We start from the raw sequence: 115,955 nt of genomic DNA on the forward strand, positions 1-115,955 counted from the left end.
CAAAGTTTATCGAAGGAGGCAGAAAGTGAGAACTCCTAGTGAGCAATAATAACAATAATATTGATGATGATGATGATGACGACGACGACGGCAATAATGATAATAATAATAATAATAATAGACAAATGGTACAGGTACAAACTGTAAATAGTACTGAAAAAATGAAAAGAGGTTTTACAAAAGCCAAATACGTCCAAGGATGGCATACTGCTGCCATATCTGTGCAGGAGCTGCTAAAAACAGACAAAGTACAAAATAGACTTTGTAACCTAGTGGGGGATGCCCTTTTCTCTTCCCTGCACCCGCTCTCCCACAGAAGGGACATTGCGAGCCTGTCGTTGTTTTATCGTTATTTCCATGGGAAGTGCTCGTCTGAGCTCCAATCTCTGGACCCCCTCGCCAATCTTTCACGAAAATCACCCATCTAGCTGAAACCGCTGTCAGTAATTTTTCCCACTCTTTATCTGTGCCTAAATCAAAACGTAGATTCCATGAACAAAGCTTCTTTCTTAGAAGTGCACGCCTGTGGAACTCTCTTCCGTTTGCCTGTTTCCCACCTGACTACAACTTGGATGTTTTCAAGTCCAACATAAACAAGTTCCTGATAAACCGCCCCCTTAAGTAAGGTCCTTTATCAAATCTCCAATACTAACGATTACCGCGATATTATTCCATTGATTACTGTACATGCAATAACCCTTATCCCCAAGTGGCCTCCGGGCCTTGATAAGTGGTGACTTCCATGTAAAAAAAAACAACCGTTTACCATTGATTTCTTGCTAATAACGGGCGATGCTGTTCTCTGGAGTTTGAGTTTCAATAAGCCTTCCCAGAATTCTAGTACTCTCTGTATCCTTCTAGTATTTTAGTGTTGATTTTTATGATAAAAAAAAATGATAGTTTTTAACAAAAGGCATTTATTACTGGTGCTTTCCAATAATGCATTGCTTATTGTTTTTAAAAGTCTCTTAGTTCATCTCGTCTGCCATGTTATGTTTACAAAACCCTGCCAACTTAATACGAGCTTAACAGTCTCTTAGCATCATCACGAGGTCACACGTCCATCTCATGCCGGCCCTTGCTTTCTTCTGGCCCTTGCCATATGATGCATTTTTCCCCCTTTTTCTCTTCTTTTCTCTTCCTCCGCTGTGACGTCACTTTACACACTGACTCGGTCAGTTGCTTATTGTCATGTGACTGCTGTTGCTACAAGCACTACCAGCTCAGTTACACAAGTGTACGGAAATACGATTAACATCTGAATAATTCTAACATTGTTAAATATAAATATAATGTACGAGGGGTGTTCCAAAAGTAATGTTTCCTATTTTTTTTATTTTGTTCGAATGGATCAGACGGGATTGCAAACTTCATTGTTATGATGGCTGAACTTATGCATTAATGACCGGAAAGTTTCATCTCTCTCTTGTAGATATTGACGGTGTGAGACTCTACGAAAGCAACTACTGTCCAGGAAGTGCGTCAGAAGCAGAGATGCGTCATTGAATTCCTGACAAAAGTGCATTGAGGATAGTGATGACTATATGGAAAAGTACATTTCTCTCTCTTGCAGATATTGACGGTGTGAGACTCTAAGAAAACAACTTCTGTCACAGACGTGCGTCAGAATCAGAGATGCGTGATTGAATTCCTGGCAAAAGTGCATTGAGAATAGTGATGCCATACAGAAAAATAAGCTACATCTACTCTACAAAATGTGACAAAAATCGAAAAAGAGAGACTGATTTTAATTTTATATCAAATGATAGTGAACTTTTCAATGTTAACAATAAAATAACGTTTTTCATATAAGAAAGAAAGAAAAAGCGAAATTCTCCTTCTTCTTCTTCTTCTTCTTCTTGTTGTTGTTGTTGTTGTTGTTGCTGCTGCTGCTGCTGCTGCTGCTTTTATTATTTTTTTTCATCCTCACTTCAAAATTCAGTTTTATTTCCACATGAGAAGAACAGTATTAAATATTTGTGTTTGAAATGCAATTAGCCTAATTAAAACGTAACTAACAATCTATTTCTTCTTTTTACTGATTAAATTAAATTTAGATTATTTTATTGTTTTTGTTTCAAAGTCGTAAAGGGAAGAAACTATAAGTATATTAAAAATTATAGTAAGATGGGATTGTCCGAGAAACAGCAGATGATGATGATGATGATGATGATGATGATGATGATGATGATGATGATGATTTTTACCAAAGGACACAGCAGTTCATTCTTTCTTTCATGTTATAAAACTCATCTTTCATAAACTTCACTCAAAAAACATTCTTGTACATAAACAGATAAAAACAAGCATACGTACATATGTGTGTGTATATATGTGTGTGTGTGTAAGTGTGTGCACGCTCGCGCGTGCTTAGGTAGCTCTTTTTCACTTAAACATATTTCAGTAAATAAAATACACGTATTTTTTTTTTTTTTTTTTTGTCTGTTAATTCTGTTTTTTATCTTTTCCAACTACCGAATAATGGTCTTAACTTCTGGCAGGAACTGGCTGATGTAATCGCCATATTTGTCGCAAGTCCGTGGGTGACCATTTGGGAAGGCTAGGTACTTTATGTATCACACCGAGGCGTAGAAATTTCCAGGTCGGTATCTGGGGGCGCATTAATTCAGTGGGAGAGATGCACCCCCCAGTCTTCATTAAGACATGCATCTAGGAGAAAGAAAACTCTGATGTAAAAACCTGTGGTTTACTGTATACTCTGTCCTGTGGCAGTCATCTGCACCGACAAAGATTAGCAGTAATACCAAAAAGTGTGGTTGGTTCTACACAAAGCCTTCACCACTATAAACAAATCATCTGTGTGGATTTCTGAACAACTTAGTTATTGTGGCAGAAGCTCATACCTTAAAATAAACGGGAGAGTCCATTATATATATATATATATATATATATATATATATATATATATATATATATATATATATACATATATATATATATATATATATATATATATATACATATATATATATATATATATATATATATATATATATATATATATATATATATATATATATTGTGATACATTTATTAAAATGTATAATAAATTATTTTATTGATTTTTAGCCGACAGGAGATATATTTTCAGTATATTTTATTCACTGTATCATTTTTCGCGCCAAAAGGATCCCATTCACGTCTGCTCGGTCACATTTTGTAAACAAAACAGAAAAAAAAAAAAAAAGGGGACGAAGGAGGCCTGCGAGCAGGAGTAGAAGGGAGAGACAGATACTGTGAACGAAGAGTGTAAAAGAGAAGAAAAAAGAAAGATAGAGAGAAATGAGAGAGAGAAACTGTGTAGAGAAAGAGAGAGATAGATCGTATATAGAGAGAGGGGCCTAAAAAAAGTTGTCAGCAGGCAGTGGAGCTTCGCGCTTCAAAGCGATAAGACGTAAGTCAGCGAAGGTCGGGTTGACGAAGCCGGCGACGACGTGGTAGCAACGTCGCGGAGGTAAATATCAACAACACCAGCCGATGATCAAAGTTAGAGTATTGACCGAATAAAAGAATGAACCCAGCGAAGGAAGGATCCATAGAGCAGTGAAACTTTTACTATAAATCAAGGACTTCGATGAGCTTAGGAAAACAAATATTTGGAGCAATTAACACGCACGCGCGTAATGAAACATAAATCATCCGAAGGACAAAAATATGAAAATTAACCTGCGCGCGCATAATAAAATATTTGATTCATTAAATCATTTCATTTAGTTAGGCATATTTAATTTTCTTGAATTGAATTGAATTGAATTTTATTTTATTTTTATATAAATAAAAGTTTGTTAATTTTTCGACGATACTTGTCCTCGTTATTTCTTATGTGATTTCGTTGTCCAGTACATTTCATTTTATTGTTGCCTTCGGGACGGTTGTCCCATTCCCATAACAACGTATTATCAAGGAACTTGGGAAACTTTATTTTTTTTTATATTTTCGTTACGTCACCCATCTCTACCGTCCCCAGTAGGTCTGGGATAAGTCGTAACAATATATATATATATATATATATATATATATATATATATATATATATATATATATAGCTGTTATACAGCGACACAGACTGTCAGTGGATGACTATATATATATATATATATATATATATATATATATATATATACACACACATATATATGCATATATATATATATGTATATATACATATATATACATATATATATATATATATATATATATATATATATATATATATATTGTTATTATTATTATTTACTATGTATATATATATATATGTATAATATGTATATATATCATCATCATAGTCGTCCATTTAATATGCTTGAACTGCTTTCAGAAATTGACTTTCAAACTAATCTATCTCTGGCCAAGTCTTTATTTATTCCTCTTTCTCTCAAGTCCATCCCTATCACTTACTTCCATGTTTTTCTCTTGTGAGCTGTAAAACAAACACCATGAATAAATTTCCCCCCAAAAAAAACTCAAAGCATAAAATTTTGACCAAAATGATCAAACCAAAAACAGTTACCATAAAACAAAACAACCAAATATCATGAATAACTTTTTTTTTTTAAATTTAATTTTTCCCTAAACAAGGCACAGTGCCATTTTGAAATAGGGAGCTACTATCGGACACATAATTTGCAAGGGTATTATGAAGGGAGATGAGTAGCAAGATGTCTGTTCATATTACACTTGAACTTCTGTATAATTTATATGTATATATATATATATATATATATATATATATATATATATATATATATATATACATATATATACATATATATATATATATATATACACACACACTCATGAGCAAAAAAATGAGTCAAGTGTGAAAGAATGAAGAAATACATTTTTCAATATTTTTCTATGAATTTTTGTTAATTTTAACTGAAAATTTCTATTTTGCAGATCATTATTATTATAGCATATGATGATAAGTGGAAAAATTAATTCTAAAAATGTAAGACCGCATCTTGTAGAGGATATAAAAAAAAACGAATTGCAGGTTTAAGGCAGTCGAAAATTATTAACAAGCAGATTTTTAATATTTAAAGAAAAGAAAAAGTGAAAACATCTCTTTCTGTAGTGAAGCGAATTGGTCGAAGGTTCGAAGTCGAATGCTTGGTAAAAGGGAAATCTGGATCTGGTAGCCCTAGAGCATTCACTTTGAAGGACGACCACAGGCTTAAATTAACTGTCTTGAAGGATTGAAAGAAAACTTATGTTGACCATAGCAAAGAATTCAAAACAGGGGCTGGAAATTCTCTTTCTAGATATACAATATCTAGACTAATGAAAGAAATGGGATTTTCTTCTAAAAGGTGTGCAAAGAAGCCATTTTTATATAAGAAGAATATCAACGATAGTAAGAGATTTTTCTCGTGTTATGGCAAGAAAGATACAGACTGGTTCAGGAGTGTTTTCTGGTTAGATGAATCAAGATTTTGTCTTGTTAGTGATGCTCCCGATGCTCTCGAACGGTGCAATCGAAGAACTGGAGAAAGATTATCGCCAAGTTGCATAAAAAAAACAGTTAAATACAGGAATCGAGAGATAATGGTATGGGGAACTTTTACTGCAGCAGGAGTTGGGGAACTTATTAGATGTGAGAAGTCAATCAATGCAAAGGAATACATTCGAATATTAGAAACAGGAATGTTACCAAGTATCCAGAAGTTGGGAATATCTCAGAACATTATTTTTCAACATGATAATGCCCCTGCACACACTGCTAAAATCACAAAAAATGGTTTTCTGATAATTCAATTAATGTGATATTTTGGCAAGATCAAAGCCAATCGAGAATATTTGGTCCATAATATCTCGTGCATTGGCTGGAAGAACTTTTTCGAATAATGACAAACTGTGGGAAGCTGTGCAAAGTGAATGGAATAGCATCTCCTTTTCGCAGTGTTCCACTTTGGTTGAGAGCATGTATAAAAGGATTGATCTTTTAAAGAAACCAAAAAGGAATGCGATTCCATACTAAGAATTTATTAAAGTAAATGTCTTGTTCTGTGTTATTAGTTTTGTTTTAATGTCCTTGCTCAATTGTTCTTTGTTCAATATAGCTTTTAGTGTAATAAAATAAAATTTGTTTGGCCCATTTTTTTTTCTCACAAGTATATATATATAGTTTCCCAGGTTCCTTGATAATACGTTGTTATGGGAATGGGACAACCGTCCCGAAGACAACAATAAAATGAAATGTACTGGACAACGAAATCACATAAGAAATAACGAGGACAAATATCGTCGAAAAATTAACAAACTTTTATTTATATAAAAATAAAATAAAATTCAATTCAATTCAAGAAAATTAAATATGCCTAACTAAATGAAATGATTTAATGAATCAAATTCTACCGAGAGAAAAATATTAACAGTCAATGTTCATATAAAACAAGAAATCCTCTGCTCAATACATACACAGAGTGACCCCAAAAAAACGGGCCTAAACTCATTAGTCCCCCGTTTCTTAGTGTTTTGTTCAAATGAATGGTCATAACTAGTTTATTATATTCAAAACATCGCATCAAAACACTAGGGTCTTTGGCCTTTTTTTCTCCGTTCTACAGCATATGTTCTAAATGGCCTCCATTTAGCTTTTGTTTTTTGGGGGGGTCACCCTGTATATATATATATATATATATATATATATATATATATATATATATATATATTATTTAAATATGTATTTAAATATTTTCGACGTGCATAAAATTAAGTTATCTATAGACATGACATGTTTCGAAGGTTCACTTCTCATCAGTATAGCTAAACTTATTGAGACTCGAACTTACCACCACTCATAATTTTATATATATATATATATATATATATATATATATATATATATATATATTGTTATTATTATTATTTACTATAATAATTATTAAATACCTACAAACACTAGCATTTCATCCTTTCAGGAATCATCCAATGTGCAAGGTGTCACGATACCTATGATCTCTCACTAGTATTGGTATTCCGTGGGCTTTGGGTGGCAAAAAAGCCTCCCCAATGTTCTAGTAGATGTCTGGTCGGTGCTCCCCTTTCTCAGTCCTTTCAGACCCGTCAGAACTCTTTGGTGTAGGGTCATCTGATGTAGACACCACCATTTTGGAGAGTGGATGGGAGTTAGTGAATTTAACATTTTTTGGTTTCAGTTTTGTAAGTTTTCTGTAGTCTCGTTCTGTTTTTGTTTCATTTCTATCGCAGCATTTAAGTTGCTGGTTGAGGTTCACATTTTATGTGTGTTTCTTTCCACTTTCTACGATTTTCCTTGACATTTCAGATGTTTTCATTAATTCCTATCCGTTGTATCTTCTCGGACTTCCTCCTGATTCCAATTTCTCCCAATTCTTCTTTTCAAATTTATTTCGAGATTGTTCCTAGTGCTCCTACGATTATTATCTCTACTTATACGCACATTGTCTTTGTGTGTGAGTTTGTTCCCTTTGGACTCCTAAACGGCTGGTCCGTTTTTGTTTTTTTAATTTCACACAAATGTTCTTGGATAGATGTTGTATCGGAATGCTTCTAATAAACTCGATGATCGAAAAAAAATCTGATTAAAGAAGAACAGTCTAATTTCGATCAAAGTTAACACTTTTATACAGCCTAATATCAAATGTGCATTTTAGACGTTTTGCCAATGCACAAGCAGAATAGCCTAGCATATAAAATCAACAGTAGTTTCTTTGTTCGAAATAAATATTTCTGTTTAGAGCAGAATTGAACCATGATATATAACTTTTGCACTTTAAAATTTAATTCAAGTCATTATATAAAAATAATTTTATAAGACAGTAGAGTGCAATGTAGATTACACTGTATTGTGGGTTAAGATACTACGTAAAGGCATGTTAAGCTTCCTCTCGGAGCACCGTGCTAGGTCCCCAACTAGAGCAAGCAATTAATCAATTTGATTGAAAAACGAACAATTTCACCGATTTTGATGACAATAAAATATTGGAAGAGTGAAGCATTCGTTGATCCTCGTTTATCCCGGTCAATGTCAGGTCGCCCTGCTAGTTATTATTAAAAGTCAGACTTTCAAGGTTTAAGTTCTCTGGGTGTTTATTTTTTAACTCCAGAACATGTCAAAAATTGTGGCTGGAAATGATACAGTTTTTTTCTAACATATCAAGCAAGCATTCAAAAATTAGCCATTAAAGCATATTGTATCATGCTGAAATGCAAAGATTGAATTAACTACATCATACTCATGAATTTACTTTATCACAATAATCATTCTCACTTTATAAATTACTTGCAGGGATACCCAGCGTTGTCCAGGATTGAATAAAGATTAACCAATATTCCACCATTGCCAATTTTTTAATCAAATTGATTAACTGTTTGCACTAGTTAAGGATCCCCACCCCCACGCAGTGTACCAAGAGGAAGCTTCACATACTTCTTCGTACTGACTTAGACCACAATACATTGTAGTCTACATTGCACTGTAGAGAATCTACTGTTGATTTTATAAAATTATCTGTAAATAATGGCTTCATTTAAAGTTTAAAATGCAAAAGTCAAGTATAATGGTCTAATTGTGCTCCAAAAAGAAAGATTCATTTCGAACACGCCCCTATCTTATAAAAGTGTCTATGGTTGATTTTATAGGCTGAGCTTTTCTGCTTGTGCGGTGATGAAACTCGTGATGTTTGGTTGTATGAAAGTTGTTAAATTGGGTCAAAATCGAACTTCCTTCTTCAATCACATTTTTTTGATCATTGATTTTCGATACTTATCAGATGCATTCCAATAAAGAAAGAAAAATACGTAAGAACACTCCCAGACACATCAAATAACTTTGTGTGAAATTTAAAAAAAAAAATAAAATAAAAATCGGCCAAGCCGTTTCAGAGTCCATAGGGAACTAACACACACACACACACACACACACACACACACATGCATATAAACACACACACACACACACACAAAGTTCCTCTTATATAACAATAGAGATATACGTCACACAAAAATGAAAATTGCTTCATCAAATGACTGTTTCAAGGTTAATTATTTCCCAAAGTTTTATTCAAATCCATGCGATATTCACGAAGTTATGACATTTTATTTATTATCAAGTAATTTATACTGTCCATGGATTTATTGCAGGTCTTTTAAAATGCCAAAAAAAGGGCGATTAACGGTTATTGAAAAGGAAAAGATTGTTACTGGACTCGCAGAAGGATTGTCCATCAAAGATTTAGCTATGGAGCTGGAAAGGGATCCAAGAACTTTGGCTTCATTCGTGAACAACCCCAACACCAAATCCAGAAAGGATAAGGGCACCAGGAGAAACCTTTCACATTGTAATATTCAGAAAATTCGTAGAGAAGTAAACCGAAACCCAGAGAGCACCAATGCTTCCATTTTTGCAAGAGCTGTAATCGCTCCAAGATCCAGGCAGGTCCGATGTAATGTGTTGAATGAGATCACAAGGAACATTAAAACTATTCCAATGTCTCCAGTGAACAAACAACATAGGGAAAAACGAATGGCTTGGGCATAGAATTACATAAAAATGGATTTCCAATGTGTCCTATTTACAGATGAGACTCGTACTACTCTTGACGGTCCAGATGGATGGGCCAAAGTATGGGATTCGAACGGAATTCCAACCTCTTACAGAGTTCATCGCCAACACGGAGGTGGAGGCACTATGTTTTGGGTGGAATCATGAGGGTGTAAAACTTACCAGCAATGCGTACACTGCCTTTTTGGATAAACATTTGTCACCATGGCTAGATAACCTACCATTGTCACGTCGCTTTCAGATTATTTTTATGCATGACAATGCATCATCCTATTCTGCTAGGGCGACTGCAGCCTTCCTTGAATCTATGGGCTTCTTTGGAGAAACCCTCATGAGCTGGCCACCGTGTTCTCCAAATCTTAACCCCATTGAACATCTCTGGTCAATATTGAAAAGAGGTATTTATAGGGAGCAATTTACTTCAAAGGATGTCATGTGGAGGAAAGTAGATAATGTCGCCAGAACCATAACTCCTTTTCAAATCAAACAATTGACTTCTTTGGTGGAAAAAGGGTTGTTTAAAGTTATTTAAAACAAAAAAATGGTGGATATGGTGATAAATAATTAATTTATTTGAGGCTTAGTACCTAGGATGTACTTTTGTTTATTATTCTTTAACAAAAAATATAATAAAAATTAAAGTTCGCAAGAAAAGGCCTTGTATTTTTTGCCCTAAAATAACATTTTAAGAGACCTGCAATAAAGCAAAGGACAGTGGAAATTCTACGATAAAGAATAAAATGTCATAATTTTGTGAATATCACATGGATTTGAATAAAAAAATTTTCAATAACTAACCTTAAAGCAGTCGTTTGATAATATAATTTTCATTTTTTTGTGACATATATTTAATGAAATATTGATATTTTACTAATCTGCAATAAAGCGATTGATTAATTCATAGTACAATCCTAATTAAAATGAGTTTTATTTCATGGATAATTCAATTGGTTATTACACTTTTTTTTTTGTGGAAATCACTCGCGGCAAGGCATGAAGCCATTTGATGTAAGGAGCTAACAAGAACGAAAGCTGATTTTTGCAAAGATAGGAGATGCCTATTGACCTTAGTCTTCAAAAGATCAAGGCTGTAGGTTGAAGGAAAACAGTGAGCAGGAAGAGAGTTCCACAACCCTGCAGTCTTTGGAAAGAAACTACTGAAATAGGAAGTTGTATTACAATGAGGTATCAAAACAGTGAATTGATGAAGACCACTAGACCAACGAGTCAAACGAGCTGGAACAAAAGAAGCAGGGAATAGATCAGACAATTCTGAGGAGCACATGCCATTATAGTATTTATAGAAAAGACTGAGACGATCGACATCACGCCTGTGTGAGAGAGAGGTTGCAGTGAAGAAAAAGGTGGGGGGGCCAATCAAATTAAGAAGATACATTTCTGCAATTTATGAAAAATCTTTAAATGGGACACAGATTCATCAGCACAAATATGACAACATTACTCCATGCATGGTCAGACAGTAGATTTGTAGAGATAGAGAATAGCCTCGGGTGTGGGAGAGTGTTTAGAGCGATAGAGAGAACCAATTTTATAAGAAACAGAAAGAGCAATGGATCTAGTGCATATGAACTCCAAGAAAGATTTGATGAGAAAGAAAGACCAAGAAGTTTTAGAGTCGATTTCTCATTATTTAAATGTTAACGTGGTGCCAACCTTCCCCACTGCCTTGTGCCGATGATGAGATTATATATCAGTAAAGTTGATATCGTCTCTGTAAAGATCGTACACAAATTTAAGTTGTTATTGCTTGAATTCTTGGAACAGATTTTTATTCGTACGGGTTTTACGAAAACAATTCCCAGAATTTAAGAGAAGTAAAAAGTGTATCTTGGGTTTACTTTCACCTTTCAGTCTCGTAACTCTTGTCCTTCATCTTCTCCTTTAGTCCTCACATTCCGTGAGCGATGTTTTCTAACAAAGGGGGAAGAATTGTTATCTTTTGGGTCAGAATCTATTCATTCCACATTTATCATTGACTGTTTTTTTTGTTTTTTGTTTTTTTTTACTTGAAGTAGTAGTATTTTTTTTAGCTCCTTATATAAAGTGGCTTCATGCCTTGTCTGGGGCGACCCCCCACCCCACCCCACCAACTTCCTCAAAAAAAAAAAAATTAAAATTAAACTGAAGAGGGCCATCAAAGGCAAAATCAGAAAAAGTGAAGTGTGATATCAGGACAGATACTACACTTTGCTCTTAACTAAAATTATTGAGAATTTTGCACATCATATCCAGGTGTGCAGAGGTGTACATTCAGAGCATGTCATTAAACGGTGATGAAAAAAGATGTTGCACATTCATGACCGAAACTGGGTGAATAAGCCAGACATAGACTGAATTTTATTTATAACATATATGTTTGAATTACAGAAAGGCTTCTGAATTTTATTAACTACTCCATTAGCGGCATTTGTGGGAGAAGGCGGCAGGCACACCCTATAATTAAAAAAAAAAAATTGATGACAAAAACGGAGACATGCTGACTGTGTGACATTTTTTAAGTCAGAGACTGCAGCCAAAGAATCGCATACACGAGTTTAAGAATGTTATCAGTGCGTATTTTGGAGCAGAAATAAAAAGTGAATCCTATTTCATCGTGAAAGAACACCTGCTCACATGGGATAATCGCAAAAAACGATTCTGGATTTTTAGCTGCTTTATAGAAAAATAGTTCATCGCTTGTAGATCATTGTGTAATCTCTTGTTGTTGTTGTTGTTGTTGTTGTTGTTGTTGCTGTTGCTGTTGTTTTCTTTGGGGGGGCGTATTACTAGTACAATGTCCTTGGGTTCTGTGGAAATTCTGTACTCTCTATATGCACGCCAAATCAAACACATACACATCCAAATAACTTTAAAAGCAGCTGTTAACTATTCTGTACTTAATCTCTTTTCCCGGGCAATGCTGGGATATAGGCAGCTAGTTTAATAGATCCTTCCAAGCAAAAAAAGAAAGACTCAGGCTTTCTTTGATGGTCATACATTTAAACAATTTGACATGTGGGTTTAATCTTGGGGTTGATCCTTGGATCATTACTGTTCTTAGTTTTCATAAACGACCTCCCTATAATGACATTGTCAGAGATAGGTAAATGCTGTGGTCCCGTAGAAGTCCAGAAGAAAAGCACAACTCGGTAATTAGGGGAAACAATGTATTAAACAGAAAAGCAAATACAACATATAGAGAGTGTGGGTATACGTCAGTCCGACTGCATGGCTTGTGCATGACTACTGAGAGGCATGATCTCCCGGTCTTTATAGTAAGTGGAAGCGTTCATTGTTATCTGTAAGGTGGGCACCACAACATTATGTTTGCTGATGATACCACGCTCTATTCTTGACATGCGAGTAAAACAAGTGTGCACATATATCCAAGGAAATGGCTGAATCCTGAGAAAATGACCTTCAGTCTGTAGTAAAATGGAACCCCAAATGAACGGTTGCATCTGATACTACTAAGACAAAGCTCCTTTCTTTTAACAACTATAAGAATTTTTTATTTTATTTTCGCTCCAAATAAGGCATATTACCATTCAGTCGTTTTAAGGGGACATACTAAGTAAGAAGTTGTGCAGTGAAATGTTTGTTCACATTACATTTAAATTTCTATATGTTGGTACTGTCAGGGAAGCAAGAAGAAGTAAGGGAATTCCAAAGATTAGCAGTGGGATCCCTCTATCAAGCTAGAAGACTACTCACACCTGAGAGTATCCTGTATCTCTACAAAGTCACCATTTGCCTATACATGGAGTATTGTTACCACATCTGGGCTGGCATATCTACCACTAACCTCTCCCTCTTGAATAGGGTCCAAAAAAGAGTTTTCGATCTAATAGGTCACACTTTGTCAACTAAGCTCCAACCCCTGTCCCATCACCCCAATGTTACATCTCTGTGCCTATTTTACAAATATTTTAATAGAATGTGCTCTGACAAACTCGTTGTACTTGTGTCCCATCGACATACATATCCTCGACAAACCCACTTAGCAACAAAATCTCACCTCTTCACTGTTGAGGTCCCTAAATGCCAGAAAGCTTTCTACTCTAATAGTTTCTTCCCTCGAACAGCTAAACTTTGGATTTCCCTTCCTGCTACCTGCCTCCCCTTACTGTACTGATATGCAGAAGTTTAAATGTAATGTAAACCAACATCTTGTTAATCTTCCCTAGTCATGGTCTCAAATAGTAGCTCCTTACATGCAAGTGGTGATATGCCTTGTTAGAGGTGAATGTGAGTAAAAAAAATTTTCTAAAGTTCAAGGAAAAAAAGCTATTAGAATAGAAAGCCGTCCAGAGTGAAGAGGTGGGATTTTACTGACTTAATCAAGGTTAATTAAGGTTAATTAAGGTTAATCAAGGTTAATTAAGGTTAATTAAGGTTGGTCAGGTGTATTTGCATTGTGGAGGCACCAGAGCAGCAAGCTCATTGGAACAAATTTCATTAAAGTACTTGTAAAATAAACACAGGGATGCAATATTGTGGCGATGAGACAGGGGTTGGAGCTTGTTGGGACAGTGTGAGACCTGTTAGATTAGATATTATTCTTTGTACCCTGCCTAAGACGGAAAGATTAATAGTTACTGCATTAGCCCAGATGTGGCAACGATACTCCATGTATGGGCAGATGATGTCTATGTAGCGATATAGGATACCGGCAAATGAAAGAAGTTTTCTAGCTCCTTTTCTTGCAGCAGCCTTGGCAACATCTTCTATGTATTCATTCCTATTCATATTACATGTGAATATTAGTATGAATGATGGATTATCGAGTAGGATTTTATTACCTACTAGCCTGGGTGCCCAGCGTTGCTCGGGTGTTTGGAGGTATTTTGAGAAGAAAAAAAAAAGTGGTAGTGGGCAGGCAGGCTTGAACCCGGACCACGAAGTAGGAAAAGAACATGAAAAAGAACCTGACGTCTTTGCTGTTGCGTCCATCGCCAAACCGGACGTGATGTAGGTTTAAATTAAGGCTAGTCAATCGAAAAGAGGGGATGACTTTCGAAAATATCAGTGAAAAAAGCTACCCCTCCCTGGAGAAAAGTGCCCAGTTGAAGGTGAAGAAATTAATGTTTTGGGACAATTTTTCGATATTTATCGTCCGAAGGGTGAAGCTTCAAAATGATATCAATCTCGTGAAAATCCGTCGCCTCGGCCAAAAGTTTTAGGCAGACATACATACATACATACATACATACATACATACATGATGATTGCAACGTCTCGTCAGATGAGTGCCACGCCCTCAGACACTTAAAGTCCATGAGCCCAAAAATGACTTCCATCGCCACAGGACCATTTTAATAGACAAATGCCTTAGGGAGTATCTATACACAGATGATGTTACAGAGTTTTAGCTTTGTACGACAGCTAAGTCTCTCTCTCTTGGTTCAAAATGTTGAGCTCCAGCAACAAGCAAGAGCAAGATAGCCAGCAACAAGTTAAACTGCAGACCAGCTTAATGCAGGCACTGGTCTCCCGCTTTATGGTTTTTTAATCAGAGATTTGCTTCTCCTAGAAAGGTTGCCTTCACCACGGCTTATGGGAGCCCTCTCCACCCCAACACACACATACATACACACAAACACACACGGTGCTAGTTGGCCGTTGACCCCGAAAAAGGGTTCATTCGCTCTTTGGAAAGTCTTATTTTTAATCCTTCAGGGAGACTAGCCACCCTCCTCACCAAACAAGTCTGGTGGGGGAACCTGTTTAGTCGCCGGTGAGTCAATCATGAGGTAGGTAGTACTGGGTTACATGGTACCAGTAGCATATGACATGACCTGACATAACATACATACATATATGCATACATATATGCATACATACATTTAAACAGACAAGTGAGATTTATATTATAGAAGATAATCAGTGACTGAAAAGAGTTTTTATCATCTTTAAAAGAAAGAAGCTTTGTCTTAGTAGCATCAAATGATACTATCCAATTATGTGTCCATTCTACTATAGACTGGAGGTCATTTTCTAATGATTTAGCTATTGCCCGGGATTAGATGTCAATCAACAAATGTTCCACCTTCCCATACTTTTATTGTCATTGGAATTGGTGAAATCGCCCATTTGTCAATCAAATGGTATGATTGTCTGTTGTAATCAGGGACCCATCACGACGTATCAAGAGAAAGCTGCACATCCTCAAGGTTCAGCAGTGCACTAAACAGAAATATTCATTTCAAACACGCCCCCGTCTAATCAAAGAATCTACTGTTGATTCTATACACTGGGCTTTTCTGCTTGCACAGTGATAAAACTTCTCGAATGCAACTGTGATGTTAGATTGTATAAAGGTGTTAACTTTGGTAAAAAGCGGACAGTTCCTTCTTTAATCAGATTTTTTCAATTATTAATTTTGGATACTTATCGGAGGGATTCCAATACAAACCATATCTAAGAACACTGTCAGGCATATAAAGTACCTTCATGTGTCTTTTTTTTTTTAATCGGCCAAGCCGTTTTGGAGTCCATAGGGGACTAACATACACACACACACACACACACAGTATGTTTTATATATAACTTGAGATTTGTCCGGTAATACCACACAAATTAATTTTCATGGGAAGACCTTCATGACAAATCTTGTCATGGGGTCAAATCCTTGAGGTCAAATCCTTAGTCCACACTTGTCATGGAGTCAAATCCTTAGGGTCAAATCCTTAGTCTACAGGCATCAACTGTACTCTTTAGGTCAAGGTTTTACCAAATATAACGTTGGGACCCAGTCGGTTATTGAGTCCTTTAGTAGCCGACAACGGACACTAAACGTAACCTTAGTGACATGCCCCATGTTGTGTTAGTTTGATCCGGGTCGCAGGTCACTGAAAATAAGGTTCACTTGACCGGGCAATTTTGGTTATTAGTTGTTTCTGTCGATCAATTCTTCTCATTATGTTGTGCAGTACTTTTAGAAGAGTGTTTCTTGACGTAGTCAGTGTTAAATCACAGTTGCATATAAGATAAATGATATCAACAACATTCCAACAATAAGACAGAGACGCAATAATCAACTATAACAATAGAGGCAGGAAAAGGAAGAGAAAAAATGACAAGTCCCCTTTGGTTGTTATGAATATATATATTTTGTAAACAATTGTCAGCGGGTGAAACAAATCTGTATAAAAGTGCTATTCAACAAAATAAAGATAATGATTAAATAAAAAAATAAAATAAAAAATTAAATAAAAAATAAAATAAAAAATTAAATTAAAAAATTAAATAAAAAATAAAATTAAAAAAATAAAATTAAAAAATTAAATGAAAAATTAAATAAAAAAATTAAATAAAAAATTAAATAAAATAAAATTAAAAAATAAATTAAAAAATTAAATAAAAAATAAAATAAAAAAATAAAATAAAAAAAATAAAAAATTAAATAAAAATAAAATAAAAATAAAATAAAAAATAAAATAAAAAATAATCAATCTATCAAAATTTTTCTATTGATTATATTGTTACGATATTTTCAGGGTCAATATGAAATTTTATGCTCTTTCTAATAAACTGAATATAATATTTTAGACAAACGTTTTTTTTAATTCACGCCCCCTCCCTATTTTGAAACGTCTATTAAAAAGTAAATAATTAATTTATGTGTCAAAGTTTTATATATCACAAATTGAAGATAAAAGATAAATAAATAGTACATTCAAATTTAAAACAAAAAAAAATAGTTTTTTGGAAATTTACCTGTATAGTCCGAAGTTTAAAACCTTTTTTTTTTTTTTTTAAACACGTTGTTTGTATTTTTTAATGGAACCTTGGTCCTTGCTCCTTTAATTGAAAAAAAATAGGGTTTGAATTACATTTTTCGAGTAGTTATAAGCTTGGAAAGACAGGGGTTCGAATTAATTCATGCCCCCATTTTGAAATGTCTATTAAAAAGTAAATAATTAATTTACTCACCAAAGTTTTATATATCACAAATTGAAGATAAAAGATCAATAAATAATATATTCAAATTTGAAACAAAAAAAAAGTGTTATTTAGAAATTTACCTATAAAGTTCGAAGTTTAAAATCTTTTTTTTAAATCACATGTTTGTTTGTTTTTTGTTTTTTTGTTTTTTTTTTAATAACACCTTGGTCCTTGCTCCTTTAATTGAAAAAGAAATTAGGGTTTGAATTTCATTTTTCGAGTAGTTATAAGCTTGGGAAGACAGGGGATCGAATTATTCAATATTTTTCACGAAGTTTCTGACACACCTAGGAATTAATTTACTCTCTCTCTCTCTCTCTCTCTCTCTCTCTCTCTCTCTCTCTCTCTCTCTCTCTCTCTCTCTCTCTCTACTGATTAACGAAATCGTCGTAGCTTTTCACAGTTTAATTTCTTTTCTTTTTTTTTCTTCTTTTCACGGCATACACAATGAATTCATTCTTTTTTTTTTCTACTTAAAAAGGATCTTGATCAGAACTTTATGGTTATTTTCAATCATTGTCTTGTTACCTTTCTTAACTAATTATTTTTTTCAGTCTATCGATCTTCCGGTTTCAAAAGATTTTATAACCAGAGTTTTACAATGTTTCAAGTTAAGAGCTTTTTTATTAGAATGCGCATTTTCGAATTATCAGCTTCCTCGTTTTTTTTTTTGTTTTTTTGTTTTTGTTTTTTTTTAAACAATCGAAGATATAGTTGGCATTTCATCTCGACTGGTTCTACTTCTGCTCACATCTGTCTGCTCACTTCTGCCTGCTCAGCTTTTTGCGATTGCCCACGACTGAACTGGAACCGCACTGGGACTCAGTTCGAACTCTCTGGAATTCAACTGAAACTTTCTGGAACTGATTAAAAACGTGCGTGCAACCCTTTTTATATCGAGAGGGTGGATAGATTTGTAAGATTCACCTCCTCTCGATAACCAATCAACGTCTACCATGCAACTCTCCACTGGAAGGCGATTGGTCAAGTGCTAATTCCATGCTTCTCACATTTAAATTAGGCTTCAGGGACTTTTGGCTCTCACGAACTGTCGATATTTCGAGATTACTAGAGGTTATTCTTTAATTCAGTCGTAATTGTTGTGTTAGCTCAGCCGAACTGACATTTAATTAAACAAGTCGGCTAAACTCTTCAGTTCTAATCAAAACAATAGTTATTCTTAACTTTTAATTGCCCATCCAACATCTCTCAACAATATATGATTTGTTAATATATATATATATATATATATATATATATATATATATATATATATATAATTATAAAACTCAAATGATCTTGTAATGAGTGATGTAACCCACTTTCCTGTTTACGACATCCGGTTGTGCATGCGCGCATAAACATTAACCCATAGCAACGTAAACAAATAAACACAAATCGTTTCTTTTGCAGATTTTGACCTGCGCACTGAAATATTAACGTTATTATTTCGAAATTATTATTTAACATGGGAAGAGTGGGGGTGTTTTGCAACTATTCTTTATTACAACTATACTGTCGCTATTTTCTTACAACTAAACAACTTTAACCCGTTGACAAACATAAGAACAATTGTAGTAAAGCCAAGACTACTACTACTGCTACTACTACTCTCTACCCATCCCTTTTTCTTCCTTCCTTCCTTCCTTCCTTCCTTCTTTTTTTATATTTTGTTTACATTTCTAGATACAAAATAGTTGTGTGAGAACGGTGAATTTGTTGACACATTTACTAATCTGTTTCAATATTAGTTTTATTTTATTTTATTTATTTAGGTTTTATTTTTTTGCTTCAGGTTTTATTAATTATTTTTTTTAGATTTTAAGTTTCTATAACTTGGTAGAAGGATTCCAATATGGGTTTTTCATTCTTATATTTCTCATCAGTAGGTTCATGTGCGTTTTTGCTGCGTCGGCGTTCGATTTGTAGGAAAATCATGTTTAATTTTCGATTTTTAAGCAATTATTTGGAAAAATAGATAACTTTACATAAATAGGGAGGATTATTTTTTCATGTTTGAGTGATCCGTCCGTGATTTTTAATTTTAATATACTTTCGTAGAAATGTTTCTGTTATGTCAAAAAAAAACTATTTTGTTTACATCACAAGTGTCACGTTCATACATGAATTCCATAGCTAATATAACATACTGACCCAGTGGGTCGCAGGTAGTCTAGTATATATATATTTCTTCTTAATTTAGCCTTACCTCGACAGTCGAGTTTTAAATTTCTTCCATTCCTCTTTTTTTACCCACATTTAATCTTTCTTTCAATAACATTATTGGAATTCTTTCCCTTTTCCTTATTTCTATTTGTGAATTATTCCACGGATTTCTGCCTTTTGGATTACTTTGGATCATCTTCCAATTACGATATTCCCTTGGATTTTACTTGTGCGAATGGAAATTTAACTAACTTTCTTGGATTCTTCCTTTTTGGATTTTATCGTCATTGGATATTTTACCCTTCACCAGACTATCCAGTCACATGAAATAACCTTTTTCTTCACCCTATTCCCTCTGTTTCACTATTTGTTACCAAGTAAGATCTATGACTTACTTGTAGTTCCATTAAATACTTTTGCAAGCAGAATCCGATCCCACATTTTGCTAATTTCTACCCTCTGATGAGAAGGAAAGTATTTCTTCGAAACTCCGCGGATTAAGGACTATCCACTTATTTAGTGTTTCCTTTTTAAAATTAAATACGTTTTTAACTCTTTTTCAAAGTGTTTTTTAACATGTTTTTTAACTACTTGTTCTTATATATATATATATATATATATATATATAAGTAGAGTAATAGATGGCTCCTGTTTAGGGACAACATCATCAGTATCAGCACTATAATTAGTTTAATATTTCCAATTAAATACTATATTTAGTAGGGTATTAAATCCATACACTTGGCCTAGGGGTTGAATTTCACTGTGCTAGCCACGTTGATGAGACACTTAATGGTGGTCCAGTGGCCTCCAGCGCCCTGCCCAGATGATCATTTCACATGTGCTTGCCTTTTTTTCTTTTTTTTTACATGGAGTTCACCACTTATCAAGGCCAATGGCCACTCAGGGATAAGGGTTATTGTGTGTACAGTAATCAAAGGGATGGTGTAGTAATGGTATTGGAGAATATATATATATATATATATATATATATATAATATATATATATATATATATATATATATATATATATATATATATATACGTAGAACATGTGATTCCATTGCAGAATTTTTTAGAAGAGGATTGATAATATTATTTGGATTATTTGGACTACTATTCTCATCTCACTATGGCATAATCATGTCCATACACCAGTTCCTATTAGATCACCAGTTAAGCACCGTTGAGCCTGGTCAGTACTAAAATGGGTGACCATTTGGAAATTCCAGGTGCTGTATGTGCTCTCTGCTTATCTCGGCATTGTTTCCAGTTGTCTAGCACTTCTCCTTGCCACTGGACTCAAGCAGTGTCAATTCAGGAGAGGCGTGGTTGTGATTGTGCAACCTTTGCCTCACAATTATTCAGGTAGCTACCCTTACAGGAGGTAGCCATTGTCTCTTGAGACTGAATGGAGGCATCGATCATCGATCATCGATTCTCATCTTCGTTAACAATATTTCAGGTGCATCTTTTTAAACTCAGAAATCTTTATATCGAACTCAGGAATCCCTAAAGAATTTCAAACAACTCTTTATTTAATCTATAGGGGTAGATTGTTCTCATTCTTTTTTTTTATTGAATTTTCACCTCAAACAAGGCACAGTGCCACTTTGATGAAGGAGCTACTATCTGGGACATAATTTGTAGGGGTACTATGTGGGGAGCTGAGCAACAAGATGACTGTTTACATTACACTTGAACTTCTGCATGTCAGTGCAGTTGGGGAAACAGGAACCCAGAAGGGAATTCCAAAGTCTAGCAGTCCTAGAGAAGAAACTATTAGAGTAGAAGTCTTTCTTATATTTAGGGATTTCTATTGTGTAGGGGTGGGATTTTGCTGCTTGTCGGGTTTGTCGGGAGAATTTACATTGAGGTGGTACTAAGGCTTGTAGTTCATTTACCATTAAAGTACTTGTAAAACAGGCAGAGGGATAAACATTTTGTTGATGGGACAGCAGTTGAAACCTAGCTGATAGTGCGGGACCTATTAGATTAGCTACTCTCTTTTGAACCCTGTTCAAGAGGGAGAGACTAGTAGCAGATGCACCAGCCCAAATGTTGTGGCAACAATACTCCATGCATGGGCAAATGCTGGCTTTGTAAAGATACAGGATATTCTCAAGCGTAAGTAGCTTTCTAGCATGGTAGAGAGAGCCTACCTTCTTTGCAGCAGCCTTGGCAATGTACTCAGTGTATCTGTTCCAATTCTTGTTCCCTGTGAATATTAAGCCAAGGAGTTTGAACAAAGTACTTTCAGGTAATGTATCATTAGTCATCGCTATTAGTAGTTGAGAAGTTTTCTTGTAGTTATTAAAGGAAAGGAGCTTAGTCTTGGCAGTATTGAATGTGACCATCCATTTTTGTTCCCATTCCACCACAGCCTGGAGGTCTTCCTCTAGGATTTCTGCCATTGCCTTGGATACATGTTCATTCATTTTCCCCCTCATGTCTGTTATAGAGTATAGTGTCATCAGCAAATATACCCATCTCAGAGACAATTTTATCAGGGAGGTCATTTATGAATATCAGGAATAATAAAAATCCAAGGATCAACCCCACATTTATATCATATTGTTTTGAAATACTACTATCAATGACAACATGGATTCTTCTCTTACTTAAGAAAGATTTATGTTGAGTATTCATTCAGTAATACCATAGGATTTGATTTTCATGAGAAGATACCATACTCTGTCAAAGGTCTCAGATATATCTAGAGCTACTGCTCTACCTTCTCCTGCTTTATTTAGCACTTTGTATATACGTTCATAGATTACAGTTAGAATATCTGCAGTACAACAGGTTTGTCTAAACCCATACTGTTGGTCGGACAGAAGTTTAGCAGCTGTGAGGTGGTGGACTAGAGCTTGATTAATTATGGACTCAAATATTTGAGCTAAGAGAAGGAGGATGTTACTAGGGAAATAATTTATTGGGTTAATTCTTTTGTCAGAATTCTTGTAAACTGGTAAAGCGATTTTCCAGCAGTCAGGAAAATCTAGGAGGAAATGGTTTGCTGGGTCCAAAGTTGTTGATTGCCCATTATTGACTATACTATTATAGATTTTCCAGAAGTCATGAGTTCCTAATTTCTGCGCTTCAATGCATTTTCTGGTGGTTTCAGTATATTCTCTCTTGGCTGTGGCTATTTCCTTTTTACAATTACTTCTAGCTTCTACAAACTTTTGTCTATTTATACTGGATTTATGTTAGATAAATCTGTGGTATGCATGTTGCCATTGAGCAATGGCAGCTGCACAAGTAGAAATAAACCATTGGGGAGAGTGTGGTTTGCTATAGAACTTTCATGTGGGAACATGTGATTCAATTGCCGCTTTGAACCATTCATTGATCTCATTTGCACACTGTTCAGCAGGGAGAGAAAAGATATTTCCCCATAGGGCATCTCTGATGTGATCCCTGACGGCCTCCCAATCAGCCTTATTGTAGTATCAGCCATAGCTATTAGTTTTTTGTTTAATTTTTTGGAGGGGGGGTATTTTGTTTTCTGTTATTTTTACTTATCTTCACTCGTAATAAAGACTGAACCTTAAACCTCCTGAACACTGTTATTTAGAAGTCATTGTTAATCAATGCTGTTAACCATTACGTCACAGTTGTGTTTAGCAATAAGCATGCGATGCTAGTACAGAAATTTTTAGATGAGGATTGATAATTTGGATTATTTGGATTATACAGACTACTGTTTTCATCTTCGAACTGGCTTGAACTCCATCAAATGCAGAACATGCAATAAGCAATGTCAGAAAAGGTATACCAACTCATCAATGCTATTTGTAGCAGATGCACCAAATTGCATTTGCAACATCTGCCCAATTGTATTAAAAGAGAAATCGTTGCAGATGTCAAAAGAGTCAATAAATTCTCTTACCTAGGTAACTCAATTGATTCCAGTGAGCGGACTGACACAACTATAAGGTGATGTATATCTGTTGCGTGGAGAATCTTCAAACAGCTGTCAACAATTTTGCAAAACACAGAGAGCACATCACTTGTGAGAATGTCAGCATGCAGCATAGGACATGCGTGTCCGACTGGTGAAAACGTTAAATGCGGTCAATGATGAAATGTCAAAATGACACGATCCTGGCTGCAGTGTATCAGATGGAGAAAATCGTTGAGCTCACCCTATAGGCCTCAAGGAAAAAGTATTTCACACAATGTCTTAATTGATGTAGCCATTACGTTTCTGAATTTTTTTGACATGGCCATATCATATTATTTGGGTTCTTCAGGCTACTATTCTCATCTTGAGTGTCATTTTCAGATTCCCGAGTTTGACAAAACTTCTTGAGTTTGACAAGATACGTCTGAAGAAGGTTGGAGGCTACATTGATTGAAACGTTATGAAAATCACGCTTAAGATGAGAACGGTAGTCTGATGAATCCAAATAATATGATATGGTCATGTCACCCACTGTCAGTCATCCGAAATGCTCCAAATTGATATCAATGGCCCAAAGCTTTGTGATAAACTATTTAAGACATGGAGATAGGAAAGTTCTAAATTTTATTTTGATAGCTCAAGTGATCGGATTAGTTGATGATGGTCTGATTCTGGTAGGCAACATTTATATTCCTCTGAATAGGATGGACAAATCTTCTACAATTCTTCTGCAAATCTGCTAAAAAATCTTTTACAAATCTGTTACAAATTAGTTAAAAAAATCTTTTAAAAATATATGACAAATCTGCCAAAAATATGTTACAAATCTATTACGTACTTTCTACAAATCTTTTACAAATCTGTCAGAAATCCTATTTTCATACGTTTCCATTTAAAAAAAATTGTTCATGAATATTTTTACGTTTTCCATGAGAGCTTTATGGCCGGATTAAAGAGATTGGCAAGCCGGATCTGGCCCACAGGCTATAGTTTGGAGACCTGTGCTTAAAAAGGATCATTGCATTATAACAAAGCAAAGAAGATGTCAATTAAGTATAAGATAAAGTAAATAAGTATTACCTTTTTTATGCACTAACGATTCACCACTTATCAAGGCCCAAAGGTCACTTAAGGATAAAGGTTAATAAGTGTGTCAAGTGAACCGTGAAACATCATGACAATGATTGAAAAGGAATTAAAAAGTATTTTTATAAATATTGCTCCAGACACGGTATGAAGCCACTCCATGTAAGGAGCTAAAAAAGTAACACTTTAAGGTCAAAACGAGTCAACGATAAGTGTTAGATGGATGGACTACAGCAATTCTTCCCCTTTGTTAGAAACATCACTCATGGAATGTGAGGACTAAAGAACAAAATAAGGGAAGCAAGATTAAAGAACACACCTCAACAAGAATTTGCTAACATTGGACTTGAAAACGACCGTGTTGTAGTCAGTTTTGAAGCAGCCTCATGGTATTGTTCTCGGAAAAAAACTATTTTTTGTGGAATTTATGTTTAGTTTTAAAGGCACAGAGAAAGAAAGGAATGTAAATATATATATATATATATATATATATATATATATATATATATATATATATATATATACATACTAGCATGGGTGCCCGGCGTTGCTCGGGTGTGAGGTGTATGCTGAGCAAAAAAAAAAACGTCAATTTTTTTAAATTTTATCCCTATTATGACCCCTTAAAATTTATTGTTTTGGGCTCAAATCAAATTATTAAGTTAGATCCATGTCCAATGAACCTATATCTAAAATTTCAAGTGTTTAGACACAAAATTGTCGGAGGAGTTTGGTAGAGTTCTCAAAGGTCAAATTGTTGAACTTTGACCCATTAATCGCCAAATTTCTGGCCAAAAACCGATCAGATCGATTTTCTCAAAACTCAGTACCCTGTATATCAAATTTCGAGTCTGTAGACTAAAAATTGTCAGAGTTATTACATAGGGAAATGTACACAGACAGACACACAGATACACAGACAGACAGATACACAGACACGTTCACTTTTATATATATATATATATATATATATATATATATATATATATATATATATATATATATGTGTGTGTGTATATAGGTATGTATATATATGGCACAATCATGTTGGCACACCGGTTCTCGCCAGCTCACGAAAGTTAAGCAACAATGAGTCTGGTCAATACCAGATGGCTGAATATTTGGGAAGTCTAGGCACTGTATGTACCGCGCCGAGTCATAGAAATTTCCAGGTTGGTATCTGGTGGCGCATTAATTCACTTGGAGAGATGCACCCCCAGTCTTCGTTAAGACATATATCTAGGAGAAGGAAACTTTAATGTAAAAACCTGCGGTCTACTGAAAACTCTGTCCCATGACAGTCGTCTGCAGCGACAAAGGTTAGCAGTAATACCAAAAAGTGTGGATGGTTCTACACAAAGCCTTCACCCCTATAAACAAATCATCTGTGTGGATTCCCGAACAACTTAGTTGTTGTGGTGGAAGTTCATACATCGAAATCATGTATATATATGTGTGTGTGTGTGTGTGTGTGTGTGTGTGGGTGTGTGTGTGTGTATTCAAGCACGTCCGACTGAACATGACAGAGTTATTCTTTTTTCGCGATTTTTCTGGATAGCTTTTCCATTTGCCAAGTGGTCTTTTATATTTCAGCTGGCATGTTGTATAAAATGGCACCCAAAAGTGGTTGTTCAACCATATTCTTCTCAAACGCTTTCTATCTGTGCATCTGATTATCACCAGGAGCGATTGTGATTGTTGTTATTGTTTTTGTTTTCTTTTCCTTTGAGGCTTGGTGTATTTATAGGTTTTCTTTTTTGTTTTTTTTAAATACATTTTTTTGTATATATATGTATATATATATATATGTATATACATGTATATATATGCATATATGTATGAATATATATGTGGATATATATGCATATGTATACATGTATATACATGTATACATATATGTATGTGTATGTATATATATGTATATATATGTGTATGTATATATATGTATATATATGTATATATATGTATATGTATGTGTATATATATATATGTATACATGCATATAGATATATGTATGTGTATGTATATATATGTATATGTATATATATGTATATGTATATATTCCGTAACCACAACCAAGGTAAATATTTTTCGCATGTTTTTCCCGTTAGGGATCCCCCCCATCTTTTTTCTTTCTATTCAAAAAATGCTACATTGCCAAAAGTGTGTTTATTCATAAAGTCTGAAGAAATGCTGGTTTTTGAAAATTTTCAAACGATATAATGCTTGAAATTGTCGAACTGGACATTGAAACAATTGTAACATAAAATGAAATACACTTTTCGTTGCCATCAACATCTTGTCTTGAAGTCTTGATTTTGCACACACAGTATATTAATGCTCAATTATGAAATGTGATAATTTTGTAGCTTAATCCTTAAGTCAACCTTTTTTGGCTTAAAACCTATTGGTATATGAAAAGTTTATAGTGGTTGTAAATAGACGAGTTCTTGCCGGTAACGTTTTACAACAGACAGGTTGGCCAACGGATAGGCTGACCAATGAACAGAAGCTCTTACAGAAAAATGTGGATTCATATAAGCGGGTATTTTTAAAGATTTAATGTAAATCTCTTCACAAAGATGAGCAAATCATGACGGACAGATGTGAGAAAAAGAGAGGAAAACCAATATGTCTGATTGCAGCTCAAAAACCATTTCATATGTGCAGGCAAATTGCTGCCCTAAACTAAAGGAAGGGCGATAGAGAGAGAGAGAGAGAGAGAGAGAGAGAGAGAGAGAGAGAGAGAGAGAGAGAGAGAGAGAGGGGGGAGAAGGATATCATTTGCTTTAAAATTATATAATTATTTTAGGTACATGCCAGAACAATAGGTGTAACAATTTCAAGTCATCTAATACATAAAGTAAAATCAGTTTCTTTATTGTTTCTTTGTCATCGATTGCTTTCTTCCTACAAAATTCGTCTAGCGGCTCATGTTGCGTATGCAAGTGTATATACGTGTCAATTCATATGTATGTAATATTCTTTTTTCTTTGTTCTATAATATTCAATTGCGCGTGCTCGTGTGTGTGTGTGGTGTTCATACAGATATCATTGTTATATTATAAACCCTTTTTAAGAATTCAAAACACAACAACTACTGCTGGTGTAAGCAACAGTCCGTTTTTTATTTCTCCTGTTGTTCTTGCTTATGGTAGATAGAGAGAGAGAGAGTGGGGGAGCGACAGAGAGAATTATCGTGGCGTCCACTCGGTTGAGAATAAAATCTCCAACTGCAATCTTTTTCCTTCTGTCACTTTTTCCTGTCAATCTTTTCAAAACATCCACGTAATCAGATTCCTTTCTGTTACATTTTTCATAACAATAACAAGGTTTGTTTATATTTGTGAGAAATATTGAAACAATTCCCGTTTAGCTTGTCAATTTCTGACATTTCATTCGCAGACACGTGCCACATTTTAATTCATGAACTCATGAACATACATATATGTATATACACCTGTACACATATATATACTAGCATGTCAACCCGTCTTAGACCGGGTCATTCATGTAACATCATTTGTTGAGAAACTACTAACGGATCTGTGGCACAATGGTGGTTCAGGAAATTTAGCAATGGTGTACGAGAGCCTCGAAGAAGACAATCACGGCCGGCCGACTGCAGCTGATAACAAATATCTGAAAGCCTTAATTGAAGCTGATCCTCGCAAAACCACACGAGAAGTTGTTATTGAACTCGGGGTCGACCACTCAACAGTCGTTCGCCATTTAAAGCAGATGGGGAAGTCAATGAAGTTGGATAAATAGGTTCCATATGAATTGAACGATAATTAAAACATCGTCGTTTTGAGATATAGTTCATTTAATGGGACATATAATGCAATGAGTGACAGTTCTTTTAACAAGACGAATAAAATCTTTTCTGTGGGGCACATCAGATTAAAAAGAAACATACCTTCTTCTACTGGTTCGTCTTGATTGAAGGATCTGTAAGCTACAACTCCATTATAGGAGTAAAATTTCCCTGAAATCGTCCATTCATTTATTCGCACTTTTCTCAATAACCACTTGTTGAATTGTTCGAAATTTTGTACAAATATTAGTCATGGTGAAAGTAAATTTTTACCAGAACGGATTTTCCGGGATAACTCTAGTTGCCTCTTAGGGACCATTATAGGAGTAAAATTGCCCAAGAATCGTTTGTCCTTTCCTTTATTCGCATTTTTCTCAATAACCATGCCTTGGATTATTTTGAAATTTTGCACAAACATTAGTCATGGTGAAAGTAAATTTTTTTACTAGTGGAGAGGAACCATGAATGCTTGACTTGTATCCTAATTTCTGTATTTTTGAAGATTATAAAAAAAAAAAGAAGTTATAATGAAAAATATTTTCACGGCAGTTACAAAAACTCGAAAATTCATTTGAAAGTTAAATAAATTAAGTGTAAAAAAAAAAAAAACCCTTTGAAAAATAAATATTAGCTTTCTGGAACTATTTCAAAGATAATTAGTAAATTTTTAAGATACTGAATTGAAAAAGAAACCTTTTTACTAAAAAAAAAAATTTAAAAAGTTGTTTAATTATTCCCAAAGAAGAAAGAGTTTAGTAACAAAACTCGGCCTTTGTTCAATCAAAACAAACGATAAAGTAACGCGCAGGATTTCTATGGAAACACAAAATGTCAAAAAGTTCATTTTATTTTTAAATTTAAAGAGAAATTTAAACATAATTAATTTCTGTATTTCTTATGATTATAAAAAATATTAATTTAAGTACTCCTGTTTTGTTGTAATAAAAAGGAAGTGCTTATTTAATTAGAATATTTTTCAATTTATACAATTAAAATTTTATTTTTTATCTATAAAGATTGATATTTAACTTTTAACTTTTAAATTCAGAAGATTTTTAACAATAGCCTATAGTATTATTGGTCAAAAATTTCTAAATTCAGTAATATTCTAAAAAATTGATGAAATCTGTTTATTAATGATTTTCCTAAGAATTTGAAATAAAACCCCAACCTCCCCATGTTAAGAACGGCTTTCGAGGTTGGGTGGGCGGGTTTTTATTCCGAAAGCCGTTCTTAATATGGGGAGGTTGGGGTGTTTATAATACGCTGGGGCACATCGTAAAAATTTACCATTTTCTGGAACTATTTCAAAGATAATTAGTAATTTTTTAAGATGCTGAATTAAAAATGGCCTTATTTTTACTAAAAAAAAAAAAAGTTTCTAAATTATTCCCAAAGAAGAAAGAGTTTATTAACAAAATTCGGCCTTTGCGCAATCAAAGCAAACGATAAAGTAACACGCATGATTTCTATGGAAGCACAAAATGTCAAAAACTTAATTTTATTTTTAAATTTAAAGAGAAAGAAATTTAAACATTATTATACTTTAATTTCTGTAATTTTTATAATCATAAAAATATTAAATACAATTAAAATTTTATTTTTTTTTCTATAAAGTTTTATATTTAACTTTAACTTTTAAATTCAGGAAACTTTTAACAATATCCTATAATATTATTGGTTAAAAATTCCTAAATTCAGTAATATTTTGCAAATATTGATGAAGTCTGTTAGTCATTTTTTCCCCTTAGAAGTCGAAACAGAACTTTTGTAAAATGCCTAAAGCGCTAAAACAATCATTGATTAATAACTAACGATGCGCCTGGTGTTGCTCAGGCATAAAATACGCTTAAATATGATATTTTAATTTATGCAGATTTTGTATTTATTATCATAGAGCCAATCCTGAATTAATTATTATATTGTACCCAATATATAGCAGTGATTTCCAAAGTAAATAAAAGTCTTTAGCTCTTGTTCTTTCTTATCCATTCTGTATCACAACCATCCAATCGGATTAAACCCCCAACATAACATGGTGTCAAGAGTGGGATTACAAGGACATATTTTTTTACCAAAACGAATCAAATTGAAGATAATGAATAAGCAATGACATTTGTTTTTCCACACAACAACCATGTGCCTAGTCGTTAAAGGTAAGGTAAGATAATTATCTTATACCAAATCGATATCATTTAGCATGGCAACGTCATCCCAAGTTCTACCACCAACAATAGATTGGTACAGCACAAATCTCACCAAATCGATGAACAGATTTATTTGGCAAGTCAGGCTTTGATTTATTTTATTTTGAAGGTCCGATGCACAATATTCACGATGATATCAAGGTTAGATATCTTTTATTATGAGTTGGTGTCGAAGAACAAGAAATAAGTGACACATTCGTCTTTCGGTATTAAGAAGAAAGGACAGTCAAAAGCTACATTAAATATTTAAGACAGTATGCGAACCCAAGGTTAAATTTTCATGTAACAAGATACAAGCTGCTGCATTTTTGAAACGGCTTTGTCAAATAGCCAAACAGTGTGAATACGACCAAATAGTGGAGGATACCTTGTAGTCGATCTCTTCATATTCAGAATTTATCTAAAGTCAACGCACAAATCCTTAATCAAAGAGGGTAATGATCTGACTATAGCAAGAGTGCTACACGTAGTAGAGACAATGGAGATGACGTACAAGCAAGTTGAAGTGATACGCAACCCAATGGAAGAGAGCAGTACACATGTGATTCAAGTGAGGAATAGTAAAAAGCCGACACAGTTTGGATATTGTGGCAAAGGACATCCTCGAGGAGAGTGCCCAGCAAAAGGAAAATTGATATGCAACAAAAAAGGACACTTTGCCAATGTTTGATGCTCCAAGATGGGAGATAAAAGCAAGTACCGGAAAGAACGACACAGCCACAGTGGACAAAAAAGGTAAAAGTAACTATTGAACACTACCAAGGCATATGCTGTTCGATACAGGTGCTATAAGCAACCTTTTACCCAAGGAAATATACAAAAAAACTACATGGAGCAACAGCTATATGGTTAATTGCCTTCAGTGAAACAACGATTGACCAAGAAGGAACATGTCGGCTGGGGGTAAGATTCTGCAACAAATTTGTCCGTGCAACATGCCATACTGTGAATTCAAAAGGACACATATTGATAGGACAACAGACATCACGAGAGTTAGGGCTAGTGACCCTAAACTTAGCTGTGAAGTCAGTCGATACAGACAGTTCAAAAAATCATTAGGTGCAAACAAACGATAACCAAGCATTACAAAAAAAAATACAAAGCCTGTTCCAATGTCAAGATCGAATTGGAAAAGGAATTTGAATGAAAGAAAAAAATCATTCCGGAATTTCATGACGTATTTGATGCTATTGGTTGTCTACCTGGTGAATATACTATTCATGTGAACCCCGAAGTACCACCAGTTGTACACCCACCATGACGAATCCTGATAGCTCTCAAAGAGAAGTTAAAGATAGAATTAGACTCCTTAGTGGCACAACTCATACTATCTCCAGTGACTGAATCAACAATATGGGGGAACTCATTTGTGTATGTGACCAAAAACAATGGTTCAGTCAGACTATGCCTAGACCTTCGGGACTTAAATAAAGCAGTGTGCAGACCACATTATGCAACTCCAACGTTTGAGAACGTCACTGCTGACCAAAATGGTGCAAGATGGTCTACAACCGTCAGCATTATATCTGGGTACTGGAATCTAAAACTGGACAAGAATTGCAGAAGATTTACGACATTTATAACATCATATGGTAGATACACGTTCAACAGGTTTCCCATGGGAGTAAAATGTGCTCAGGACGAATTTCAGAGGACCGTGCAGAAGAATTTTGGTGACCTTAAAAACGTTCTTTCTATATGTGATGACATAATCATATATGAATTCGAAAAAGATGGTAGTGATCATGACGAAGCACTTAAGCAACTAATGCTCAGGGCAAGAGAAAAAAATTGCAAATTCAACTCAGAAAAATTTGTGCTAAATACCTTTTTTTGGTCACATCATTTCAAAACAAGGTATCAAACCTGATTCTAAGAAAGTAGTGGCAATTATGCAACTGCAACCACCCGAGAATGTAAAACAACTGACCAGTTTCCTAGGATTGGTTAATTACCTGAACAAATTTTCACCACAATTCACAACCTTGACCAAAACCCCTTCGCAACTTGACCTCAAAAAGAAATAAATTCCCATGGTTATCCCAGCAACAAAAAGTATTTGACGAAATCAAAGAAGAAATCAGAAGAAATACTCCGATTTTCGACCCAGAAGAACCCATTGTGTTACAGGTGGATGCATCGACTGCAGATATAGGTGCAGCTCTGCTAAAAAAGGGGATGCCAGTTGCATTCACAAGCAAGGCATTGTCATGCCCAGAAACTCGATACTCAAATATCAAGAGGGAAATGTTAGCCATCGTTTTTGGCTTGGAGAGATTTCACCATTATGTGTGGGGTCACAAAATAACGATCCACGCAGATCATAAGCCATTGGAAGTGATTGCGCAAAAAAACTTATTACGCGCACCCTCAAGACTTGCAAGGATGCTACTGAAAGTGGAAAGATACGATTTCATTGTGAATCATACTCCAGGAAAAACAATACCAATTGTAGACTGCCTATCGCGAGTATCACCTAGGCCTAACAAGCACATTCAAGGAATTGACCTTAATGTCCGCAGTATGGTGAACTACTTTAATTTTTCACCAACCAGAATAGAGAATATCAGGGTTGAGACATTGCAAGACCCATTACTAAAAGAACTTGCAAATATGGTAATGTCCAGCTGGCCTACAAATCGAACTAACTACCCAAGCTGTCTCTTACCGTCTTGGAAGTCCAAAAATGAGATTGGGGTTCACGATGATATTTTGCTAAAGAGCAATAAAATCATAATACCAGCCTCCCTACAAAGAGCTATATTGGAAGAACTTCAAGGAGTTGAGAAAACCAGACTAAGAGCCCGGTCAATTATATACTGGGTAGGGATGAATAAAGACATTGAAGATAGAGTATTTAATTGTCACACCTGCCAAAAATATCAGGTAAGTATCCCTGCTGAATCGGTGCATCAGCATGAGACCCCTAGCTACCTCTGACAATATGTCAGCACGGATTGGTTTTTTATGGCTGAAAAGGAATATCTATTTGTAGCGGACTAATACAGTCAAAGTCCATTCATACCACGCTTCCACTCCACTTCAACAGCAGCTGACATCAAAAATATAAGGGCAATATTTGAGGAACGAGATGTACCAGAAATCTTATATTCAGACAATGGCACATACTTTCTGCACAAGACATCGTCTCCACACTAACCAAAATTTAACAGATTTGCGAAGAGGATGGTCGGAATATGCAAGAAAACACTGCTAAAGGCACGAGAAACTGGACAAGACTGTTATCTAGCAATGATGGCAGACCCATGTCTGCAAACATCAAATCTCCAACAGAATTGCTCAATGGCCGACAAATACAGATACCACTAGTATCCAAGCAGCAATTTGGTGATGAGCAGACAAGAACAGCACTACAGCAATACAAGGAGAGATCAAAGAACTGTTATGACAAGTAGTAAAACAGACAACACCGACCTCTACATGCGGGTAGTAGCGTAGCAACAGGGAGGAGGGGCGTTCCGTCCCAGGCGGCACTTGCCAGGGGGCGGCATTTTAAGAGGGTAAAAAAATAAATGAAAGCTAACAAAAAATCTGAAATTTCATGCCAAAAAGGTTTTAAAACATAGGGACTTTTAGAGATATCGGAATCAGAAAAATGTGTCCCTATTTTATGAGCGGCACATGTCAGGGGCGGCATTTTGAAAGGTTAAAAATAGAAAAAAAATAAATAAAAGCTAACAAAAAATCAAAATTTTTACTGAAAATGTTGTAAAAAATCTTAACATTTGGAGGTATCGGGTTCAGAAAATGTGTCCCTATTTTACAAGCGACCCATCTTAGGGGCGGTATTTTGAGAGGGTAAAAATAGAAAATAGAAAAAAATGAATAAAGATAAATAAAAGCTGACAAAAATTTGAAATTTAATACCGAAAAGGTTGTAAAAAATCGAAACTTTTGGAGGGTATCGGAATCAGAAGAATGTCAGAGGACGGCATTTTGAGAGGATAAAAATAGAAAATAGAAAAAATAACAAAGAATAAATAAAAGCTAACAAAATATCTTCAATTTTATACCGAAAATGTGTAAAAAAAGATTGGAACTTTTGGAGGGTTTGGAATCGAAAAAATGTGTTCTTGTTTTACGAGCGGCACATATCAGGGGCGCCATTTTGAGAGGGTAAAAATAGAAAATAGAAAAAAATGAATAAAAGCTAACAAAAATCTAAAATTTTATACCCGAAATATTGTAAAATATCGGAACTTTGGGAGGTATCGGAAGTGGAAAAATGTGTCCATAATTTACAATTCCAAAACCGATTGTTTAAAATTTTTAATTTAATTTTTTATTATTGGTACTAATGATTAATATGTATTGTTTTTAAATTATCACTAACTCTAAAATGATAATAACATCAAAATACGATGTAAATTTATTTTATTTGTAAAACAAAGTTTCAAAAAAGGTTGCATGAATTCTTTAAGTAACCTTTTGATTTACATGTTTCAAAAAATGTTGAAAAATGAAACAAAACATTTTGTCAAGAAAAACACTTTCAACGTCACTGATAATTAAATGATACAACGGAAAACTAGCAACAGAAAATTACGTAATTTTTGAATTGTAGAAACATTAAGCAAGTACGGAATAAAAATCGACTGTAAACAAATTTTATGATCGTCATATCAGGGGATATAATTTTAAATGGGAACTAAGCGCTACACCTCAAATACTATTTAAGTGGCCTTCTATTTGATAGTTTAAATACTGCCGAATTTCTGTCAAATTTCAAACAATCACGGCGTAATTGATTTTTTTGAAACTATTAACAAAATTTTATAATCACTGACGTATTTATGATTAAACCGATGATGAATTAATTCTGGTAATAGGATTTTAATTATTTTTTTTGTTGCTTTAAATACAGAGAGATTCGAACAAGTAGTAAAAAAAATCAAATATACAGCAAATAAATGTTACATGCCCCCCCCCTCTCTTCGTCTTCGTGAGGTAGGTGTGAGAAGCTTCGTTTTCAGATTGTTTTCACACACATGTTTGAAAACTTAACCGCTCAAAAATAGAAAATAAAATGCTCAACAGAATGGAAAAGTGGTCAAAAACATATATAACATTTAAAATAGAAAATAAAATGAAAGACTCTTTCCCCATAATTTTCTTGTTTTACTGGGGGGTAGTGACGGTCTCTCTCTCTCTCTCTCTCTCTCTCTCTCTATATATATATATATATATATATATATATATATATATATATATATATATATATTTAGGGTTAGGTATCTCAGAAAAATGATTTTAAGGGGGGACATCTCACCTTTTGTAGTACTAGTTCAGAACAACACAATTTAATTTTTTCAGAATATTTCCGTGAATTTTGAAAGAAAGTACCGTAATGAGGAGAATGAAGGAGAGTGATGCGAAAAACAAAAGCAGAATAAGCAAAAAAGAATAAAGGCACGCTGTTGAAATTCATGGAATGGCCGGAATGGCCGAAACAAGGGTTGAAAATCATGCTGAAACCGAAGATGAAGTTGATATTACTAACGTTGATACTGTTAGTTAGGAAGTCGACATTAACATTGACAGCGTTGATACATCAAAACTGTCAATGATGATGATGCGACTGAAGTTGGAGAATTGGAAAGGCAATCATGACGCGAAAACATAGACTGCAACCGATTTTACAGATGCTGGTTTATGGTCAGTTGAGATTAATCGTGAAATTCGCGCTATGCTTGTTCGGCAGAGATCTGCCGCTGTGCAGCACCTTGATCATGAATTCAAGAAAGTAGTCTGACCAGGAACAAAAACCAAAGGTGTTGTTTGAAACTAAGTAAAAAATGGTTCTATCGAGAATTGTGCAACGGTGAGAAAATTTTGAGAACATGGATGGTGTAGTCTCCTTCGAGAGAAGCCTTATTTTGCTTCTGCTGCAGACTGCTTTCAACTGGACTGTCCAATTTTTCTGCTGATGTGGGTTTTACGAATTAATGAAAATTAAACCCAAAAGTATATGAACATGAAGCTAGCACATATGCTCAAGTGTTTCTCAACTGGAAGGATCTAGATATCCGACTTGCTGAAGGAAAGGTAGAGCAACATCTTATTGAGAAGGATACTGAGACGTGACAGGGAATTCTAGCTAGATTGCTGGACATCATCAGGTTTCTCGCCAAGCAGAATCTGGCACTACAGGGTTACCAGAAAGACATTTATAATGATGAAAGAGATCAAAAAAACAAAAGGAATTTTTTAGAATTGGTAAATTTATTGGCCAAGTATGACCCTGTGCTCCGTGAACATTTGGTGAAAGTTAATCTGGGAAAGAAAATCGCTACTTCTTATCTGTCACCAGAAATTCCAAGTGAATTTATGAGCATTTTGGCAAAGCAGGTGAGAAAGAAAATCATCGATCAGATCAAAGAAAGCAAATATTTTTATAGCATTTCTGATCTATCTCACAAGGACCAGATGAGTGAAATGTTGCGCTACGTAAAAATTGATGAAACTAAAGTGACAATGGAGGAGTGATTTCTCCACTTCATCGAGACAAAAGGTAAAAGCGCGAAGGACATTTCTAAACTGATCTTGTGAGAACTGGAAAACAATGTGATTCAGATTGGTGACTGTATTGGCCAAGCATTTGAAAATGCTGCTATTATGGCAGGCCACCAATCGGGTGTGCAGAAACGAATCTCCGAAATCAACCCAAAAGCTCTATTTGTGCCATGCACTAACCATTTATTAAATCTGGCTTGTGTACATGCCGCTTCTGTAGCGGTTCACTTTGTTACATTTTTTGGCATACTGGACCGGTTATTCTTATTCTTTTCTGTGTTTAGACATCGCTGTGACGTCTTGATTCAGTTGACCGGTCTAAGTATCAAGTGGACTGTGGAAACTAAATGGAGTACTCGAGCAAATGCTGTAAATGTTGTGTTAAAAAAATTACTGGAAGTCGTCATTGCCCTCGAACAGTTCACAGAAGAAGGAGAAAATGCAACCACAAGATCAGATGCATTTTTAATTCTCAACTCCGTATTGTCGTTTCCGTTTTGTTTATTTCTGAGCCTTTGGAAAACTATTCTCTCAGAAATCAATGATGCCCAGAAGTATCTTCAAGAAAAGGGGCTGGATCTGCAACAAAGTTCTGTCAGGCTGACGGCGTTGAGAGATTGCATCTTCAGGATAGAGAAAAGATGGTGGGCACTGCAATAGACGAGTCAAAAAACTGCTCTGAAATGGGGATAAGCATGGAACATCGTATCCGCAAAAAGAAACGAATGGATGGTAAACGATTGACTTATGCAGCAGTGGGATTTGATACTGAGTTGAGACGGGAAATGCTGTCTGTCATAGACGGGTTGACTGAAGAAATATCTTGCAGATTTCAACAAGTTCACAATCTTGCAAGTAAATATGCTTTTCTTACACCGTCAAATCTGCTTGATGATAATTATGATTTTCAGCTTGATGAAGTTGACGAAGATAGAGAAAAAGACAAATTCTTTGCCGAAAGAAGAGATTCCAGTATTTTGTGAAAGCTTCAGGAAAAGACAAAATCAATGGACCTCTTGAACTTTTAAACTTTATACAGAGATTCCGTCTCTTATATTGTGATCTTGCGGCACATTTTCCTTACTCGAGCTATTAGCGTTGCCAGCTATGAACGCTCTTTCTTGAAATTGAAGCTCATAAAAAATTACCTTCGATCAAAAATGAGCCAGACAAGGCTTACAGACTTGGCAATCCTATCCAAAGCGAGGAAACTTGTTGATAGAATGAATTTTGTTAAAGTTATTGATATATTTGCTGAAAAAAAAAGCGAAAAGTATATTTATAAATTTTCAACTGACTTGATGCCTTGCGAAAGTTCTCTCACAAAAAATAAATTTATAGCCTTATTTTCAATTCATAAATACATTTATTGAAAACAAATTAAAACTATTTTTAAAAGGATTGAAACATTATTAACAACATTAAATGTCTTAAATTTCGCGCTTAAACTGAGCGATTACAGACACGGATTTCAAAAAGCACTGTTACAAGACGTTTTTTCTCTTCGGGGAGCTCCACCTCTTAATAATAGCATTATGTCGAAAAAGAAAAGAAAACTACATCGGACTATCCTCTCCTTGATACAGCCATTTTTTTTTGTGTGTGTGAAAATCGAAAATAACAACAATAAAAAAGTAAATAAAAATGATTTTATCATTTCTTAACCTTTTCATGTTTTCAAATGTTCTCATTTAAATTTATAAATTCAAACTTCAAATATTCTCATTTGAATTTATAAAAAAAATATTTTCTAAAATGTGCGACTTTCCATTCCTTAAATTTTGTGCTTTGCGATTGTCACACAAGGATTTCAAAAAGCGCTGCTACAAGACGTTGTTTTTCTCTTCGAGAGGCTTGACCTCTTAATAATAACATTATGAAGAAAAATAAAAAAAATTACAACGGATTCTCCTCTCTTTGATACAGCCATTTTATTTGACAAAAATTCGGACTTTAACAACAAAAATGTAAATAAAAATGATTTTATCATTTGATAACATTTTCAGGTGTCCAAATGTTCTCATTTAAATTTATTATTATATTTGTTTGTGTAGCCAATTTGATTTAACATTTTTTTATAATTTAAATTATACGTTTTTGTTTTGAAAAAAATATTTGGTTTCTTTCGTTTCATATTAACGTTTACATAATTCCCTTCAGATTAATGTTTGCATAAAATAAAATACACATCAAATGCGCTTGAAACCAAATCACAATATTAATATTAGGAAATAAACAAATATTTTACTTGTTTGAAATTTAAAACAAATATATTTCGGAGATATACTCCGTCCTCAGTGTGTTGTCTTCTCGGAAAATATATTTGCTATAAATTTCAAACAAGTAAAATATTTGTTTATTTCCTAATATTAATGTTGTGATTTGGTTTCAATCACACTTGATGCATATTTTATTTTATTTTATTCAAATTAAATCAACGTTTCTATATGGAACTCACACCCATGACGTTATTTTCGTGTTACCTACGCACTGTTCGAACATTTCAAAATACAACCGCTGAGATACACGCAGCTTTTTACAAACAGACTTTTCTTTCTCCAACTTTATAACAAAAAAATATAAGAAAAAAAAGAAAGAAAACAACATACTGAGGATGGAGTATAGCTCTGAAATATATTTGTGATAAATTTCAAACAAGTAAAATATTTGTTTCTTTTCCTAATATTACGTTGTGATTTGGCTTTCAAGCGCATTTGATATGTATTTTATTTTATTCAAATTAAATCAATGTTTCTATATGGAACTCACACTCTTGCCGTTAATGTTTACATACTTATTATTCAAATTATTGAAAAGACATTGTTAAATTAAATTAAAATTTTAAAAAAAGGGGAATTGTGTAAATATTAATCTGAAGGGAATTTTGTAAACATTAGTTTAATGGAAATAAATATTTTGAGGGATTTTTGGAATTTTGATGGTTTTAACATGTCATATGCTAGCAGTGAGGAGGGGCGGCGAACAGGTAATCATATGCCAGCGGTGAGGGGGCAAAACAGGTAATCATATGCTAGCGGGGAGGCAAACATGTAAATACATGCCAGCGAGGGGGGCAAAACAAGTTATTATATGCCAGCGGGGGGATGGGGGACAGGTAATTATATGCCAGCGGGATGGGGGGGGGGCAAATTTTATGACCGCCCCGGGCGACAAAAATTGATGCTACGCCACTGCATGCAGGGCAGAAAATCTATGTCCAGCAGAGAAAACAAAGCTATGGGAGCCCAGAATCATTGAGCATCCTACCACGGCAATATAGTCGAGTCACAAAGCGATAACATCTACCAAAGGAATAGACAGATCTGACCAACCACATGCATTTGAAGTAAGTGCATCACAAAGGGAACCGCACATCAGCAGTATCCGAACACCACACACACCTCAGAGCAGGTCATCCCCAGACCTTAGTTAGAGGAAGAGATCCGAGGATCAGGCATCACCTACACATTCCAATGCAGCCGACTAGCAAATCCTGTATATCTACCCTCGAGCTGAGAAGATCCCACTGATGTATAAATGCTCCACAGAGACTAGCCCTATAGAGCCCACCACACTATTACACAAATAATATTATATTCTCCCACGAACTATGAAAAATAATATTAAAAATAAATGAATAAAATAGGTGAGCTCATTCTCAATTGAAGAAGAGAGATATTGTGTTAAGTTCCTTAGGCAAATTGAAAGTTAGGAAGGGTTACTTCCCTTGTACACTTGCTGTTATGGCGTCTTTTTTAAATAAAGTTTGTATTCTTTAGTTCTCGTCCTTTCTTATCCATTCTTTATCACAGCTATATTGTTGGATTAATCCTCCAAAATAACAGCAATTATATTATTTTATTTGGTGAAAATATTTAACAAACAATACTTAATTCAATAATAATATTGTTAGTTCGAGAAATTAATTTTTCTTCAAGTTATATTGATTTCATTAACATGGATTTTAGGGTTTTTTTAATTTTTTTTATTTTTGTAATATACCCAGAATATCTTTTTTTTTTAATTTTAATTGTATATATCTACGATGTTTTGTTTTCATAAAATTAATACGTTTTTTTTTTTTTGTGTGTAGTACTTAAAACTACATATTGGCCCACTTAAAAGTAGCCTGATCTCTCTAATCTTTTTCTAATCAATTTATTCAGATTAAGCGGCCCACTTAAAAGTAGCCCAAAAACTCTCTAATCTTTCTCTTAACGACCAACTGACACCACAAGACAAAATGCAATTCTTTTTCCAACAAGATGGTGTTACATGCCACACATCTCACAGATTACTGACACGAGTTCATGACATGTTCACGGAAGAGAGAACAATAAGCAAAGGGTTATGGCCATCATGTTCCCCGGACTTGTCATCATACGATTTTTATCTTTGGGGGACTTTAAAACAAAGAGTTTATGCAAATAATCCTCACAATCTAAACCAAATAAAGGAGAGCATTACCAACTCTATCAGGAGAATCACCATAGAAGATCTACAGGCAGTATCTGCAAACGTTGTTAAACGTGCCCGGAAATGCATAGATGTCAACGGGGAGCACTTCCACCATCTTTTATAACACTGCATGGAAATTTAAACAATAAAAGAATGTTCATATATTATTTGATTGGAATTCATTATTCAGGGCCTATGACGCAGTGGATAGAGACGTTGAATCTCTATGGTTCCAAGTGAGAATTGTCTGAAGATAGCAGTTTCAATCCTACCCAAAGCCGGCCAGAGGCTTACTTGGCCAAAAACATGGTGATATGACAACTATGGATGGCAGTAATTGCTGAGAATGCAGTTAAAAGATTCAGAGTTCCTATTCCGTCGCGGTTACCACCTGACGAAGGCCATAGGAATAGTTGGCCGAAACGTCATGAAACAACAACCAAGAAAGATGAGGATAATAGTCCGCAATAAAATAAATTTAAAAGAATGTTCTTCCTCTCTACTACATTTTCTGGGCTACTTTTAAGTGGGCCACCCTGTATAACTTTAGTAAAGGTGTTTTTGTGAAAACAAAAACAATACATTTTCACTAAGATTAAAAAATAATGTGTTCATTATATTCTCTGATTGTTAATTAATAAATACTGAAATTTTCATTAAAATTGGTTGATTTCCTCAATTTTGGTAAAGGGAGGAGGGTCCAAATGTTTATATATTTGGGGATCAGCTATTCATTTTACACGTACCTAAGAGGTGGGGGGGGGGGCAGCTCATTAAAATTATCAAGATCAAAATCAGCCTTATAATGGCTACAAGTTCCTATTAAAATCGTTAAAAATCGTAAACAAAAATATTTTTTATCTAAAAAAACTACTTGATCAATTTACGTGATTTTTGGGATATGATATCTACATATATCAAAGACTTTTTTTTAATTTACTTTTTTTAATAAGTTTAATTCCAAATCAACACCACAAAAGAGTGCTTGTGCTTATATTAAAAAGTAAAAATAAAGACAACTCTGTATGATGCATGTAGTGATGAAACGAAAACATCATATTCCCAAAATCATGTAAACTGATCAGGTAGTTTTATTTTTGTAAAGAAAATTATTTTTAAGTGATTAATGGGAATTCGTAAACATTCCAAGATAAATCTTGCAAGTTTGAATTATTGTTGAGCTATCTCCCTTTGTTTCTTGAAATTGTTTTCAAAATGGCAGACAAGACATTTACTTTGCACTTACTCATAAAATTTTACCTGCTTATTTTCTATCTTCTATATATATATATATATATATATATATATATATATATATATATATATATATATATATATATTAAGGGCAAAATGTGTGTGTGTGTGTGTGTGTGTGTGTGTGTGTGTGTATCTCGTAAAAACTTTCGACAGAACCTGATGAAACTGGTATCATTTTAAACCTCGAGCCTTCGGACGACAAATATCGAAAAATTGGCCAAGAAACATTAATTCCTTCACCATCAACTGGGCAGTTTTCTACAAGGAGGGGTCGTTTCTTTTTGCATCGCCATTTTTGCAAGTCATCGTATCGGTTGTATTGACTTCACTTCATTTCAACGTTCCGAACTTCTGGTCGGACGATGGAGACATCGCAAACACGTCCTGTCCCCCCCCGCCCCCTCCTTCTCATTAAGGGTGCAAGCCTGCCTGCCTACTACCACCTTTTTTTTCTTTCTACCCAAACTGCGGTCTATTGTTTCACCTTACCCCCCCCCGGGGTTCCCCACGACACTGCCACTTTGTTTTTAACACCTCTCTTCACCCCTTCCCCCGAGGGTCCTTAATACACCTCCACACACCCGGGCAACGCCAGGTACCCTTGCTAGTTCAAAACTAAAACTTTACGTTGTTTTTAGAATATGATATTTTCGTTTCATCACGGATGCATGCATCATACAGATTTTTCTTGATTTTTGTTTTTTAATATAGGTTAAAAATCTGTACAAGAACCAACAAAAGATACCATTATTAAATTGAATTTAACTTGAAAATCCTATGTAAAAGATAGCACAGTCCGTATTCAAGAGTAAAGGGGGGGGGGGAAGCTAATGGTAAATTTTTACTTTCTTTCCACCTTAACACCCACCTTTAAAATGACGTCATAATGGTTTTAGGGTATGCTGAAAACGAATATCACATTCAAATTTGCGGCGGATAAATAGTTTTTTTTTTAGATATTAAGATGTTTTTTACCAATGTATTACTCAATAATTGTCAGTGGCGTTCGCCATTCGTAAAATGTGAGGAGAGCGTGCTTTGTAACATGCATGCGCATTAGTGTGGAATAATCGAAATTACCTCCCTTGGACTGTTAACCCTTTTTCCTCTTATTGAACTCTTTTGGAACAAGAGACAAAAAAATGTAATGTAATCGAGCCCCACGCGGGCTGTAAGAGTGAGTCAATAAATCCTGTTGTATTTCATATTCCTCTTTTTGTTCTGTTCTTATACTAAACCCTTCAAAACCTTACATGGTGTCAGAAGTGGGACAAGAAAAAAATATGAAGATATCTGTCCTTCTACCACTAATATGGAAGTTCTCAATGTGAAACGAAAGGATTATACCTTAATTAATGTCTCTGACGATCGTAGCTTGGAACTCCTGGACGACGACAGTAATCTGAAAAGTGACTTAAATCTGCCTGTTAATGAGATAGGTAAAGAAATAAAAGATAAATTTGATGAAGAGCTTATGCTTGTCCTCACTGTGATGTCTGCTATGAAGGAAAAAGGGTTAACAGTCCAAGGGAGGTAATTCCGATTATTCCACAATTAGTACTTGTTCAGTTGGGAAAAAAAACATGGCCTCCAGCAAAAACATAATGAATTACATTTGATAATAAAGGTTTTAATATCCAGAATACTACTTGTTTACCCCCAATTTAAATGTGATATTTGTTTGCAGCATATCTGAAAACCTGTACAAGTTGTCAATTTAACAGTGAATACTGAGGTGGAAAGAAAGTAAAATATACCAAATATCAGTGCACGCTAGAAGTAGGCTCATTTTAACTAAATATGGAACGGAAGTTACTAAGCATGAAACGAAATACGAAACCATATGGAAACACTTCTAGTTTTATCATGAAAGAATAAAAGTAATAATAAACTTTTATTTTTTACATTTCTAGGGAAAAAATTAATATTTATATTTATATTCACATGGAAAATTTTTATTTCAAGAAAGTAATTTAAACTTTCATAGCTTACATTTCTATAAATAATTTTCTAAATATTTAAACTATATTCATATGGAAATAATTTAAAATTTTCTCAAATTTTATCACATAATTTTGTCATAAATAATGTATCATAAAATAAGGTAGTTTTCCTTCGACTGAATTACGAAACCGAAATTGAAATTTAATTTTTTTTATTTGTTTCATTATAGCACAAGAAGTGTTAAAACTAAAATCATTTTCTAAAATAAATTATTTGCATATGGTTTCGTATTTCGTTTCATGTTTAGTGACTTCCGTTCCATTTCATATTTTAGCCAAACCGAATCCATTTCCGGCGTCCTACTTAACTTTTAAGGTAATCATGAAGAAAGAGAGAGTCTGTTTCCTCCGTTTGCCTATAGGTGGCGTTAATGTCTGTCCACCCAGTTACGGAAGCACAAAATGTATATAATGGCACCGTTGAAATAAAAATAAATGTTTTTATTATATCTTAATTTTAAACATTTTTTTTTTTTTTTTTTTTTTTTTGCAAACATATTTAAGTTTTATTTTGTTTTGTTTTCGCAAACATATTTAAGTTTTATTTTTCCAAACATTTACGTTTTGTTGCTGGTTTATTTTCAAACATTTACGTTATTTTTGTTTTAATTTTAATTTTTTTTTTTTTTTTGCAAGCATAAATTAAATGTTTTTGCTATATTTTTCTTTTAAACATATTTATGGGTACAACCGTTTTTCCGCGAGTATTTTTTACGTTCTTATAATAAAAAAAGTCAACGTTTTTTCTTTTATCTTTTTTTTTATTGACCCCCCCCCTCTTTTTTCTTAATTTTTCTGGACTTATTTTACTTTTTCCGCGAGTATTTATATATATATTTGAAAAGGGATATTGTAAAACCTGAATATTACTTGAAACTACTATAAAAAATAAAAAATAAAAAATAGCGCGGTACAATAAGTGCATAAGCAAACTTTTCTAAAAGAAAAATATTTAAAAAATATTTAGTTTATGCCTGCAAAAAAAAAACAACAAAAAAACGTAAAAACAAAAAAAAAACGTAAATGTTTGAAAATAAACTAGCAACAAAACGTAAATGTTTGGAAAAATAAAACTTAAATATGTTTGCAAAAACAACAACAAAAAAACAAACGTAAATATGTTTGCAAAAAAAACAAACAAACTTAAATATGTTTGCAAAAAACAAACAAACAAAAAAAAAACGTTTAAAATTAAACATTTATTTTTATTTCAACGGTGCCATTATATACATTTTGTGCTTCCGTAACTGGGTGGACAGACATTAACGCCACCTATAGTCAAACGGAGGAAACAGGCTCTCTCTTTCTTCACGATTACCACTTTTAAATGTAATTCAAATTTTATTAAATTGTTTTTTTTTGTTTTTTTTAAGTGAGAGAAAGTGCGCTAGTTGACTACCGGGAGACTTACTTTTAAGAATTTGGAATTAAATTGTTACGTTAAAGTAGTACAGAAGTTACAAAACACTATTCCCGTGTTAAATAATAGGTTTCTAAATAATTAAACTAAAAACAGAACATGTTCGACAATAAATACCCAACTTCTTAATAGTGGTCTGGTCAACCAGGGCATTTTTACAACAAAAAAAAAAAAAAAAAAAAAAAGTATTTAAAAAAAAAAGTATTTGTGCAGAATACGGACCGTGCTGAAATAATAACGTTATTATTTAGAAACCCATTATGGGGAGTGAACTATTCTGTACTTTCACCTAACAATTTAATAAACAAAATATACCATAAAATTTAAATTTTATTTGAAAAAAACAATCTAAAAATAGCACCGTTTGTATTCAGCATAAATACAAAAATTAATAAAGGTACTCATGCAGAGAGTGATCCGTGCTGAAATAACGTTATTATTTTAAAAGCCATTCTTAACATGGGGAGGGTGTTTTTTTTGTTTTGTTTTTTTTACTTATTCTGTACTTTACAATTGAATAAAAAAAAAACCTTACAATTGAATAAAAAAAAACATATCATAAAACTTTAATTAAACGTGGAAATACGATTTTTAAAAAATAGCGCGGATCACTCTCTTGCATTAGCACCTTAATGAATAAATAGTTAAAAGTTATACATGACCTGTCGAATATTTACTTGAATACAAAACTTATGAGATTTAACTTAATTTTTAAAGTTCGCTACAATTGTATTAAATTCTTATTCAAAAATAATTTAATGAAATAAAAATTATGCAAGTTTGTTTTTTTAAATTATCATAGAATATCTATAATCTAACTATTTAGATGAGAAGCAGGTAGTGTTTTTATTTTATTTTATTTATTTATTTATTTTTTTTTTTTTTTTTTTGACCTGGGATTATTTCGGTGTTATTTTTTTTTTAAGCCACACCTGTGGTGAACTTCCGATTAGGACAGGTGCGTGCGTCGCGACAGTTGATAAAAAATCATGGACGCCTTCAAGTTGGTGTGGCTATTTTTAACGTTAACAGTTGTTTTTGTAGTTCAAATTCAAGCTGAAGCGGGTATGTATAATTTTCACTGACATTTTGAAATACCTTGTTGCTGACAGGAAGAAAAATATTTTTCTATATTGACAAAAAACGGTTTGTATTTACGCCATAAGATTTTGTTTGGGTTTGTCCGCCAACCCAACAGGTAGATAGGTCAGGTAAAAAAAAATACTAAGTGATTAAGGATATGTATGTAATACGTTTGATTATTGTCTTATTTATTAGGTTCCTTTTATGTTGTTTTGTTTGTTAATTCAGAATAAGATATCCGTATTTATTGAAACGAATTAAAATATGATTATTTTAATTTACAAAACTTTATTTGAAGAGTAAAAAGGCGTCTTTAATGGTGACCTAATTATTTTCTCGTCTTTTACAATATCGGTTTTATACATTTTTTTTTTTTTTTTTTTTTTTTTTTAAATTACTAACTTAATTTTTCATTCATTTAAAAACTATTTATTCTCCAGTTGGGGTGGGGGCAGTACCCCCCTCTCATAAAAAGGGGGGGGGCACCTGGTTTGTTCTAAAAATACTCGTTCCAGCAACTCGGTCCCATGGTTGGTACGGTCCACCTCGGTCCTAGGTGTGGGTGTGCACCCACCCGAGTAGTATCGCTCCTCTTCGCGGACCTGAACGAGAATCCCCAACCTCCCCATATTAAGAACGGCTTTGTTTTTTGCAATTTCCTCAGTGGATTATTATTTATTGGACCCTAATATATAGGGAGGGGGTTCTCCTGAAATGGAACAGCATCATACTCACTCCACTAGTCCACTGATCTATAAAGCCTAGTACTGAGTTGAGTTAGGCATTTAAGATAAAACAAAACAAAAACAAAGAGTTTCTCCTTTAAAAAAAAAAAAAAAAAAAAGAAAAAAAAGTCAAATGTCATATAAATCACTTTTGGTTAGATTTTTACTGAAATCCTATATCTTAGAATCTAGAACGCCTTTTAATTTCAGCTAGAGGTAATAATAGAGGTGGGATCCTATTTTTTTTTTTTTTTTTTTTTTTTTCAGTAATCGTGTTATGAAAATTGACAACGGTGCCTCTAAAGCACCTCCAAATTTTTTATTATGATCAAATTTAAAATGGTTGATATTTTTTTTTTATTGTAAACATTATAAAACAAACAAAAATATTGGAAATTATTTTCCACTTGAATTTTTACAAATGTTTCTTCCCAGTATTTAAAAAAAAAAATTGACGCATTTTGCCTTTTGATACTAACTTATTGTTGTTCACAAGTTTCTGGAAAAGAAAATTAAAAGAAAAAAAACCCGGAAGTGAGAAAAGAAAAAAATGGCCTCGGATGGAGATATATATATATATATATGTGTGTGTGTGTGGTGATTATTAACATTATTTAAACTACAATTGTAACGAATTAAAAAAAAAAAAAAAAAAAAAGTGGTTCTATAGTATTGTTTATGCTTTTCAACATTTTTTTAAAATGAAAACAAATCTTTTTTGTTTTGTTTCCATAAGAGGAAGTGACGTCACAGGCATGGCGTCTTTAACCATTTAAAAATTTATTGTATCCTAAAATGTTTAAGACTTCTTTTTAAGATGGCATTTCTTCACTCACGTTAACCTAAATTAGTTTTATTTGTGGCATATAGATACAGGATACTTTTTTTTCTTTCTTTCTTTTTTTTTAATCTATGTCTTAAAATATAATTAAAAAAGGCATTACTGAACTAGTTGTAGTGGTGGAACATTCTTGTTTAAGAAAATATATTTTACAGAATCTCATATACGTTGTTTCTCCACTAATAAAAATGTGAAGTGAAAAACTTAACCGTTATATAAAGACAACATTCAGGCTCCAAATAAAGCAAGGAGCACCTTATTTCTTATTCAACGTTCTTTCTGCAAACTTAATCCTGAGATATTTCGCCCATTTTATATCTCCCTTGTCAAAGTATGGTGTCCAGGCATCTGTTCCATATATAATTCATGGTATTTAATGTCTGGAGAGAGTTCAAAGACTGACTACTTAGATGGTGCAAGTTCTATTGGATCTATCCTATGAAAATTGATTCTAGAAACTTAACCTGTTCTTCTTTAAGCACTAATGGTTACATAGTGATTTCATTTTTGGCTTTTTTTTTTTTCAATTTTCACCCCAAACAAGGAGCACTGTAGCAGTTAACAAACTATTTACTATAAGCGGATCATTGCCCGGTGCCAAAGTGATTTGGCCACACTGACCAATCAGTTGGCAGGGCGCATTGATTTGAGCTGCCCCCTTAAGGACTATTTTTAGCCCTTTGAGATTTCGGCTGCGATTGCCAGAAAAACGCCAGCAAGCGACCTATACAGACCTCTCTCACTCACCCCTCCCACTGCTACTTGTTGACAACTGCAGTCTGATGGCAGACGACACCTTCAAACAGACATTTACACTTTCTTTCTCTCCAGTTTGAGATACAATCTCGCCTTTTTTTTTTTAAATAAACCCTTTATTATTGTTTTGTTAAAAGCAATGTCGTTTGGCCTTGTTTATTTAAGTAATTATTAGGAGAGAAATGCACAACATTTCTCTCCTATAGCACTGCCATTTTGAAGTAGGGGGCTACTATCAGGGACATAAGTTGCAGAGGTATTATAAGTGGCAAGATGTCTGTTCACATTACACTTGAACTTCTGCATGTCAGTACAGTTGGGAAAGCAGGATCCTGGAAGGGATTTCCAAAGTCTAGCAGTTCTAGGGAAGAAGCTACTGGAGTAGAAGGCCTTCTTACACCTAGGGATCTCTACTGTGAAGGGGTGGGATTTAGCTGCTTGTCGGGTTTGTCAGAGGTATTCATGTTGAGGGGTACAAGTGTTTGTAGTTCGTCAGAGCATTCACCATTAAAGTACTTGTAGAACAGGCAGAGGGATACAACATTTCATTGCTGGGACAGAGGCCTAGATGCTGGGACAGAAGCCTAGATGGCAGTTCAGGTTGGCGACTCACTTTTGAACCCTGTCCAGGAGTGAGACAATTAGCAGATGCACCAGCCTAAATGTGATAACAGGCTTCAATTACTTCAATGGTCATTGATATACCTCTGGACTTATTTCTCACTCCTGCACCAGAAAATGTTTATGCAGCTATCAAGAAACTATTCTATCAATTACTAGCCTGGGTGCCCAGCATTAGAGGTGTGTTGAGCAACAAAAAAAAAAGTGGTGGTAGTAGGTAGGTAGGCTCAAATCCATATAGCGAAGGAGGAAAAGAATGTGAAAAAAAAAAAAACCCTGTCTTTGCCGTTGCGTCCATCGCCAAACCGGAAGTGGCAAAGGTTTAAATTAAGGCTAGTCAATTAGAGAGGGATGACTTTCGAAAATATCTGCGAAAAAAGTGACCCCTCCTTGTAGAAAAGTGTCCAGTTGAGGGTGAAGGAATTAATGTTTTTAGCTAATTTTTCGATATTTGTCATCCGAAGGGTCGAGCTTCAAAACGATACTGATCTCATAAAAATCTGATGCCTCTGTCAAAAGTTTTAGGCAGGCATACATACATACATGTTTTTAAACAGGCAGGTGAGATTTATATAATAGATTTCGATTGAACTGAAAGAGGACCGCTTTCTTAATCAGGATCCCTGGACCTTGAAATAGATTTCCAAGGGATGTAATAAATGTGCCAACAACGCACGGTGAAATTGAACAGATGCTGAGTTACTGTGTTTTCTTCTGTGTCAATTTCTATCACCTTTTCTCTACATGGCAGCTGAAGCATGCTGGTTTTATTTTTTGATAAATGAATTGAATCAAATAATTTAGGTAAAAATGGCACAACTTGTGTAAATGTATATTTAAAATGTTATCGAGTCCAAGTACAGTTCGAGATGTTAACACTGATGTTACTTGCCACTGATAAAATGGAGATCAAGCCAATAAAATTCTGCAGGCCTCTGTAGCAGTTACACATGTAAGATTTTTCACTAACATGACCTCCAATCTGTAATGGAATGGAGACAAAAATGGATGGTCACATTCAATGCTGCCAAGACTAAACTGGTTTCCTTCAATAATTACAAGAAACCTTCTCTGCCACCTATAGCAATGGCCAGTGACTCCCTGTCTGAAAGTACATCTTTCAAACTGCTTGGCCTAACATTCACAGGAAACATGAGTTGGAACAATTATATTGAAAACATTGCCAGGGCTGCTGCGAAGAAGGTAGGCTCTCTCTACCGTGCTAGAAAACTACTGACACCTGAAAGTATCCTGTACCTCTATAAGGCCACCATTTGCCCATGTATGGAGTGTTGCTGTCACATTTGGGCTGGTGCATCTGCTGCTAGTTTATCGCTCCTAGACAAGGTTCAAAAGAGAGTTGCCTATCTGATAGGCCCTGAACTGTCATCTAAGCTTCAGCCTCTGTCCCATCGACGAAACATTGCATCCCTCTGCCTGTTCTACAAGTATTTTAATGGTGAATGCTCTGACGAACTGCAGACACTTGTGCCCCCACGACGTAGACACCCTCGACAAACCCGACAGGCAGCTAAATCCCACCCCCACACAGAAGAGATCCTTAGATGTAGAAGTAGTTTCTTCCCCAGAACCGCTAGACTCTGGAATTCCATTCCAGGTCCCTGCTTCCCCAACTGTACTGACATGCAGAAGTTCAAGTGTAACGTGAACCGACATCTTGCTTCCCAAATCCCAACATAGTACCCCAGTAGCTGCTGCCCCTGATAGTAGCCTCCTACACCACAGTGGCAATGTGCCTTGTTTGGGGTGAAAATGTAATAAAAAAAAATTTTTTAAAAAGTCGCTTGTGTAGTGTTTAGTATGTTGTTCGGTTGGATAACACAGGTATGTTCAAACTCGCACAGTAATACACCGGGTGATTAGAACACCTTTGCATTTGAAAAGAAACTTTGTTCATGGAAGTCTGTTTAGTTTTAGCTTCTTTTCTATGGAATACAGTGCAATATAACTGAATTAATAATAGAACTCTCTTGTCCCTTCCTCTTGCTGCTCAGTGCAAAGTTGCACCCCTTTGTTTATATTTGCAAGGTCAGCATGTGAATCGACACACACTCTCACTTATAAATACTCTGTATAGATTTGTTAGCAGAATAAAACTTACTCATCTTTTCTCTGTCCTTACTCTATACGGTCCTCTTCTATATCAAACAATCCCAATCGGATGAATATAGACACAATGTCCCTATTATATTAATCACCATTTGGTTTTTACTTGCAGGTGCTGCCTGACATTGGCCGGTCATAAAAAATCCTTAAATATGATATTTTAATTTATCCAGATTTCGTATATATTATTATAGTCAATTCTCTATAGATTATTTCATATTATTTCATACTCTATGTATAATTGTGATTTTAAAAGTAAAAAATAGAAAATTATCACTTGGTTGCCATCAGCTAGAATTGAAACTCAAACCGAAAGCAAAATTTGTAGCATTCCAGCCTGAGACATTACCGCATGAATCATTATCAATCAGATAAGAAATAGCTGAAAATAAACTTGCATTAATATACAAATCTATCTATATATCTATAAAAGTGAACGTGTGTGCGTGCGCATTTCCCTACGCAATAACTGTCAATTTTCAGTCTACAGACTCGAAATTTGATATACAGGGTACTGAGATTTTGGAAAATCTATGTGATCGGTTTTCGGCCAGAAATTTGGCTGTTAAGGGGTTCAACGATTTGACCTTTCATAACTCTACGAAACTCCTCCGACAATTTTGGGTCTAAACACTTGAAATTTTAGATAAAGGTTCCTTGGGCATGGATCTAACTTAATAACTTGATTTGAGCCCAAAACAATAAATGTTAAAGGGGTCTTAATAGGGGTCAGTTTAAAAAATTTAACCACTTCAGTCTCTACCAAATTACTCAGACAATTTCTGGTCTAAACATTTGAAATTTTACATAAAGTGTAAGAGATAGGGCAAGCTTTTTAATCGGTTTTGGGTCGGAAATTTGAGTTACCAATATATAAATGTATGTATGTATATTTGCATGTCTGCCTAAAACTTTCGACAGAGGAGACTGATTTTTACAAGATCAGTATCGTTTTGAAGTTCGACCTTTCAGACGACAAATATCGAAAAATTGGCTTAAAACATTAATATCTTCACCTGCAACTGGGCACTTTTCTACAGGTGGGGGGGGTCGCTTTTTTCATCAATATTTTCGAAAGTCTTCCTATCCTTTCGATTGTCTAGCTTTAATTAAAACCTACATCACTTCCAGTTTGGCGGTGGTCGTAACAGCAAAAACGTCAGGTTTTTCCTCCTTTGGTGTAAGGGTTCGAGCCTGCCTTCCTACTACCACTTTTTTTTTCTTTTCTCAACATATACCTCCAAATACCCGGGCAATGCCAGGCACCCATGCTAGTGTATATATATTTGTGTATTTGTAGAATAACAGTATAAGTTGACTTACGCTTGCCAAGTTGTAATTTCTTTCAATTTTGACCTCTTAACAACTATTTTGACTGGGTAAAGACCCATAAAAACCGTCCACAAAATATGCACTCATGCGACCTACCTTCTCAGATGAGATACAGTTAGAAAAATGGAGACAAACAAACAGTGAATTTGATAAATGGGATTATGTGGTTGGTTAGGAAGAAAGTTTGGATAAAAATAAATTTTTAAGGTAGAGTTAGCTGTGGTTGGACACATCTGACTGAAATTGAATAAAAAGGGTTACCATCTTCCATGAGTAACACCAACATTCCCACTATTAAATATGTATCAATTTTTTTCAAGGAAACACTAGAAGGTAAGAATTTTTTGGTTGGCTTTTGACGATAAACGAAAAGTGTATTCTGGAATTTCATTTCACTTGCGGCTAAATGACAAAACAGGATCTGGGACTGCTTTGAATCATATTTGTGGTACCTAGCTTTATTGGTGCACATCGATAGAGAGTCTGTGCCGTCATGTCTTGACTTTCACACCATTATAAGTCTAGGCATGAGTGTGCAAAGCCAAACTACAACTCCATGTAAAACAGACATTATACCAAATATGATGATGAACCGGTAAAGTATCTACATGCCACATTTCGTAGAAATCCATTCACTAATTTGAGTTTCTAGCAAACAATTTTATGTGAATTTGTTTTTGTGTATCGTTTGAGGGAGGCCTTCCTCAGATGGTTAACTGTGACCAGATAGGAATGCTGGGTCTTGGAACTGTATTCCGAGTAATTATGGCCTTCCATAGTTGTTGCCTTACCACTTTTTTTTTTTTTTTTTTTTTTTTTTTTTTTTGTCAACTTCAAGTGGAAGAAGGCCAGAGGATGAGTTGGCCAATATGTGGTGAAACAACAACTATGAGGATAACAGTCCGCAAAAAAAAAAAAAAAAAATGAACAAATTATGAAGCCTCATCTCAAAGGATTCCAAAACAAAAAAAAATAAAATAATATATAAAAATAAATTGTCTATATCACCTTGAGAAAGTCTCATGATTACAAAAATTTGGATTTAAAAAAAAAAAAATCATTTTTTTTTCTTTTTTTTTTCTTTTTTTTTTTTTTAAATTCTGCTTCATGTTATCTGGTTTCTTAACATTTTTTTCAAATAAAGGAAGTTCTTTATACATACATGTCTATTATTGCCCTGTCTGATGCCTCCGTTTTTCTTTGACGCGTTACATCAGTGGTCTTTCATCGTTTCATCTGTTTAATTTAGACAAATAACTCATTTCATGAAGAAAAAGTCACAATGGAAGACGATTGCTGAGTCTTTAAGGTTTTATTTGGAGAGAATGAACTAAGGAGAGAGAGAGAAACGTTTGCAAGTTTTCATATGGTTTTATTTGGTGAGAGTTTACTTGGAGAGAGTGACTCATCGTAGCTAGTTATTTACTTCTTAAACAGAACGTTCTAACTTAACCGAATGAGTGATGAGCACACAGATATTGAAGTAACATTTGTCTTAGAATACAGGCTTCCTACATTATTGACAGTGTCTCGTTTGCACAGCTTCTCTGAGAGACTGATATGAAAACCTTAGTTTTCTCTCCGCTTGAAAATGTGGCATCATTCTTCATAGTCTGCACCCTGCCTCAACTTTGTCGCCCATTTTTTTTTTTCCATTTAACCTTAAGAATGATTCTGTTTTACAGATGTGGATTATCGTGCACTCTGTATGACCCTTGTCAAAATTCACACTAGCTGACTTAATCACTACCAACATAGAGTCCTGACATGTAGCATTAATAACTAATTATCATTTATTTTCATTTGAGTATTTAAAAAATTGATATTGCTTTCTTTTTATTTTACCAGAGGTTGTGGTGCGATGGTGTGTAGTGAACAGAGCTGAGAAAATAAAATGCCAAACGTTAAAAGATAAATTGGCGGTCATCTCTCAACAGAATACTGTGATTGGTAATAAAGTAAAAAAGTACGAACTTGTCTGTTGGCAAAGACATGATATGTAAGTAAATGTTCTATGATTTATTTAACAAAATGGGCTGCATGTGATAGACTGACCTTTTAGAATCTGTGGGTTTGTATTACTGTACACAAAGATTCGAAAAAGTTGTCAAAAAACAAATATGTAACAAATAAATGTTATCAAAGGCAAGATAAGTTACTTTTCTACCTAACTGGATAAGTTTTTAGTGTTTTTTATTTAATGTAACATGTTTATTCAGCTCAAAAAACAGTGTTTACCGATGTATTGGAAAATTTTAAATGGCGCTGGACTCTCTCTTGAACACAGTAAGTTTGAGGAAATAAGTTAAAAATATACAATATACTGTTAGAAACTCTCAATATATGTTACCATGAAATAGGCTGACATATATTCAAGAGCATGAAACACCAGTGTCTATAGGTCTAAAAATAATTATCATTTCTAGAGGATGGAATGATAAAACTGCTGCCCTAAAGAAAATAACACTACAGCTTTATTTTAAAACTTTTATTGAAAAAATGAATTCAAGTAACTTGATTATGTAGTAGAGCTGACATCTATTCAATGTAGCCGCCTTCAGCCTCAATCACTGCCTTTTAAATACTGTTAATCTTACACATATCTATGCACATTTTAACCTAATTTTCGATTCCAAAACCTTTTTTTAAACTTAATTTTCCATTGTTGGTACTAATGGTAAAATGGTAAATAATTATTGATTTTAAGCAAACAGTAAATAATGAATCCAGGTAAAAAAAAAAAAAAAAAAGTAACATGGTAAAATGGCCTGGGTAGTAAAATACGAAAAAAGAAGAAAAACTAATTTAGAATGAAGGATTAGTTGCCCAGCTTGTAAATTTATGATAAAATGATCACTAGGGCTGTGACAACAGAATATTCTTTTCATTCTTTTGACTCTCATGTATATACCTGACACAGTTACACACAGTCACTCAACTGAGAACCACATCAGTCTATATAAAAACATACGATATTAACGGGTATATACTCAAGAGTCAAAACAATGAATAGAATATCTCATTACTTGTGTCTCTTTGTATCTATGTATGTAATCATGATACGTCTAGTGTGTGTGCATATGTCATTGTTTCATCCAATGCCAGTGGGTACAGGTGAAACGTGAACAAATTCCGTGGAATCTTTCACATTTTTTTCTATTTTTTATTCTGACGCCATCACTAGACGGGTTGCCTACCACGGCTTAAGAGAGGCCCATTTACTCTCGAGAGAAGGATAGACTGCGCCAGTTTCCCAACCTGGTATTTTTACTTCACGGTACATACAGCACCTTGCCTTCCCAAATGGTCACCCATCTGGTACTGGCCAGGCTCAACGTTGTTTAACTTTGGTGATCTGGTGAGAACCAGTGTGTCAACGTGATTGTGCCATATATATATATATATATATATATATATATATATACACGATAAAGTTCACCATACCCTTTCTTTTTTCTTATTTTTTCCTGTTATCTTGGTCTTCTGGGATGTGATTCTTCCTGTCACTGGTTGATAAGTTGTAAAGAACATCTAAGACAAAAACACAACGCCCATTTTCTGGCAAGGATCACTTTATTTTGTCTACGAGTGAACTGGGGGACCCCTTGCATTGTTACCTCAAGCTTTTTTTCTGACGCATCTTAGTGCTAATATTGATACGCCTGTTCCTCCCAAAATTGGAAACTAGACTGACTTGCATGCAAAAAAAGATATCTTCCTCTCTTTCTTTTATGCTCTCCTTTGTTTCTTTCTTTCAACATTCTCTTTCTTATGAACCCATATAACCTATTTCAAGTGCTATCGTTGACCTCAGCTACAGATTTTGACATACGTCAGCCTTAACCCTTGAACTCTTTTTGTACTCGCCAACCTTCACAGCAAAATCACAATTTTCAACATGCCAGCGTAACCCGAGATAGTGTTACATGATAAGGGCTGTCCCCTTTTCATGTAAGTATAAAAATAGAGATTTAGTTAAAATGAAAATGAAATAGTATAGACGAAATTCGAACCTCGTAATTTAGGTTTAGAAATAGATTACATGTGAGAATTAGAAAATGGAATGTAAAACAGCTTAGAGATAAAATAGTTTCAGGAAAAGAATGTGCACTGTCAATTTTGTTATGCAAATTCAATTGAAAGAATGCAGCTACAAGATAATTTAATAAACATGTTTTTAACATATTGGAAATATAGATTACTGAGAATATAGGTTAAAATTCCTTTTGTAAACAAAGGAAAAAGTTTTGGACACACATGTCCAGAACACCTGAAAGAAGACACATCTTTTAACATGTGTATGATGTCATGGAAAAATGGGAAGTTCTAGAGATAGTTAGAAAACTTTAGAGTTAAGAAAGGAGAAACTGGGAAAAACTCAGGAGTGTTTGAGAACGACAGACGGTAGTCTGCAGTTTGGAATTCGAACGTCTAGAAGCGAGACGGTCACTTTGAAACTTAATGTGAAGCTTTGAATTCTTGATGAGAAAACCACTGCCGGTCGTGAGAAGAAATAGACCCATCATGTGTTTTTATAAACGTCGTCTTTGTGTTGTGATTCTACCAAAAGGTAATGTGAAAATTGTTATTATATGTCTATATATCTGTGTTATAAAATGTCTTGACATACACATCCTACATACACGTCTCTACATCTCATATCTACACTAAGACTGTCTGAACACTATCTCCTCACTCTAAGAGCTTCCTTCAATGAGTCTAAGTATGAACATTTTTAATATAAATATGAATCTTCATAACACGAACACGGAACAACAATCTCTCTTACAACAACATCCCTCTCAATAAAATTCTCTCTCTCTAAGACTCTCACTATTTAATAAGACTTAACAACGAACAAAAATAACAATCACAATAACAAAAATAATAATGGAACGTAACAATAGATTACATATCACATAAACTTAATACACACACTTAACTTTATTTAAATAGTGGTGTAGCCTTCAGGAAGTCTCAAGTCTTTATTGAGTAATAAATAAAAAAAATAAGATTTTAATTTTTTTCTTTTGTATTTAGAGTGGAACCATTTGCTTATATTGTGGTGTTTGACCCAATTTTCTTAAATGTCTGATCGTTTGTTTTCAGCTTTGAATGCATGGATGATATTCAGAAAAACATTGCAGATTTGCTTACGCTTGACCCAGGACAAGGCTACTACGCTAGCACTTACCACAACATGCGTCCAATCATGGCAGAAAGATACAATACAGGTGAGTCTGTTTAAATTACTTTAGTGTGCTACCAGATCAGACTGTCTGAAGATATCGGTTTCCTGACTTAAATGCATCAAATGTTGATGTTATTGATTTTTTTATTATTATTCTTTTTTTGTTTTGCAAAACTCAGTCATGTTTTGCATGGCCAAAAACAAATTTTTTTCTACAAAACAATCAAACTAAACACCATGAATAAATATATGAAAAACTTCAAGCATATGTTTTTTTTTTTTTTTGTTATTTTATTTTATTTTTTGTAAAAACTGGATTCTGAATTAAATTACCTGAAAAGGGCTGATATGCCATAAAACCAATCTATTTAATTGCAGGTAATTAAATAATTTTTATTTTTCAGAGGAATAATTTATTATACATGTTTTGTTTTGTATTTTCTTTTTTATTTATTACTTTCTATAAATAAGTGTTAAAATCAAAACAATAATTTAAACAGAAAACAGAAACACCAAATTAAATTATTTGGGAGGAGGGATACTCATTTGTTTAGATGCTGTGTTTTTGTAATAGCACGCTGTCTGACATTTCCCAGTCGTAAAATCTGCTTATTTTAATTTATGCAAATTTTGTATTTATTATTATAGAGCCAATTGATGTGTTGTACCCAATATATAGCAGTGATTTCAAAAGTTCAAAAAATAAAATAACTTTTGTGCCATCAGCTAGAATTGAAACCAAAACATTTAGCTCTCTCGCGTTATTTGTTACCATTTGAGCCAATAATGGATTGATATTAGAACTTTAAAAAATAACTAATTTAAACCTATAAATATTTGCACATGTGTAAAAGCGCACTTTAAGTCGATTTATGCCTGCCAAGTTCCAATTTTTCTTAGTTTTTAGCTAGTAAATATAGCTGCTAAGTCAAATTTGTCCACTGGCCAGAATTCCCTGTATATCAAGTTTCAAATCTGTAGACTAAAAATTGAGAGAGTGTGATAAGAGACCATTTTGCACACAGACAAGATCACTTATAGATATCTATATATCTATAAAAGTGAAAATGTCTGTACATTTTCCTACCAAATAACTCTGTCAATTTTCAATCTAGAGACACAAGATTTTACATAAGGGGTATTGAGATTTGGGAAAAAAATTTTTAATTAGTTTTTGGCCAGAAATTTGGCTGTCAAAGTTCAACGATTTGACCTTTTTAAAAACTCTACCAAACTCCCCCGCCAATTTTGGGTCTAAACACTTGAAATTTTAAATGAAGGTAACTTGGACATGGATCAAACTTTTTAATTTGATTAGAGACCCCAAAAATAAATGTTATGGGGTTAAAATTGGGGTCAAAGTTAAAAAAAAAAAAATTTGATCTCTGCCAAATTACTCAGCCAATTTCTGGTCTAAACATTTGAAATTTTACATAAAGGGTATTCAGAGATAGGGCAAGCTTTTTAATCGGTTTGGGTCGAAAAATTGAACTGCCAAGTGGTCAAAGTTCAAAAGATTTGACCTTTGCAGTGTCTAGCAAACTGCTCAGCGAATTTTGGGTCTAAACATTTGAAATTTATACATAACGGCTATGCAGACATGTAGCAAGCATTTTAATCAGTTTTGGGGCGAAAATTTGGCTGCCAAAAGGTCAAAGTTGAAAGAGTTGACCTTTGCAGATTCTACCAAACTTCTCTGCCAATTTTGGGTCTAAAGACTTGAAATTTTAGATGTAGGTAGCTTGGACATGGGTAAAACTTTTATTTTGATTTGAGACCAAAATAATAAATGTTAAGGGGTCAAAATTGGGGTCAAAGTTTTAAAAAATTGACCTCTGCAGTCTCTACGAAATTCCTCATAAATTTTAGTCTAAACATTTGAAATCTTACATAAAGTTTATTCACACGTAGGGCAAGTTATGAACAGTATATAGGGGTCGATCAAAGCCAGACTGAACTGCTAGTAGATCTATAAAAGTGAAATTGTTTGTATGTACAATTCCCTACCAAACTACTGTCAATTTTCAGTCTATAGACTCAAGATTTAACATAAGGGGTATTGAGATTTTGGAAAATCTTTTTAATCGGTTTTCGGCCAGAAAGTCAAAGTTCAACGATTTGACCTTTGAAAACTCTATCAAACTCCTCTGCCAATTTTGGGTCTAAACACTTGAAAATTTAGATGTAGGTTACTTGGAACTGGATCAAACTTTTTAATATATATATATATATATAATATACACATCTGCATATAAAGTTATGAACAGTATATAGAGCCAGAGTAAAGCCGGGCTGAACTGCTAGTGTATATATATAATAAAGTTAGAAAAGCATTTCATCCAAGGCATAAAAATTGTTAAACAAAATGTTTTTACTATAGGCTTTAAAAATAAAGGTACAAGATTCAATTTGAAATTTATTTATCTTCAAAGTGCACTTTTATGAATTTTACAAAGTAAGGTATAAAAATTTAATTTAAATTGAATCAAAAAATTACCTTGGATTTATTTTATGTAATGTACATCTTGTTGCAATTTAAAAACATTATCTTTCATCTAGCAATTAATGATACAGATATAAAATTTTCAATGATTTTTTTTTTTTTTTTTAAGTGCAACAGAATGTGCATTACATAAAATAAATCCAAGGTAATTTGATTCAATTTAAATTAAATTTTTATACCTTACTTTGTAAAATTTATAAAAGTGCACTTTGAAGATAAATAAAGTTCAAATTGAATCTTGTACCTTTATTTTTAAAGCCTATAGTAAAAACATTTTGTTTAACAATTTTCATGCCTTGGATGAAATGCTTTTCTAACTTATATATATATGGAGAGAAAGAGATAAATTTTATAAATAGAATTTAAATAAAGTTATTTGTTGGAGTGAGAATACTTACTGACTTGTTTGTTTGGCAGCAATGTGTGGGTTTTTTTTTTGTTTTTTTAAGGGGGGGGGGGCTTTTTTTTTAATTTCCAATTTGAAAAAATGATGAATCATTTCCTGGGTTGTATTAATACACGATAACATGAAATGATTTGATAACTTTCAATGATTCAAATGGCAAAAGAATAAATAAGACAACTGTTCTTCATATAAGTGATTAAATCTTAATCGCTTGTAGATGAGGGCCTCGTTGTAGTCATGGGCAGCATATTTTGCTGGTACATATGAACATTGCAGTGATAGATTGACCAAGAAAAGGAGGGGGTCACAGAGAATTGAAAATATCTGTACCAGTGTCTAACCACCTAAGAGATATTTTCTTTGTTTGAAAAAAAAAAAATACTTCACTGAATGGAGAAGTCATGCTGGGATCAGCCTTTGTGAGAAAAACAATGTCCAGACTTATCTGTAGATAACCCCACCCCCCCATGAATAGAGACCGTCTAGATATTATCTGGTTCATGTCTCAAATTATTTACCTCTGAGCAGCCGATAGTGACCAGTCGGGGGAGAGGTGGTGAAAAGATTCTAGGAGGTTGGAAGGAGAGCTAGTTATAGCTTCCTTCTAGAGCAGAAGGAGTTGGAGGTGGTGGTTGATTTTGTTCAGAGCTACCGACCAGTGACGGGAAGAATCACATCCCAGAAGACCAAGATAACAGAAAAAAAAAAAAGAAAAAAAAAAAAAGAAAAAAAAGAAAGGGTATGGTGAACTTTATCGTGTGTGTATAATATATATATATATATGGCACAATCACGTTGACACACTGGTTCTCACCAGATCACCAAAGTTAAACAACGTTGAGCCTGGCTAGTACCAGATGGGTAACGATTTGGGAAGGCAAGGTGCTGTATGTACCGTGAAGTAAAAATACCAGGTTGGGAAACTGGCGCAGTCTATCCTTCTCTCGAGAGTAAATGGGCCTCTCTTAAGCCGTGGTAGGCAACCCGTCTAGTGATGGCGTCAGAATAAAAAATAGAAAAAAATGTGAAAGATTCCACGGAATTTGTTCACGTTTCACCTATAGGCAGGTTGGATCTCTGGAGAGCTCTTGGCTAAAGGACTCTCAAATGAACTTCTGTGTTTTGGTTTGGTCAGGCAAAATTTTTATTCTGCAAGTCTGCCATTCAACCTTAAATTTAAATCATAAAATTCTTCAAGAATGACATTGTCCTGAATCTCTGTGCCAAATCTTTACGTACCTCCCTCCCAACTTAGCGATGGATGCAAAACTCTTAAAATTTCCAAATGCATATATTTAATTTTAATGAAATTGAAACCCGTATTTAGAGGGTTTTCCAACATTTCTTCTGATTCTATTCGAAGGAGAAATGGGATGTGTGTGAGGTTTGTGTTCCATATAGAAAGAAAGGTTAGAGAATCTACAAAAATTTTCAAGTGTATTTTTATATAAAATTCACCTAAGACGATAGAAGTGTTCTCAAAAATCTAGATGCATCCCTAAAGGGAATCTGAGGGCATAACCTTACTAAAATTTAAAAATATATCCTATGTTTATTAAATTTACATTATAGAGAAAGGGATAGATATTTCTAGTGGAGACAATGAAAATGCTCCTGAATTTATAAGTACCGTTTTTAAACTTAAGGGAGTTATGGAGGCTGAATCTCCTTTAAAATTCCAAATATATCCTATTTTGATAAAATTTAAATTGTATATATAAAATTCTATGGGGAAGTTAACAGAAGTGGTCCTGAATATTTACTACATTATCGGTTGAATATGTATATGCCCCTACCTCTAAGTGACCTATGAGGACAGAACGCCCTTCAAAGTTGAAACACTTATATACAATTTTGCTGAAGCATGTATAAAAAGTTTTTCCTACATTTTAGCTGTCGTATATTAGTAAGTAAAGAAAATAGAAAAATGGCGTTATGAGCATAGTGAAAAAGAAGGTTCTTATTTAGAATTCGACTTAATTAAAATAAAGTATCTTTATGATGTACATACTCGTCACTGAATGAAAGATGTATTCCAAAAATTGTGTAAATTGATCAAGTAGTGTTTTATATAGAAGAAATTTTTTTTTTTTTTTTTTTTTTTTTTTGAGTAAATTATATTCATTATAGGGCTGATTTTTATCATTAAAATTGAATTATCTCCCTTTAATGATAAACAATGGTGGATCAGAAAAATAGTGCTTTGTTTAGTAATAAATTTGATTTTCTTAGTTAAAAAAAAATACTTGTTCAATTTACATAATTTTTGGAATATGACATTTTCATTCATACATCATAAAAATTTGTCTTGTTTTTTTTATTTTAGTCAAATTCTAGATAAAAACCAAAATGATATTATGATCCTCATTCGATTCCGAGCAACGTCAGGTCTTTTTACTAGTAAATAAATAAAAACTGATCTAACTTGTGTAGATGTTGGTGTTTTTTTTTTGTTTGTTTTTTTTTTATTTTTGCTTTTTGTTTTTTTTTTTTTTGTTTTTTGCTTTCTTATAAAAATTGTGCACCAATTTCTCTTTCTTTGCAGATAGTGATAGATTGAAGTTTTATGCAGTTGCTGTCATCAATGCTAATTCCAATATTGACATTAATTCTCTGGCAAATACAACGGTCTGTTTTCCAGGTAAACTTTTGTTATAACGGAAAAACCTAACACCTCTCTAACATTAACAATGGTTGACTAGTCATGAGAAACGCTGATGAAAAGAAAGATAGAAAAAGAGTTTGAAACACAGACAGAAAAAAGAAAGAAGCTCCCTAAATTGTAGGCAAAAATCTCTTTTAATAATACCTACGTATATGTATGTTTATGGGGAAAAATATGCTTACTCAGTTATATTCCACCCTTTATTTATACTAATCCTTTAATTAATGAAGCTCAATGTAACTACAGAGCATTTTTTTTTATATAGGAGTCCCCACTTATCAAGGCCCAGATGCCACTCGAGGATAAGGGTTAAAGAGTGTACAGTAGTCAATGGGACAATATCATAGTAATCGTTAGTAGGGTAAATTTTGTAAATTGAATTAAGCCGAGAGATAGAGCTTTCAAACGATACTACTCTTGTCAGTGTTGGTCGCATGTGTCGAAAGTTTTAGCAAGACATACGCGAGACGTGCAATAAGTAATGCCCCTGACCCACTTCCAGTTGTCTGATCTAGCTGAAATTTTGCATGTGCAATGATTTATATCTCTATGGCTTATGTGGCAAATTACAGCTCTGAACTAATTGTAGTTTCTGTTTTACAGGTGTTTGAACTGAGTCAGGTGTGACATGGAGCCTGTTGAATGTCAAGTAGTGATCCGGTTTTTGTATTTGAAAGGACGCACACCACAGGAGACTTTTGATGAAATGAAAGAAACTTATGGTGATAATGCCCCATCATATGACCTTGTAAAACGCTGGCATTGTGAATTCAAACATGGCCAGAAGTTTGTGGAAACAGCTCCCAGACCTGGTCGCCCCTCCCCCTTCTGCCATTGGTGAGGCATCTGTCTGTCAAGTTGAGGCTGCCATTTTGGAAGGTCGGTGCATTACTATTCGCCAAATAGCCCAAGATGTCAAGATAAGTACAGGGTTTGTGGAAACCATCATTCATGACCATATGCATAAGGTGTCTGCCAGATGGATTCTCAGGTTGCTCACACCATTCCAGAAGTGAGAACACGCCGAGTGCTCGAGGATGAATTTGGAGATGTGCCAAGAAGAAGAATCAAAGTTTTTTAAAAGACTGATTATACAGGATGAAACCTGGGTCCATCACTATCATCCGGAGACCAAAGCCCAATCAATGCAGTGGAAGCACTTGGACTCACCACCTCCAAAGAAGGCAAGGGTGCAGCCCTCCGCTGGCAAGGTCATGCTCACAGTTTTCTGGGACCAGGACGGAGTAGTGATGACAGATTTCCTGGCAAAGGGTACCACAATTACAGGAACCTATTATGCTTCACTTTGGAGGAAATTAAGGGAAGCTATCAAAATCAAGAGGCGGGGCAAGATCAGCAAATGTATCCTCCTCCTGCAGGACAACGCTCCGGTCTACAACTCGCATGTCGCCAGATCAGAAGCACGGACGTGTGGTTATGAAATCCTTCTCCATCCTCCCTACTCTCCTGACCTTGCACCCTCTGACTTTCACCTCTTCCCAGCCATGAAGTTGTTTTTGAAAGGAAAGCGTTTCCCAGATGATGCAGCCTCGATTTCTGAAGTCACGTCGTGGTTGGAGGACCAACCTGGGGTGTTCTACAAAAACGGTCTCCAGAGCTGCATCATGGGAGAAATGCATAACTGTGGGTGGTTCCTATGTAGAGAAAGACTAATAACTGTGCCAAGTTTCGTTGCTCTACTGCTATGGGAAGTGGGTCAGGGGCATTACTTATTGCACGCCCCTCGTACAAACACACACACATTAACAGATGTTTGAGATGTATATCAAAGAGGCCCATATTCTTTTTATTTTTTATTTTTTTTCAAAGTTAATGAGTTCATATTCTTCTGATGAGTTAAGGTGGAAAAGATTAAAAAATTGACATAATTATATGAATGTTTCTGCACTACAAAACAGATGCTGTCAAGAATTGAACATTTTAACATGCTGAAAGAAATAAATGGTAAGATGGACAACATCTTAGAATTTGGAATATAGACTTTTGTCATATATATATATATATATATATATATATATATATATCTCCTTCATTAAAATATTCTTGTTTGTACTATTCATACAACAAACTAATTGTGTTACCGCAATTATTGTTTGTGAATCATTCTGCCTCGGATTATCATTCTGCTTATATCAAAATTCAAGTTATAACCACTTTATATCCTGAGGTTCATAATTTTCTATTTCTGAACAATATAGACTACTGACTTTTTACCCGTCAAAATGTAGGAAGAAATTATAACCTCTTGACTTAAAATGAATGTTTTATGCGAAATTGATGGTTTAATATGGTTAAATTTATGCTCATTTTTGCATTAAATACTAATCCCTATTAATCCATGTAAACTGTACGTCGAACGACTTAGTTTGCTGCTCCTTATCATATTAAAGGTTCATACAAAGTTTTGTTCACATCAGTTCAGTAGTTTTTAGAGTGAATGTAATATTGCCTATTAATTTCTAACTATGCATCGAATGATACCATGGTTCGTTGCACCTTAACAAAGTCCATAGAAAATTTCAGCCAAGTGAAGCATGCATGGTCCCTCGTGAGTGCTCAGTGAACGAGGCATAAAAAAAATGACTAAGTTCAGCATTTGTCTCCCCCCCCTCCCCCATTTAGCCTCAAAAGTCCCCAGGGGACGTCAAATCCTGGTGAAAATGAACAAACAGTACGGTTTTAGGCCTTAACATATATAAATTTGACTTCTGCACCATGCAAAAAAAGAAATGACTAAGTCCATCATTTGCCCTCCCCTCCCCTCTCCCCATTTAGCCCCAAAAGTCCCGAAAGCCTTAACATATTTAAATTTGAGTTCAGCACCATGCAAAACTACTAAATAGACATACACAGAAAATTTGGGACAAATATGGTAAAATAGTTCCAAAAATGGAGTGTTTTTATTAGCCCTAAAAGAGCCCCTGGAGCACACCCAAGAGTTATTGTGAAGTATAGACAAACAAAATTATATAGAAATCAGTTAGTTATAACTTTTCAGAAAGTTTTATAAAAATCTAAGGCATCAATTTTTTTTTTTTTTTATACGTACAAAAGTGTTAATTTTAGCCATTTTTTAACCCAAAAGGCACCCGTGTAGGCCAACCGGAGTTTTCCCAAAAAATGGACTGGACAGACAGATAAACTAAGAAATATGATATAAATTACTTTGTACATTAATTTTTTTATACTAACGAATTACCAACACTTGTTAAAGTCAAAGAGTTAATGAAATAGATTGTAACCTGAATGATGAAGAATATTATGAGAAGATTGAAGATAATGAATGGAATGAACAAAATTTAGTTACTTGAGACTGGTTTATCACATATATTTGATTGGATTTAAAAATGACCATGTTATAGCTTTCAGATAAGCAGTCCTGTGTTTCAAAGACAAAGTCCTTGGAAAGATGCTGTGTTCCTGTGTTCATAGAAATTCCTTCTTGCTCCATGTGCCCAGCATCAGGTGGGATTTCCATAGAACTTCTTTGCAAGGAATATGTTACCACAGGAATGCTTCCCTGCTGATTACAACAAACACATCTTAAAAAAAATGATGTCCGCAAATACTTGTAATAAAGAGTCTCATAAGAAATTGAACTAGTTCATTGCATTGACCTATTTTAACACCTCCAGTGTTCATCTTTCAGATAACTATTCCATCTCATTTATCTTTATCCTCAAGTGGCTCTTGGCCTTGGTAAGTGGTGACCTAATAATAAAAAAAAAATTTGATACTTATATAGTATTGAGCACAAGTGAAAACAACAGTTCTAAATAAGTTAACAGGAAAACATATCAGGCAAAAATATGTATCTACCTTAAAAAATAGGACAAATTATTGAGTAAAATTTTAATTACAAATAAAAAAACTTTTTTTTTTTTTTTTTTTTTTTTTTGCTGCTCCACCATTGATAAGAGTAGAAATCCCATAAAGCAAGAGGAGATAAATGAACCTGTCATTCAACCAAGTAACGTCAGATGAGCAAAATATGAAAAATTAATTTTACTTTTAATTAAAATAGTAGAATTTTAATTAAAAATAAAATTAATTTTTCAGCTTACATTACTTGGTTCAATGACATTTTAAAGTGATAATTTTTCCTACTTTGTGGTGGCGCTCCTTATTTTTGCATGATACATTATTATATTGAAGAGTTTATTAATTGGAATACGATTTTTAATTGTACCCAATACTATATAAGCACCCAATTTTTTTTTTTTTTTTTTTTTTTTTCTAATCTGCAGAAATATTTTTAGATGCCGAATACAATCCTCATTTCTAAATCAAGTTTTTAGATTGTGTGTGTATTGATTGATTTGATTATTAAAAATTGTATTTGTTTATTTATATGTTTTGATAATTAAAAAAAAAATTTTTTTTTTTTCACCCTTAATCTTTGTTGTAGGTATTGGTATGGGAGCCGGATGGATTTATCCTATTTCTACCTTGATTGAGAAAAACCTTCTTAAAATTGTTGAATGCAATGCCATTGTGAAAACGGTTTCGGCATTCTTTTCCAAAATGTGTCTTCCAGGAGGATTAACTGCATTCTATAATCAATTAGGTAAGTAATCATATCTACTTATCTATCCACAAGTGCTATATCAGATGAAATGAAGGGAATCACATCCCCCCCCTTCTCTCCACATTTCTCTTCCCTTGTTAAATAAAATCTCTTAATCAGGGGTGTTTTTTTTAACAGTGTCATCTATAATGCCTAACAAGAGTTCACCATTTTGTATATAGTTTAATAACACAAAATACATCCTAAAATATACTTTAGTTCTGGGATTGAGATTGTTGAGAAAAAAAATGTCTGTTTTAACAAGTCATCCATTTCTTTCTTAATTATGTATTTCTCTCACGTCTATGTTGATTCAACCACTATATGTAGTTTTTAATGTTGCTGGAAGCATTTAAAGCATTACACTTTTTTTTCTTTTTTTTCAGTGTCATAATTTAATTTACATTTGTACACACCATAAATGTAAAATAATTTATTTACTTTTATAGATGAACTTGTGTGTGTGTGTGTGTGTGTGTGTGTGTGTGTGTGTGTGTGTGTGTGTGTGTGTGTGTGTGTGTGTGTGTTGAGCCAAAAAAAAAACAGTGGTAGTAAGCAGGCAGGCTCAAATCCGTACCGCGAAGGAGGAAAAGACCATGAAAAAAAAACGTGACGTCTTTGCTATTGCATCCATTGCCAAACCAGAAATGGCAGAGGTTTAAATTAAGGCTAGTCAATCGAAAAGAGGGGATAACTTTTGAAAATATCAGTAAAAAATGCAACCCCTCCTTGTAGAAAAGTGCCCAGTTGAAGGTGAAAGAATTAATGTTTTTAGCCAATTTTTTTATTTGTCATCCAAAGGGTCAAGCTTCAAAACGATACTGATCTCGTGAAAAGCTGTTGCCTCTGTCAAAAGTAGTAGGCAGACATACAAACACACATACATTTAAACAGACAGGTGAGATTTATATTATAGACTAGCGGGAGGTACCCAGCGTTGCCCGGGTGTTTCAAGGTGTGTGTGTGTGTGTGTGTGTGTGTGTGTGTGTGTGTGTGTGTGTGTGTGTGTGTGTGTGTGTGTGTGTGTGTGTGCTTAACATCATCTCTGTATAGATACTCCCTCAGGCATTTGTCTATTAAAATGGTCCTGTGACGATGGAAGTCATTTTTGGGCTCATGGACTTTAAGTGTCTGAGGGAATGGCACTCATCTCACAAGACTTTGCAATCATATATATATATATATATATATATAACTTGAGTTTCTTCAGCTATAATTGAAACCAAAACTTAAGAGTTCTTGGTAAAATTATTAATTAAAAAAAAAAAATAGATGACCTGAGCACCATCAGTTATAATCAAAACCATAACCAAAACTTATGAAAAATTTTTGGTAAAATTATTTATAAAAAAAATGACTTAAATGCTATCCGCTATAATCGAAACTGAAACCAAAACTTATGAAGAATTCTTGGAAAAATTATTTATTACAAGAAATGATAGGTCATAACAAACGACAGTCACTCAGAAGAAAAATTGATATAAGTATGACACAAAATAAATAATACACATGCTATCCTATTAATATATAGATAATAAAAATAATAACAATAAAAATAACATAACACTCGGAGCACCCTATCCTGCTTTGACAGTTTAAAAACCGACTTTATAATCTAGTAGGTAATGCTCTTTTCTCTTCTCTCCAACCATTTTTTAACAGAAGAGACATTGTGAGTTTGTCTCTGCTCTATCATTATTATTGGCAAGTGCTCAACTGAGGTCCAATGTATGGCCCCCTCTTGCCAATCTTTGACAAAATCACTCATCTAACCCAAACCACTATCATTAATTTCTCCCCACTCTCTATTGGTACCTAAATGTGGATTCCATGAACAAAGCTTCTTTCTGATAACTGACATCCTGTGGCAGTGGAACTCTCTGCCGCTTGCCTGTTTCCCACCTGACTACAACTTGGACATCTTCAAGTCCAACATAAACAAACTCCTGACAAACCGCCTCCTTAAATAAGACACTCTATCAAAACCCCTAATACTAATGATTACTCCAATACTATCTCATTGATTACTGTACACGCAATAACCCTTTTCCCTGAGTGGCCTTCGGGCCTTGATAAGTGGTGACCCCCCCATGTAAAAAAGAAAAAAAAAAACTGTTCTGCTTTTCTTGCTGATTACGATATTGTTGCCTTCAAGTCCAACGTAAACAAGTTCTTGTTGAACCATTCTCTTAAATAATCTAATTATACCAAATTTTCGTATATCGGCCAAAAACTTTTGACAGGCGCATCAGACTGAAAAAATTGATATCGTTAGAAAGATCAATCACTCGGATGACAAATATCTAAAAATTAGCCAAAAAGATTAATTCTGTGCCTGTCAACTGGGCTGTTTTTTGCATGAAGGGATCAGTTTTTGTGTCAACATTTTTGCAAGTCATCATACGCCTAGCGATCTCCAATGTACGTTAAAAAAACGTCGCCGTGGTCAAGACAGCTAGCACATTAGCTTTTTTCACCTTTTCCTCTTTCACGTTACAGGTTTTAGCATGGCTTCTGTGGCTAATATACTTTTTTTTTTTTTTTTTTTTTTTTTTTTTTGTGCTCGCATGGGTTAAGGTACTTACTATTTTCATTGGAACAATTCATTTATTTGTTCCTTTTTTGTTTTGTTTTTTACGGCGGTTTAAAAGGGAAAGTGTGTGTGGGGGGGGGATCTATGTCTGCCAAAAACTTTTGGCAGACGCACCGGACTATGACAAAATTAGTATTCTTAGAAAGATCAGTCTGTCGGATAAAAAGTATCTAAATATTGACCAAAAAGATTAATTCTGTGCTGGTCAACTGGGTCGTTTCTTGCAAGAAGGGGTAACTTTTTTGCGTCAACGTTTTGGAAAGTCATATGCCTAGTAATATCTATGTACGTTAAAAGAAAACGTTATTTCAAGCCGTTGTGATGTCATAAGTCATCATGGCCATGACAGCTAGTACATTAGCTTTTTTCCACATCCTTTTCCTCTTTCGCATTGCAGGTCCAAACCTGCCTACCTACTGCATTTATTTATTACTAGCAAGGGGTACCCGGCGTTGCCCGGGTATTTTTCGGGGTATGTGAAAAAACCCGAAAATGTGAAAAAAAAAAAAACGAAGCCTTCACGATGCGCAGTTGGAAAATAGTAAAGTGTTTAAAAAAAAAAAAAACAGGTGCTCGTTTTTGATTGACGTGACGGCGATAGGTATTCAGCAGTTATTTTCTGCGGGACAGTTTTGAATGAGGTGAATAAATCGGTTTGTTTGTTTTTGAAAATCCACTCCGTTTATTAGGAGGAGCGAAATGAAAGCTAGTCTGATATGACGAAGTCGACATTGAACAAATGTTATTTAGCTCTCTTGAGACAACTGGCTTTCGGCCTGTGGATATTTATTTGCTCCCCCACCGAGCAAATTAGGCACAAGGCCAATTTTTATTGTGAGGAGTCAAGGGAGGGGGAAGGGAAAAAGGGGACCAGCTCCCGAGAGGAGGGAAATGGGAGCTGGTTAAAGGTCAAGCATGTGGGGTTGCCCCCACATCTGGTCTTTGCTAGTCATAGCTTGCAGTATCTGCCGGAACAGATACTACACTTTGATCATGTCACCCGGGCCCCGGAGGGCGCGCGGGCAAGTGGCTTTCAGCCTGTGATTAGTCGAGTTTCGCTTTTTTTTATACCGAAAACCGAATGTAATGCGTGTCGATGCGGGAAATGTCGAATAATTAACGTTTGAAAGTAAATAAAATTAAATAGACAGGCGAGCTCCGTGGGTAACTCTGAGATATTACAATTTATAGATGATATAAAAAGTTTTTTTTTCTTCTGGGGGTTGTTCAATATCCTTAGTATACCACTTCTCTTTCCACCCGGGCAACACTGGGTACCTATGCTAGTATTTATATAAAATGCAAAAATCATTTGTCAGGTGAATGTGACGAAAAATATGGGCGGAAGTAATAAGGATGTATTACTGAGAAAGATCTGGTCTGGTATAGGATATATAGGTTTGGAAGTCAATTTCTAAATGCTGTGGAACATTAAAAAAAAATTTGAGGGCGACCTAAAGGCTCCCTTTTCATTAGCTGTTACACTGAAGTATAGGGGATGGCATCACTCTATTCCCAAGATTGCTCCACTTTCTTTCCCTTATGTTGAGTAAGGATGTATCGAGTACTAAATTTTTTTTTTTTAAGTCTTTAGTATGACTTTACTGAGGATTGAACTCTGGTTTCCTGGTCCATTAGCAAACATTCTTACCATTATGCCAAATGGGCCAGCTAGTATTGAACTTATGCAGATGTTAAACTGAGTGTATATCAATGGATTTATTGGTCTAAATAACACATGAGCCTCAAAGATGTTTAATAAATAAATTTATGTCTTTATCCCCTTTCCCTTCCCCGTTTTTATTTTTCTCATCCCCCCCCCCTTTTGATTTTTCTCATTCCCCCCCCATTTTGATTTTTTTTTTTTTTTTTTTCATCTCCCCCTCCTCCCCCATTTTTATTTTCCTCCTCCATTTTTATTCCCCCTTCTTTTTTACTTTTCACCCCCTTTTATTTTCAGGAAACAATCCAAATAAAGCATGCGATCTCTGTACTGGTTATGGGGATGAACACTGCACAACAGGTGATCCATACTCAGGATATAGTGGAGCATTTCGATGCCTTGAAAGAGGAGTTGGACAAATAGCATTTGTCAGAGACAATACTGTTGAACTCATGTTGAGGAATGACACCAATTCCATGAATGTAAGTGTGTTTTTTGTTTTTTTTGTTATAAGCTGTATTAAATCATAAATAATAATTTTGATTTTCACATTTTACAACCAACATGAATAATACTTCCTATTCTGTGGTGTATGGAAGTGTTTATATTATTTGTTTTGGTAATTTTGCTTATTCATTTTGTTTTTTTATTTTGCATATGTTTAGGATTTTGGTCTGTTTATCTCTGTATCTATCTGTATGGCAGGTGTATGTTTGGCATCAGATAAGTTGCCTCATCCCTAGCTTGAATAAACTGATAAAATCCTCAGTGGCAAATACACAAAGCCAACTGGTTCAAATTTAAATATTTTTGAACATGAAATACTCAAAGAACAAAACCCTTTCACAAACATTAATCCAATTAATCTCCAAATCTGCTTGGGCTTAAAAAAAAAAAAAACGTCTGATCTTGATCATTGCACCAACCAAGGAGAATTTTGCCATCTTTGTTATATGCCACTTTGAACTTCCTGTTCATGACATTATATCCCCAAAAAAAGGGGAGAAGGAAACTCCTGGAAGGATGGTAGTGTGCAATCATTTGGGCTATGACAACAGCATATTCTTTTCATTGTTTTGACTCTCGAGTATATATCCGACACAGTTAATCAACCGAGAACCACATCACTCTACATAAAAGCATATAAGCTGTTGTCCTAGCCCTAGTAATCACAGAACAGATAGTATACTAAGCTTCTCTTGAAAAGGAAAAAGGGTGTAATGCCTAGGAGGCTGGCATTGCAAAATGATACATCTAGAATAGTATTGTAACCCCCCACAGCTCTCCGGTTCCGCTTTCGAATTGGCTTCCAAATGTCATCTGGGCTATCTGAGGAATATATTGCATTCACAACGATGTTTTCAATTAAAGAAAAAAAGTCAAAGCTTAATTGGTTTTTCTTAACATAGAATTGATTATTGTCTTCGACTTTACAAATAATAATTACACACTGGCCTAGTCATGCAACTTAGAGGGCTGGCAGTTTTCTTTCTGTAACCAAGTACTTTGTTCTTTTTCTACCGTCAGCCTACGGGGAAGGATCAGCCGACACACGCGTATCGGAACGTATCATCCAAGTGCGTCGCAAAAAGAATCTCTCTCTCTTTCCTCACCTCGTTTTATCAATATTGCTAGCTGTAACCCCCCCCCTCACCTCTCCAAATATGCCCAAAAGTGGGCGGTCAACCAATCAGCGGCCGCACCTTTGTTCGTGGAGGGGGCTGCAGTAAGGGCTTGCTTGGTTGCCGAAGAGAAAGAAAAGAAAATAATAAAAGCGACCCTTACATTTATCTAAGCAAAAGAAAAGATTTTCCTCTCATCTTCTCTCCCCCACCTCCTCCGCCCCATCAGCGAGGAAATAAACGTCCCCCTGCCAGGAATACGAGATGTCACGCCTAATTAGCCTCAATAGACCTGCCACGCGGGCCTTCGGGTGGTCTCTCCTTTAGTCACTGGACAACATCTCTACCGGCGGTCTATCAACACAAGTTCGTCTGTTAATTTTCGGAATTATCTTTGACTTCTTCTAGCGTTGACATGCACTGTGGTATTCCTAGCAAGGGGGAGGGGAGATCATTTTGATTATCCAACAAGAAACAGATGTATTCTGTTTAAAACAACATCAAACCATCATCATTAGAATTCAGCCGTGCAAATTCCTCTGAATTCGTGTCAATGAGACCACCTAGGCAACAAGCTGTTCCTTAATCAATTAGCAAGGTCTCTCGGCATCGCTCAGTCCCCATCGGGTCACAATATAGTAAATTGAATTGAGCAGTAAAAGATACTAATAATAATATAGATTCCGCTTCAGACAGATCCCAAATCAGTACAAATGCTTCAGTCTTTCCTCTTTGTCCATAAATCTTCCATTTTTAACTGATGTTACTGTCTGAAGATACTAGCTTCCTGACCTAAAATGCACCAAATATGAATATTATTGGAGTGCGTTTTTTTCCTCATGGCAAAATTTTAATGCCAAAGCCAGCAATTTCTTTCTTAAAAAAAAAAAAAAGAATCCAAGCCAAACACCATGAATAGATATTTGAAGATATAAAGAACTTGAAACATAAAAACTTCCCTTGATACCTCTTTACCTGTAGCTCAAGATACCAGGGTGAATGAGTTCCTCTTTGAAAGCTCGTGCGGTTGAGTGAATAGCAAGGATGGTAACAAAATAAATTACTGGATTCGGCATTAAATAAACCAAAAAGAGTTGATATGCTGTAAAGCAACCAAATCTTTCATTTCAAGCAAACTCTTCCATCGTAAATGGTATTTTCTTCATTTCTCTTTTATCAGAACTTCAAACTTCTTTGTCCTTATGGTTCTCATATGCCACTAAACCAATATAAGCAGTGCAACTGGGGAAAAATTCCGTCCCACATCGTCATGGTTTCTGGAAGCAAATCTCTCAAGGAAGTTCAGCCTTTCAAAGATTTTCTCGTTTTAATCGATGAACTTTTTGGCGCCAATGGGAGATACAGGAGTCAATTCTTTCTCTACGATTCCAACATCGCAAACGATGACCGCAAGAATCTCCTCTTTTCCGATGGTACCATTGGACTTGAAGATATTGGGAGAAAAAATACAGATTTCTCTTGGATTGGTAAGGAATTTTTTTTTTTTCTTTTTTTTTTTTTTTATAGAATCTTTAAAGGTCAGTTAGTTTACCATATTTCTTCAACGAGGAGTCTATCTGTCCTGACACTTTCTCCATTTTTACACATATTTTGTGATACTATTGGCATTCCCCTTCACCAAAATGTTGGGAAGTAGGGGAAAAAAAGAACAGTATGATAAAAGAATAATACAAAAAAGAAGTTTATTAGTGGAAAAAATGTGTAGGAAATAGGGTTTATCAGCAAAACAACGGAGAGGAAGTTGTTCGCTGGGGTAGACAAGTAAAGATGAATGATATTGTTACTCAGGGTGTGTCAAACAAAATGTCAGACATAAAAGGTAGGTATACTTTGAGTTAGTGTGTGCATGTTTTAGGTGTGGCCGTGAAATTTATGACAGTGTGGGATTGTTCTGAATGCAGCAGTTGACAGTTATGAGTTAAGGATAGTTGCTAGTTGGACACTGAAGCCAAATCTTAGCTTCGATGAGATCAGAAAAGCTTTTAAGAGGTTAGGGTGTTAGTTTCCTATGATAGAGTACAATGAATATTTACAGAAAATGTCAGAATCTGTGTTTTCTTTTGAATAATTTTATTTTTATGCTTTTGGGCCAGTGCAGCCCTTCAACAGTCGCCAATGTGTGAGACAACAACACGTCCAGAACGAGAAGAAATGAAAAAAATTTTTTTGTTTGTTTAAATAAAGTTTTTAATAATTACAAAACATTTTATTGCAAACAGGATTTTCCCTACATTTTAATGTAAAGCTAGATTTTGAAAAAAAAATATCAATCCAGGATGACTCATTTTAAGGAGCTTATTTCCTCCCAAAATGGAACACAGTGGATTGGAATCGTGGTTTTTTTCCTTTTTTAAAATAATAAAATGCCAGCCAATGAAAAGTTTGATTTTAAATAGTTTTATTAAACTTTTGTAAATATATATAAAAAAAAAACAAATATATCTAATATATAAAAAGCATTTGTGTATGTCCAAAAGACTTTTTGGCTGGGGGGGGGGGGGTTCTCATGTCGGTTAGATTCCGGGAGAAGTTTTCTTATACTTCCTAGATCGTAATATCTGATTCGCAAACAGACATCTTTTTTTTTTCTTTTTTTTTTTGCTTGAGTTTTAAAAAATTCCTTTTTGAGTGTTTATTTGTCTTTTTCATAAAAATAAAGCAAAACTAATCAGATGAATGCCAACTCCTGGCCTTCCGAGTAGTATCTGTTCTATAATTGGTCTTTCGTCAATGTAGGGGAAACCCTTCATACTAAGACAATTACTATTTATTTGGATACTGCTAGAGTGGCCCCTTTTTGGCGGGAGCTGGTTTTCCCCAACATTAAAAAGACCTTGTGTCTAATTTGCTTTCATGGGGAAACAAATAAAATGGCAGGAAGCTTAACTGGCCTCTGGCCAGATTTTAAAGCAGCATTCATTTCTGTGCGTGTGTGGCGACTCCTTTGATTCTTAAGTTAATTACCAACTCATTGATTTCACTATCCGCTATGGTGTAATGGTTAGCGAGGAAGACTAATTACCCTACTTTGTCGAGTTGGATCCCGCCTCTCTATCTTTTTAATTTTTTTATTTCGTCTTTAAGCCAATATCCTTCACCCGGGCAAAAGTTAATTACTAACTCATTTAATTCACTATCTTTTTTTTTCTTTTTTTTTTTTTTTTTCCTACTCAACACACACCTCCAAAAACTCGGGCAGTGCCAGGCACCCCCACTTTTTTTTTTTATAAAAAAAATAGCTGGACTCATGTACTTGAATTGTCTCCCTTTAACAATAGCAGATCAGAAAATAGTGCCTCACTTTGTAATAAAATTTGATTTTCTTAGTTAAAAAAACAAAGTACTTTTTGCAATATGACATCTTCATTCTGTGACAAGTACATACATCATAATTTATCTGTAGTACTTTTTTTTTTTTTTTAATTTAAAGTTGAATTCTCAATAAGGCCCAAAAAAAGGATATAGTAGTGTTCCTCATTCAATCCCGAGCAACGTCAGGTCTTCTTCTAATAGTAAATAAATAAAATATAACTTGTGTAGATGTCAGTGTGCTTTCTTTTTGTAAAAGCAAGCATTTTATTTTTATTAATGCTTTTTGTCTGTTTTTTTTTTTTTTTTTTTTTAGGGACCGAGTTTCACAAGAAGTTGGAAAATTTAAACCGATGTCCTCTAAAAATTGCCCGTTGGTGTGTGATCTCTCTAGCGGAAAAAACAAAGTGTGAAGACATGCTGATGGCGCTGAGAGCCAAAAACATCAAACCTGATCTTGATTGCATCTTGGCTGAAAATGCTATCAGTTGCATGAAACTTATCAACTCTGGGGATGCGGACCTTGTAAATTTGGATGCTGGTGACGTCTACACAGCTGGCACGTAAGGACATTTTAAAGAAACCGTAGATCATAAAAGTAAAATTATTAATTTAAAAAGACATTTCAAAGTATATATATATATATATATATATATTATATATTAGACTACCCATGACCCATTGGGTCAGTATGTTATATTAGCTATGGAATTAATGTATGAGCGTGACACTTGTGACGTAAAGAAAATAGTTTTTTGTGTATATTATTCATTTTAATATACTTTCTATGAAAGTATATTAAAATGAAAAAAGAATATAGATAGATTTCTATGAGTCATTCTGTTTATAATTGTTTATTTTTGAAAAAAAAACTTACAGCCATTGAATTATAAGTGGTTTGCCATACTTAAAGGTAACTGTGCACTGAACAGATACCATAATACTTAAAGTTAAATTCAAATTTCGATATGTCTTTTAATTTAAACGCAAAGAAAAAACAATTGGGACGCTGAAAATGTACACAGTAAAACAATGCATTTTATTGTCACGTTGATTATTTTTTTGTAACGCAAATTAAAAAAAAACATTTTCGGGGTTATTTATGTTGGTAGTAGAAGAAAATGAATTAATGTTTTTTAAGAAAGGGTGTATTAAAAAATGGAGAATAAAAAAAATTTGAAAAAAATGAAGGCGGTGGATAAATCACCGTTATAAAATGCTCATATGATTGTTAAAGTAAATTTATTTGTAAGAAAATTGCGTAAAACTAACTTAAACGTAATACGGAAATAAACGATGTAAAAAAATGCAGAAAGTATTAACAATTGTTTATTTGAGTAATTTAAACGTGGAAAAAAAACAATTGGGATGCTGAAAATGTACACAGTAAAACAATAGGTTTTATTGTCGTGTTGATTATTTGTTTATGTATGCATGCGCAACTGGTAATTGTAAACCGGATGTTACAACACCCATTACAAGGTCATTTGAGTTTTATAATTTTATATATATATATATGTGTGTAGATAGATATATTCATTTATTTAGTGAGGGTATACATCAATTTGGGTTTTTAGGTAAAAAGGAACACTTTATACCATGGTATTTTGAAGCTTATATAAACTCCAAAACCATTCGTTGAGCTTTGTATTTTCCCAATAAGTCTCTGCTTCAAGAACTGATTTTATTCTCTTCCTTTAACACTGCCATTTATATATATATATATATATATATATATATATAATATTTAGTAATGTGATTGATAATTTAAAAATCAAATTATAATTAAATTAAAAATCAGTTTCCTAAGAAGGAACAACAACAAAATAAATAATTTGTACGATCGTTTCAGAAAACAGTGTTTTTATTGTGGTAGACATCAAGTTACGGACAATAATTTTTACATATAGTGTTTTTAACAAAGTTTCCTCATCAGCAAATATTGGGAAGGGTTTTTATTATATGTAAAAGACACCATAAATAAACCTAGCATTAAAAGTAAGGCAGATGTATCTGGAAAAAATTAAAAATAAAGGTATGGATTTAACTTGATAAGAAAATTAATATGGGTTAGATATAGAAATAAAATAGAGTAAAATTATAAATCTAAATTTGGTTTAAGTACATATTAAGTATATATATATATATATATATATACACTAAAATTTGGTAAAAGTTCTTGGAAGCATCTTTAAGAAATTTTAAATAATCAACAAAAACCTCTTTGAAACTGTTTTAGATATTTTATTAGAAATCATTTGATTTTTTTAACTATATATTTTTATTAATTTTGGATAATAAAATATCCATTATCAGAAAAAGTTTGTTTACAAAAGAAAAAAATTATAAGTTTTTTCTTTTTTTTTTTTTTTTTTTTTTTATATACCATAAGTGGACCTCCATACAGGACAAGTAGACTGTGGAAGAAAAATCTATATATCTATAAAAGTGAGAATGTGTGAGGACAACTCTCAACCTATATACTCAACAAATTTTTTATTTACAAACTTGAAATTTGATATGCCGGATATTCAAACCTGTAGAAAGCTTTTTAATCCGTTTTCATCCAGAAAAAATGGCTGCTAAAGAGTCAAAATTGAAAAATGGTACTTGGGGTGGGATCACCAGATTTTTTATGTTTGTCAACTGCTTCACAACAGCGCATGTGTGAATCATTCACATGACAGTTTCCTGATGTTAAGAATAAATAGGTTTTAAAACACTTTTTAAAGATTGTGGCAAGCTGGCCCAATGGTTATCGTACTTGACTTGCTCTCTTTAGGTTTTGGTTTCGATCTTGGCTCTAGTATTTTTTTTATTTACTTGCAAGAAGTGAACTGTTTAGAAAAAACAAAACTCGCATGCACATGTCTCAGTTTCTTTCCGTTTTTTATTTTATTTTTTTTTTTTTAAGAATTTAACATTAAGTTTAATACCAAGCAACACTGGGTACATCTAGTAAATAAACTTTTCTTTTCTTCTTTTTTTTTTTTCCAACACTTTATCTGATGAGTGATATTTTACTACCCAAACTTAATATAAAAAAAAAAAATGCCAAGTTTAAAAAAAATTTTAAACTTTCAATAAAATATTTGCATTTTAAACATGGTTCCGAAGGTATTTTGTTTATTAAAAATTGCATATATATATATATATATATATATATATATATATATAATATTTCCATTACTATATTGTCCAATTGACTACTGTACACTCTTAACCCTTATCCTCGAGTGGTCTCTGTCCTTGAGAAGTGGTTATGCCTATGTAAAAAAAAAAAATAAATAAATAAATTAAAAAAAAAAAGCATGATTCAACTAAAACTGTTCTGTGCAAATCGTTACATATTTTGTACAATCGTCTTAGTTCATTTTTAATTACTTCATATCTGACTTATGATGACCTAATGGTAATGTAATAGGTTTCACTGCCATAGTTTTGGTATCGTTTTTGTTTTTCCTTTTTTTTTTTAATCATGGCTATACATTGGGTTTAATATCATGAAGTAATGGATAGAGATTGGACTCTATAATCAATATCTAGATGAACTAAAAGATCATATTTAAGCATATTTTACAATCGGACAACACTGGATGCCAATCGAGTTTCGGAATTGAGGCTGCATTAATTTGTTTGTTTTTAAATCACTACTATAAATTCGGTACAATCTCAACTGGAAAGAATTTACATGGCTGAAATAGGAATTAATTCCTGAAAAATATTGTTTGATCATGAAACACTTTATTTTTACAATTTTTGTTTTGGAACTTAAATAAGATTCTTTGTAAGTTAGTTGTACAAACATCTACATATGTTTATTTTACTCTGGAAATGGTCGAAGCAGTTTGATTTGAAAGCCATATTTTTTGGAGAGGAGGATGGAGGTTAACTATTTTTCAAGGAGCTAAAATATTTTAATAAATATAAAAATATTTTTAAAATATTTTAATCCCATAAATTAGAATAAAAACATTAAAAATAAATACAATGAAAATAGCAATATGACATTTACTAAACTGTGTCTTCAAAATGTATAAACATTTTGACCCCCTCCCTTTACTTAAAAATTCACCAAAAATCAGGAAATCAACCAATTTTAATGAAATTTTCAGTATTTATCAAATAATGATCGCAGAATATAATGAACTAATTATTTTTATTGAACTCTGAGTGGAAATGTATCATTTTTAAACAAAAAATACCTTATAATTTTCAATAGTAAATAAAAAACGCAACAATTTATTTTTGCTTTTTTTTTATGTATAAATAAAGCATCGTAATTTGTAACAATAAAAAAAAATAATTTTTACAGGAACATTACGAAAAAAGCCCTTAAATCCGTATTAATGAATCTGATATAACTCAAAGAAAAATGAATTTCTCGAACTACCGATATTACCATTGAATTAAGCATTGTTTATTTAATATTTTCAAACAAAAAAAAAATTATAATAGCAAAAATATTTCTACTTTTTTTTTTTTTTTAAATTACAGGTTTCGCATAATTTTTATATGCAAGATTTTAATAATTTCCTTGCTCGTAAGAATGTGAAACTTTCGGCGTAACAATATTTTTATATAATCTCAAACAATAATTGAAAAATAAAATTAATTTAAAAACAGGAGCATAAAAAATAATTAAATTAAAAAATGATAAAAATTGATACATACGTTCAGAATAGAAATGTATGGAGACACGTCTGTGGGATAAAAAAAAAGAAATCTGACACCCCACCTCTTTTTTATTATCATGAATTCATTTTGAAACCGCATTTCGATTGGCTAAAATTTTGGCCCCCTTATAATCGTGTTTACATTTTTTTTAGTTTATTGCGTTTTTGGCGAGCGGTAAATTACTTGCTTTTTGAGGTCTAATTAAGTTTTTTGTTTTTTTTAATTTTTTTTTTTAATTCAATATCTTAGGACTTTACTAATTATCTTTAAAATAGACCCAGAAAACTAATTTCTCTTTTTTTTTTTTTTTTTCTTTTTTTTTTTTTAATTCAATTTTCACCCCAAACAAGGCACGGTGCCACTTTGAAGTAGGGAGCTACTATCGGGGGACATAATTTGCGGGGCATTATGAAGGGAGATGAGTAGAAAGATGTCTGTTCACATTACACTTGAACTTCTGCATATCAGTACAGTTGGGAAAGCAGAATCCCAGAAGGGGGTTCCAAAGACTTGCAGTTCTGGGGAAGAAACTATTGGAGTAAAAGGCTTTCTTGCACCTAGGGATCTCTACTGTAAATGGGTGGGACTTAGTTGTTTGTCGGGGGTAGTCATGTCGAGGAGGTACAAGTGTTTGCAGTTCATCAGAGCATTCTCCATTAAAATACTTGTAGAACAGGCAGAGGGGTGCAACATCTCGTCAATGGAACAGAGGCTGAAGCTTAGATGACATTTCAGGACCTATCATGTTGGCAGCTCTCTTTTGAACCCTGTCCAGGAGTGAGAGACAAGCAGCAGATGCACCAGCCCAAATGTGACAACAGTACTCCATACATGGGCGAATGGTGGCCTTATAGAGGTACAGAATACTTTCAGGTGTAAGTAATTTTCTAGCATGATAGAGAGAGCCCACCTTCTTTGCAGCAGCCTTGGCAATGCTCTCAATGTATCTATTCCAGTTGATATTCCCTGTAAACGTTAGGCTGAGGAGTTTAAAAGAAGGACTTTCAAGCAATTGCTATTGGTGGTAGAGAAGGTTTCTAGTAGTTATTGAAGGAAACAAGTTTAGTCTTGGCAGCATTGAATGTGACCATCCATTTTTGTTCCCATTCCACTACAGATTGGAGGTCATCCTCTAGTGTTTCTGCCATTTCCTTAGATATGTGTTCATTTGTTTTCCCCTCATATCTGTTATAGTGTCATCGGCAAATATACCCATGTCCCAAACAATTTTATCAGGGAGGTAATTTATGAATATCAAGAATAATAAAGGTCCAAGGATAGACCCCTGAAGTACTCTCGCATTTATATCATATTGTTTAGATGTATGATCGTCGATAACAACTTGGATTATTCTCTTACTTAAGAAGGATTTAATTACATTATGTATTCTTCCAGTGATACCATATGATCTAATTTTCCTTAGAAAACCATCGTGCCATACCCTGTCAAAAGCCTTAGATATATCAAGGGCTACTGCTCTACCCTCCCCTGTTTAGTCCATAGACTACAGTTAAGATATCTGCTGTTGAACAGGCTTGCCTGAATCCATATTGTTTGTCAGTCAGTTTAGCAGCTGTTAGGTGCTGGACTAGGGCTTGATTAACTAAGGACTCAAATATTTTGGCGAAAAGCGGGAGGAGACTAATGGGGCAATAATTTAGTGGGTCAGTTCTTTCACCAGAATTCTTGAAAACTGGTACCACAGAAGCGGTTTTTCAGCAGTCGGGAAAGCAAGATTCGTTAAGGCATTTATTGTAAAGTTTGAAGAGAACTGGAGCAACACCGGCAGAGCATTATTTTAATGGCACATCTGGGATGAGATCTGGTCCACATGCTTTTGAGGTGTCGAAGTTTTTTATGATACCATGTACCTGAGAAGAGGTGATTTTCAAATCATCTAGTGTGGCATCTGTCTGCAAAGGAAAGTCAGGGAGAAAGTGGTGAGCCAGGTCCAGTGTGGAGTTTGAGACAATCCGACTGGCAAGCAGATTAGCCTTGTCGGTTGCCGTGCAAGCAATCTCATGATTGTTTAATAGTTGGGGAATCATTGACTGCCCATTATTTACTACGCTGTTGTAGATTTTCCAAAAATCACAGGTTCCTAATTTCTGTGCTTCAGTGCGTTTTATGGTGGTTTCAGTGTAATCTGCGCTATTACTCTCTTACAATTATTTCTAGCTTCTATATACTTCTGTTTGTTTGAACTGGACTTATGTTGGTTGAATCTGCAGAACGCATGCTGCCTTTTGAGCAATGGCAGTTGCACAAGCAGAAGTAAACCATTGGGGAGAGTGGGGCTTGCTATAGAATCTTTTAAAGGATTTTTACAATGAATTTGTTTAACTTCAAAATTTAGCTGAATTGGTTAGCTCGTCGTGAAAACATTTTTCATAACTTTCTTTTTCACGTGTACAAATATTTTTTTCCTTTAGAAAATTGATTTTAATCTCTAATCTTTCAAATACAATCAAAAAGTAATTGGAAAAAAATTATGATAAATCGGCTTTCAAAACTACGTCCCCCTATTTTTGTCCGCACCTAATGTGTGTGTGTGTGTGTGTGTGTATATATGTATATATAATGTATTTTATGACTGTGCAATGCCACATGCCCTCCACTAGTGTCATATATGTGTATGTTTTCTATAAAAAGAAAGGTTAGAGAATCTATAAAAGATTAAGTATATATAAACATGTTAATGTGAAAAAAGGTTTTTTATTTTTATTTTATTTTTGAATCAAAGGCTAAAGGCCACTTAAGAATAAGGGTTAATGAATGTAAGTTGATATTGTAATAATCTTTAATGGTGTACATAGGGTAGCATTTGATTATTTATGGGTATGGCTCAACAAGAACTTGTTTACATTGGATTTGAAAGCTACCATGTTGTATTCAAACGGGAAGCAGACCAGTGGAACAGTGTTCCAAAGGCGGGCAGTTCTGGGAAAGAAGCTTTGTTCATGGTATCTGTGTTTTAGATTTAGGCACAGAGTAGGGGAAATCATATATATATATATATATATATATATATACATATACAGGTTGTAGCTAGTAGGGTGTTTTCTTTTGTTTTTGTTTTTTTGTGAAAGTTTAGCAAGGGGAGCCCATAGATCGGAGTTTAGTCAAGCACTTACTATGAAAATAGTGGTAGTGGAAAATGACATACTGTTCCTCATCAAATTCCCAACAACGTTGGATTTTCATGCTTGCCAATAACAAATGATAATGAAATATATTTCACTTTTAACACTTTACTGCAATTTCATAGTATCACTAATAATTAGAAGTGTCTTACAGTGACATTTTTTTTTTTTTTTTCTTTTTTCTTTTTTACAAACCAAACTAAGAAAAATCTTGTTTTAGTTATGAACAAGTTATTTGAGCTTGGCAGTAATAAGAACACAAAATACACATACATTAAAGATTAACTATTGACAAAAAGCAAAAGAGGTTTCACTTTAAAAACATTTGGTCATCTGTATCTCCTATCAACTGCACAATTCTTTTTAAAGAATTAGTCTGTTTTTTTTTTGTTTTTTGTTTTTTTTCTCCTACTTGTCATTCTCATGCTTTTTAACTTTCAATAATTTCAGACGATTTGGTCTTGTTCCAATCGCTGCTGAGGATTATGGTGATATGACGATGTCGTTCCATGTTGTGGCAGTTGCAAAGAAGACCGAATCCAGAATGACGCTTTTCAATATGAAACGTAAGAAAATGTTCTTATTCTTGTATCGGCAATGGCATTGCCTTGTTGCACTTTTAGGTGGTGGCATGTGCTGTTGTAGACGTGCCCTGTAGTAACTTTGTGCATTGGTAAGCGCTGATGTGGGTGTGCCTCATAGAAACTTTGGGTGGTGGCAAGCGCTGATGTGGGTGTGCCTCATAGAAACTTTGGGTGGTGGCAAGCGCTGATGTGGGTGTGCCTCATAGAAACTTTGGGTGGTGGCAATCGCTGATGTGGGTGTGCCTCATAGAAACTTTGGGTGGTGTCAAGCGCTGATGTGGGTGTGCCTCATAGAAACTTTGGGTGGTGGCAAGCGCTGATGTGGGTGTGCCTCATAGAAACTTTGGGTGGTGGCAAGCGCTGATGTGGGTGTGCCTCATAGAAACTTTGGGTGGTGGCAAGCGCTGATGTGGGTGTGCCTCATAGAAACTTTGGGTGGTGTCAAGCGCTGATGTGGGTGTGCCTCATAGAAACTTTGGGTGGTGGCAAGCGCTGATGTGGGTGTGCCTCATAGAAACTTTGGGTGGTGGCAAGCGCTGATGTGGGTGTGCCTCATAGAAACTTTGGGTGGTGGCAGCATATGCTAATGCTTTTCCTCATACAGTATTACTAATCAAAGATTTGATCGGAGAATTTGCTTAGGAAACCTTGCCTCATCCTGCATATTCTCTTGATCTTGCTCCCTCGGATTATCACTTATTTCAAGAATTACAAAACTATTTAGATAGCCTGAGTAGAGATTGAACAGAATCAGTAGCAAACTGTATAGAGCTTCAACTGAATGCTACCAAGACTGAGTGTATGCCAATTTACATTTGCAACAATCATGAAATTAAAACCCTCACAAATAACAAACTCAAATGTGTTGAAGAATACACATATCTAGGATCACACATCAGAAACTCTGAGAAAGACTTTAACATTAAAAAGGGCATCGCATGGACTGCTTATAACAAAATGGATAAGATCTGGAAATCCAATCTTGCTTACAAATTCAAAATCTAAGTTTTCCGCGTACGTATTGAGCCAATCTTACTCTATGGATCTGAAACTTGGACTCTTTCAGCAAAACAATAGTCATTTGGACGGATGTTACACACGTCTTTTGAGAAGAGTACTCACTCTCTCATGATGAAATCACCCAACTCTAGAAATAGTAAATGGAGACTTGCTGAGAGTATCAACCTCAGTTTGCAAGAGACGTGTTTAGTTTGCTGGGCATTGTGTACGTGTTACAGATGAATTTGTTTTATCATTTGTACTGTGGAGACACCCATCATCTCACAATCAATCATGATGATGATGATTCATTCAAAAAAAGTAGTTTCAAATTTACAACAAAAAAAAAATAAATAAAGTCGATTAGATTGATTTATTTCGTCATTGCAAATTTCAGTTAAATGATCGATTCTCTTTCAATAGCCGGAACGCATGTTTCGTTTTATATGCCCAACGTTTCATATTTCACATTTTTTGATTTACCGGGTCATTTTGGCTACTAACTGAGCCACAGTAACGTGTAGCTAGGTACAGCTAATTTGTAATAAAGATAATATAGAAATGAAGAGACTTGTTATTTTCAGTTATTTGTAGCATTCAGATGAAGCTCTGTACAGTTTGCTACTGATTCAGTTCAATCTCTACTCAGGCTATCTAAATGGTTTTGTAATCCTTGATATAAGTGATAATCTGAGGATATGCAGGAACTGGTTTATTCGTATTATTCAGATTCATCGGACTACTGTTCTCATCTTTAGTGTGATTTTCACAACGTTTTGGTCGTATAACCTCCGACCTTCTTCAGGTGTATCTTGTCGAACTCAGGAATTTGAATGGAATTTCAAACGGAACCCTTTATTTACGTCACGGGGGTAGCATGCTCTTGTTCCATCAGCCATGACTGGATCGAGGTCCTAAGAAATTCGCAATTGTATTTTTCAGTCGCCCACACTGAGAATTGAACCTTAAACCTTCAGGAGAATATCACTTTTACAATTGATTTTTCCAAGTACTCTAACCACTGCGCCATGGGTCTTTGCAGACTCGTAGCACAGTGGTTAGAGTACACCTGAAGGTTGGAGGTTATATCAACCGAAATGTGTAAATCACACTCAAGATAAGAATAGTAGTCTGATGAATCCAAATAAGACGAATAATCAATCCTCATCTGAAAAATTCAGAAAAAAAAACTGGTTTATTAAACATAATGATTTAAACTTTTGTACTTGATACTCACTTGTAAAACACTTGACATCATAAAGTGAGGATTAAGGGTAAGTGGAATATGCCTGCAAAAGGAGTGGCACCCTTCTCTGCATCTTGGTTTAGTCACTAATGAAAAGGAAGTCTTCAAGACATCCTCAACTATAGTCAGCCATCAACCACTTTTAGATTTTTACTCGTATGCATCAGTTCATGAATTTTCAAATTGAATCAAAGCAGAATGAATTGCAACACTTGACAATTTTTTTTTTAATTAAAAAGCAATATATATATATATATATATATATATACCCATATACCCATTTTCAACCAATTTAATTGATTAGATCTTGTTACTGTCTAAAGACATCTTCATGCTTGGACATCAATTTAAATGTCCTTTTTTTTTTTTGCATTTGTATATATTTCTATATAATCTTTCTTACTTTACTTTCTTTTAAACTTTGAAGCTTTCAATTTTTGTGTAAACCAGCAATATTATAACGCACGTGGAACTCTCTTCCATTTCCTTGCTTTCCAGCTGACTACAATATGGTCATCTTTCAAGTCCAATCTAAACAAGTTCTTGATGAGCTATCTCCTTAAGTAATCCAATTTACCAAATTTCCACTACTAACGATTACTACGATATTGTCCCTTTGACTACCATACACTCATTATCCCTTATCCTTGAGTAGCCTCTGAACCTTGATAAGTGGTGACTCCTTTGTAAAAATATATATAATTTGCTTTGCATTACTTTTGGAACGATCCTTTTTAACGAATTTAATTGATTAGGTCTTGTTACTGTCTAAATGCATCTCCATACTTGGACATCAATTTAAATGTCTTTTTTTTTTTTTTTGTATATATTTCTATATAATCTTTTTTTTGTATATATTTCTATATAATCTTTTTTTTTGTATATATTTCTATATAATCTTACTTATTTTTTGTATATATTTCTATATAATCTTTTTTTTGTATATATTTCTATATAATCTTTTTTTTGTATATATTTCTATATAATCTTTTTTTTGTATATATTTCTATATAATCTTTTTTTTGTATATATTTCTATATAATCTTTTTTTTGTATATATTTCTATATAATCTTTTTTTTGTATATATTTCTATATAATCTTACTTTTTTTTGTATATATTTCTATATAATCTTACTTTTTTTTATATATTTCTATATAATCTTACTTTTTTTTATATATTTCTATATAATCTTACTTTTTTTTATATATTTCTATATAATCTTACTTTTTTTTATATATTTCTATATAATCTTTTTTTTATATATTTCTATATAATCTTTTTTTTATATATTTCTATATAATCTTTTTTTTATATATTTCTATATAATCTTACTTTTTTTTATATATTTCTATATAATCTTACTTTTTTTTATATATTTCTATATAATCTTACTTTTTTTGTATATATTTCTATATAATCTTACTTTTTTGTATATCTATATATCTATAAAAGTGAACGTGTCTGTCTGTCTGTGTGTCTGTCTGTCTGTGTACATTTCCCTACGCAATAACTCTGTCAATTTTTAGTCTATAGACTCGAAATTTGAAATACCGGGTACTGAGATTTGGGAAAATCGATGTGACGGGTGTCAGCCAGAAATTTGGCTGTTAAGGGGTCAAATTTCAATGATTTGACCTTTAAGAACTCTACCAAACTCCTCCGACAATTTTTGGTCTAGACACTTTAAATTTTAGATATAGGTTCCTTGAACCTGGATCTAACTTAATAAAGTGATTTGAGCCCGAAACAATAAATTTTAAGGGGTCATAATAGGGGTCAAAGTTTTAAAAAATTGACCGTTTTTTTGCTTTTTTTGCACAGCATACACCTCCAAACACCCGAGCAACGCCGGGCACCCCTGCTAGTATTTCTATATAATCTTACTTTTTTTGTATATATTTCTATATAATCTTACTTTTTTTGTATATATTTCTATATAATCTTACTTTTTTTGTATATATTTCTATATAATCTTACTTTTTTTTTTGTATATATTTCTATATAATCTTACTTTTTTTTTTTGTATATATTTCTATATAATCTTACTTTACTTTGAAACTTTAAAGCTTTCAATTTTTGTGCTAACCAGCAAAATTATAGCTATTAATAGTTTATATAAAATTTCTATTACTTACCATTTTCTGCTAAACGAAAATACCCCCCAATCTCACCTCCTTCATGATAGCACTACTGTCAAAGGAAAAGTTAGACACCTCCTTCCCTCCACTAATCTGTGGGAGACCAATAGGCAAAGTCGAGAAGCCACTTCAGCTCCCCCTGATCAGGGTAACATGATGTCATAGAAAGCAGGTGACAGATGTAATACGGAAGCCATCAGAAATAATTCTGTTCATGGTTTCATATCTCGTTGTGCTGTGGACAGAAGATCCCTGTGGATACAATGGTCAGGACAATTACCCAGCATCGGCACTGCTTGGACAGAAACTGCAATCTGTTGTCTGTACTACTGCAAATAAAGCTGTAACAATACATTAAAAACACTTTCAAGAAAACAGCATGTATGAGGTTGTAAATAATGAGCAACAATGAATTCTTGAATGCCTCAAGGGAGAGAGATAGATGGAGAGTTATAGCCGTCAATGCCTGAACCAGGCAGGACACCGCTTTAACTTGAACTGATATCAAAAAATTAACTACTCTTATAGTTTTTGTTTTTGTAGCCCATTTCTTTTGGAATCTTCTTCCTGCTTTTCTTGCAACATGTAGAAATTTAAATTTAATTGTTCATTTTTTTTTTTTTTTTTTTTTTTTAAAGGAGATACAAAAATTCAATATCAACAACCAATCTGTGTACAATCGTTTCTGAGATGATATAAATTTTTATTGAGATAAAATCTCATCAGTAGAGGGATTCAACATGTAATATAAAAATTAAGCAGTGTAATGTAAACTGACATCTCACTCATCTCCAGTAAATTTAATCTAAAATAGTAACCACTTACGTCAATATGGCAATATGCCTTGTTTGGGTAAAACATGATTTAAAATAATTGTGTGGATGGTAGGGAAAGGAGGTACAATTTGTATAGACTAGACCCTCTAGGCATAGATGAATGCAGACCTCACAATATTATTGTTATGAATAAATTAAAAGTAAAACTGTATTTCCTATCTGTAAATATCAAGCACAAATGCAGACCCCACAATATTGTATGAATAAAAGTAAAATTCTGCATTAAAAAAACTATTTGTTTACACACTATGTATATTTACAGATATTTTTTTTATCACAAAACATTTTTATAGCTCTTTAGCTTTCTTGGCTAACATGGAAGTGTAGTATCTGTTTGCCACAAGATATATATATACATATTCATTTATTTAAAAATGTCTCGTATAGCTTTTTGGACTAAGATCAAAGGGTTTTTCATTTCAGCAAAATTCGACCGTTGGAAAAAATTGAGTTTTCATTAAAAACAATAACTACTTACTTTTTATGTCAATTTCAACTAAAAACAATATCATTTACCTAACTGTCATGTGGAAATTAGTTATATATTACTGGAATATTACATAAAACAAGTATTTCCATGATGCAACGAAAAAACGATTTCACCATGTTTGCTTGTCACACGTGACACAAACACGAGGAAAATAACTCATTTCTCCTGAATTAACTGAAGTTTTTAAAGTTTTTAGAAATCACTTACCTCCCTTGCACACTATTCAATTTGTTATGCAAATATTTTCGAAAACTTTCTTTTCATAATTGATTTTCTACCTTATCGTTTTTCGTAAATTTTGAATATTTTTCTTTACTGTGATTTGACAATTAGATACCATTGGTTTTACTAGAAATTCAATGTTTCTATTTTCAAATTTCGCTATTTTTATGCTGAAGAACCAATTAAAGTGTAGTATCTACTTCCACAACATCAGCACAATTGAAAGTTTTCATGTAAAAATTGAAAAACTCCAAAATATGGACAGACATGGAAACAAACAGAAAGTGTTGTTTATATTAGTGGATGTATAAAATATTGTTACTTATATGCTGACTTTTTTTTTTTTTTTTTTTTCAGAAAAAAGAGCTTGTCATGCTGGTGTTGGTCGTGGAGATGGCTGGATTGTTCCTCTCAGCGTTTACATTGACACTGAGCAATTCATTCCTTACGACTGTACAGCATTTCGAAATATTGGTAAGTATAATTCCTCCTCCCTCTCTCACTTTATATAAAGTTAAGTACAAGGTGCCTTCAATAAGTTGCCAGACTTTTTTTAATGGTACGCACATGAAACTTCAAAGTAATCTCCTCCAGCTGCAATGTACTTTTTGTGTCGTTCCAACAACTTCTGGAAGGCCCCATAGAATCCTCTCTTGCGTGAGCATATCAATGACCTTCGTCACAGCCTCTTTCATCTCCTCACTTGTTTCCTAACGACAGCCTCTAAGGTTTTCATTGAGCTTAGAGAATGATCAAAAGTCACAGGGAGCAAGGTCTGGACTATAAGGAGGGTGAGAAACTGTCTTGATGCCCATCTTGGTCAAATAGTCTGTGATCTTCTCTGAGCACCTTTGAGGCAAACTTTGCTCAAATCTTCCACATCTTTAGTTCTTTGCGAATAATTGTGTGTACTGTTCCCACACTGATACCAAATTGCCTCTAGAGACACATGTCAGTTCATATCCATGAAATTCTTTATTTGGCTAATCAACTCTGGTGTTTCAACTTGTTCTTCCAACAACTCTCGTCATCTCTCACAAACTTCTTGCCTTCCTTTAATCTCTTATGCCACTCCAAAACTGATGGTCGATTCATGCAAGATGGTCCGAAAGTAGTCTGAAGCATTCCATACGTTTCTATGACTTTTTTTTTTTTTTTTTTTTTACCAAATTTAAAACAGAATTTTATTGCATATCGTTCTTCTAAAGTGTCCTCGTGTTCTGACAATCAGGCTTTAGTATGGTGTATTCCAATTCCTGTTGTAGCTGTTCATTTGTACCTGAAATCATAAAAATTGGTCAGTGGACCTCATAAGATGTATGGTAATAAAATACTGATTTTTCAAGAGTCTACAACAATTTTAAATGCCTGTAAAAAAAAAATGCAAACTTCTTTAAGGCACCTCATATGTGTTTGTTTATATATTTGCATATGCAGGATTCACTCTTAAATTTTTTTTTCTTCTTTTTTTACAAGGGAGTAACCACTTATCAAGGCTCAAAGACCACTTGAGGATAAGGTTTAATGAGTGTCAGGTGGTTGGTAAGACAAAACTGATCATTAATGGTGGAAATTGGTGGGATGTGATTATTTAAGAACTTGTTTACATTGGACTTGAAAATTACCATGCTACATTCAGCTGAGAAGCAGCCCTGCGGTATTGTTTTCCACAGATGGGCAGTTCTCAAAAAGAAATTTTGTTGATGGAATTTTTTAGTTTTTGGCACAGATAGAGAATAAGGGAAATTATTGACAGTGGTTGTAGGTAGACAAGTGTTTGATAAGAATGTTTTGCAAGTGGGGACCAAAGTTTAATCATTATGAATCTTAGAACATGGCTGCTAAGCGTAAGGAGTCAAAATATATAAACTGTATTTGGTTTCATGCATAGGGGACAGAAACCTTTCATGAAAATTCACATACTTCCGATTTTTGTGAGTTTTTAGGGGTAACCGGTTATTAGTGTCCCAATCTTAAGTGTCCCTTTTCATTTGCATACAGGTAGTGTTTGTTTTAGAATACATGTTATATCGCCGTCAAAAAATAGTATGTGCAAATATCAGGCCGTCATGAAAGCTCTTGTGGTTTTTAACTTTTAAATTCAGATGAAAATATCTCGGTTGAAACAAAAATTTATTGATTGAAATAAGCACCGTCAAAAATCAGCACACTTTTGCCAATACTGGTCGCAGACCATCAAACAGTCAGCATGACCTTCTTTTGGTGCAACTCTGGCTTTGGGAAGTGTTGTGGAGCTTCGTCAGTGTCTAATCATTGAGCTGAGCATCACCAGTTGTAAAGAGCCACTTTTCATCACAAGTTACAACCCAAGTCAAGAAACGGGCCCTTCTTGTTGCGTAAAAGAAGGGAAGATGACACTTGATAATGGCATTTCTTTTTGTGTCATTCAATTTGTGAGGCACCCATTTATCAGGTTTTTGTCTTTCCAATCTCAAGTGGTTAGAAATCGTTGTATATGTTACGTCTAATTCAGAAGCAAGTTCTTGAACAGTTGTGCATGGATTGCCTTCGACTAAGGCTCTTAATTGATTGTTGTCAACATCCAATGGCTGACAACTACATTCATCATCTTCAAGACTCTCGTCACTGCCACGAAATTTCTTAAACCACCATTGTGTTGTATATTCAGTAGTGGTTCCTGGGCCAAACGCTTCGTTGATATCATGAGCTGTTTCAGCAGCTTTTCAGTCTCGCTTGAATTAAAATAAGAAAATTGTGTGAAATTGCTTTTCTTTTTTTTTTCCATCTTGTATTCAACGTTCTGAAAAAAAAAGACATAATTGTTTTAAAACGATTGTAATTTAAACGATTACATAGAGCAAAAGCAAAAACTTATTGGGAAAGACATCATTTGAAATCAAAATCAAAAATTCCGCAAGAACCTTTTTCTCAACCTGATACCATATAGTTTCCCATGAGCAAGTTCCTTGTCACATGGGGTAGCATGTTTCTGTGGGGCACAGATCTATAATATATTCCTCTGAAAAGGGTACTTCTAAAACAGGAGTAAAAGGGCCAGGTGTTTGAGCATCCCTTGCACCCCCCCCCCTCTCTGCATGTCCCTACACAAGTGGGTAGTTCTAAAAAGAAGCTTTGTTCATGGAATTCACGTTTAAATTAAGCACAGAAATTTAGTGGGGAAATTGTTGATAGTAGTTGTAGCTAGACAAGTGTTTTTGTAAAAGTTTAACAAAGATGGGGGAGGGGGCATAGATTGGAGCTTAGATGAACACTTGCCATGAAAATAATTATAGAGCAGAGACAGGCTCGCAACATCTCTTCTATGAGAAAGAAGTTGCAGGAAAGAGAAAAAGGCATCAACTCGAAGCCAGTTTTGAACTCTGTCAAGGTAGGATTGATGCTCCATGTAGGTCCTGCTCAGATGTGGCAACACTACTCCATCCTAGAATGTACTTGGCTCTTATACAGATATAGGATTACGTCAACAGTGAGATATCTACAGGCGCAGTAAAATGATCCAATCATTTTTCTGTTGATCATGACAATGGATTTGATGTATGTGTTCCATTTCAGATCCGCAGTGAAGGTCAGTCCAAGAAGTTTGTCAAAACATGGTGCTCCCCAAGACGAGAGCCATTCATTTTAATTGGGGTCGGATGGGAGTCAGAGCATTGATGATGAGAGAGAAGCTTGGTTTTAGATGCATTAAAATTAACCAGCCACCTTTTCCCCATTGCACCATACGCTCAAGGTCAAAAGAAAGCCAATCAGAGAGATCTTGGTCATTTCCGACCTTTAATGTGTTGCCATAGATTATAGTGTTGTCTACAGAAATGTCTATGAATGTCATTTGGAAATTATTGATGAAGATCATATTGCACATTTTTTAAATAACTATTTGAAGCCCAGAGGAATAGTTGACCGAAACGTCGTGAAACAACAATTCAGAGATGAGGATAATAGTCTGCAACAAAATATTTGAAGGTTTGAATATTTTGCTTTGTAAATTGATCTTCATAAAAATTTATGTGAACTATGTAAAATTATTTTTTTTTTATTGTTTATATCATCACATACTTCTTTTTTTCTTCATTATTGTTCTTTCCTTCTTCCAACTGAAATCCATGATAACACAACATACAAAATGGTGGCTTGATTTTCAGAGAAAGATACTTATCAAACATGTGGTAGTTAAAAATGCTAAGGTATAAAATATTTGTTAGTTTTATTATCCATGGCATGATAATTGTGAAGATATGCCTAACCGTCATCTCACCACCAAATGTGAGACGACAACAACTATGGAAGGCAGTAATTGCTGAGGATACAGCTAAGAGACTCAGCATTCCTATCTTGTCGCGGTTTACCACCTGATGAAGGCCAGAGGAATAGTTGGCCGAAACATTGTGAAACGACAACTAGATGATGATGATAGTCCACAAATGAATAAATGAATAAACAAATCAATAAATAAATTGCTCATCTCAAAAAGATTTCATAAATAACACACCAAACTTGTACATTTTTTTTTATTGTACATTTTTCTCCATTTGATGTTTGTTTTTGTGTTTTTTTGTTTTTTTTTCTCTCTCAGGTGAACTTTTTATTCGAGCTTGCATCCCAGGCGCCTTGGATAGAGAGTACAATCCAAATGGAGCTCCTGTGAACCTTTGTGAGGCATGTGGAGCTGAGGGTTTCCGAAAGTGTATGCGAAACAGTGATGAACAATATTATGGTGCTAATGGAGCTTTCCGTTGCCTTGTCGAATGTAAATATATTTTTTTGTTTACCTTTCTTTTTTTTTTTTTTTTTAAACAAGATTATGCAGGTATTATTCGGATTACTTAGATTACGTAAGTGTTATTGGCACAGCATTTGACCAATGTAACCTCCAACCTTCTTCAGGTGTATCTTGTCAAACTCGGTAATCTTTGTTAAACTTGAGGATCTGCATTGATTTTTAAGTTTGAGGCTCCCAAAATTCATACGAGAATTATCTGCAAGACCTGTGGCATATTTGGTAAAATATAATTATACTGAAGCTAAGTTAATTGTTTGTTTCCCTAAAACTTTCTTTGTATGTATACATTTTAATCACACACATTTTTTAAGTAATGCTAAAATATTCCTTGGTTTGGGGATCAAGTAATGTATGGAAAAAACTTCTATTTTTATTCTTCTAATTAGCTGCAATTTACAATTAACTCAGCAAGTAACCCGTTTCTTGGTAAATTTCTATCACTTTCATCCTCACTTATTTGTTTTTGACACTTTTGTTTTACACAGTATCTATCACTCTTGCTTCTCTCTCTCTATTAACAATTAAATATAATAAACAGAAGAATAAACAGATTGGAATAGGTCTATTACCAACAAAACGAATAGTGAGAAGAAAGAGACTAATGTTATATTTTGACTTTTTATATAATTTGACTTTGTCAGCTCACTTGATTCAAACATTCTAACCCAAGCTCAATAGGTGACCAAACCGGTCAGTTTTTTTTTCTGGTTGACACTCAAAGCTATAAATCCCATGAAAATAATTGGTTTACTATATAATATAGCTTTTCCATCCATATATTTGTAACAGAAACCTTGAAAATAATTTTAAAAGGTTGTAATGAAAGTTTAAATAGAATACCATAACTCTCTTTATTGACCGTGACCCTCCTTAACATCATTCTCTGTATTGTCAAATGAAAAATAATTCAGAGATATAAGATATGAAATACAAGTTTATTCTGATAAGTACAATATTTTCTTGTTTTTATGTTTGTTTGTTTTTTTGTTTTTGTGTATGTTTTTATTTTATTTATTTTTTTTACTCTTATTCCTCCCAAACAATACACAGTACCACTTGGATGTAAGAGGCTACTATTTGGGACCATATCTACTGGGGCACTATGTAGGGAGTTGAGCAGCAAGATGTCTGTTCACATTACATTTAAACTTCTGCAAGTCAAGGAAGCAGGAAACCGGGAGGGAATTTCAAAGTCTAACAGTTCAAGGAAAGAAATTATTAGAATAGAAAGCTTATTGGCATCTAGGGATCTCTATGGTGTAGGGGTGAGATTTTGCTGCTTGTTAGATTAGTAAGGAGTATTTACATCAGGGAGGGGGAGGGAAGCAACTGCAAAGTGTTTGTCCATTAGAGTACTTATAAAATAGGCACAGGGATGCAACATTGTGGCGATGGGGCAGGGGTTGGAGTTTGGTTGATAGTGCGGAGTCTATTAGGTTTGAGACTCTTTTCTGGACCCTGTCTAATAGCAAGAGACTAATGGTAGATGTACCAGCTCAGATGTGGCAACAATACTCCATGCATGGTAAAATGGCAGCTTTGTAGAGATAAAAGATACTTTCAGTTGTGAGTAGTGTTTTAGCGCGGTAAAGAGTGCCCACCTTCCTTACATCCACCTTCTTCGCAAGATCTTCAATATATTTATTCCAATTCATGTTGCCTGTGAATGTTAAGCTGAGAAGTTTGAACGAAGAGCTTTCAGATAGCATATCATTAGCCTTAGCAATCGGTGGTTGAAAAGTTTTTTTTGTAATTAAAAGAAAGCTATGTTACCATCCATTTTTGTCCCCATTCCACTACCGACTGGAGGTTATTCTTTAAGGTTTCAGCCATTGCCTTAGATATGTGTTCATTTGTTTTGCCCTTATGTCTGTTATAGAATGCGGTCGCAACTTCAACTAACTCCTATCAGTTCTGTTTTTCGTTAAATAAACCTGAATCATAGTCGTGTGTTCAAGCCATGTCACAACCCTAACGGAAATATCTGATTATGAATTGTTCTGTCTGGAGCGCCATCATGAAACTCATAAAGTGCAGTGGTGTCTGGAGGACTTTAACTTTGGTTTTGTTTTAATGGAAAATCGCTTCAGACAAGGCACGAAGCCACTTGATGTAAGGAGCTAAAAAAAAATACTATTTTATGGTCAAAATCTATGCAACAATAAGTGTTAAATAAATAAATTCTAACTCAAAAAAACAGCAATTTTTCCCCCATTTTGTGAGAAACATCGCTCATGGAATGTGAGAACTAAAGATAAAGATGAGATTTCTTTTAGCATCACCTGACAGAAGAGAAGTGAGCTTCATCACTGATCACATTTTCTTGGAGGAATTTTTATAAATCTCCTGTGATTTTGAGAGCTTATCCTATTTTTTGTCAAACCTGAAACCTGCAGATAATCTAATTAATATTGACGAAGGTAGTAACCCTTTTTATATGGAGTTTTAAGATAATTATAAAATAACTAGTGATCTAATTCCAAAAATTTCTATTCTTTTTCTTTTTAATGAATAATTGCTTTAAAAATAAATTCTCTTTATCAATAACGGCCATGAAATAGTTATTTTAAAATCAATAATTGTTTACAATATTTTTAATCAATAATTGTTTAAAAGATAATTATATTTAAATTGGTAGGAATTTTTTTTTTTTTTTTTTTTGCATTGGTTCATGAAATTTTTAAGACCATTGTCTTTAAACGCTTCAGATAACAGTTGTAATCTTCGTATGACCGATTCGTGAACCTCAGTTACAACATTGGTAATCTGCCCAATTACATCTCAAAGTAAAAATCACTATCTTAATTTTTTTGTTATAAATAAGTTTTATTTTCAACATAGAATACTTTTCTTTAAAAATTGATGGCAGAGTGAATTAAAAAAAAAAAAAAGGCAGCAATGTTTTACAACAATGTAGCAAAGACACTAATGTGACGTTATCTCTGGTCCCCCCTCGCCAATCCTTCACGAAAAACACCCGTCTAGCTGAATCCACTGTGAAAAATTTCCCCCACTCTTTATCTGTGCCTAAATCAAAACGTAGATTCCATGAACAAAGCTTCTTTCTTAGAACTACACGCCTGTGGAACTCTGATCCATCTGCCTGCTTCCCACCTGACTACAACTTGGATGCCTTTAAGTCCAACGTTAACAAATTCCTAATGAACCGCCCTCTTAAGTAAATACTTCGTTAAATCTCCACACTAACGTACTGTACTTGCAATAACCCTTATCCCTGAGTGGCTTCCAGGCCTTGATAAGTGGTGACCACCATGTAAAAAAAAAAAAAAAAAAAAGTTATGTACAAAGACAGATTTGATGATCTACCTAAGAAAGATCTGCCTAAAACTTTCGACAGAGGTGACTGATTTTTACTAGATCAGTATCGTGTTGAAGTTCGACCTTTCAAACGACAAATATCGAAAAATTGGCTAAAAACATTAATATCTTCCCCTTCAGCTGGGCACTTTTCTACAGGGGAAGGTTGCTTTTTTTGCCAATATTTTTTAAAGTCATCCTCTCGTTTCGATTGTCTAGCCTTAATTTAAAAATAAGTAACTTCCGGTTTGGTAGTGGTCGTAATAACAAAGACGTCATGTTTTTTTTCCCCGTTCTTTTCCTCCTTTGTGGTACGGGTTCGATCCTGCCTTCCTACTACCACTTTTTTTTTTATTTGCTCAGCACACACCTCCAAACACCTGGGCAATGCCAGACTGAAATGCTAGTATATCTATAAAAGTGAAATTGTGTGTGTGTGTGTGTGTGTGTACGTTTCCCTGCCAAACTACTCTCCCAATTTTCAGTCTACAGATTCGAGATTTGACATAATGGGTATTAAGATTTGGGAAAATCTTTTTAATAGGTTTTGGCCAGAAATTTGGCTTTCAAGGGGTTAAAGTTCAGCGATTTGACCTTGAAAACTCTACCAAACTCCTCCGACAATTTTGGGTCTAAACACTTGAAACTTTAGATGTAGGTTACTTGAACATGGATCAAACTTTTTAACTTGATTTGAGCCCAAAACAATAAATGTTGAGGGATCAAAATGGGGGTCAAAGTTTAAAAAAAATTTAACCTCTATGGTCTCTACCAAATTATTCAGCCAATTTTTGGTCTAAACATTTGAAATTTTACATATATGTATTCAGACATAGGGCAAGCTTTTTAATTGGTTTTTGCCTGAAAATTTGGCTGCTAAATGGTCAAAGTTCAAAGGATTTGACCTTTGTGGTCTCTCGCAAACTATTCAGCCAATTTTAGCTCTAAACATTTTAAATTTTACATAAAGTGCATTCAGACATGCAGCAAGCTTTTTAATCAGTTTTGGAGCAAAAATTTGGCTGCCAAAAGGTCAGTTGAAAGAGTTGACTGCAGACTCTACCAAACTCCTCTGCCAATTTTTGGTCTAAACACTTGAAATTTTAGATGTAGTTTATCTGGACACGATTCAAACTTTTTAATATATATATATATATATATATATATATATGTGTGTGTGCACATAAAGTTATTAACAGTACATAGGGCCCAAGCAAAGCCAGGCTGAACTAGCATGTGTGTGTGTATATATATATATATATATATAAAATAGTAGTAACAAGTGTTTTGTTTTTGTTTTTTTAGCTGGTGGTGATGTAGCGTTTGTGCGCCATTTGACTCCTCGAGACAATACGGATGGAAGAAATCATGCAAAATGGGCTAGAAATCGAAGGTCAGATGATTATGAATTGTTATGCAAAGACGGTCATCGTACCAATATTGACAATTGGCAAAATTGTCATCTTGGAAAAGTTCCAGCAAATGCTATCGTAACTGGAAGTAAGTCACATTTTTTTTTTTTTTTTTCCCCTATACATATTCCTGAGTGTTGAACGATCTTATCCAGTGAATTACCACATCCTCCATGTTGTAAAATGATTGGAAGAGCAAATTGTCCAGCACTGGTCACCAAAGTCTGTATCACTATAGAGCAATGATCATTTAAGCCAAAAGAAGAAAAAATAACACTTCGACGACTGGTCATTTTGCATAATGTAACAATTATTCATAGAAAAAAATAAATACACTCTGTGAAATGGAGTTCAGTTGGGAGCTTAACATTCTTTTTCCCCTATCACCTTCTATTTTGAATCTAAAATGTCACTTAATCTACCACTCCTACCGTTTAAATTTAGCGTTTTAACATTTTATTTTTATAAATAAAAAAAAAAATATATTTTATTTCTTCCATTTTGAGAACCAGATGCCTTCGGTGGCACATAAGCTTTATTGCATCGCCTGACAAGGACTTTTGGTTCAACCAATTGTCCAAAACATTAGCATGTTCAGTGTAGCAACTATATAAATAAATAAATATATATATATATATATATATATAAACTTAAAAATCATTGGTTCAGTTGTGTTTTTTTTTTGTTTTGTTTTTTTCAGGCTATAAGTCACAAGGAGAGAGAGAAATCTTTTGGAACATGTTGAATTACGGTCAACAATTTTTCTCTTCTGATACGTAAGTTTAGTTTTTATTTATTTCTCAATTTGCCACTGAGGAATTCTGTTTTCTTTTTTTGTTTGTTGAATGAATCTGAGTTTCACTTGTTGCATTCTGTGTAGGCTATGAATTGTGCTTACAAAATCTGAAGGTCAAAAGAACCCTTATGATAAAAAAAATGGGATCGCTGCAATGGTTACTGCCAGTGGTGCAGACTATGGGTTATTCCAACATTTCTGTTGACTTTTGAATCTTCTAGAAAAAATATAAATCTACAAAGATGTACACAAAATTTATTATATCTTATAAGAGAAAGTTTGTAAATAAAAATGTTGAACATTGTTCAGAAGTTCTGCTACTATTGGAGCATAACGAGGAACTGGTGTTAGTGCAAGTATTAGGAGTGGTAGGAGTAAGTTGAATGAATTTCTGCTATTACTAACCAGCAGAGAGTTACCACTGTTGACTAAGAAGAATCTATCGGAATATGTAAGCATGTGATGATTAGGGCTATGACAAGAGAATATTCTTTTCATTATTTTTGCTCTTGAGTATGTATCGGTTAATATCTTTTGTATATATGCTTTTAGACTGATGTGGTTCTTGATTGATTGTCTGTGTCGGATATATACTCGAGAGTTAAAATAAGAATATTCTCTTATCATAGCCCTAGTGTATGAAAGTGAAACCTGGCCAGTGAGGGTTGAGGACATGCGTTGCATAAAGAGAAATAATATGATGCATGTGTAATGTAAATTTAAAGATAAGCTTAGATCTAATGATCTAAGAGGAAGATTAAATCTGGACAGTATAGAGAGATGTGTGCAGAACAGATTTTGTTGGTACAGGTTGCATTGAAAGAATTTTGGGGGTAGTAGTTGCAGAATAGTTGACATGATGAGTAGGCAAGAAAAAGCCAAAAAAGCATGAAGGTGATAAGGCTGAATATGAGAACGAGGGATGTGCGAGTCTTAAAGACAGGCTTAGATCTGATGACCTGAGAGAAAGATTAAATCTGGACAGTATAGAGATGTGTGCAGAACAGGAGACTTTGATGGTATGGTCACATTGAAAGAATGAGTGCAAGTTCCTTGGTTTGTACATGTAGAACGGTTGAGGTAGTAGGATCAGTTAGCAGGGAAAGACTAAGGAAAACATAAGAGAAATTGATAAGATTGGATTTGAAAGATCTTGCCAGAGATGGGTTACTTTGAAAGAAAATTTTTTAAATCCGTTCAACACATGCCATCATGTAAAACTATGTTGAACCAGATATAATGAGTCACTTCAATACCCTTCAGAAAGGTATAAATCCATCGCCTTATCTAAAAAAAAAAAAAAAAAAAAAAAAAAAAATATAGAATCTCATTTTTATTTTTAGAAGAAACTAGGCTGGGTGTTTAGGTGCGTGTTGAGCAAAACAAAAGTGGTAGTAGGCAGGCTCGAACTCATATTGTGAAGGAGGAAAAGAACTTGAAAAAAAAAGTGACGTCTTTGCCATTGCGTCCATCATCAAACCAGAAATGGCGAAGGTTAAATTAAGGCTAGTCAATCAAAAAGAGGGGATGACTTTCGAAAATATTGGCAAAAAAAAAAGCGACACCTCCTTGTAGAAAATTGCCCAGTTGAGGGTGAAGGAATTAATGTTTTTAGTCAATTTTTCAATATTTGTCGTCTGAAGGATCGAGCTTCAAAACGATACCGATCTTGTGAAAATCCGTCGCCTCTGTCAAAAGTTTTAAGCATACCTGCAAACATACATACATTTAAACATAAATATGATAGATAACATAAAATGCAGGGTTCCAAACGTTCACATTTAGATTTTCAGTAAATATAAAATTTCCAGTTTCAAAAAAAATTTTTTTTTTTTTTTTAGTGCTGGTGATTTCCATATGTTTGATTCGGGTACTTATTACACGGACCTGATATTCACAGATGCAGCTGTACGTCTTATGTATATTCCCGAGGATAAACAGAATTATAAGTCCTATCTTGGACAGGACTTTATCGGTCAAATCCACGCGCTCAAGCAGTACACGTGCATGCCAATTGATGCCGCAAGCAGCCTACAAGTTTCACTCTTGGTGATCATCTTTGGACTTGCAACACTGTTTTTCTTATAGAATTATGTTTTACTACGTGTTTAAAAATTCCTTACAATTTCCCCCCCCCCCTATATATTTTTTCAACATTTTTTTTTTTTTTTTTTTTTTGGTGCTATTTTAATCGATGTTTTCTGAAAATATTTTCTTTCTTCTCCAAATTATCATTTTTCACATAAAATATTTGTATATATGTTTTCTTTTCTGTTTTAACCCCCTTTTTAAAAAGTCCATTATTATCCAAAGGAAATGAGGATAAGGATATCTTGTTAGCAATATATGGGAGTGGAGGAGTAAAGAATTTGCTGCTTGTGCATTATAATTGGATATGTAAAAATAAAATTGCATTTTAAGTAAAAACACTATTATTGGTCATGTCGAAATTAGTACAAAGAAATCCCCAAAATTACAAAAAATGACAGATATACTAAAACTTTTTTTTTTTTTTTACAAAACATTATCGATCTGCCATTTTATAATTTGAAATAACAAAGTCTAAATGAAAACAAGAGAGATAAGTCGGTTTGTCATACAGAATTGGTTGTAATATAAACACTGATAAGATCGCATTATTAGATACATTTTTATTTCTACTGATTTTTTTTTTTTTTTTATTCTTTTAGTTTTAGTTTTACTAATTTTGAAATTTTTACTAATTTTGACATGTTATAGTATTTTTACTTAAATGCATTTGTTTTATATCCGATTATAAGCATCATATCATTTTATCTTTTTTTTTTTTTTTTTTTTTTTTTTTTAATCCTTTGCGATGAGGCTTCATAGTTTTTGTATTTTTTTTTTTTTTAATACTGTTATCCTCATTTTTATAGTTGTTTCACCACGTTTCAGGCCAAATGGATAGAGGCATTGAATCTCTATGGTTTCAGGTGAACATTGTCTGAAGATAGTGGTTTCAATCCTACCCAAAGTAGACCAGAGGATTAGTTGGCCAAAACATGGTGAGACAACGATAACTATGAAAGGCAGTAATTACTGGCGATACAGTTACAAGACTCAGCATTATCCCATAACTACCTGAAGAAGGTCAGAGGAATATTTGGCTGAAACGTGGTAAAACAATTAAGCTGAGGATAACAGTCCACAAAGAAAAAAAAAAAAAAATCAATATACGGATTATAAGCAGTTTTTCCACAATTGTAAAACTGAAGGTTTGTTTTTCACTCCATTTGTAAAGGTGCTTTTTCTGGGGAAAAAAAAAAAAAAAAAAAAAAAAAAAAAAAATTTCTTTTATGTAGAATTATTTTTCTAGATTAAAAAGAAAAATAATGAATCCACTTTACCATATTTAGATTGTGTGTGTATCAAACTATTTTTATAAGCCGTATCACGGTGAATCCCACTTGAAAATAAAACTGGAAATTTAGTACAATTAATTGACACATCTGGAATTGTTTGAAACCGAAAACAGTTGTTGTTAGGAGTATTGTTCAAACATAATAATAAAAAAAAAAAAAAAACAAATGTTATACAAGACGTTTATCATGCTTTTCATGAATTGTTGCTCAACGACGTAGATGGTTGGATGACTTTAAGCCTGTTCCAAGCCTCCAGAAATAGTTTTTAAGGATTTTATGCTTGTGGCCTATTTTTTTTTTTTTTTTTTTTTTTTTTTCTGTAACTGGAGTTGATACAATAGTAAGCTTGTAATGATAAAATCTGTAACATTTCAACTTGAACTATCTCAGTTCAATGACATCATCAGTATTGGCTCTGAACCAGCCAATAGCATTCTTGGATATATAAAGCTTTTGATCCATATTGATGCCATCTCCACTCGGCTCTCATTTGGGTGCATGTTCTCAAACATTTCAGTGAACATCTTACGTTTATGCACAAACTGATTCAAAATTTGTCTAAATTTCCTGGGTTTTTTTATGTGTGGAGGCCACCTTGTATATGATAAACTTTATTTTTTCATGCAAGAACATTTTATAAATACTCTTTTTAACTGTTTGTATAAAAGTGAACAAAGTCACTTGTGAGAGGGGTGCTTATAACGCATTTTTTAACTGCATTACAAGCCAAAAATATTTTACAGCGTTCATATTTTTAAATCATAGGAATCTTTAACTCTTTCTTTCCATACTTGAATTAATCGGAAACAAATTATGGCCCTCATAAACAAAAAAAAATATTTTGTCATAACTTTCTCTCCAGTCATGCAAAAATCAGTTTTTAACAATGGTATTCTTGTTTCTTTGGATAGAATTGTTGCATGAATGAATATTAAGTGTTGATATCCATTTAAATGTATGTTTCAACGTACATTAGTTCCAAGAAAAAAAATAAATGACCTTCTCCAAACACGTATGAATCAAATGAAAAACTTAGATAATATCGGGTCATCAGGAGAGAATATGCACCGTTTCGGGGCCTTCTTCTCAAATTAATACTGTAGTACCTTTAATATATGTATGTGTGTCACGGTTTCCAGATTATAAATTATTCAATTGGGAGATTTTATTATTGGTATATAGAAATGCTAATTTAATGTTCGTAGTATGTTATCACCTATCTTCCTTTTTAATATATAGGACCTCTTGATCACCATAAAGGCAATGGAAAAAGTATATATGAAAAAAAAAAAATGGTGCCGCTTTTAGGCCATACGACGACCTCAGCCTTCTTGACAATTTTAGAGATGTACTTTGTTTGATACATATTACTATCATGTTGGAAAAAAATAAATCGATTTTATTTTGAATATTTCGCAATCGTTAATTCATTAGAATTTTAAGATTTTATTTGAAAATTGGAAACAAATTTTATTAGTAAACATTTTGTACAAATATATCCAGTTTTTTTTTTTTTTTTTTTTTTTTTTTTTTTTTTTTTTTTTTTTTTGCAAAGAAAAATATAAAATATTTTCAAATATCTTCAAGAATGACAATTCCTAAACGTCTTTTAAACAAATTCACCAGTATTTGTATTTTTTTAAAATTATTTACTTAAAACTAAGGAAAAATATATTTTCATGTGAATAAAATAAGATATGCATCAAGTGCGCTTGAAAGCTAAATCACAATGTAATATTAAAACAATAAACAAAATATTTTGTTTGAAATTTATAACATAAATATATTTCGGAGCTAAACTCCATCTTCAGTATGTTGTTTTCTTTATTTTTTCTTTTCTTCCTTAGTATTTGTATTTTTTAATTATTTATTTACTTGAAACTAACAAAAAATATATTTTAATGCATATCATATATCAAAAGTATCTGTCCATGTAAGACAAAATTTTGTATTATTTAAATTGGACAATTGTTCTCATCTTGAATGTTATTCGCACAATGTTTTGCTCAATGTAACCTCTGATCTTCTTCTGGTGCATAAGTCGTTTTTTGTTTTTTTTTTTCCTTTGCCAAGCATGTCGACTTATACACCTGAAGAAGGTCGAAGGTTACATTGACCAAAACGTGCAGATAACGATTGTCTGAATAATACAAACAATCATACCTCATCTCAAAAATTCTGAACTGAAATAAATTTTATCTAAAGAATAAAACATGTAATGGTCACTTATAAAAAAAAAATTACTTAAGCTTTCTCATAAATTAAGAGAAATTTAAATTTCATTTTTTGTTTTAAAAAAAAAACAAAAAAAATTATTTTTGAGATTCTTTTAGTATGGAATTTCTTTTTCTTTGTATATAAATGTAAATATACCAGTTTGTACTTCAATGAAATTGTTTTTGTTTTGTTTTTTTTTTTACTTTTACAAAAAAAAAAAATCATTTGAACGTAATTGCAAAATGCAACTATGTACCAGAACTTTGTAACAACGTGGCAGAAAAGAAAAAAACTTCTTGAATAAAGAATTTTACTTTACTAAATTGTGTTTTGAATTTATTATTGAGTTGCATGATCAACAAAGATCAAAGTATCTTAGAGCCATGGTGTCAGTTAATAACATTGTCTTTCGATCAACCTCTGGAAGACTAATAAGATGGGAGAGGGTGGGATGGTCATCTGAATCATAAGGATTGTAAGTATTATGCATGCTGGAATAAAGTGGGGGGGGGGGAGTATCCATCCTTACTAGGAGATCACCACATATCAGTCAATTATCTCTGGTCAAATGTTCGATTCTTGTCTTTGTTTGCCAGTCCAAAAGAAAAGAAAAAACTGTCTTTTCTGATCTACTGATCGGTCACTTCCGACCAATTTTCGCCTTGTGTCCTTTGCCGTTCCTCTACTGCATCTTCTTTAGACACCAGCCATGACCTACCAGTAACTTTCTTTGCTTGTCGGTTAAGTCAGTCATTTATCTTTCATTCAAGACCTACTTCCAGGTTCTTCTCTCCACATGCCACATTCATGAGGCTCATTCAACTTCAACCGGATCCTATTTACTCTTATGGCTTGGGAAATTCATAAAACCTATCCTCTATTTTTAATCTGAATGATACCGATACTGGCAGCTCCTAATATCCTAAGAATTTGATTCATATGTTGAGGCCGCAAAGACGTTATATGGGGGAAGAACACCATAAGATTCTCTTGATAAGAGGTTTGTGTGAGTGGATTAAGAGGACACAGAATGGATAAGTGGGCACGTCCATCTTCTGGACAGAGCTCACTATTGGATTCCTACTCTGCTCCTGGCAGGTACCACATCCCAGCCAATAATCATTTCAGTTCATACGTTTTTTTTTTTGTTTTTTTTTTTCAATGCCCAGCTGTCCCACCCCCTTATGACACTGCTCCAATATCTCCTTCCTTAATCTCTGGGAAATGATCTCTTACTTCATCTGCCTTTCTTCAGTTTTATCTCTATCCCCTCCCACAGCAACACATTGGGGAGGAACAGTGACATACCACTAGCACCATACATGCATAGGAACCCTCTATGCACACTTGGGGGTCAGCACTGTGCCACATTACTTGTATGTTAATTTCTATACCTCGTTATTTCGACTTCTTGTCTCACTCCGATCACTTCTTGACCATTGCCTCACCCCCTTAATCTCTCCTTGAAAAGTCGCTCTCCCATTGACTTGGTTTGTGCAGATTCTGGCTAGCATGAGGAGTGAGGCGCCGCCTCCCCTTCTCTTTTTTGTCAGGGTTAATACTAGTGTCTCTATTGGGTTCTACCAGATAAGAATCCTTCTTCCCTCTACTAGTTTTGGATCTTCGTCTTTCTTGAAGCTATGCTAAGTAGATCTCACCCTCATATCACCTTTGTCTTCCCTTCCTGATTTATCAGGGTCAGTGCATCCCTCCTTAAATCAATTTCAGCTGAGAGTTCTTCTTCCTCAGACGATTACATTTCTGAAGATTCAACCAGGGTCACCTTCCTCAGTTTCGTCTTTTTTTGGGGAACTGACCCTGTCATCCAGGTCCAGCTCAGCCAGCTTGATATTGTTGGCATGTACCCTTTTCACCTCGCTTGGTATTTAATCCCAAATGACATACGATTCAGGTCCTGTCTTTTCTACAACCCGATAATAAGCAGTCCATCTCTGGTCTAATTTGCCCGCTCGTATTCTGATCTTATAATAGACGGGGTCACCCACATGGAACTTCTTGTTTACTCCACTTTTTCTGTATCCTTAATATGTCTCCTCACTTGGCCAAACATCTTGTGTTGTTACTCTAGAAGCATCCTATGGGGGTACTATGTAATGTCTTCGTGGCCTCAAAATATTGTTGATCGAAGCACGTCTCTTCCAAACACTAGCTAAAAAAAGAGAAAACTGAGGCTTCATTTATCAAACCTCACTGTGGTGAAGGTCTGAGTTAGAAAGGAGTCCAAATTTTCCAAGCTATCACTAGCAGGCATCCTGGTCAAATTAGCCAGAGTTTTATGAAAGTGATCCCCCTTGGCGTTATGTTGGACGTGGTAGATGGTTACGTATTCTATTCCCAACTTCGCCAGTAGCTTACTCATGATCTGGTTCAGTTTTCAGTTACCTTATCCATGACCAACTGTTCGGGGGACCCATATCGTGAGTATATTTCTCCAAGTATCAGATCAGCTACCATTGGTTCTACAAAACTCACAATGTACATGTTTCCTCATTTCGTGGTCAGATGGGCCTGGATATATCCATACTAAACTTCTGGAATGGATAAGTGGGCATGATGATCCCCTGGATTTGTTCACTCACCCAGCCACATCCTCGACCAATGATAGTTTCGAAACACAAACCCATAGACTTTTTTCAATGGTTATATTTCACTCTGATGATGGCTGAATTGTCAATTGTGTTTAAGTCTATTTAATTTAAAAAATAATTTGTCATTTCGTCACTTAACACTCATTGACAAATCTTAATGGTGGTGTGCAGAAGACGGTGTTGCAAGCACCACTTGTGTCATTCTCTCTCGTTTGTGTCTTTTTATTTGGACTAGATGATGACATTCCAATCGGCATTATTTCCCAAAAACTGTAGTCACTCGCTGACCACAGATTTTGTGTCTTAAAATTTGACCTCGCTTTGATGTCATCTCCCAGGCCTTGCATAGATTTGTGACCAACTTTTTTTTTTATTTGCCGTCACTTGACCTTTGGTCATGTTTTCTGGCCAAATTTATTAACTTCACTCCGGGGATCTGGCTTTTGCAACACAATGCCAAGGTGTCCCACATCCTCATGACACTGTCAATATATTCTTTAATCCCTGGGGAATGACCATCTCAAGCCCAATATTTGTCTCCCTCCAAAATATAATACAAGACATTTCTCCACAATAGTATATTTCACTGTTGTCGCCGTTCAGTTTGGACTTTTTTTTTTTTTTTTTTTTTTTTTTTTTTAAATTTCATTGTCAGACTGACCTTTATTGATCTATGTTCAATGAGGGTCCTTAATGGTGGCGATCTCCTCACTCATCTTTGCTCCAAACAGGTCACTTCACTCAAGTATGGGAGTTGATCACTCCAACTTGGAGAGCTTTGTTGTTGATGCTAGGCTTCAATTTAACCAATTCCATTTCCAACTGCCTTGGAATCCAGGATGACAGATCTGTGCATGTTATCTTTACCCTCCAAATACTCAATCCAACAGTAGTGTCCATTGAGTTTGGTGCCCACTGTTGGATTTTCTTATTCATCCAATCATCCGCGAATGAATGTTTCAGGGGCTTATGATCGCTTTTGATTATGAACTCTGCCCCATCCAACCTTTGAAGAGCATACACAATTGCAATTATCAGTCACCTCTGCTGAGTCTCAGACAACTTGTGGGAGAGAATATAAATTGGAACATCTTCCAATAAGCCAGGAACTGATCCTGTGTTCCTTTATTTTCTTATGCATTTTTTTTTTTTAAAATAAAGGAATTTTAGTGTTTTAAATCCATGAAACAAAAGGTTTATTTACAGAAACAACACCCAAATCTTCCCTTTCAAAATATCATTTTTCTTTTAAATTAAAATATTGACAAAGTTCAGTTTTGGTATAAATCACGTTTATTTTTCAAACCCAGTTTTTAAGTTTTCTAATATTTCTGTAAAAAGCTTTCATTCATTATTGACAGTCTGACTGCTTAACAGATCTTGCTTGTTTGGACATCAAGGGTGACATCATTTTTCAGTGATTGGGCCTACCAAAGATCACACCCATACTCCCAATTGTCTACTTCTGTGAATGGATATGATTTCAGCTACGTCTTGCAAAGCTACATGGACAGAAAGCCCATTTTCCCTCTTCATTGCATTGAATCATCAATGTGGGGTCTGTGCTAAGCCATGTTATGATGTAATATTGGTTACACTCGTCAAAAATAAAATAAAAAATAAAATAAAATCTTTGAATGTGCTCAACCATCTGATAAGCATCTTACTGATTGTTTTGGTGCAAACTTTTGCCTTTTCAGGGAGATCATCCGATACCCAGTGATAGGCACATGTACAGGGGTTGTCTTTACATGCAGTACCCCATCCTACCAATAGAGGAGTTGACTTCCAATACAGCATCCAGCTCAGCTCAATATATTGGACATTGGATCACAGCCAACAAGCTTGAACACGGTCCTGGACTAATGATGCACACAAGCCGGAGATCAGTTTTACTGCAATTCTGCACATAATACTTCACTTTATCATCCAAGTATCTAACGTAAAGCTACAAATGTAGTACAAGTATATTACTCGACAAATTCCAGGCCTTAATAATAAAAAAACTTTTAGACAAAATTCAACTTTATGAATTAATTTACTTGTCCATGTGTCCAGAGTCAAAAAAAAAAAAAAAAAAGTCATGTAGAGGAGACTAAATTTTTTTTTTTTTTTTTTTTTTATATAAAAAAAAAAAAAAAAAAAATGTAAGTAAATCGACATCTGTTCCTTTACAATTTATATAAAAAAATTATTCAGGAGAAAAAAAAAAAGTTGGATGTTCGATTTTCATTTAAAAAAAAAAAAAAAAAATTTTTTTTAAATATATTCTTTCCAGTTTTCTGCTTGTAATAATTAATATTTAAAGCAAAAGTGGAGGCTAAAGTCTAGTTTTTATTCTATCCTTTCAGGCATGACTTCCTGGGAGCGACAGTTTAACATATTTTTGCTAATATCTGATGAATTTATGTGACCAGAAGGAACATATTTTGCCAATTTTAATGATTTATTTTGGTAGAGCCCCCCCCCCACTTATCACTGAAAATTCAGTTTATAACTTGTCTTAGACTTTAAAACAAATTATCCAACAAAATTAGAATATAAAAATGTGATAGTTTGTTGCTTCCTTAAATTACTTTTAATGATAACACAGCAATTTTCATTTCTTTTTGAATCGATATTCTTAAACCAATGGATAAGCTGTTCAGCTTGCTGCATCGGTTCCCATCATTTTTCTCTTACCTAATCAATATTTAAAACTTAATCCTCCTCCATAAACTAAGTATTACAGTCAAATCTTGCTACTCTGCCACCTGTTGGGATCGCACAAAAGTGGCATAGTAATGAGTGGCATATGAACGACAGTTTGTGAAAACGGCCTTATTGTTGAAAAAAAAAAAAAAAAAAAAAAATTCAAAAACACAACCCACACTATAGTAACATAGTAGGAAGATTATGGGTTGACAGTAAATTTATTTTGTATCGAATTTTGTTGAGACCGAGCAAAAAGTGGTATAATCACAAGAGTGGTATAATAGTGAGGTTTAACTGTATTTTAAAGAGGATTTCACTTAGTTAAAATATTTTTAAAAAAAATAAAGAAAGAAAACTTTTTTTTTTTTAGTAGTTTGTGCAAGTTTAAATAAAAGGTATTTGATGAATTAGTGCATTTCTCATGCGCGCGTTGCTGGCTGTTAGTCGATATAACACTGCAAACAATTATGAAATGATCAAAGAGAAATATACTAAAGCATCTCAGTTTTGTATTATTTATTATCCGTGAAATCAATTTCATGTTTCATTGAAAAGATGTAAACGAGAAAATACAAAAGGAAATTTACAGCACCTGGACATTTAACGAAAGCCTCAAGTTTTTTCTTCTCCATTTTTATCTCTCAATCTGCACACACACGCACAAAAAAAAAAAAACACAATGGAAAGTTTTGACTTACATGAAAAAGACAAGTCCTAAAAATGAAGAAACTTATTTACATACAAAGCTGCAAAATTTTAAGTTATTGTTTTATAGAAATTGTAGATCATGTAAACAAATGCCAGTATGATGCTTGCTGTGTAATGGCTGCCAAAATCAAAATAATTGTACACAATTTATTAAACAAGAAAAAAAATGGATTTTTTTTTTGTAATAATTTTCTTACCCCATTCCAAACTGACGGCTCTTGGTTGCTGGACAAATAATGCAAAGCTGTTCAATCACATCTGTTGGCACGACAGGCAAATAAAGAAACAGACCCAATTTGGAGGGGGATGTGGTATTACACCCTCTCACCTCTAATACAGGTTTATTAGCAAACTATAGATTCAATAGACCCCCCACTCCTCTCTCTCCCACACAATTCTATTGCTAAAGGGAAGAATAATAAAAAAAAAATAAATAAAAAAAAAATGGTTTTGATTAAAATTGAATTCCATTGCTGTAAAAAAAAAAAAAAAAAAAAAAAAAACAACAGTAATAGCCTCTAATGCACTAAATATTTTAACTACTAGGCCAAGTCTAGAAGTACTAAAGTCTGTAATCTTTTAGGAATACCAGGTGTTGTACATGGAAGGACAACACTTTCACAAAGCCTTCTCTGCTAAAAAACTGGTCATGGGATTGCAGACTGACAACCGCCAATAGAAACTTGCATCTGTATAATGCCTACATTTCTCAATGTGGGAAAATATAGATGTCATAATACATAACATAAGCATAAGACAGTATATGTGAGTAGTAAATAATATATACCTCAGAAGTAAACATACTAAACCAGCAATGCATTTAGATTATAAATATTTTATCATTGGTATAATTCCTCTTACACGTGTTTCACTGAATGTCATAATTGCATACAAAAAAAAAAAAAAAAAAAAAAGAAAAAACTTACTCTAAAAACTCTTAAGCAGTTAAATCCCATTTAATTTCTCGTTAATTCAAACAAATCAGGATTTTCTATTTATATTTTGGATAAAAATATGAATCAGTAGGTCATCACTTTTTTTGACCAGCTGGATTCTGATGCTGACATCAGTTTCCCTCAGATTCTTTCTAGAATCAGGTACTTAAAAGAGGAATTATGTGATGGCTGTTAAGAGCCAGGGGTGAAGTTTGTGTTGGTATGCACTTCACCACTGTTATCTCCCTATATTTCTAATGTAAAAAAAAAAAAAAAAAAAAAAAAAAAAAAAATAGAATATTTTTTAGCATGCCGGTCTGTTCTGGGTGTTCTTTCTTTCCAAA

The 115,955-nt window shown here is 33.9% G+C and overlaps 1 protein-coding gene and 1 pseudogene across 1 annotated transcript; one reads left to right on the forward strand and one right to left on the reverse strand.

The window, feature by feature from the left end:
• The first annotated feature begins 47,290 nt into the window (after positions 1-47,290).
• Positions 47,291-105,233, forward strand: LOC145242576 (transferrin 2-like). Its single transcript, XM_080105667.1, has 14 exons — positions 47,291-47,438; positions 55,707-55,857; positions 58,968-59,092; positions 64,504-64,599; positions 69,053-69,211; positions 73,765-73,949; positions 76,270-76,576; positions 78,736-78,982; positions 86,690-86,805; positions 93,114-93,230; positions 97,333-97,506; positions 102,163-102,357; positions 102,970-103,045; positions 104,907-105,233. The coding sequence occupies exons 1-14, from the start codon at positions 47,363-47,365 to the stop codon at positions 105,151-105,153; spliced, it is 2,271 nt and encodes a 756-aa protein (XP_079961793.1). The 5' UTR covers positions 47,291-47,362; the 3' UTR covers positions 105,154-105,233.
• On the reverse strand, positions 57,137-57,253 carry LOC145243096 (5S ribosomal RNA; annotated as a pseudogene).
• Positions 105,234-115,955: the final 10,722 nt, after the last annotated feature.

Source organism: Euprymna scolopes, chromosome 21 (genome assembly GCF_053919585.1).
Source record: "Euprymna scolopes isolate OS-2025 chromosome 21, ASM5391958v1, whole genome shotgun sequence".
NCBI lineage: Eukaryota > Metazoa > Mollusca > Cephalopoda > Sepiida > Sepiolidae > Euprymna > Euprymna scolopes.

Coding starts and splice junctions, on each gene's coding strand:
- LOC145242576 (XM_080105667.1), top strand. CDS start 47,363: ATGGACGCCTTCAAGTTGGTGTGGCTATTTTTAACGTTAACAGTTGTT. Junction 47,439..55,706: donor TCAAATTCAAGCTGAAGCGG/GTATGTATAATT, acceptor TTATTTTACCAG/AGGTTGTGGTGCGATGGTGT. Junction 103,046..104,906: donor CAATTTTTCTCTTCTGATAC/GTAAGTTTAGTT, acceptor TTTTTTTTTTAG/TGCTGGTGATTTCCATATGT.